Genomic DNA, 105,074 nt, shown 5'->3' with positions numbered 1-105,074 from the left:
ACCAGGGTTTCCGGAAGCTTCTTGGATGTGGGGCCTACTCAGAAGAGGGCGTGGCTTTTCAGTGTGTGACCCGCAAACGCTCACTGAGCAGCTACCCTCTGCGAGGCAGGACAGGACGTGCTGACATGATGGTCCCTGCCCCTCAGGGCAGGGCACCTCTGATGGTACAGGGACTGTTGGTACCTCTGAGGGCTGCTCTGCAACCTTTTAGGAGCTTCCTTGCAAGGTAGGGTTGCCCTTGTGCTCCGCCACTCGGGTTGCATCCAGGCGTGGTGGTGGCAAGAATCCCAAGAGCAGCACGGGAGGACAAACACAGCAACTCACGCCACAGTCCCCGAGTCCCCGTGGTCGGAGACCGCACGAGGACATGGGTGCAGGGAGGAGAATCGTGTGGCTGCTTTTTACAAACAATTTACGACACCCTTCTTAGCCTCTGGCCGCCGTTGCAGAGAAATCCACGTGGGGCCCTCTCTTGATGGGCAGCACCTTCCAAATCTGCGAGGAAGTGATGAGAGGACAGGATGCTGACTCCCCCTTCCCAGACTGAGAGCTGGCCGCTGCTGGAGGCCCCGGTCCCTCCATGCTGCTCTGGGAAGCATGGTGCCTGCCCCTGTGAGGACATGGGGCCAGTGGTCCGGCAGGGACAGGGCCTGTATTCCCAAAGCTCCCACACTCCTCTCCAGCACGCCGGCCAGTGCTGTGCCTTCACACTGATGAACCTGTGTTCCCTGGGGGGATTGTGGGCTCCCCAAGATCAGTCACTGTTGTTTTCCATCTTTTTAAAAAATATATATATTTTATTGATTTTTTTACAGAGAGGAAGGGAGAGGGATAGAGAGCTAGAAACATCGATGAGAGAGAAACATCGACCAGCTACCTCCTGCCCACAACCAAGGTACATGCCCTTGACCAGAATCGAACCTGGGACCTTTCAGCCCGCAGGCTGATGCTCTATCCACTGAGCCAAACCGTTTTTGGCTGTTTTCCATCTTTTAATCTCCTCCTCCTTGAACAGTGCCTGGCACTTCGGTGAGCTCCTGATCCATGTTTGTGTGAATGCATTTGTGAACTGGGCATTTCTTAGCTCTGCTGTATTTCGCCCAGAGAACCGTTAGTTATGTTAGAACTGGCTCAGCTAGTTCCAGGTTGCTGGTCGTTGCTTCTGTTTTCTGAGCGTGATTCACTAGGTATAAGCATCAGTGCGGTGCGCATGCAAGTCTCTGAGATGCCCTTGTAACACCTCACCTTGTCCTGTCTTTGATTAAGGACTCAGGATGTCAAAAATCCATCGGGCCGCACCTCACTGAGAGTAAGGTAAGAAACCGACATGTCCTTTCCGCTTCCTCCTGTAACATTGTCTGCAAGAGAGAGACGATGCAGCGATGCTCTGTGGGGTTCTGATCATGGTTCAGTGAGCCAGGCGGCCCTGAGTCTATTCCCATGGGTAACTGGCTCCCTCTGGGCCCAGCCCACCCACCACGGCAGGTGCTTTCTGAGGGGGCTGGCTGTGGTTAGGAGGAGCCTCCTTGGCCCTTTGCTGGAAACAGAATGCTCGGCATCAGCGCGAACCCCGGGGCCCCTGCTGGGAGCTGCCTGGCTTATGGGCTGAGGGAGAGACTGGGAGAGACAATGGGACTGCCCCTCCCCGCTCTTTTCCAGTGTGCGAAGTGGGAGTGGGAGGCACACGCAGCCAGCTCCGTGGAAGAAACCATGGCAAATGCCCCGCCCTGCCCCACAGGAGGGGCAGCTGCTGCCATTCCTCCCTCTGGCACGTGGATCTGGCTCACGCTCTGCGTGGCTGGAGAACGCCCTTTGAAAGAGGTCTCTGCCAAGCCTGCTGGCGTGGCTCAGAGGTTGATCATCCACCTAGGAACCGGGAGGTCATGGTTTGATTCTCATGCCCAGGTTGTGGGCTCGATTCCCAGTAGGGGATGTGCAGGAGGCAGCCCATCAATAATTCGCTCTCATCATTTATATTTCTATCTCTCTCTCCTTTCCTCTCTGCAATCAATAAAACATACACACACACACACACACACACACACACACACACATATATATATATATATATATATGTATATATATATATATATATATATATATATATATATATATATATATATTTAAAATGTTAAAGAATAAAAGAGGGCTCTGCTGAGCCAGGGTCCGGGCGGCATGCTTAACCAATCTAAGAACAATCTGGTACCCTTGGGGAGGGGCCCTGGAACCCATCTATGACTGCAGCAGCACTGGCCTGGGTGGCACGACAGAAATAAGGACAATATGGAAAAATTCACCTGTTACAGTGGCAGTGTGGTCTGGAGCCTAGCTCTTCCACTCTGTAGCCTTGTGACCTTGGAAAAGTCACTTAACTTCCTTGTGACTCAGTATTCTCATCTATAAAATGGAGACATAACTAGTGTCTACCTCACTGGATTGTTCTGAGGGTCAAATAAGTTAGTAAGCCCTGGCCGGTGTGGTTCAGTAGGTTGAGCTTTGTCCCATGCACTGAGAGGTTGCCGGTTTGATTCCTGGTCAGGACACATGACTGGGTTGTGGGTAGGGGGTGTGCAGAAGGCAGCCAGCAATGTTTCTCTCTCATCAAAGTGTCTCTCTCCCTCTCCCTTCTGCTCTCTCTAAAATTCAATAAAAACATATTAAAAATAAGTTATTAATATAAGAATTTAAAACAATACCTGGCATGTAGTATATTCTACCTAGCACTAGCTATTATCACTAAAAAGCCAAATGCATTTAGTTTAAAAAGCGGCCTTTATTTTTACTTCTCTGGGTCAAAACTTCTTTTTCTTTAGGAACTTAAGGTGGTAGAAGATGGAAATTATACCTTTAAAGATGTCCTTTCATAGCAAAATAGAAGGCCAGTAGGTCGTTCTTGCTTGTCTGTATGTTTGATTGGCTGGGCCGTGAAGCCCCACAGCCAGGAGCCCCGCCTGGGTGCTGGCCTGAGCCTCTCCCTCTGCCTGCCGGTATGAATTCTAAGGGGCAGGACCCAGGACCATCTGTTGGCCCCATGACGGTGGTTGTGTGTGGGCACCAAGGAGAACGATCCCAGGAAACTCAGGGTGCCCAACGGGGCCACTTGAGATTTCTCTGTTCCGAGGAGATACGGGTTTCCTTTGGGGAAGGCGTGGGCCTGAGATAAGAAGCGGGGCTGGAGCCAGCGGGCAGGCCCCTGGTCTGGTTAACCCTTCTTCCTCTGGTCTGGGCCGTTACTCTCTCTGCGGGGGAGCCCTGCCAGGTTCCCGGGCAGTGGAGTGAGGAGGAGGTGTCCAGGAAGGGACAGCCAGACTGGCTCTCCTTGGCTCCCCTGAGACTGTCTTCCCCGAAGGGGACTAGAAGCTTTCTTGGGACAGAAGCTGAGAAAGGTGTCTCTGGGGTCAGCCCCTTTCTTAGGCAGGCAAACAGGTCAGGGACAAGCAAGAAGCAGGCAGGCAGGGGCCTGAGGAGGCTGAGACAAGAAAGGTGCCTAGGGTGCAAGATTTGGGTGCAAGATCTAAAGTTTGCAAACCTAGGCACCTCTCTTGATTTACACACACACACACACACACACACACACACACACACACATATATATATATATATATATGTTTTTATTGATTTTTAGAGAGAGAGGGAGAGAGGAATAGATAGTATTGTCCATGAGAGAGAAATATCGATTGACTGCCTCTTGCACGCTCCCTACTAGGGATCGAGCCCACAACCCAGACATGTGCCCTGACTGGAATCAAACTGGTTCCTGTGCCAACGCTCAGCTGCTGAGCCATACCAGCCAGCTCAGCCTCACTTTCTCTAAACCCAGCCCTATACCTGAGGCCCGCTTGCGGTAAATTCCAGTTTTCTGTTGAAAATGTAAATACCCGGGGAAGGGCATGCAGTCAGCAGAGTGTATTAGTGAAGCGGGTGGGTGGGGCGGGGCCTGGGGCAAGCTGCAGCTCCCCGGCCGGCCTGAAGGGGGCAGCGGGCCCTCATCTCTAGCTGATTGCTGCCTCCATTACCTAGGCCTGTCTGGGTAATGGGCAAATGCCAGAAACCTGTATTTTAAAGTGACATCTCCTAATTTTCAAGTGTTGGCTCATATTTATAAAACATGGATGGGCCACATAAAATACGTTACAGACCACGTTTTAAACTGGTGGTGCCTGTTTACAACCTCTGTGATGATGTTGTCAGCGGGCAGAACCTTGGGCAAACGAAGGAGAAAGGAGACAGGCTGAGGCTGCCATCCTGGGAACCCAGCAGCTCCAGGGGCTGGGCACCTGTGGCCCGCCTTCCCCCAACAAATGCGTCAGGATTCCAAGATGCTGCGGTGGTTAGACACTGTCCTTAATTTTTCCCCCCCACTTTCACTTTCTCTATAACCCCCCTTTATCCTAATGACTGATTAAGTGGAGATAATGGTATTTGCTCTTGTAACCTCAGCAGCCTGTTACCAGGAGAAATGAGGGGATAAGTGAGAAACAGGTCTGTTAACACCAATGTCTTGCAGACGTTGATGGTAGGATGTGCTCCCAGGTGGTGGAGGGAGTGCCTGGCTCAGATGTGAGTGGTTACACCACATGTGTCAAACACAAGGCCCGCGGGCCAAATCCGTCCCGCCAGGCCTTGCAATGTGGCCCGCACCGGGCTGTCATCACTGCACTCCGCTGCGTTTCCATCACAATGACAGTTTATGACTGTTCAGTAAACCATTCGGCCCGCGATTTAGGCTGGATTTTAGATTTTGGCCCCTTCTCTGATTGAGTTCGACACCCCTAGGTTACACTGACCTAGCCGCAGCTGTAGTCTCTTACCAGCGGGTGGGATTTGTGGGGGGGCGGGGGGGGGGCGGGAAGGGAATAGGTGGAGGGGCAGCCTGGCATGGTCCGGCCCCTCTCTCTCCCCTCCTCTAACGTGCACAAGAGGAAGCACAGGAAATGAACAAAGGAACCCAGGGGACTCCAGGGAGAGGGGAAGGCCACCTGGAGGGTGAGGGAAGGAGGCAGTTCTGGAAGGAGACTTCCTGTGGTTGGGGTCTTTGCTGCTCATCCTAAAGGCCCAGAGAGTAATCATCAGCAAGAGGGCTCAGTGGGGGTCTAAGAGCTATGTGACAGCAAGAGGAGACAGAACAATACAGAAACGCATGAGGTGCGAACTGGCGGGACAGAGGGGACACGGGCAGCACGGAGAAGATGTGTGATTGGGGCAGATAAGGCTGGCCCCCAGGAGACAGTCAACGACCGCAGGCAGTTTGTCATGACTCAGTGTCACTTATCTGAGGCCCAGGCTGCAGTGAGGTGGTGGGAAGGATGGACGGAGCACCGGCTGGGCATCAGAACTGGGTTTGAGTCCCAGCTCCAAGTTCGACCACAACCTGACCCTGGGCACGATGGCCCGCCGGCTGTGTCTCAGGCTGTGCTTCTGTAGAGAAGAGTCTTGGTCTGGATCTGAATGGAGTTTGCCCGGGGAAGTTGCTAAGTCTGGGGTGAGTAGTCCCCGGCCGGGAAGGCTTTATGGGGAGGGTGGGTGGGCGGGCAGGCATTTGATCCGATGGAGGTGAGTGAAGGCAGGGCAGGCAAGGGAAATGTGAGCAGGGGCGCAAATGAATGGGCATGCTGGAGGCTGAGGACAGCGGGAAGTGGCTTTGCTATGACGGGGGGAGGGTGGGGGGGGTGGGTTTGAAGGAAGAGAGAAGTGGGGGGGGGGGAGGAGTGGAGTCAGGTTGCAGAAGGCCTCAGACACAGGCAGGGATGCTTAAAGCGGCTCCATCTGGAAGGAGGGGTCATCCTGGGGCTGGATTACCATGTGACTAGGCTGGTTTTTAGCAGGAAAAATGGGGCCTGGACCTCAGAATGACTTGGATGGAGGGAAGTAGGAATCAGGGAGGCAGCCAGAAGACTCCTGTAATATTCCTGGCATAGGATGGTGAGGTGGGTGGGGGGGGGAGGGTTGGAAGGAGGCAGCGGTTCAGGCCTAGAAATAACGGGAAATACTGATAGGCCTTGAGGCCTGTCTGCATTCGCGTGGTGGGGAGGAGTGAGTCACCTTGAGTAGTTTCTCACTCAAAGACCAGGGAAGAGCCTGACTGGTGTGGCTCAGTGGTTGAGCATCGACCTGTGAACCAGGAGGTTATAGTTCATTCCCGGTCAGGGTACATGCCCAGGTTGCAGGCTCGATCCCCAATGGGGGTATGCAAGAGACAGCCAATCAATGATTATCTCTCATCATTAATGTTTCTATCTCTCCCTCTCCTTTCCTCTCTGAAATCAATAATCAGCCGAAGCCGGTTTGGCTCAGTGGTAGAGCGTTGGTCTGCGGACTGAAAGGTCCCAGGTTCGATTCCGGTCAAGGGCATGTACATTGGTTGCGGGCACATCCCCGGTAGGAGGTGTGCAAGAGGCAGCTGGCCGATGTTTCTCTCTCATCGACGTTTCTAGCTCTCTATCTCTCTCCCTTCCTCTCTGTTAAAAATCAATAAAATATATTTGAATAAAAAGAAAAATTTATTGAAATCAATAATCAATAAATAATAATACTAAAAAGACCAGGGGAGAGAAAGCATTGGCAGCCCTCCTGTCTGCAAACATTTCATGTCAGGGTAGCTTGGCCACTAAGAGGGTCAGCTTCAGTGTGGCTTCGCTCAGAGATCCCAGTTGTAATGGGGCCCGGTGGTGGTGGTGGTGGTGGTGGTGGTGGTGGTGCGAGCAGGGGGCTGGGCTAAGGATATGCATGCTCTGGATCACAGGGCTCATTCCATGTGGAGTGCCAGGCTCTTTGCGAGGTTTGATTCCGGTCAAGGGCACATGCCCAGGTTTTGGGCTCAGTCCCCAGTAGGGGGTGTGTAGGAGGCAGCCAATCAATGATTCTCTCTCATCATTAATGTCTCTCTCTCTCCCTCTCCATTCCTCTCTGATACAATAAAAAATATATTTTTTAAAAATCTTAAAAAAAATTATATGCTCTCTTGAGGGTTAATACTTCTTTGGAGGGATATTCCTTCTGGTATAATATTTTAAAGGTGTGTTAGCCACATACACAAGAATAATGGATAGGGCTGGCTTAAAACATTTACTAAAGAAGGTATAGGCCTGGGGTGACTACCCATCATGAGCAGCCTTATTAGAAATTCATGATGCACCCACCCTGGGGGGTTACTTCCCACAGAACCCCCTTTCTGTCCACAAGAGCAATTAACAAAGCACAGTCCTCAGTCCTCAAGGAGCAGCCAGCCTGAGTCAGGCAGAATCCTATTTGCTGCGCTCAGTGTTCTCACTCACCAGTTGGGCTCTCTAGCCATGGAGGCAGTGTTTTTGTTTTTTTTTAAAGATGATTTATTTTTTTTTTTATCTTGTTAATCCTCATGAGAGGATATTTCTTCCACTGGTTCTTAGAGAGCAAAAGGTTCCCCACTGAGCCTGTACTCTGCTTGCCATAGCAAGTAAATCTGCAATGTCCACTTTGCACATAAAATGTCTAACTGCTTGGCTGTTGGAGATTTGTACTTCAGAATATAATTGTACATCAGTTTTTATATTTGTGAATTCATCTGTGGGAGGAGTAAAGAAAATGCAAGAGTATTTAATGATGAGTGTGGTTTTCCTTTCATTCTATAAAGATTTATATAGAGAGAGCAGAAAGGAGAGAGAGAGAGAGAGAGAGAGAGAGAGAGAGAGAGAGAGAGAGAGAGAGAGAGAGGTGAAAGAGACGTATTAATTAGTTGCCTCCACCTGGGCATCAAACCTGCAATCCAGGTACATGCTCCAGATCAGAATCCAAAGAGCCTCCAATGTGCAGGCCGATGCGCTAACCACTTAAAACACAGTGGCCAGGGTGGTAGTGTGCTTGGTGGATGCCAGAAAACCTGTTTCCTGATTTATAATGATACTGTCAAGGGGGCAAGTCTACGTTTCGTAGAACTTAAAGCTTAAATAATTTCAGGGAGCCTCTTTGGAAAATAATTCAAAATTACAAGTGTAAAGTTCCCAGGTGCTCTCAGGGGGTGGGGGTGGGGGGGAAGATTCAAATGAGAAGCCTGAGGTTTAACCCTCAGCAGCTCCCCAGTCAATCTTATGGTAATACCTACTGTTTCTTAAGCATATTTAAGAGGGTGTTTAAGTTGTGGTATTTCAGGATGACCGAGGGGAGGTGGGCATTAGAATCTCCAGTTTATGGATGAGGATGCAGGCTCAGAGAGGAGACTCAGGATGTCACGGTCACCAAATGTCAGGGCCTGGCAGTGCTCTGGACTGAGAGATCTATCCTCAAGGGCCTCACCTGAGGCCCTCTTCAACGGTGACGGAGGGGTCAGGCCCCTAAGCTTCCTGAGGAGGGCTGTCCTGGGTCTAAGCCATCTCCGGATTTCCACTTCACCTTTCCAAGGCTGGGGTAGAGGTAGGGGGTGCCGTCTAGCCACCTCTAGCCATCTTGGGGCACCACATGGTGCAGCCGTGGTCCCAGGGTTGTGGCCTAATATTTAGGCGGAGAGCTACCTACATACAACCGGGAGGGCTGCAAATCCCAGGGGTGAGCACCGGTCTGAAAACAGGTCTCATCCTGGATCTGCAACTTCCCGCTTGTATCAAGTGCCACACGATTCATGGCCTCCCTGAGCCTCACATTTCTAAATCTGTTGAATCAGGGCAATATTGGAGCTCATTACAGGTCATCTTCTTACGCAGCAAAGATACTCATGGTGTCAGCACACGGAAAGAATAAATCTAAGCATGGGAAGATGGCTATCAGTCCTAGCAGCGGCATAAATACGCCTGATTCCGCATCTCCCCTCCCCCTTTGAAGCTGGCTAACTTCCTCTGGGGAAGTAAAAAAGGTGGCAGCTCGGAGGGGAGCCTAAACTCTCCGCCCCAACAGCCTGGGAGCCTGAGAGGAAGTGGAGGCCTGGAGGATGGGGTCAGGCTGGGACCTGCGGCCCAAGCCCCGCCCCGCAGGCGCGTACCCTCGGGGACAGAACCGATGATTCAGGGGGGGGGGAGCGTGCGGCCAGCGGTCCTAAAGTTAGCAACACACGCCCAGCAGCCCGAGCTCAGGCCGGGCTAGCCGGAGGCGCCGAGACTCAGGCGGGCCGGGTGGTACCGCGTGACGCACTGGGCGTGAGCACGGGGTGGGAGTTGGGGGGCGGGGGGAGCCCCGCGCTGGGCCCCTGGAGCCACGGGGCCGCCTGGCGCGGGATCGCGTGCGAGGATGGCCCTGCGCGCTCTCGGCGCCTCCTTCTGCCCGCCCCTCCCGGCGTCTCCCCGGGGGTAGCCCCAGTGTCCAGGAAGGGACCGCCCCGCCTCGCTGCAAGCCCTCTCCCGCCGCTCGTTCCGCAGAGCCGGGGATGCCTCCCCACGCCCCGCCCCGGTGCCGCCGCGCGTGGCGGGGAGCGCGGGGAAGGGCCTCCCGCTCCCGACGTGGGGGACGTGCGGAGACATGCCGCCCGGGGCAGGGGGGGGGGAGGGAGAGGATGTCGGGGCGCCGCCCGCCGCCTTTCCGGCGCAGGAGGGAGTGGCCGCCGCGCCCTCCCCGCGCCCCCGCCCAGGTCCGGGCGCCGCCGCTTGGGGCGCTGCTGGGGCGCGCGGCAGCCAATGGGCGCCGAGGAGGCGGGGCCGCGGGCGGACGGGAGCGCGCGAGCCGCGGCCGCGCCCGGGCCGGGGGGGCGGAGCCGGGGCGCGGGAGGAGGAGGAGCCGCGGAGCAGCAGCCGGAGGACCACTGCTCCCCAGGCTGCGGAGGACGGACTGCCCGCGCCCCCGACCGCCCGCCAGCATGATCGCCGCGCAGCTCCTGGCCTATTACTTCACCGAGCTCAAGGATGACCAGGTCAAAAAGGTGCGTCCGCCCGCCCGCCCGCCGCCCGCGCCCCGGCCGCCGCCGTGCGTCCCGGCATCCGCTTTCCGCCGCAGCTCCATCCTCCCGCCAGCCCTCCCCTCGCCCGCGCCGGCGGGGCTGCAGGCGGCGGGGAGATGCTTGGCCCCTTGATTCCCGCAGGGATTGCGCGCGCGCGCGTGTGTGTTGGGTGGTGGCGGGGTCTGCAGAGGCAGACCCTGCGGCCGGGCAGCTTGCTGCAGTGTCCTTGAAACGGATTGTGGATGTCAGATGGGGCCGCGGGCTGTGCGCGGGGAGGTGGCCTGTTTTGCAAGGGACTGAGCGCCGTGGGCGGAGGAGGGATCGCGGAGATGCCGGGGTGGTGAGCACACTCTGCAGGCCGGGTGCTGGCTGCCTGGAGGCCAGACATCCCATATTTCGGGTTCCCGGCGGCGGGAGGGGGCGGAGGGCAGCATCGGGTGCTCCCAGGAACTGTCACCCCGGCTCTCCCCCAGCTGTGGCCTTGGCTGCTTCTTCATCTGAGGACCGAGGGACCCGCCTGGCTTCCCGGAACGCGGAGGAAGCCACCGGAAACTTTGCTCATAAATAGGCCCCGGGACTGGATTGGCATGTCTGAATGGAATTTTTTTTTTTAATTCCTCTACGTGACTGCTCTCTTAAAGCTGTAATTTCCAGCCAGCCCAGGGAGCACACATAAGAGGCTGGGCTTTTGAGTTGGATGGACGCTTTGACAAGCGTGCCTGACGGGTGTGCACTTGCACATGGCTGCAACTCCCAGGTGTAGTTGCCTTTGACATCAATACTGTCTGCTGGCAGGTCTCAACGATGCCTCTTCCTAGGGTGGGAAGCTTCTTAGGCTGCTCCCTTCTGCCGGCTTTGCCACCACGCTCTTCAGAAAGAACCTAGGCGGTGGGGAAAGGCCCGTTTTATTAGTGCCGGGCCTGGCGCGGCCTCCTGACCCACCCACGCCCTGAGCAGGTGACATTATTGCCAGGAAAAGCTGAGATGGATTAGCAAAGTCAGCCTCACGTGAAGAGTTCTAACAAGGGGCAGCGTGCTTACCCACAGGTGAGCAGCGTGAGCAGCAGGCCTGGATTTTCTGCTCTACAAGCCACAGGATGTTGGTGTCTTTCTATCCACCCGAGACAACCCCTTCCTCTGGCACAATAGGAAACAGGCCCGAGGAGGGTGACCTCGTCAAGGTCACCGCGAGTTAGAGGCGGAGCCGGGGTGTGACCCAGGCCTCCGCCTCTCTTCACGGGGAATGTGGCCAGCCCCTTCTTAGGAATCAGGAATTAGCTGAAGGGGAGGTGCTGAGCCAGAGGCCTTGGGGATGCTGCTTGGGTCCTAGGTCCGTGCTGAGTGGGGATCAGCGTGGGGCAGTCAGGACACAATCCGGGCACTCTGCCGCCATCCCTCGTGGCTGTGACGGTGACTCTGAAGTGACACTCGATTCCACAGGGGGAATTTAAGGCCTGGGAGAGTTCACTGCTCCCTCCCTGCACGTGGTACCCTCTGTAGCTCAAGACAGCAGGCAGACCAGTCCAGGTGGGGACTCACGACCTTGTAAGCCAACAGCGTCTACGCCCACCACCACCACCAGTGGTGGCCCCCAGGGCTGAGGTGGGTTGAGTTAGGACTGCACTCAGGGGGACCTGTTTTATCAGGCACACAGCATCGAGTGTGGCCCCGCTTACCCCCCCCCCCCCCCCCCCCCAGGCTCCGGTAGACATCTGAGTATGAGACTCCCGAATCAGCCGGTCCTCAAATCCCCCCTTCTCTGAGGTTGGGATTCGGACATCCCCCTCTCTGCCCTCCTCTGGCCCCAGGACCCTGCTGGAGGACCGTTTTGAGGCCACAGCTTCTGCCCGATAACATGATTGGTCAAGGGGAGCCTTCAGAACAAATGGCCTCTTGCACCATGGTTTCGTATGCTGCTTCCTAGGATGGGAGCGTGGATTCCTGCCAGGGGATCGGTCATCGTGGGCTGAGTGGCAGGGCCGTCCAGGGTGTGGTCCCAGGAAGCTGCCTCCTGAGCACACTTGTTCTGATGGCCTCGTCCGCTCGTTAGAGGCCAGCCCTTCCCACCCGCGCCGGCTGCAGGAGAAGCCGGGAGAGGGCCAAGAACCCCACGCCTCACCCTGGGCTTTACCTACCACATGACGGGGACTCAACAGTTGTGGGCAGCCATGATGATTCAGCCCTTCCGCTCCAGGTGGCCGTCAAGGCTCCACAGAGCACTGGCACCAGCTGGGAACCCTTTTCCGTCTTCTCGCCCTCTGGCCGAGTGTAGGTGGAGCGGGGGTGGGGGTGGAGTGGGTGGGGTGGGGTGAGGTGGTGATGCCAGCGAAGGTTTACTGGGATTGTTCCGGACACAGACGTGATCACGGTGAAAAGGGCATTATGTCTCTCCCTCGGAGACATGTCACTAATTCCACTTCATAAATATGTCCTGGCTTGGAGCAGGCTGAATGTCTGGCTTCCTGGCACGGAGCCCCATTTCCCAGACTGTGTCTGAACATTATTGATTGATAGAGCCCTGTGCAAAGAGCGTCCTGGCATTAGGCAGAACTAAGCAAAAAACCCAATTTCCTTTCACTCTTCTAGTGCCTTTAGGAGGCACCTGTGTGCTTGTGAAAGATCCCATTCATCAGAACCCCAGACATCTGCTCATCTGCAGCCAGAGACTGGGTCCTTTGACCTCCGAGTAACTTTTAACATGCCTCTCAGCTCCCCGGCTTCTCCCACTCGGGGTAGCCATTAGGAACCTGCGGGAGGGTGAAGTATCGCAGAGTCCTCTGTTGGCTTGGGAAAGGAAGAGTAGCCGGTAAAGTCAGGAACTTGGCCTTTAAAGAAATAGGACTTTCACCGAAACTGGTTTGGCTTAGTGGATAGAGCGTCGATCTGCGGACTGAAAGGTCCCAGGTTTGATTCCGGTCAGGGGCATGTACCTTGGTTGCAGGCACATCCCCAGAAGGGGGTGTGCAAGAGGTAGCTGATCGATGATTCTCTCTTATCAATGTTTCTAACTCTCCATCTATCTTCCTCTCTGTAAAAAATCAATTAAAAAAAGAAAAAAAAAAAGAAATAGGGCTTTCTTTTCTCTGGGGTTGTCAGAATGGTGAGCAATGGCCAGTGGATTTTCTCTGGGAGGGATCCCCCTGACCCTAAGTAATGCCCATTTGCCAGCGTGATTCGTCCCAAAGGCCAGAGCCCAGGAGTCTCCAGAGTGCTTGGCCAAGCAAGGTAGGGGAGAGTGTGCTTAGCAGTTAAAGGGCTATTTCCTCAGAAGCCCATGTGTCTCAGCTGCAAAAGCAAGCAGTAAAAAAATGCCCCCTCGCCGGCTTGGCTCAGTGGATAGAGCATCGGCCTGGGGACTGAAGGGTCCCAGGTTCGATTCCAGTCAAGGGCATGTTCCTTGGTTGCGGGGACATCCCCAGTGGGGGGGTGTGCAGGAGGCAGCTGACCGATGCTTCTCTCTCATCGATGTTTCTCTCTATCCCTCCCCCTTCCTCTCTGTAAAAAAAAAAAAAAAAAAAAAAAAAAAAAAAAAAAAAATCAATAAAAATACATTTAAAAAAATGTCCCGGATTGTTCAGGAGTGAGAGGGATGAATGTTAGAAAATGATGAAAAACGTCTCATGCACCTTCTGGTTTGGCGTTATACAAATACCCGGGAAGGGCCGCTCACTCCTCGGTGAACGTTCGCTGCACAGTCCCCATCCTCTGTACCCTGGATGTGCCCAGGAGTTCTTCTCCAAGAGGAGAAGCCCCGACACTTCATTCAGTTTGGCAGTCTGGGCCTGTCGTGAGGGAATGAACTTGGAAAGTGGGTAGAGAGGAGGGACTTCACATCTGGCCAAGCTGTGCTGTCCTCCCACTCTCCTGCTGTTTGCTGGCGAAGGCCTGGGCAGCTTTCTCCTAAAAGGACCGGTTTGGCACGACTAGTCCCGACTCCCTGTGTGTCTGCCTGCCGTCAGGGATTCCTGCCCGACGGAATGCGCCCCTGGAGTGGGCTCTGCATGCCTGAGGAGGCAGCCATGCAGCTCTGCGTCCAGGGAGCAGTCTTGGGAGCTGCTGGCACCTGCTCATTGATTTCAGGACCTTTACAATTAATCTGATCGTGGGAATTCAGTGGTTTCTTCAGAAAATGTGTAAGTCCTTTATCATGTGCCGAGAACTGTGCTAGGCTGGGGACAACTATGAACCTGGTCGAAATGGTCGCTATTCTCATGGAATATCAACAATTATTTGCTGCCCTAAACTGGTTTGGCTCAATGGAGCGTCGGCCTGCAAACTCAAGGGTCCCAGGTTCGATTCCTGCCAAGGGCACGTTCCTGGGTTGCGGGCATATCCCCAGTAGGGGGTGTGCAGGAGGCAGCTGATCGGTTTCTTTCTCATCGATGTTTCTAACTATCCCTCTCGAATGCCAGGAGAGCAGATAGGAGCCAGTGGCCAGATCTTGGGTGGGAAATCACCACCAGCTTGGGAATTGCTTAAAGCCAGGCTGTAGGTGTACAAAAGAAAATATTATACTTAGACACTTTGTAAAGGAGCGTCAGATGGTTAGTTACCAAATTGTAGTTTTTCTTTCTCTCTTTTTAATGATTTGAGCATCCCGAAACACTCCACGGGTGTCTTATCAGATACCACTTAGGTGTGCGTGCGGGCATGCTTGTCTATATGTCAGGGCCTGAGGCACTGAGCCGGTGTGTGGCAGGGCAGCCCCCTCCCCCTCCCAGCTCCTCAGGGCACCCTGCTAGCTCCCTGGTGTGCAGCAGGCAGAAGGCAGAGATTTTATCCGCAATTTACAAACAGGGACTGGAGTTCCAGAGGAGATACGACTTTCTCAAGGCCTTAAGAGAATCCGGGATGGGATTCAGAGGGCTGTTCTTGCTCCCTCTGCTCCCTTCCTCCAGAAAAACCCACCTTTGCTCATTTTAATGACTTCCTTTGGAATGTGTATTAATGTGTGTGAGTTAATTTTATTTTATGGAACAGGTGAGGTGCATTAAAAAATACTGAAGTTAGCATAACAGACACCCGGTGTATCTGCTCCTCATTTGAGAAATAAAACACAACTACTGTGTCACAGGCACAACTGAAGCCTCTTCTGTCCCCATCGTCAGTCCCATTCATCTCTCCGTCCAGAAGTGACCTCGCTCCTGAATTTGGTGTTTACCATTCCCACTCACGATGTTATACTTATATCCCATACCATGTGTCTCTACGCAGCATGTGGTGTGACTTTATGTGATTTTAACCTCTTGCACGTGGTGCTGTGCTGTATGGATCCTCCTGCAGCTTGCTTTTGTTAGCTCAACAGTCTATATGTGGGATTTTTTCCATGTAGCTCTGTTTAATTGATCTAAGCTGCTGTGTGCTCTTACGTTGTGTGACCACGCCGCAGTTAGTGCATCTGTTCTTCTGATGGGCTTCGGGGCTTTTACATGTTGGAGTTACAGTGTCACGGGCATCTCCAGGACACGTGCAAGTGTTTCTAGGCTCTAGGCTAGGGGTGTCGAACTCAATCAGAGAAGGGGCCAAAATCTAAAATCCAGCCTAAATCGCGGGCCGAATGGTTTACTGAACAGTCATAAACTGTCATTGTGATGGAAACGCAGCGGAGTGCAATGATGACAGCGCGGTGCGGGCCACATTGCAAGGCCTGGCGGGACGGATTTGGCCCGCGGGCCTTGTGTTTGACACATGTGCTCTAGGCCATTGGTCAGCAAACTCATCAGTCAACAGAGCCAAATATCAACAGTACAGCCATTGACATTTCTTTTGTGAGCCAAATTTTTTAAAACTTCTTCTAACGCCACGTCTTCAAAATAGACTTGCCCAGGCCGTGGTATTTTGTGGAAGAGCCACACACTCAAGGGGCCAGAGAGCTACATGTGGCTCGAGAGCCGCAGTTTGCCGGCCACAGCTCTAGGCTGAATCTCAGGTTGGAATTGGAGGAGTGTGTGCATTTTCTCATTTTCAAGGTTTTGCCAAGTTGCCATCCTCCACGGTCACACTGCCCTCAGGACTTGGCAGGGTTCCTATTGCTCCACACCGGCCCTTGGTACCGGCACACCTTTAAAGGTGCTTGATCAGTTTGAAGACGCTGCTTCTTGTCAGTTATCACCACTCACAAGGTAGCACTCAAGCTCCGTTTAAAATTAGCCCTTTCTTAGTTCATCTTATCAAGAAGCGGAGCCCTCCCTGCGAAGTCCTGCTGAATGAAGGTGACAGCGCTCGTTGCGAGCGGGGCCAGTCCCACTGACGGAACGGTTTGCTGCTGAAATGTTTGCGCTCAACGGAGGAGGAGAAGGTAGATGCGAGAAGGGCTTAGGAGGACTCCCTGAGGCCCCTTGCGATCTGGCATGAATCGGTTAAACTTTTCTGGGAATTAACACACGCGTGCGGGCCTTTGGCCACCCCCCCCCCCCTCTCTCTCTCTTCCTGGGCGGGTCCGAGGCGGGCAGGGCCGGCTGGCTTATCAGTCCCGCACGCGAGCCGGCAGCCTCTCCCCGGCGGGCGGCCTTCCGTAAAAGGAGAGGGTGGCTGTGCCCCTGCAGCCGGCCGGGGAGACCCAAGTGTGGAGCCTGTGGCTCAGCCCTTTGCAAACAGAAGCCCGGGGAGAGGCCCGCCTCTGCAGGAGGCAGAAAATGTCGGATCACGGATCACGTTCCTCCATGGCAGGCTTGATTACCGGCTCGCAGAGCAGACGCCGAGAGCTGGAGGGCCCCTCGGAGGGATGGGCGCACCGAATGCCTCCGGGGTGTGTTGTTTCCCTGTCACGGGCCTTATTTCATCATTAATATAATAACACTGATTGAAACCCACCTAATGCCTGTCACCTGTACTGCCAGGTTGATGCTAACCTGGGAGGTGGGCACTGTTACGGTCTGCATTTTTGGCTGAGGGCTCAGATCCGACATAGGAAAGCCAGCCGGCATTGGGACCCAAGTCAGATGACAGTCCCTGCTTTTATTTTTTAACCGAGATAAAGTTCACGTGCCGTAAAAGTGGCCATTTTAAAATGTACAATTCAGGTTTCTAGTTCAATCTCAAGATTGTGCAACCATGACCACCGTCTATTTCCAGGACATTTTCATCACTCCCCCAAAGAAACCCCGTATCCATCCAGCAGCCATTCCCCGTTCTGCCCGCCGTCCAGCTCCTGGCATCTACGGATGTACTTTTTCTTAAAAATGGATTTGCTTCTTCTGGACATTTCGCATAAATGGAATCATATAATACGTGGCCTTTGTACCTGGCTCCTTTCACTATGCACGTTTTTTTTCAAGGTTCATCCATGCTGCAGCAAGTATCAGGACATGTTCTTTTTTATCGCTGAATAGTATTTAGTTGTATCAGTATACCATGTATGTTCATGTGTTTGTCAGTTGGTGGACCTTGCTTCTACTTTGGGGCTGTGAACACATATTTGTGGACACGTAGTTTTTTCTTTTTCTTTTTTTTTCTGCGTGGATATATGCTTTCATTTTTCTCGGGTGTATGCACAGCCATGGAAGGAAGGACAGCCTCTCCATGTAGAAAGGGGAAGTGGAGGCCCCCACATGGTGCGGGACTTGTCAGCCTGATCACACAAGTGGTCCTGACAGGAACACCACCAGGCCCCCTGGCTCAGAAGCCCACCCTGTCATTTTGCCGGCTGGGGAAATAAGAAGAGAAAGCTGGGGGAGGGGCAGACCCTCCAGGGGCCCTGACTGCCCTCTTCCCCTACAGCCGCACACTGGCTGGTGGCTGCCAACCCCCACTCGCCCCTCCATCGCTCAGCTCCTCTGTGTTGACCAGCTCCTTCTGCTTGGGAAGGAAATTGGCCCAATAAAGTCACTTACAGTGAAATAAATGTTAGGGATTTTTCCTGGTTTTCAAATTTTCCCCTTTCCCTTTCCATTTGTCCTCCACTCGCCTTCCTTGTTTGCATTTGAAAGAGGACCTGGGGAGGGCACTGCCTCGCCTGCAAGAAGACCCCTCTGCTCTCTGTCTGCCACTCCTAGCCTTCCCACCCCGCTCCGCCTGGCCGTGCAGAGTGACACCTGTAGGGGATGTGCTTGCGGCCTTTATTTAGTCTGGTTTATTTCTCTGATGTCCCCTGGTGCCTTCCCTTCCCTGGTGGATGGGGTGAGTTTGTAGGATAACCAGGCCCCCCTTGTAATGAAGGCACCATCTCACCTTTGCGGAGTTCTCCACTTACAAAATATTCTCACACGCTTTGTTTAGTTGAGTCTTTACAGCAAGCTTAGATGAATGTATTTCTTCCTGCATCTTATTTTTTTTTTTAAGATTAAAAAAATTGATTTTTAGAAACGGGGGGGGGGGCGGGGGGGGGGGAGAGAAACATTGATGTGAGAGCAGAGCATTGATTGGCTGCTTCCTGCACCTTCTACCAGGGATCGAGCCCACAACCTGGGCAGGTGCCCTGACCAGGAATTTCAACCTTTTGGTGCCCAGGGCAATGCCCAACCAACTGAGCCACACCAGCCTGGGCTCTTCCTGCACCTGACATGTGCGCAGGCAAGCTTCAGGAAGTGGTATTGACATGATCTTGATGAACAGAAGGCAATAGGGCTGGAGTGGGATGCCCGCCACTCTGACACTGGTGGGTAGGGTAGTGCTTGCCATGCATGCAGAGCTAGGACTGGGGAGGGCTTGAGACGCCCACGAGGCGCATGTGGTGGTCTCCCCAGGCTGCCGTGATGATGTGTGACTAGAGTGAGAGAGCAGTGCTGTCCGGGACAGTAGCTTCCAGTCACGTGTGGCTACCCAACACGTGAAATGTGGCCAGTCGGGTTTGAGGTGTGCTGTTAAACACAAAATACACACAGGATTCTGAAGACTTGGTATGACAGAAAGATAAAGTAGCTCATTCATAATTTTTAACATATTGATTACTCACGGGAATAATACTTTGGATATTGGATTAAATAAAACATTATTAAAGTTAACTTCACATGTGATTTTTTTTTTTTAATGTGGGTACTAGAGGGTTTAAAATCACCCGCGTGGCTTGCCTTATGTCCCCGGTGGACAGTGCTCTGCTGTGGTTCAGGAGGTTGGACAGAAGCTCCGCCATTTAAAGCAGTGGGTTCCCGGGTCCTTGGGCCTCTGTTTCCTCTCCTGTAAGACCTGGAGGCTGGAGTCCATCACCTCTACAGGGTCCCTCCCGCTGGAGCAGTGCTGTGTGCCTCAGTTTACTTACCTGTCAGGTAGGGTAAATGAGTCCTGCCTTAGTATCTGCTCGTTTATCAAACTAGAGAAGGGAGGTAGAAACGCTTGGACAGGGTACAGAACTTTGCAAATGCTGATATTACCGTGCCGCTCGAGAAGCATGGGAGCGGGCGGGGAGTGAAGCTTTGGGGTCACAGAGGGGAGGCAGCAGAGTCCCCAGGGGGGCAGGGATCCTGGGTACAGATCTGTCTCAGCCACCAGGGTTTCTGGAAAGCCTGCATTCGGAGGAATCCGGTGCCATGGAGCTCCTGTGCGCAGGTGAGGGCAAGAGGGCAGTTTTCCTTGTTGCTGTTTACTGATGGGGAAACAGAGCTGGACAGACAGACGGGCTCAAGGTTAGAGAGGGAGACTGGCTGGAGAAAGCCGGGTCTGCTCCTACCCTTATGGTGTGAGCCGTGAAAGGAAAGCTGCCTGCACCCAGATCCTCCTTCCCCTTTGTCTGGAGGTACCGGGGACACTGGGAGCCGGGAGCCTGCGGGCTGGCCCTGGGCCAAGCCGTCCAGGCTCTGAACGAGGCCTGTTGTTCCTGCAGCGCCACATTCCAGGGCTGCTGTGTTCCCTTTGAGGGGCCCGGCGCCTCCTGCATTTGTAGCCAGGTCAGGGCGACAGCTCAGGTATTGTCTGGGCAATAGCTCCGTCTCTCTCCCCAGCCAGGAAACACTCACTAGTGGCTGCCAAGGTCAAGGTCACCGAGAGGACCTTGGGCATGACCACGAGGCCTCCCGTGGCCCCCCTGGCAAGTGGAACCTGGGGTAAGGGAAGGAGCACTGAGTGTGGAGTCTTCAGCTGGAGCCGCCCTGGTTGCTGGGCGCTCAGGACCTTTCCCTTTGTGGCTGGCGGCCTCTGGCTCCGGCTGTGAATCGGGTCAGTCACTCCCGCCTGCGAGTGTGCAGAGTGGATGGGCAGGTCGAGGTGCCCAGCGTGGGCCCTTTAAGCTTGCTGTCTCATCGTGGCTCCTGGACGCTCAGTGTCTGGAGGTTATTCCTCCTGGCTTTTTGAGAGTAAAAAAGGAGTGAGGTGCGAGCAGTCCCTGGTGCTTCATAGGGAAACGGAACTAACAGTTCAAAAGCGTAAACACAGTGAAAGAGAAGGCGCCGAGACGGGAGCTGTGCCTGGACCTTGAGAAAGAGCCTGGGAGGGGGAGCCGCCCCACACCGATTCATTCAGCATGTGGGGGGGACCCTCCTGTTTGGTGATGCCCCCACCCACTTTCCCAAACACGTTTCCTCTGCGACTCAGGTATTCGGCAGGCTCTGCCACTGCGAGTCCTCATGGGCTCGAGATGCAGATGTTGTGAGAGGAAGGGGGTGGGTTAGAGACCGCCTGGAACAGTGTCCCTCAGGGAGAGGCCCCGCACCGGTCACCACGAGGCCAGATGAGGCCGGTGCTGGAGAAGGGCTGGCCGTTCAGAGAAGCGGAGCCTCCGCCTTATCTGAGCAGCAAACGTCCTGAGACTCCCGGGCGAGGCGTCACCAGGGCCTTCCCGCCAGCAGAACAGCCGTCCTGCCCGGCCGAGAAGCCACGCCGAGGGCTTTGGGGGGACACAAAGGGCCTGGGAGGCATGGCCCCGGCTCCCTGCACTCAGGGTCTAGCTGGAGGCACAGACCATGCGTGTGCTGCTGCCGTGCCCGGAAAGACTCTCACTCTGCCACGTGTCTGCCAGGGCAGACTGATTCCTACACAGGGACCCCAACAGCGAGGGGACGGGGAGGAGGGGGCGCGGAGGAGGAGGTGGGGGCGAGAGGCTGGGGAGAAGGGGGTGGGAAGGAGGGGATGGGGAGGAAGGAGCAGGGGATGGAGAAGAGGGGATGCAGAGGGGGGGATGGGCAGGAAGGGGCGGATCGAGGAGGGGGTGAGTTTGGAGATGGGCTTTGGGAGACAGAGGAGCGGGGCGAGGAAAGGGCTTGTACAGGCCCAGCGATCGGTGGACAGTGGACCCGCGAGGACCTTTGTGGGTAAAGAGCCACCGTGAAGGAGGGCAGCAGTGAGCTGGGGGCACCTGGTTCCTGGAGGGAACCCACAGAGCAAGGCATCTCTCCTTATGGCCAACTTCCTGCGGCCAGCTGCTAAGAGCAGCACAGAAACGGGTTCCTGTGCCACCGCCCACGGCTGTGAGGTGGGGCTGGGCAGCCTGGTAGCCACGGGCAGGCAGGGAGAGGGAGAGGGGTGGGACCGGGCCGGGCAGCACACGCCCCAGGAGAGGGTCTCACTGGGCCAGGACCTTTGGACTCGCCATGGCTCTTGAGCTTCCTGGGATTGTGTGAAAGGGGAAATGGTCAGAACAGATAACGCGTGGCTGGCGTGGGCGAAGGAGGCTTCCTAAGACACACCTCGCGGTGGCGTGCTGCTCTGGAGCGGACGGAGCGGTGGCATTCGTGCCACCCGCCTTCCCACACCTCTTTGCTCCTGAATGCCCCCTGCACTGAGCCTGCCAGGTGCAGAGGAGCCCAGGGCCGGGGACTGGGGAGCCCGCGTCCTCTCTGCTTCTCTTTTGACCAGGGAGCCACCTGGGCCAATTGGAGAACCCTCTGGCCCCTGCTTTGTCCCGGGGGCGTCGCACGTGAGGACGTCTGCCCTGCTTCCCCGGACAGGACAGTGTGAGGCCCCGCACGGAAAGGCGCGTGCGGAGTAGAGGGGCCTTTGCCAGTCAAAGCCCCACACGTCTGCCAGGTGGATGGAGAGCCGGAGCCAGACGCAGGTGTCTCCCTCGCCTCATCGAAGCAGGCAGGGTCCCGGCGGCAGTTCCCAGAGGAAGGAGGGAGGCGGCGTTAAGGTTTCAAAAGAACAAAATGCTTATGGTTCCGCGTTTGTATTATAAAAGGAAACCAACGCGGCTCTGGATGTCTGAGTGCTTGGTTGGGGGGGAACACCAGCCTAAGTCATAGCGCTGCCCTCCCTGGGACGGCCGGGGAGGAACCCCGCCTCTCCTTTGTACGCGTGTACGTGTCGCTTGAATATCGTTTAATAATACATGGGTGTTGCTATTCTTACGGTAACTTCCTGTTAGCTGTTTTAAAAAAAATCAATAAAGCTTTGCAAACGTTTCAGAGGAGTTTTGCCAGAATCTTTGCTGTGGTTTCCGGTGCAGGGCACCTATCTTTAGTTTTCTCTCCTGCAAAGTGGGCGTTTGGCGACCAGTGCTTTTTCCTAGGTGTCCAGGTGGGAGGAGCGGGGACACGGCTCACGTCTGTCAGAGAGGAGGGGCAGGCAGATGTCCTCCCTCCTGGTCATGTAGATGAGAGGGAGGGCGGGAAGTGATGCTTGATGCTTATTTTATTTTTTATTTTTATTATTTAAAAAATATATATATATTTTATTGATTTTTTACAGAGAGGAAGGGAAAGAGATAGCTAGAAATGTCAATGACGGAGAAACACCGACCAGCTGCCTCTTGCACACCCCCTACTGGGGATGTGCCCACAACCAGGGTGCATGCCCTTGACCGGAATCGAACCTGGGACCCTTCAGTCCGTACACGGATGCTCTACCACTGAGCCAAACCGGTTTCAGTTGGTGTTTATTTTAAAAGTTCTCCCAGAAGCTGTCTCGGGTGAAAGTATTATTATCCTCATTTTAAAAGTGAAGAAAGCCGCCCTAACCGGTTTGGCTCGGTGGATAGAGCGTCGGTCTGCAGACTGGAGGGTCCCAGGTTCGATTCCAGTCAAAGGCATGCACCTTGGTTGCGGGCACATCCCCGGTAGGGGGTGTGCAGGAGGCAGCTGATCTATGTTTCTTTCTCATCGATGTTTCTAACTCTATCTCCCTTCCTCTCTGTAAAAACATCAATAAAATATATTTAAAAATAAAAGTGAAGAAAGCCACACTCGGAGAGGTTATGTAACTTGTCCAGAGTCGCAGGAACTAACAAATGGCAGATCTTGGGGTTGAACCCAGCCCTCTTGGTCCACAGCTCCACATTCTCCCCGCCACACGAGAGAGAATGGGAGTGCTAAGGAGAAGCCCAACATGAGGGGTTAGAAGACGGATGTGGACCCAGCTGCCAATTACAAACTGTGTGAGTCTGTGAATCACACACAGTTTTCTCTGCTGTAAAGTGCAGAGCTCTCTCCTTCCTGCTGTATTGGGTGGTTGTGCTGGGAGACAGGGACTAACATATTAAGCCCCTGGTTCATCCCGGGCACCTGGCACCTCTGAGCTCACCTCAGCGCTGACAGGCACACGGGCTAATGTGTGAGCAGTCCTGTGTAAAGGGAAAAAGCCCCCTGCAGGGTGAGCTATTATTAAAATAGCATGAGTCACCTGGGGCCTGTTTCTCCCCAGTCAGTCCAGGAAAGAGAAGTGAATCCGATGTTGAAATCACTGCCCTGCCCTTCACTGCCAGCACCTCCTCCCCTTCCCCCCTTTCCTTTTTTCAAAGTTTTCTGAGAGCCTGCACCTAGCACCCTCAGGCCCACCTGTTGCTCTGCCTCATTCCTTTTGTTGCTCTTCCCCCGAGGATATTTTTCCATTGATTTTTAGATAGAGTGGAAGGGAGGGGGAGAGACGGAGAGAGAAACACTGATGTGAGAGACACATCCACTGGCTGCCTCCCTCTCGCACCTGCCCCAATGGGAGCTGGGATTGAGCCTGCAACTGAGGCATGTGCCCTTGTCTGGAATCGAACCCGCGACCCTTCAGTCCGCAGGCTGACGCTCTATCCACTGAGCAGTTTAGCTAGGGCAATGCTCTGCAAACTACGGCTGGAGAGCCACATGCGGTTCTTTGGCTCCTTGAGTTTTTAGCAAAGGCCAGCTTAGGAGTACCCTAATTAAGTTAATAACAATGTACCTACCTATCGAATATATAGTTTAAGTTTAAAAAATGTGGCTCTCAAAAGAAATGTCAGCCGATGCACTGTTGATATTTGGCTCTGTTGGCTAATGGGTTTGCCGACCATGGGGCTAGGGCGATCTCTGCCTCAGTCCTGATCCTCGCCAGAGAGGACGAGAGAGGGAGTGGAAACTTTCCATGCACCCCCCTGCCCAGAAGGTCAGAATGCCCGGGCCACCAGTGGTCACACCTCCTGCCGCCACTGGCTGCTCACTTGGGCATGTCCGGTCTTGAATTGATATTTTGTGCGCGTTCTGTTGGGAGCAGGAGGGGCATGGGGTCGAGCACAGAACTGGGGGCGTTTAGCACAGTGTGTGGCCGCTGTGTGCTCACCTGCTGACGGCCCCGGGCCAGACACGTTCTCCCTTCGGACGGACGTCGCCCAAGCTGCCTCTGGGGCTGCAGGAAGGACAGCCCGGGACAAGTGCTTGCTTAGTGTCGGGGCGAGTGTCCACCCCGTGCAGCCGACCGGGCTCTCGCCCTCAGGAGGAGGGTTTGTCCCTTCGGGTGGAAGGGGCTCTGGAGGCTGCCCCAGGGTCCTCGTCAGTCTCGGCCGAGAGTCTGCAGGACTCGGCTGGGCTTGTGGTATGAGGTCCTGGCACCTCCGATTCCTTCCCAGCCTGACCAGCGTCCTGCGCGCTTGTGTGCCAGGGTGGGCACCCGGGGGCCTGGACGCCTGGGTCCCCATCCTGCGACAGATGTCCCCAGGACTGGGCTGGCTGCCTGAAGCCGCCAGGAGTGCTGTGCCCTCTGATGGGGGCAGGAGGCACAGGAGGGGTGGTTGGGCTCCGTGTCCGGCCAGAGCAGTGGAGGGCGATCCTGAGAGGAGAGGAGGGCTGTGGAGGTGGAGAGTGAGCGAGGAGGCGGGGAAGACCTACAGGGGCACGGAGAGGGGGCAGAAGTAGAGAAGTTGGAAGGGCCACAGGCTTTGTCCAACGTCCCAAGACCCAGACATTGTCCTTTTCCAGGTCTGTCCTCTCTGCCGTCTCACCCCTCCTGGGCTTTGGCCCCGCCCTCGGTAAACAGAAATAGCAGTTCTGTTACAGGGTTTCCTGCAAGACAGCCTCACCCAGATCTGGAGGAGACGGGCAGGGTGGCCTCCCGGACACCCTTCTCTCCTACCTCCTTCCACCACCAGCCACCCCCAGTCCCAGCCCGGGTGGACAGGAGCCATCCGGCCAGCGGCAGCCACGGCTGGTCTGCGTGAGGGGAAAGGGGCCCCTTGTGCGGTGAGGTGCACAGGGTGGTGGGTCCTGGCCAGCCCCAGCCCCAGGGTCTCCACTGTGACCGGTGGGAAGGGCGCCTCTCTGCTTATCCTCGTTCATGTGACACCCAGGAGGCCTCAGGGTCAGTGCCAGTTCTGCCCCAACTTGTGCCCTTGTGGCCTCATTTCCCGCATCTCCTTGGAGAGGGTTTGTTCCACATGGTGGTCCGTGAACCTGAACCAGAGGGGGCAGGTGCCTCTGTTCCCAGCCTGCTTTCTGATGTGAGCTTCCAGGCTGCTGGCGTTTGGCTCGGCTGTCCCACAGCGCCAGGATTCTCAGATCAGGGTTCCTGTGCCAAGCTGCACCTGGAGCCAGGAGTCAGGATGGAAAATGGAGAGCCCTGCCTTTTCTAGAAGCTTCTCTCTCTCCAGCTGGAAAACCGCAGCAGCTTTACTTGGGCCTGCCCTCCACGGCGTAGGAGACGGGCCTTCCCTTGGGGATGGCATGATGGTTAAAGCAGCATGAGACATGCAGGCAGGAGGCCTGACTTCCGGCCGCGTGTTTTGAACTCGTCACTTAGCTTCTCGGATCCTCAGTTTCTGCGACGGTGAAGTGGGTCTCACGTCCAGAGAGATGTGGGAAAGAAAGGAGGCCAAAGAGAGGGTACAAGTCTCGCCGACAGGGTCGTTCTGAACGTTGAATGGCACACCAGATGTGACATCACCTGTAAACCACCGTATAATGATAGTATTCTATTCCAACATCCGATATTGATTGAATTCCTATTTTGTGCGAGGCAGTGGGTGAGCTCCAAAGGTCTGTGTGAGGTTTCCTTTCCCTGAGGGAATCACAGGGGATCCGACGAGATGGACAAGTCGGTGTATGGATCATCATATTGTGGGGCGAGGGGAGCGGCGGCTGAAGCCTGCCCACCATGCTAGAGCAGCCACGTGACTGTCCGTGCACGGACTCGCTCCTGCCCGCCCGTCCTCTGCCCCACACACAGCTCGATCTGTCGTAGCACAGTCTCATTCGAGTCGCTAAAGGCTGCCGTGCGTTGGGGTTCATCTAAAGTTGTGTATGTGGCTTATGCCGCAGCCCTGCACGATTTACTCTTTCCCGTTGCCCCACTTACGCCGTATGCTCGGTCCACGTGGAATTTATTTCTGTTGGTTGCACACACCACCCTCCCTCGCCGTCGGCCTTCCCCACACGCTCTGGCTGTGCCTGGATGCACCTGCCATCACCCTTCCCGGAGCCTTCCCTGGCTCTCACTCGGCAGACCCCCAGGCGCTCCCGTGGCTGCCATGTGGCAAGGACTGCTGATCCGGTGCTGGTGACCTGGGGGCAGAACAGAGCATGTCTCTTCGTAGGGCTGCGGTCCTGGTCATTTCTAGCTCAGCTCTCGGTGGCTTCTGATTGCCCTTCTCTGCAGTGCTTTGCCACGAAGGGGAAAGGAGAGGTGGGGGTGTGGTAGAAGGGGTTGGGTGTGGGGGCAGGATTGTCTCTGGCCACGGAGGACCCCGGGGGACTTTGGCCAATGCCTGGATTGTCAGGGAGGCAGGCGCAGGCAGGGCCCGGGAGAGCACAGGCGTAGAGACCAGAGCAGGAAGGCTGCCCGGGAGTAAAATATGCAGAGGTGACCTAGGACTGGAGACGCTGAGTCCTTGGATCAGGACGTTTCCAGTCACCCTGAAAAGTGAGCGTGATATGCCAAGCAAATCAGATCAAGGTCTTTTCAGCCTCCCTGGGTCATAAATCCTCTCTGTGCACCAGGAGCCTTCTGTGTGCAAGGCTGCCTGCCAGGCCTGGGCTGTTGAGGTGACCGGAGTAGACACTGTCCAGGTGATCCACGCAGAGAGCTGTGACACAGGCTAGGGCCTGGGCAGACGTCAGTGCTGAGGGAGGGGTTCTCTCTAACCTGAGGGACACAGCAGGGGACATTTGATCTGAACGTGGAAGGGCAGGTGAGATTTGGGAAGAGAAGGAAGGGCATTTGAGTAGGAAAGCCCAGCACCCACCGGGAATGGCAGAGGTAGTGGGGCTGGAGTTCAGAGCACGGAGTCACACCCACAGAGCACAGATGCCTCGGACACCGGGAGGCATTGCAGGGCTGTGAGCAGGGGAGTGCACTGACCAGGGATGCAGTTTAAGAAGGTGAAGGTGGCAGGGTATAAGAGGATTCATTGGAAGGTTGAGGGATTGAAAATGGAAAACTATCACAGTGAATGAGTGGGTAATCAGAAATCAGTAACCCACGCAGGAGTGGAAAAAAAAATGAATGTCTCAAAATGACTTCTGGTGAACTCCATGCGGACAGCACAGCATGTGCCCAGCAAATGCTTTTTGAGAGAATAAATGGGAAGAGACTATGAAGAAAGAACCACCAGTGACAATCCAGGGAGCCTGAGGTCAGGAGCCTGGGAACCTGGAGGAACAGGGGGAACCAGGAGGACGAGCAGGTGGGGTCAGTACGGATATTGAATGACTTGGAAGCTCGGTCACAGCGTGGAGGGCCCCGGTACACTGGCATGGGAGCCTGGGGTGGGGGCTGTTTCTATATCTGCAGGGGTTGGTGGGGTTAAGGTCTCTGCTCTGGGCCTACTCCCCCAGGTTCTGAAGGATTCCGGCCCTTTGGCCCTGTTTCCACAGACTTAGAAATCACACCCATGGAAACCATCAGCACCACTGTCTTATCTACACTAATAAAAGGATAGTATGCTAATTAGACTGGGAGACCTTCCAGGAGACTTCCTGATGTTCTTCTGGACAAAGCCATGGTGGCGGGGCTGAGGTAGAGGCAGTTAGAGGCCAAGAGGGGAGGGCAGTTGTGGGTGATCAGGCTGGTGGTGGTGGTGGTGGGGCATTGGGGGTGATCAGGCCTGTGGGGGGGCAATTGGGGGTGAGCAGACCAGCAGGAGGGCCAGTTGGGGGTGAGCAGACCAGCAGGAGGGCCAGTTGGGGGTGAGCAGGACAGCAGGGGGGGGCAGTTGGGGGTGAGCACACTGGCATGAGGGGCAATTGGGGGCGAGCAGGCTGGCAGACAGAGTGGTTAGGGGCAATCAGCCAGGCAGTCAGGTGAGCGGTTAGGAGCCAGCAGTCCCAGGTCACAAGAGGGATGTCCAACTGCCGGTTTAGGCCCAACCCCTGTAAACCGGCAATAGGACATTCTTCGAGGGGTCCCAGATTGGAGAGGGTGCAGGCTGGGCTGGTCAGGTGCCCGTGGACACCCTTCCCCCCTTCTCTCCCCCCCCCCCCCCCCCCGCATGAATTTCGTGCTCCAGGCCTCTAGTGTTAGTAATAATTTGTGATATTTGTCAAACACCTTCTGTGTTTTAGTGCTTTTCCATCTCATTGGATCTTACAACATTCTGTGAGTATTAGGTCCTATTTAATGTCTTACTTTTCCAGTGGAGGAACCTGAAATTCACACACGTGCTAAGTGATGGGGCTGGGATTTGAATCCAGGTTTCTGGCTCTGGAGCTCTCACTCCTAACCTCTGTACACTGCCATTCACACGAGGATGGGCCAGCCACTGGTCAGAGAGGGAAGGGGTTGTGTGGAGGCTTAAGGTGCCTCTGATAATGTCTTTTTTTGGGGGTGGGAGTGGTCAAATGGCAGCTTCCATGTAATATTTGAGGCTTGAAAGGGACCTTGGAGATAATTTGGTTCATTTTACAGGAGAGGAACTAGGGCTCAGGGCATTTGCACGCATGCTCCGAGTGACCTGGTTGATGGCATTTGACGACTTCCCATCTTGTGATGTGCCAGCCTGGCTGGTCAGGTGCCCGTGGGCACTGGCTTATCTTGGACAGGTGGCCACCTCATGTGCCCTGTCCTCCCTCCGTCAAACCTGAACTGAAATGACCTTCCTCAGCCTTGGCCTCACTCTCCTTCCTTCTCCTCCTTCCCTCAGATTGACAAGTATCTCTATGCCATGCGGCTCTCCGACGAAACGCTGATAGATATCATGACTCGTTTCAAGAAGGAGATGAGGCATGGTCTTTCCCGGGATTTTAATCCGACAGCCACAGTCAAGATGTTGCCAACGTTTGTAAGATCCATTCCTGACGGTTCAGGTGAGTCTCTCAGCCAGAGATTGGCCCCAAGGGCTGAATGCTCTGTGAAACATCATTCCAACTTTCATTTATTTGTTCGTTCATTCACTCATTCATTCATTTACCCTTTCATCCATCTGTCTGTTCATCCATCCATCCATCCATCCATCCATCATAGGTCTACGGAGCATCTACAAGGCTGACCTGCCCTCATTGGCCTGTCTACTGTGTTTCCCCGAAAATAAGACATCCTCCGAAAATAAGACCTGGTGCATAGAAAAATAAGACATCCCCTGAAAATAAGACCTAGCGCATCTTTAGGAGCAAAAATTAATATAAGACACTGTCTTATTTTCGGGGAAACAGGGTAGTAGCTTGTGATCAGAAAGGGTGATATTTGTGGGTCTTACAGATGCTGTGTAAGATCTTAGACATGCTTGTCACCAGCACAGGAAAGGCTCCAGAAGAAAAGAAGAGTTCATTTTAGGAGAATCTCTCCATCAGGGCATCAAGGCCTCCCTTCAAACAAGGAGCAATCCTAGTGACTGGTGGGCCTCCCACTCAGAGGGGAGATTCGAGTCCCCATCTGAACAAATGGTATAGATGCTAAATCAGGGTAGCCCCAAGGCAGGCAAAGGCCAGGGGTGAAAGGATGGAAGAAAGAAATGATCCTGTTAGTGTGTGTGTATGGCGCATGGCCCTCAGTGGGGAGGGAGGTGGGGGGGCCTCAGCCCCTGGACTCGGCAGGGTGGCGGCCGAGCGGGCACAGCCTGGCCTGCGCCCGGAGCTGTTCTGCCCAGCAGGCCCGCAGTTCGTAGTTTGCAGGGGCGGGTGCTGTGCCTGCCCAGTCTGGGCAGGAATCCCGCTCTGAGCTGTGTCCTGTGCTCGAGGCTGGGACTCAGCTGTGTGTGAGAGAAGGAAGAAGGAAGTCACGCCCCGAGAGCCCGGCCCTCATTCCCTGCTCCGGAGGCTCCTGGGAAGCTGGGATTTGGGACGGCTGGCATGCAGCCTGCAAAGTGGATGTCAGGAAACCGCAGCGGTGGCAGCTGATGTGCACAAAAGACGGCAAGGACAGGGCTGGGGGGAAGTCCTGCGGTGCCTGAGCGGCCTTTAGAAGCCGGGAGGGTTTCCATGCGAAGGAAGAACGTGCGCTGGGTGGCCACCGGCGGGCTGTGCTCCGGGCACACACACTGGCATTTGCATCTCTGATGGCTCTGGACTGTTTAAAATCCACTCCACCTCCATCTTTGGGTTCTCCCTGAGGGCTCGTTACCTGCAGTTCGGGGTTTTGTTAACTACCAAAGAGATCTGGCCATCGGGGTGGCTGGACTGCGTGCGGTGTGCCCTGGGCTTTGTTCTGATGTCTCCGGCTTTGTAGCTCACCTCTGCTTTTCCCCAGCCCTGGATGGTACTCACATCTGGGAGCATTGGAGCCTTTCGGATTAGCTGGTGGAGTTCTGTAGGAGAGGTGCAGCTGTGTCTGCTGCCAGCTGAGAGGGGGGGGGGGCATGGCACCCCGTTACTTGGAAGAGCTCAGAAGGACACCCGTTGTCTTCAGGGCACTGATTCTGTGTTATTGGCCCAAAACTAACACAGCCAAGGAGCAGAGATGCCTTCCCTGCCCCCGCCCCTCAGCCAGCTCCCCATCCTCAGACGCGGCTGTGGGCAGGGGTTCTCTCCCTCACCCGCTCCCCAATCATTTCCAAGTGGAGGGGCTCAGCGTGTGATCGAAGCACACTAGTCAGCGAGCCGTTTGCCCCGTCAGCTGCTCTTCAAAACAAGGCTCAGGATTCAGACTCGCTTGGGAAAGTCAGCACTCTGCAGCCCCGTCGTAGAGATGAATTTGTGACAGACACCGAATAATACAGACCGTGACCGTCCTGCAGGAAAAAAACCAGCTTAACCTGCGCACTTGCCTTTTCCCCAAACCTCTGATCTCCCACCCCCCCATATTTCATCTATTTTTAGATAATTTTTTCTTAAATATCTCTGAAATCAATGTATTGTACAATGACCACACCTCATAGTTATTACTGGCAGCAGTTTTTCTTTCTTCACGTTATGTGAAACGATGATGTGTCTCGCCATCAGTGGTGTCTTCAGAGGGATGACTTCAGAGGGATGACAGATGTGGCCCTAAGCCATGCCAGGGTCACTGTCCTAGGGCTTGTGGGACAGGAGCCAGGAGCCTGGGCCCCAAAGACTCCCTTTGAGCCTCTTTCCTCCCCGTGTGGATGGGGCCAGAAGCTGAGGGCAGTCTCTGAGGAGCACAGAGCGGCGTTAGGAGCAGGGGAGCCCTGGCTGGTTTGGCTCGGTGGTTAGCGTGCCCGCCCGCCCACTGGAGGATCACGGATTCTCTTTCTGATCAAGGACATATATCTTTGTTGTAAGTTCCCCAGCCTTGGGAGGGGCTCATACGGGAGGCAACCGATCGGTGTGTGTCTCTCACGTTGATATTTCTATGTTTCTCTCTCTCCCCTCCCACCTTTCTCCCTTCCACTCTTCCTAAAAAAACCAATGGGAAAAACATCCTTAGGTGAGGATTAAAAAACAAACAAAAACAAACAAACAAACAAAACAGGAGAGCCCTATCTGGTTTGGCTCAGTGGATAGACCATCTGAAGGGTCCCAGGTTCAATTCTGGCCAAGGGCACTTGCCTGGGTTGTGGGTTTGATCCCCCACAGTAGGGGGCATGCAGGAGGCAGCCAATCGATGATTCTCTTTCATTGATGTTCCTATCTCTCTATCCCTCTCCCTTCCTCTCCGAAATCAATAAAAATGTATTTTAAAGAAAACATCACAAAAGCGAAACAGAAGGAGAGGGAGGAGGCGAAACCAAAACCGTGATGTGCGAGGACCCACGTGCTGTGCAGAGGGCCTGGGTCTGCTCCCCTGTCCTCCGGGCCCTTCGCCTCCCATCCCACCCTCACCTGCTGCCTCTTTTGCCCTGTGTTTGCCTCCAAGGCTGCCCTAGGACGCGCTGGTGGCTTTTCATAACAAGAACACACTGCTTCACAGTTCTGGAAGCTACAAGTCCAAAATCAGGGTGTCGGCCGGGCCAGGCTCCCTCTGAGGCTTCGGGTAGGCACTTCCTGGCCTCTGCTAGCCTCTGCTGGTGGTCTGGTGTTCCTTGGTTTGCACTGTGTCCTCCATCTGTCTCTGTCACCACACGGTGCTCTCCCTGTGCCTCTGTCTTCACACCGCCATTTTCTTCCCCTAAGGATCCCGGTCAGAGGAGACCCACCCTGAGGACCTCATCTTAACTTGATTACTTCTGCAAGGACCCTGCTTCCACCTAAGGCCATGCTTCTCAGAGTACGGGTTAGGGCTTCAACAGTGCAGCCAAACACCCTCTAGCCTTTCTCCCAATGGCTGTGCCTATTGTTCATGGGGGGCGGGTTCAGATCAGGTGCCCTGGGGCCCACAGTCTTCTTGGAACGGCCCTGACAGCCCCACCCTGACATTGACATTGATGCCCAGGCCTCGGAGACCTGACCCGCGCCCAGTCCCTGCCCTTTAGTGACAGGTGCTTCCCCTTCCCCTCCCCTGCTTGCTTAGCAACCAAGAACCAAGCAGGTCCCTCGGCGTCGTCAGAATGCTGGTCTCCTTCGTTGTAAACCATGGTGCTGTTCCCTTTCCGGAGTATTAATTACTGCTTCAACGGTGTAATTAATTAGTGAGCAGCAGAATTAGCGGCAGCCCCAAACCACGGAAGGACAGGCTGGACGCGCCCCACGGAGATTTGCTCCCGCCCTCCAGCGGCGATGTGACCTCCACGGACAGGGAGAATCTAACTTTCCTTTCCCGCCCACCTTCCCCTGGTGGGCTGGGCTCAGAGTTTGGAAAATTACTGATTTTTTTTTTGTAACTGTATTGGCCCGTTTTTATTATTATTATTTTTAATCTTTGGACATTTTCTTACGGGTAGTGGCTTTTCTTTAATAGCTCTTCAGTAATCTGTACATTAAAAAATTGTAAACCCTAAGGGGACTTTTAGCGGCTGCATGTCCTTCTTGGGATGGGAAAGATGTGGATAATAAATAAAAGAAGGAAGATAGAAGCCTTTTTACTCTGATGACGTGGCTGAACAGAAGTCTCCTTCCCGAGACCCTGGTCACTCTGCTTCATTTGTAAAGCCTTTTCTTTCCCTTTTTTTTCTTCTCTTCTCATTCATCCTTAAGAATATTATAAATACCAATTATATTGTAAGCTATTGAGGGCAGATTGAGTTGAATATTTCTTTGTTTTAGCTTCATGGTTCCTAGCACGCTCTATCCAAAAGGGTAATTAAAAAAAACAACACATTTGATTTGTGGTGCAGTCACTGTTAGTTCTTTTTCTTTCACTGTTAATTTTTTGAACTCACTCTGTACAGAGTACTGCTGTCTAGCCAAAGGGAGGGAAATGTTTACTTTCTTTTCATTTGGGCTGGACACTTATCGGTGTCTGACTCAGTTTCCTTATTTGAGAAGACGGTTGGATGATCTCCAAGTCCTTTCCACCTGTGACATCTCCGGAATGCCCGCGTTCTAGTTGGTTTTTCACTCACCAGGTTTCTGGATTGCAGACAGGAGGGAAAGCCTTCGCGTTTCAGAGTTAATTCGCTGAGCAAGGCCAAGGCAGGCATTTCACGAAAGCGCCGTTTCTGTTTGCCCTGTATCCCAGCACAGGCCTGGACTCAAGAGCGACATCTGTCCCGTGTTTGCTTTCTATTATTCGCCGGTAATAATGGCTGTCATTAGAAAGTGGAGAGTTGCCAGGGGCCCTTCAGATGCTTTGTTTAATGAGCCTCCTCTAGAAGAGCCGTTCTCCGAGCTTCTGTGGAGATGGGAAATGTGGGGAGAAGTCGTAAGCCAGAGGCACCAGCAGCAGGAAGGAAGGTCGAGGCCCAGGATTTGAAGAGGAAGTCGGAGGAAAAGCCCGCCACTACAAAAAGAGGCCGGAACGGAAAGAAAAATAGATACAATAAAAGCCTAGAACACGGGGTTAATCTCTGGCTCTGCTGCTCATTACCTGTGTGACCTCGGAGAAGACAGCTAACTTTCCTAAGCCTCCATTTCCCCATCTGTAAAATGGGCGCGAGAATCCTTGCCCTGCCTGCCTCAGGCTGTCCAGAGGACCAAGCAGAAGTGCTGTGGAAACTGCAAACCACCATGAGAGTGACTGTGGGCCATGGTCCTCCGCTTCATGATTGGAATTTAATAACTGACGGTGTAAGAATTTTCTGGGAAGGCCTTACCAATCTGTGGGATGAGTCAGAGGCCTCCCTTCCCCTCACCAAGTGTGCATGTCTAACCCTGGAGGAAAGATCCAGGGTTTTTCAGAATTCACTGGCATCCTTCCGACGTGGGCAGGAGAGGCGGGTAAGGGGGAAGCACTGGTAGGCTGTCTCACCCGACTCCGATGGCTCCAAGATGGGGATGAGCCCAGAGATGGAGCTCTGGTGCCTCTGCAGTGGGCTGACCGGACACCACAGGTCTGAATGGGGTGCCAACCCGAGGGAAAGGGGGACGTGGACCCCTTTGTTATGAGGGCAAGTATTTGGTGGATGTATTCCCAGTAAGGACTATTGAACTTGGATTTGTTGGAGCATTGTCCCATACACCAAAAAGGTCGTAGGTCTGATGCCTGGTCAGGACACATACCTAGGTTGCGGGTTCAGTCCCTGGTCAGGGTGTGTAGGGGAGGCAACTGATCAATATTTCTCTCTCACATTGATGTTCCTTTTTCCCTCCCTTCTTCCTTCCTTCTCTCTCTAAAAAAATCAATAAACATACCGTATTTTCCGGCGTATAAGATGAAGGGGGTCTTCTTATACGCCGAGTGTATCCCGAAAAACTGGTGTTGCCTCAGAAGTGGGGGGTAGTCTTATACAGCGAATATAGGCCTAAACCTATGTTTTAACTGTAAAATTAGGGGGTCGTCTTATACGCCGGAAAATATGGTATCCTTGGGTGAGGATTAAACAAAATTGAACTAGGGAGCTTTCTGAAAGAAATCTAACTCGTTTGTATAAGCAAAGGCGGCCTTTTCTGGTTCATGTAACTGGGAAATCTAGTCATATTCTGCCTAATATTCTTTCAGTCTCTGTTGGCTTCTTGCTCAGGCCACCTCTCCTCAGGTGGCCTCCGCCCACACTTCACCTCAGAGCTGGCCATCCCAGGGATGGTCTTGGAGAGGGTGACGCTTGGCTGGCATGGGTCATGTGCCCACCCGGAACCAATCCTTGTGGCAAGGTGGGTGACTCTGGATGCTCCTGGGTCACATATTGGTCTCCTGGATCTGAAGCGGGGGGCGGGGGGGTGTGGGCGGCACTGTCAGCTCTACCCCAACTTCAGCTATAAATCAGGAAGGGAGTTACCTAAAGAGATACTAGACAGGCAACAACGTTTACCAGATACCACGTTGCCCTTACTGGAGTTCATTCCTTGTTGTCCTTTGTGTGGCAGAGAATGGGACCCAACAGCCATGTGTCTGACCCAGGCTGTTCTTACTGAACTAGCAGCAAACCTTGCTGATGGCCTGCTGTGGGCAGTACTCAGTACTGGGGGAGGGAAGGAGGCATCTTCAGTTGCCCTTTTTTTCAAGTTGCTTATCATCCAACTAAGGAAAATAGGACATCCTATATAATAAAAGCCTAATATGCAAATAGACTGAACAGCAGAACGACTGGTGGAATGACCGGTCACTATGACATGCAGTGACCATCTGGGGGAAGATGCTTAATGCAGGAGCTGCCCCCAGCCTGCAGGCCCTAGGCCAGCCAAGGCAGGTTCCAGCTGGCTCCCCCAATCACTCCGCTGGTTGCCCTGCAGAGGGCGGTGACCGGTGGCGGTGGCAGAGGGTGGGTCTGGCAGGCAAGCTGGTGGCAGTGGGGGGACCGGGCTGGCTAGTGAGTGGGCCGGTGCCACCCCACAGATTGGCCCTCATCGCTGGCCAGGCCTAGGGACCGTACCCATACATGAATTTCTGCATCGGGCCCCTAGTATTCCCATAAAAAATAATGAGCATCGCAGCATTTACAAGGATGCAAGTGACTCAGAAAGGGAGGGGCCCCGGCCTTGCCACAGGTGTGACCACGAGCCAGTCACTCGGCTGGTTTGGTTGGAGCTTCCTAATCCCTAAACGGAGAAAGGGAGTTAATGTTTGTCCCATGTTTCCTGAGCTGCAAGCGTGATTCACAGGAGAGGCGCCAAATGCCGATTCTATGGGCACGAACACGCCCTGGAACGAGGGCCACTGGTCAGGAAGGACCAGGAGCTGCCCTGGGCCTGACATGACCCTGTGTGAACTGCCTGCAGGGAAAGCCGCCCGCACAGCATCCACCCCACTTCCCAGTGCGTGGAGTGCCCGGGACTTGGAATTGTCCCGACATCTCAAGGCCACCCTTCCTGGTTGCCTTTTCTGACTCACCTCCCCGCTGACCTGGGCTGGTGAAAACACAGCAGCAGCGAGCCGGGGTGGACCGGCCATCGGCGGCGGGGTGGACCGGCCATCAGCGGCCGGGGTGGACCGGCCATCGGGGAGGGGTCTGCAGAAGTGCGGGCCAGCCCCAGGCACCCTACGGCCAGGCTCCTCCTGGGTCATAGGTGGCTGTGGTTGTTTTCACTCACCCTGCTCGGAAACCTTTAGGCCTGGGTCCAAGGTACTGCGTGAAGCCGACCCTTCCTGCATGCGGGGCAGAAACTCTTCCTGCTGTCAGCACGGGCACCGCGAAGCAGGTTCCGCCTCCGTCACCTGGGACTTGAGCCCAAGAACTTGTGTTTACTGAGGGCTATTTTTTTTTTTTTTTAAATTATGATGAAGAGCCAGTGTAAAACATGAAAAAGTATTTATTTAAACATTAAACAGTAAATTAATTTTTAAAATATTGAAACAAAATGAAAACATTCATAATTTTATCCTAGCATGGTGTTCACTTTTGTGCCTACGATTTCCCTATGCACAAGTGGTTTATAGTTGTTTACTAGATCAAATTTTCATTATTTGCACTAAAGAACAAAGAAAACGATGCTGGGATATCTAGCCTATATAATAAAGAGGTAATATGCAAATTGACCATCATACCCTCACAAGATGACTGCCTATAAGCAGGCCAGTGGGGGGTGCCAGTTGGGGGCAACCAAGTGAGGGGCAGTGAGGGGCAATCAGGCCTGTGGTGGGGGGCAGTTAGGGGCAATCAGGCTGGCCTAAATAGGGATTGGGCCTAAACGGGCAGCTGGATATTCCCTGAGGGAGGCTGGATTGGAGAGGGTGCAGGCTGGGCTGAAGGGGACCCCCCCACCCCTGTGCATGAATTTTGTGCACCAGGCCTCTAGTCCACATATAAAAGAATGAAACGGGACCTTTATCTCATATCACATAACAAATTAAAAGTTATGATGAGCTAAAACTATAAAAATCTTAGAAGGAAATAGAGGTGTGAATCTTTGTGAGCTTGGATTTGGCAATGGCTTCATAGAGAATGACACCAAAATCACAACAGAAAAAAATAAATTGTATTTAATAAACATTAAAACCTTTTATTCTTTACAAGTTTGTGCCCTGACCAGGAATTGCACTGTGACTTGGTTCATAGGTCAATGCTCAACCACTGAACCAGCTGGCTGGGCAAATTAACAGATTTTAACTGATTTTCGGGGAGCTCGTGTGGGGGTAACTAACGGGAAATAAGGTAATGTTGGATGGTAGCCTAATGGTTTGCCATCCTGCCGGTGGCCACCACCCTGGGTGCTCTGTGGTGGTCTCGGCATACAGTTTCACACCATCGTTCTCTGTGCTGTTGAGGCCACCCAGTGATTGCTCGCATTGGCCCTGAGGAATGCAACGATATGAGGCCAGTTTACTCTTATGTGATCGACAGGGGCTTCTGTTAAAAACACCCGTTGATGGGAATAACCCAGGTGTCCACTGACAGATGAATGGAATAACAAAATGTGAACTGTACATACAGCCTCAAAAAGGAGTGAAGTCCTGACACATGCTACAACACAGATGCACCTTTAGTTTTTTGTTTTGTTTTGTTTTTTTTAAATATATTTTATTGATTTCTTTACAGAGAGGAAGGGAGAGGGATAGAGAGCTAGAAACGTCAATGAGAGAGAGACATCGACCAGCTGCCTTCTGCACACCCCCTACCGGGGATGTGCCCGCAACCAATGTACATGCCCTTGACCGGAATCGAACCCGGGACCCTTCAGTCCACAGACCGACGCTCTATCCACTGAGCCAAACCGGCTTTGGCACTTTTAGTTTTTACACAAAATGAAATAAGCTAGACTCCAAAGGACAACTACTATGATTTCACTTACATGAAATATCTGAATAGGCAAGGTTATAGAGACAGAAAGTAGAATAGAGGTTACCAGGGACTAGAGTAGGGGTGTCGAACTCAGTCAGAGAAGGGGCCAAAATCTAAAATCCAGCCTAAATCGCGGGCCGAATGGTTTACTGAACAGTCATAAACTGTCATTGTGATGGAAACGCAGCAGAGTGCAGTGATGACAGCGCGGTGCGGGCCACATTGCAAGGCCTGGCGGGACGGATTTGGCCCGAGGGCCTTGTGTTTGACACATGTGGACTAGAGGGAGGGGAAATGGGGAGTTATTGCTTAATGGTTATAAAGTTTCTGTTTGGGGTGGTGAAAAGTTTTGGAAATAGATAGTGGTGATGATTGTAGAACATTGGGAGTATATTGAATTGTAGTCTTAAAAATGGTTACAACAGTAAATTTTATGTATATATCTTTACATAGGTTTTTAAATCAATATTTTTATTGATTTCAGAGAGGAAGAGAGAGAGAAAGAGAGAGAGAAATATTAATGATGAGAGAGAATCACTGATCTGCTGCCTCTGCGCGCCCCACACTGGGGATCGAGCCCACAACTTGGCATTGTATCCTGAAGGGGAATTGAACCATAACCTCCTGATTCATAGGTCCATGCTCAATCACTGAGCCACACTGGCCAGGCCAAATTTTATGTATATTTTACCACAGTAATAACAATAATAATAATAATAATAATAATAATAATAATAAAAATCCCCTCGGGAATAAGTGGAGTTCTGGCCTCACTGTAATCCTGTCTGAGCTGCCGTGCGAGGAACCCAAGTTATGGGACGACCTCAGAGGTAGGGTTTTGCTGAGTTGAAATGCTCGTTTTATTTTCAATGTGCCGGGAGTGGCACTGTTTCTGACAAAGGGTCAGTCAGGAGTTGGAGAAAGGTGGGGTGGGCTTTTGTACTCCCGTGAGGCTTTTCAGGATGCCCAGCCCAAAGAGCTGTGCCTCCAGGAGGGGATGGCTGGACAAGTGTGGGGCCTTCCTAAGACCGGGATCTGACTCAACGCCTGCTTTCTCCCCGGACAGAGAAGGGGGACTTCATCGCCCTGGACCTTGGTGGGTCTTTCTTCCGAATCCTGCGGGTGCAAGTGAGCCTAGACAAGGACCAGAACGTGCAGATGGAGTCCGAGGTGTACGACACGCCGGAGAGCATCATGCACGGCAGCGGGAGCCAGGTGGGTGCCCCCGGGACCCGGCCCCGCAGCACGGGTGTCCTGAGCTCCGGAGGGAGCCCGTCATACATGCGTGTGGAGAGGGACTCCGGGGGGAAGGCGTGGCCTGCAGAGACCCGCTGCCGGGGCGAACCGGGGGATGGGGCTCCAGGACTGACACAGGCGGGGAGTGTGACGAGGGAGGCCCAGCGGCTCTGTGGGAGAAAGGCATGCATTGGCCAGGGATCCTGGGGTTCTTCCTCAGCGCAGGTTTGGCAGAGCCCTTGGGTCAAAGCACCTCTTCCAAGTCATCGGCCCCCTCACCCACCTCACCCCCTAGGGTGCGGCTGGCACCCGTGAGGCAGCAGGAATTTTCGTTTGCAGCCCCAGGGCGAATCGAGGGATCCTGGCCACCGGATTTAATAGCCTCTGTGAGTCCCGGGCACAGAAAGCAAATCGGGCAGGCGCTTACGTGGAAAATCACCGTCCCCTCCTCTCTCACTCGGTACCAGAGCCCCACCCCCTTCAGGGTGCCCCCCTACCCCCCCAAGGGCTACCTGCCTTTGCTGGCCGGGGGGCCGTGGCCATGCCCGTGCTCACGCTCAGAAGGACCCATCCGCCCTCTCCTGCCCGCCTGGTTGCGGTGAGTGGTGGGTCTCTGGCTGAGGACCCTGTTTCCAGTCATGTCTGCGTCCTGTAAGCCCCTATTCCTGTGGATGTTCTGGCTCCTCCAGTTTGCAGCTCGCCTCCCGGGTCATGACTGCCATCCAAGACACGGACTCAGAGATCGCCAAATATTGGCTTGAGGGAGGGTGTGTTCGCACTCAGGTCCATGACTAATTTCTCCAGAAATCCCATTGGCTCTGGGCTGGACTTCGCCACGAGGCCCAGCAGCCACCTCCTCTTGACTCCACTCTGTTCCTAAATTAACCTGAGGGGCCTGGGGCAAGCTCTCTGCCTCTCTGAGAAAGGCCTTTCACCTGCTTCTGCGGGTTTTGGTTAAGAGCTTTGCAGGCCGCGACACTGTCGTTGGAACAGAGGAACCACCAGAGGTTCAGGCAGCCTCTGACGTGGGTTGTCTGGAGTTTTCCCGCTTAGAAACTGGCCCAATCATCCGGCATGGGGCATGATCCCTGCCCGCTGGTAGGGCTCCGAGCCCCGCCCCCCGCAGTGCTAGCGGGCTTGGGTTGGCATCTTTGCTCTTTCCATTTGGCAACAAGTACTGACCTGGCACACCCTGTCCTCATGGTTCTTGGGTTGAGCCACCTCTGCCTGCTGCCTTCACCCTGGGACTGTCCCCCTGTGCTGCGACATTCCCGTGTGCTTCACAGGGTTTGAAAATTAAGGGGGTGTCTATCCCACAGGTACATACTGGCCATGTTCACTTTCTCCTCCTCCTCTTCCTCTTCCTTTTTTTTTTTTTTTTTTTTTAACATTTTTTTCTTTATTTTAGAGAGAGAGGAAGGGAAAGAGATAGAGAGAAATATCAATGATGAGAGAGAAACATTGATCAGCTGCCTCCTATATGCCCCCTACTGGGAATTGAGTCAGGGCACAACCTGGGCATGTGCCCTGACAGGGAATTGAACCGTTGACCTTTTGGTTCATGGGTTCATGACGGTGATTTTCCACGTAAGCTGGGCCACAATGACTTCCTTCTAACTGCTGCCTCTGGGACCTCGTTTCTGCCAGCCTCCTTCCCCATCTCCTCAGCCCCAGGTTCACTTTCCTCCCTGCTGTCAGTTTTCTCTGCCCTTCCAGCCGGTCTGCAAAGAAGAAAGATGATGGTGATGATGATGATGTAGTATTATAGTAAATACATAGCGTTTGTTCTATATAAGTCACTAAGCGCTTACTGTGGATTAACTAACTTAATCATCACAACAACCCTCTTGGGTAGGTATTACTAGTCCCATTTCACAGATGAGAAAAATTGAGGCTTGATGTTAAGTAACTAGCCCTTGGGGTCTCACAGCGGATAAGTGACAGAGCTGGGATTTGAACCCAGGCGCTCTGGCTCCAGATGTTACAGGTTTACCAGCACAGAGCACTCTCAGCCTGGGCTTTGTCTTTGTCTTGTTTTTATTGATTTAAACATTTTTTGGTGATGAGGAAATGTGAGGGCTGTGGGCAAGGCGGTAAAGTGCAGGGGATGAGGGAGAAGGTCGCCAGCTGAAAAACAGGGATGAATCAGGAGCCTCTGTGGCAGAAGTTTGGTGTGAAGTTAGGAATAACCTCTGGGTGGTCCATTTTTCTGAGATCCCGTATTGACCTGTAGAGTATTCTGGAAAACTAAGGGCTTTGTTTTGCCCACGAAGCAACTCACATTCACAGACTCTGAACAGTGACGAGTTCTCGGTGTTGTGATAACATCTTTTGAAGTGTGTGGGAATTCTTAAATAGATTTGTAAACCGTTTGCTTGAAATAATATTGAACGTACAGAAAAGTTTTCAGATAAACACAGAGAATTCCCATATAACCCTTGGTCCAGACTTCCAAATTGCTAAACTAACCATTTGCTTTAACCTCCCTTTCTCTTTACACACACACACACATACACACACACACACACACACACACACACACGATATCTCTAGTTTCGATGCAATTGTAAGCTTTAATTTTGGAAGCATGAAATCCTAAGACATCACTTACTTAATTTAGGTAGTTTTGAATTAAGAAGTGTTTTTTTTAGGTTTTTTTTTTTTGGGTTTTTTTAGTGATCGTTTGCCTTCTCTGTCAGAGGAACTGAGTCTGTGTGTGGGGGGACTTTTGAAATAACTAGCATGTTGTCAGAAAAGAGAAAAACAATGCTTTTCGGACTCTGAAACTTTGAGTGCAGAAAGCCGGCCACTTCCTCCCCTGGTTGGTCCCAGACATGGTTCGCCTGAGGTGGGGGTGGCTTCCCGCCCCCTGAAGCCCCCGGATGGTGGACAGTTCACAAACACGGCATTTCCTTCTTAACGGAGCACTTTGGGTGGTTCTGTTGGGCTCAGTTGGGGGGGGGCGTGAGGGCGCTGGTGAGTGCACCCCACTCATGTGAATCCGCTCTGCAGCCTGCCAGCCTTCTCTGTGTGTGCGGGTGAAGGTGGGGGAGGCGGGTGGACTCCGCAGTGGGCTTAGATCCCCCGGAGAAGTAGGTCACAGGGAGCTTAGCCGGGCCTCCGGGGGCGGTGGCCGTGTCTCCCCACCGGGGCTGCTGGCTGGCGGCAGGCACAGCCTGACTCCCAGCGACGCCGGGACAGGGGCTCCTGCATCCACACGGACAGGGTTTTCTCCACACGGCAGATAAGTCAGACGTCAGAGCTGGGCCTGGGGCATCTGGAGAAAGATGGAGACAGGAGTAATGACTTCCGGTCCCCTCTGAAGGGCGCCCCTGCAAGGAAAGCCTTCAGGCCGACGCCTTGTCTGGAGCAGGCCTGGGTCTGCCGCCTGTGCCGTGTGGCCTGGCCTGGCCTTCCTCCGGCCTCAGGAAGCCCCATGGCTGTGCCCGCTCCACATGGTGGGGGAGGGGGGGGGGCTGGTGCTCTGACGGCGTGTGAGGACGATGGGGCGGGCTGAGGCCTGGGCTGCGGAGCACAGAGTTAAGGAAAAGGGGACTTCTTAGTTCAAGTACATTCCGCTAAGCACGCTGGCCGGAACACAGAGGAAACAGTAGCTTCGGTCCTGGGTACATTTTAGGGAGGAAGGGAGGAATTGGGTCCAAAAAGATTGCCTCGATGGCGGTGAGCCTCCATCATCACCGACGGACTTCGTGCAGAGCCAGGGAACTGCTCCGGGCTCTCCGTAGTCGGTCCTACGATGTGTGTGCACCTCCCCGGCCGGCCGTGTGAGGTGGAGCAGGCGAGCTTAGATCGCAGTCCACTAAATAGGGCCTCTTCACCCCTTAATCCCGTGCAGCAGGGAGTTGGAACAGCTACAGAGACACACACAGGCGGCTGACTCACTCACGTCACGGCGAGGGCTCCGTGTCGCTCCGTTCACACGTGGTAGGCAGGCAGGACCAGTGTCGGAGGTCAGGGCGGCTGTGACTGGAGGGGCCTCCAGGGGGGTGTCTGTGCTGATAGCGTGTGTTTCTTCATCTTTCTGGATCTAATACACTGGTGACACAGAGGCATACAGCTTGTGAGAAGCCGGTAAGCTCGGCACTTAGGTCGTGGGCCCTTTCCTTGGCATGTCCCTGATGCTTCAGGGAAAAGTATACATACGGCCGTCTGCAGATGGCTGAACCGCCCAGGTGCGCTAGCAATCTGTCCGGGATTTGCAGAGGGAGGGAGATGGATAGAGACATCCGGGGAAAGGGAGGTGGGAGCGATGACTTCTGAGAAGGGGCTGATGGAGACTGTGTGACATGACAGAGGGATGAGCCGATTTTCTATTATTTTTAATTACAAAAAAAATTAAATGATGAGTTTTACTATTTAAAAGGTTTTTCATGTTTTAAATACCCACATCATACCTTTCAGGGATTGCTAAGGGGCAGCTCTCTCTGGAGGGTTTGAAACGCCCCCTCAGCCGGGCTGGCCCGCAGGCAGGCTGTGCTAAGGGACGTGTCTCTGCCATTCCCACTTGCCGCGGCTTTTCAAGCGGGGCCTCAGGGCGCCGTGCCGTCCGCGTGTCCCCTGAGCTGCTGTTCTCCCTCCTGACGGCTCTGCTTTCTCCAGCTTTTCGACCATGTCGCTGAGTGCCTGGGAGACTTCATGGAGAAAAAACACATCAAGGACAAGAAACTGCCCGTGGGACTCACGTTTTCCTTCCCTTGTCGCCAGTCCAAGATAGATGAGGTGAGTTCATTCCGGGATTCCCAGGCTGCAGGGGAGCCCCGGAGGGCAGAAGCTCACGAACCCCTTTTCTTGACTACTTTTCCCTTTTGTTTATGGGATGGTCTGCGTGCCATATATATATATGTATGTATATATATATATATATATATATATACACACACACACACACACACATTTTAAAATTGATCTTGGAGAGGGAGAGAGAGAGAAAAAAACATTGATGAGAGGCAACCATTGACCAGCTGCCTCCTGCACGCCCCCCACTGTGGACTGACCCCGTAACCCAGGCATGTGCCCTGACTGGGAATCGAGCCGTTGACCCCTTGGTGCATGGGACAGGGCTCAACCAACTGAGCCACACTGGCCAGGCTGCACGTCTTACATTGTTTTAGAAGCTTTGTAGGCACGAATGGGAGGTGATGATATTTGTGGCCATCAGGTCGAGAGAACCATGCGTTAAAGTCAGGCAGGTCTTCAGGAAATGGGACGGTCTGGTCCTGTTACCCGGTGTGTCTGGAGCCAGCCCCTCGGTCCTCGGGGCCTCTGCTCTGTCTCTGCCCTTGAGCAGTCTCCCCCAGGGCCTGGGGGTTCTGGGGGGCCCCCCAGCCTTCTTGGTCCAACCCCATCTGCTCTCCTTTGCAGGGCATCCTGATCACCTGGACGAAGCGGTTTAAAGCGAGCGGAGTGGAGGGAGCGGACGTGGTGAAGCTGCTTAACAAAGCCATCAAAAAACGCGGGGTAACTTCTCTCAGGCCAATGCCTTGGCCACACGGGGGTGGGAGTGGGGGGTGGGTGGGGTGAATGGGGAGAAATCTGTGTTCTAAAACAACGCTTTTGGGAGTGGGGCGGTGGGGGCATGGTGCATGGCATGAGGCATCACGCGCGAGGTCTTGAAGGCCCAGGAAGAAGCAGGTGGTGAGGGGACGCAGTCCAGAAGGGGGTGTCGGACACAGAGCTCTCTGAGGCGGGGGAGGCCGCCCCTGACAGAGGAGGGCTGGGCCGCGCAGGCATCCGCGTGAGCCGGTGCAGGCTGCGTGGTGGGAAGCCGGATGCCAGCGCATGGATGTAGCGGGGTGGTTAGTAGAGGGCTGTGGCTCTGCGTATAAATCCACACGGAGGAGAATCTTAAGTCAGATAATAAACGGTGCAATTTCTATAATTTAGTCACTGGACTTGGTCCAGTTAATGGGGGTGCCATCAGGGATGAAAGCGGCCCCTCCTCCAGGTTATGAAAACCTCTCTCTCTCTCTCTCTCTCTCTCTCTCCCTCTCCTCTTTTTGTTAATCCTCATTCGAGGATATTTTCTTCCTTTTTTTTTGAGAGAGAGAATGGAAGGGCCCAGGAGAAAGAGAGAGAGAGAGAGAAACGTTGTTGTGAGAGAGACACATCCATTGGCTGCCTCCTGCATGCACTCCGACCGAGGGCCGGGGATGGAGCCTGCAACGGAGGTACGTGCCCTTGCCTGGAATCGAACCCGGGACCCTTCCGTCCGCAGGCCACTGCTCTCACCGCAGGGAGAAACCGGGCCAGGCCTCTTTCTCTTTAAGGCTGTGACCCCTGCCCCCACGTGGGGGTGGGCGGTGACGTCCTGCTGTCTGTCCCCCAGGATTACGATGCCAACATCGTGGCCGTGGTGAACGACACGGTGGGGACCATGATGACGTGTGGCTACGACGACCAGCACTGTGAAGTCGGCCTCATCATCGGTAACGCCCCCGCCCCGTGTCCCCGGCCCTCCCTCCGGCCCCGCCGCCCCTCGGTGACCTCGGGCGGCTGTGGTCACAGCTTCCGCTCCCGTCTGTCTCTCCCCGAGGCACCGGCACCAACGCCTGCTACATGGAGGAGCTGAGGCACATCGACCTGGTGGAGGGCGACGAGGGGCGCATGTGCATCAACACCGAGTGGGGGGCCTTCGGGGACGACGGGGCCCTGGAGGACGTCCGCACGGAGTTCGACCGCGAGATCGACCGGGGCTCCCTCAACCCGGGCAAGCAGCTGTGAGTCCCGCCCGCCTGTCCGCGCTGGCCGCCTGTGTGCCCCGGGGGGCACTGAGCTCGAGGTTCGGGGTGGGGGCCGAAGGGGCAGAACGCCTGGTGCCCGCAGAGCAAGAAGCCCGTCAGATGTGCACCGTCCGTCTCTCCTGTGGGGGGACCCCCGCCGTGGACTCTGCCCCGGCTCCTGCAGGCTCAGGTCGCCCAGAGGCCACTCCAGTGGGCCCTTGGGGGGGGGGGGCAGGCGGGCACGGAAGACTCAGAAAGGCGCTCTCCTGCCAGGACCCTCCTCATGCGTGGCCGGGGCGGTCCTGTCTGGTCCTGCAGGAGCGTGAACAATGCGGACGGTGTTTCTCGGGGCCCGTGTTGACGGATGAGGGAGGGCCGGGCTCAGGTCCAGCAGCCTCTGTGGCTTCCGGGCGCGTCTCTGAATGGAACAGGTTGTTTTGCTGTGTCACAGCCAGCGCTGGGCGTGCCAGCTGGGCCCTCAGAGGACAGGCCCGGCGTGGACCTGCCTCTCTGATCCGTTCTGCTGAGGGCTTTCTCTTGGCCCCTCCTCATGGCACCAATCCCCGTTTTCAGCGCGCACTCCCATGCAGCACCGGGCGGCTGCAGTTACCGAGCCCGCACCTCCCACCTCACCTCCCAGGGGCGGCGAGAGGGGGGCCCCCTCTGGGACCGGCCTGTGACTGAATGTGGCCAGCGCAGTGCCATGAGCTGATGGGCTTTAAGCCACTCAGAGGCCTGCCCCAGGGTGAGGGTGAGGGTGAGGTCAGTCGGGGAGAAGTGGGTTCCTCAAAGCAGACTCGTCTTGGCCCTTTAGGCTGGAGAGGGAGACCATGAATGCCAGGGAGTGGCCAGTGACGGGTCCCGTGGGAATGGCTTCAGTTCAGCCCCGTCATCCACTCAGCATTCCCTCCGAGCAGCCATTCACCCCCTGAGCTGGGAAACGGAGAGAATGCTCCCCGGCCACCTCCTTCCCACAGGCCTGGGCCATCTGTCCGAGAGAGCGATGGGGATGAGAAGCCCTTTAAAAGTACAGCATTGGTCCGGCCTGTGTGGCTCAGTAGTTGAGCATTGCCCTATGAACCAGGAGGTCACGGTTCGATTCCCGGTCAGGGCACGTGCCCAGGGTTGCGGGTTTGATTCCCAGTGTGGGGCATGCAGGAGGCAGACAATCAGCGGTTCTCTCTTATCATTGATGTTTCTATCTCTCTCCCCCTCTCCCTTCCTCTCTCAAATAAATTAAAACCATTTTTTTTTTTTTTTTTAAGTATAGCATCAAGTTCTGTAAGAGGTGAGGGTACTCTGCTCATTTCTAGGTCCTAACGTTTCCCCTGCCTGCCCCGGGGTGCTCGCCTCCTGTGGGCCCCCTGGGCATGACCCCCTGGCATCAGCTCCCCCTGGCATCCCCTTGGCGCTTATTCACACGTGTGTGGCCTTGCCTGCCCGCGAGGCTGCGAGCTGCTGAGGGATGAGGCGCGTCTCCTGTGTCTGCCCCGCTCCCCCGAGGTGCCCGGGGTGAAGGGCCTGACGAGCGCCTGGGCGCCCTCCTCCTGCAGGTTTGAGAAGATGGTCAGCGGCATGTACCTGGGGGAGCTGGTTCGCCTGATCCTGGTCAAGATGGCCAAGGAGGGCCTGCTGTTCGAAGGGCGCATCACCCCGGAGCTGCTCACCAGGGGCAAGTTTAACACCAGCGACGTGTCAGCCATTGAAAAGTAGGTGCTATCCCTGGAGGCTCTGGGGGGCCGTGGGGGCAGAGGAGTGACAGGTCCCTCTTTACGTGCGAGTCCTGGTTTGGTGGGCTTCTCCCTCAGGACCCAGGGCCCCCATGGTCCATCTCTCTCCCGTCTTCGCTGTCCCGCCCTGGGCTGGTCTCCCGGCAGGGCTGGTCTGCCTGGTGTCAGCACATTAAAGAATGGTCTAGCCCGGCCGGCGTGGCTCAGTGTGAGCTTCGACCCATGACCCAGGAGGTCACAGTTCGATTCCCCTGGTTGTGGGCCCGATCCCCAGGAGAGGGTGTGCAGGAGGCAGCCGATCCATGATTCATATTCTCTCTCTCTCTCTCTCTCTCATTGATGTTTCTCTCCCTCTCTCCCTCTCCTTACCTCTCTCTGGAATTAGTAAAAACATTTTTTTTTTTTAAAAGAAAAAGAATGTCCTAGTCAGCAGTGTATGCTTCATGGATGACATACCGTATTTTTCGGACCATAAGACGCTCCGGACCATAAGACGCACCAGTTTTTAGAGAAGGGAAATGAAGAAAAAAAGATTCTGAAACAAATAGTGTCCTAAAATATTTTATGTGCATTAAAACCCAACATCACAGTCATAAACACATGTAATCAACCCTGTAAAGTAAACAGCAGCATTTAGAACCATTTTAGAGCTGGGCAAGCACACAGAGACCACACAGAGCTGGGCAAGTAAAAAAACTTTTTTTTTTAAAGTATATGTGTAGGCTATATTTGGACCATAAGACGCAGGGACTTTTCCCCCCCACTTCTGGGGGAAAAAAGTGCGTCTTATGGTCCGAAAAATACGGTAGTTGCAGAAGCAGCCCCCTCTTCCCTCCCCTTCCCCCATGAAAGGGTGAGGTTAGAGGGGATCCTAGCGGTGAACAAGGAGCTGACCGAGCCCAGGGTCTGGATTTGGAATTCCTCCTGGGGGTATCAGACCTCCAGACTATTCTTCCAAGGAACCCTAGTGACTGAAGACAGTTGTTCTGTGGAAAGGGTTGGGAAATACTGCATATGAACCCTGAAGAAAAGGGTGTGTGGCCAGTCGGGTTGGGAAATACTGCATATTTATCCACCCTTTAGAGATTTACAGTGTCTTAGCTTAGTCAAGAGAACCCAGCTCACTTTGGTTAGCAGCCAGAAGACGTGTTCCCTGGCTCAAGTTTGAGAAACGGTGCTTAGCACGTGAGACAGGACAGATAGACACAGGAGAACAGAGACTCCAGCCAGCAACCTGACTGCGACCTTTTGGCCTCAACGTAAGAAACCCAGACTTCTCTGCCGAGACTGCTGTTGGCAGGCCTTCGCCCCGAGCGGGAAGCGGGTAACCTCTGTCCTGTGGCAGTTGTCGTCAGGCGCCCCGAGCTCCAGGACTCCGGCTTGTGGCTGGCTTCTGTGCGCCGCGGGTTCAGTTCCTGGTCGGGAGACTCCTGCTTGAAAGCTAGGGCCAGCTTGGGGCTCGAAACGCCCCCTCCTCCCCACACAAGGTGGCCGTTCCCGCGGCCCGTGCTGTGGTCCTGGATGTCAGCGAGTCCGTGCTTCCTAGCTCCGGCTGCCGGGAGAAGAGGCGCACGAGCTGCCTGCGGTGGAGGAGGCTGAGGGAAGTGGGAAGGAGTCTGTCTGGCCGGCTGTCCTGCCACAGGCTGTGCTGGCGTTTGTCCGAGGAGTGATTGGTGCTGAGCTCGGGAGCAGGGAGCCTGGGACTGTTTCTAGCCAACCGCCCTTCACGCCTCCTGGTCAGCTGCTGGCGGGGAGGGGCAGGATGCTCGTGGCTTGTCTTGAGGCTCACTGACAAAGCCAGGAAGTGCCTGCCTTCCTCCGGGGCCCGAGTCTCGTGTTGGCTTTTTGGTGACCAAGAAACAAAAAAAAAAACACTTGAGCTCTAGCTCAAGAAAGCCTGTGTATTGTCATAAAGGCTTTCTTAAAAATGCCCATGAAAGCACTCTGCAAGGACAGGAGCCCCAGGCATTCTCTTTAAAGTCAGGAGCGAGACAGCATCACCCGTTTTTGTTCAGCATTGCCCCGGAGTCTTAGCTAGTGTTTAAAAGAGTAAGAAGGAGCCCGGCCGGCGTGGCTCAGTGGAGAGTGTTGGGCCGCAGGTTCGGTTGTAGTCAAGGGCAACGTACCTTGGTTGCAGGCTCGATCCTGGCCCGTGTCTCTCTCACATCGATGTTTCTCTCTCTGTTTGTCTCTTCCCCTTCCACTTCCACTCTCTCTAAAAATCAATGGAAAAATATCCTCAGGTGAGGATTAGCAACAGCAAAAATAGATAAAAGAAAGAGAAAGAGAAATTACAGGCATGAGAATTAAAAGAAAAAAAGAGGAGGTAACACTGTCATAATATGCAGATGAGAAACACTGAGACACAGCTGGACGAGTGACTGGGACAACAGGAGAGGTGAGGAAGGTGTCTGGGGAGAAGATACAAAAGTCAATTACATTTCTATATATATTGGCACTAATAAAAATAGGTCTGTATGCTTAAAATAAGCCTTTTATTTTAGGGTATTTTTAGATTTACAGAAAAATGGCGAGGATAGTACAGAGTGGTTCCACAATCCCTCACGCAGTGTCTCCCATTGTTCACATCTGACTTTACTGTGGTACATTAAAGGGAAAAAAAATACATATGTATATATACATATGTGTGTGTGTGTGTGTGTGTGTGTGTGTAAATATATAAAAACACCACCTATAATAGTAACAAATCTGTAAAGTACCTTGGAACGACGTCAGCAATAGATATACAAAGCGTGTGTGCAGAAAATTACAGTTTGGTTGGACAGCATCGAGGAAGGATGTGGGAGCATCCAGCAGCGGCAGCGCACAGACGGGGAGACCGGGCGACTCTCCCGGGCCCCTGACTGTGAGCCCGGGCTGGAAGCTGCTGTGTCTCCACCTGACCAGAGGCCCCGCAGTCTCGCCTCTCCATGTCTTACATGTATACGTCCTCACCCAGCAGAGCTCCATTTCTCACCGCCTGGCTGCTCTCTCGGGGAGAGGACCTCCTTTCACGCTCCTGTCTGTCTCCGCACCACGCCCACCGCCCACTCTGGGGCATGGTGGGCCCCGTTCCAGGACCCGGGCCCTTGATGCTCTGCGCTGCCCGGCGAGGTCCTTCACTCACACGAGGCCCCCTCTCTCTCTCTCTCTCTGCAGGAACAAGGAAGGCCTCAGCAACGCCAAAGACATCCTCACCCGCCTGGGCGTGGAGCCGTCCGATGTCGACTGCGTTTCCGTCCAGCACGTGTGCACCATCGTCTCGTTCCGCTCGGCCAACCTGGTGGCGGCGGCGCTGGGCGCCATCCTGAATCGCCTCCGAGATAACAAGGGCGTCCCCAGGCTGCGGACCACGGTTGGTGTCGACGGGTCTCTTTACAAGACGCACCCACAGTGAGTCCGCCCTTTGCTGTCGTTGGCATCCGTCCCCGTCTGGGCTGAGGACCTGCTCCAGAGGTCGGGCTTCTGCACCCAGTGGGAGTTTTTTTTTTTTTTTTTTGCGGATGAGACAGGGCCTGGTTCTGGGCAGGAAGGTCGGGGTCGCCCGCCTGGGAAGGGTCCGGCCCTCAGCCGTTTCTCGCCGGTGGTGTTCTGCCCGGCACTGTCCTCTCTCTCATTTCGTGAGGTTTGCTAGTGATTTCTGCGGCGGCCAGGAGCGCTGGGTGGGATGTGTCTGCATCCTCAGTTCTCTCGCTGGTCCTCATGTCATCAGGGACCTGGATCCTCACGGAAGCCTGGGTCTTAGGTGCAGCGCCCACATTCCTGATCCGATGCCACAGCCCCCGGAGGCCACTGAGGACATGGCTTCCCCTTGTAAAAGGCCGGAGGTGAATGCTAAGCCTTCATGCTGAGTCTGAACGATTCTGCACAAAAGTCACGGCCTAGGGCATTGGTCGGCAAACTCATTAGTCAACAGCCAATTATCAAACTGTACGACGATTGAAATTTCTTTTGAGAGCCAAATTTTTTTAAACTTCTAATGCTACTTCTTCAAAATAGACTCACCTAGGCCGTGGTATTTTGTGGAAAAGCCACACTCAAGGGGCCAAAGAGCCACATGTGGCTCGCAAGCCACAGTTTGCTGACCACTGTCCTAGGACATGGCTTTTGTGCAGAATCGCAGGTGCTTTCCCCCCGGGATGTGTGATGTGCAGGTGGGGGGGCCTCGCAGGGGATGCTCACCTTCATACCCTGATCTAGTGACAGGAGAATGGAGGCTGGCTCACCCGGAAGTAGGTGCTGAGGGGATAGGCTGTGAGCCAGTGAGCTATTATTATCTGTCAGGGTCATCTTTCACTTCTTTGTGTTTTTCGAGTCTTTGTACATTTTTTACATTGGAACGTGCTATCTTGGTGGTGGTTGGAGAGGATTTCTTAGAAAAGTGTTAGACAAGGAAGCTTAGAGACTTGCAACGTGACATTTAAAAAGTTTTTAAGACCTAACCGGTTTGGCTCAGTAGATAGAGCGTCAGCCTGCAGACTGAAGGGTCCCAGGTTCAGTTCCTGTCAAGGGCATGTACCTTGGTTGCGGGCACATACCCAGCTAGGGGGCGTGCAGGAGGCAGCTGATCGATGTTTCTAACTCTCTATCCCTCTCCCTTCCTCTTTGTTAAAAAAAAAAAATCAATGAAATATATATTTTTTAAAAATGTTTTTAAAATTGTGGCAAAAACACATAATATGGACACATAATTCCCTCTCTGAGCCAGTGCTGAGGGTGCAGTTCAGCAGTATGAGTACCGTCACGCTGTGGAGCAGCTGCTGCCGCCGGCCAGCCATCTCCAGAACTCTTCACCTGCACCCCCACGTTTAACCAGTTCACTACCACGCATCCCAACTGAGACCACCCCCGCACGCCCTGATATTTTTAATATAATGCGTCTGTAGACGCTTATGGCGTACAAGGGGGTTAAAAGATAACTGTGGCTAAGTGTTTCTTAGAAGTAACATATGTTCGGTCTAGACACTGGAGATAATTAAAAATATATATATTTTATTGATTTTTTACAGAGAGGAAGAGAGAGGGATAGAGAGTTAGAAACATCAATGAGAGAGAAACATCGATCAGCTGCCTTTTGCACACCCCCTACTGGGGATGTGCCTACAACCAAGGTACATGCCCATGACTGGAATCAAACCTGAGACCCTTGAGTCCGCAGGCCGAAGCTCTATCCACTGAGCCAAACCGGTTTTGGCAAGACACTGGAGATAATTTAAAAAGTTACACAGGGAACAGAAGTCATTTTAAGCCCGCCCCCGGAGTTGACCGCTGTTAGTATTTCGGGGTGCCTGCTACCCTGTTTCCTTTGGCAGGCAGCCTTCCCTCCATACAGCAGACCACAGACTCCGGGAAAGTCCTGTGTCCCCGTGAGTCCTGTCCTCGAGTCCTCTTCTAGCCACTGAGAACGCCCAGACCCTGGGGCGGGGGGAAGGCCCACGGGAAAGTGAAGAGCAGGAGTGATCCCCGAACCCTCGCCCTCATGGCAGCCTCTGATCTAAGCGTTGAATGAGCGCCGTTAGTCCCCGCACATCGCTGGCATCCTCGGAACCCCAAGGTTCGGCCCAGGCCCGCGGCCCTGATGGGGAGGAGCCGGGGCTCCCCACGCACTCCCCTCACCTGACACGCCAGCTCTGGGCTCTGCGCGCCGTGCCGTCTCTCCTCTTCGTGGCGGAGGACAGGATCCTCTGTGGACCCTGAATGTCCATGTTCGATGCTCGTGTGATAACGAGAACCCTCTCCTTTTCCGTGTGACAATGAGTGATTCTGTCTCTTTCCCGCATGTCTGCGTTTAACTTCCCCACAGCGGGCGTGTGTGCCTGGCTAATGAGAAGAGCCAGTGTAGGAAATGGAATTGAAGTGTGGGAAAGGAGCCAAAACCGGTTTGGCTCAGTGGATAGAGCGTCGGCCTGCGGACTGAAAGGTCTCAGGTTCGATTCTGGTCAAGGGCATGTACCTTGGTTGCGGGCACATCCCCAGTGGGGGGTGTGCAGGAGGCAGCTGATCGATGTTTCTAACTCTCTATCCCTCTCCCTTTCTCTCTGCAAAAAATCAATAAAATATATGTTTTTTAAAAATGTGTGAGAGCCAAAACCGGTTTAGCTCAGTGGATAGAGCATCTGCCCACAGACTCAAGGGTCCTAGGTTTGATTTCGGTCAAGGGCATGTTTCTCCCTCTCTCTCCCTCTCTCTCTCCCTCCCTCCCTCCCTCCCTCCCTCCCTCCCTCCCTCCCTCTCTTAAATCAATAAAAATATATTTAAAAAAAAAAAAAAGAAAGAAAGAAAGAAAGAGGGAGGGTGGGAGGGAGAGAGAAACATCAATGATGAGAGAGAATCGTTGATCGGCTGTTGTGGGCACATCCCCAGTAGGGGGTGTGCAAGAGGCAGCTGATGGATGATTCTCTCTCATCGATGTTTCTCACTCTCCATTCCTCTCTCTTCCTCTCAGTAAAAAAATCAATAAAACATATGTTTTTTAAAAATGTGTGAGAAAAGAAAAAGGGGGGTACAGGAGGTTCCTGAGAGATGGCTCAGTCCGGCTCTTGTGGCCCCCGTCCCTCCCTTCCAGGTTTTCCCGTCGTTTCCACAAGACCCTGCGGCGCTTGGTGCCCGACTGCGACGTGCGTTTCCTCCTGTCGGAGAGCGGCAGCGGCAAGGGGGCGGCCATGGTGACCGCCGTGGCCTACCGCCTGGCGGAGCAGCACCGGCAGATCGAGGAGACGCTGGCGCACTTCCGCCTCACCAAGGAGAAGCTGCTGGAGGTGAAGAAGAGGATGCGGGCCGAGATGGAGATGGGGCTGAAGAAGAAGACCAACGACAAGGCCGTGGTGAAGATGCTGCCCTCCTTCGTCCGCAGCACGCCGGACGGGACCGGTGAGGCCTCCGCGGGCCCCGGGGCCCTCCTGCTGCTCGCACCAGTGACCAGGGCACGGCGGGCAGCAGGGAGGTTGGCTTGTTGGGCGGGTGCATGGGCACTGGCGTTGCATGGTTTTGGCAAGAGCCAGACAGTCACTCACACTCGCTTTTTTCTTTTCTTTTTTTAATATATTTTATTGATTTTTTTACAGAGAGGAAGGGAGAGGGATAAAGAGTTAGAAACATCGATGAGAGAGAAGCATCGATCAGCTGCCTCCTGCACACCCCTTGCCGGGGATGTGCCCGCAACCAAGGTGCATGCCCTTGACCGGAACCGAACCCGGACCCTTCAGTCCGCAGACTGACGCTCTATCCACTGAGCCAGACCAGTCTAGGCTCACACTCGCTTTTTTTCATTTTGATCGCTGCCTTGCCCGTGTGTGGCTCGGGGCAGTGGACGTCCCTGGCCGGGCGTCCTGGGCAGGCGCCTTCTCTCAGACCACAGCCCGCTGAGAGTTACAAAGGGTCCTTCCTGAACCGAGCTGGGCACACCCTGCTCCCCGAAACACGATAGGTTGTCTCACACACGGTACGCCAGTGGGATAACACCCACGCACCCCTCCCTCCTACGCCCCGATGGGGTGCATGAGGCAGGCAGGCAGATGGGAGAACGGCGGGCGGCCAGCCCTTCACGCCCACCTTGCTGGGTGTCATTGGAGCGGACCGCTGTGGGAACTCTAGAGGGCTTCTCGGTGGGTCCTTGGAGCAATGAATGTGTGCGACATGGATATGTCCCACGTGTGAGTCACTTCATATCGCTGCATTGGAAGCCACTCTGAACCTAGTGACTTCACACAGCAACCACTCGTTATTGCCTGGGAGTCTGTGGGTCAGCCGTGTATGGTGGCTCCCCTGGGCCCGGCTCGGCTGATCTTGGCTGGACTCACTCATGTGTCCGCAGCCACTACTGGTGGGTCAGCTGAGGGTCCCCCCTCACATGTCGGGCAGTTGGTTAGCAGCAGCTGGGGTGCAGGAGAGCCTGGCTGTGTGTGTCCCCCTCCAGTGGGCCACAGGGGGCTTGTTCATGAGGTAGTAGCGGGGTCCACCGGGGGGGGGGGGGGCGGAGAGGGACTTGGAAGCCTCTTGGAGGCCTGGGCTGGGATTGGCTCAGTGTGGCTTCTGCCACACGGTTGGCCAACAAAGCAAGTCCTTGGCCAGGCCAGATCCCAGGGGCGGAGAAACAGACTCCACCTTTTAACGGGAAGAGCTGCGGTCACTTTTGCAAAGCAGCACGTGGACAGGGAGGGGAAGGACGGTGGCCATGTCTGCAGGCTCCGTACACACGGACAGATGTTATTCATCTTTGTGTGAGGTTTCCCATCATGAGGGTGTGGCCAGGTGTTTCAGTAAACCCCGGTGAAGCGTGTTTGTGGTGAAGACTGGTTCATCGGCGGGGCCTTCTGTCCTTGTCATGGCTCACAGGGTGTGGTGGTCCGTGCGTGAGTGGCCACCCGCCTCTGAGCCTGAGCTGTGTGCTGGAGGAGAGACTTAGAGCTCCTCCCCCTTATTGAATATGGGGGCGGGGGGCTCCCCCTTGAAAGCCTGGAGTCCTAGGGTCCCTGGTGGCCTGGAGGCACCTGGCTGCTTTTGAGAGTCTTCCTGTTCTTGTCCACGGCAGAGAATGGTGACTTCCTGGCCCTGGATCTCGGAGGAACGAACTTCCGCGTCCTGCTGGTGAAGATCCGCAGTGGGAAGAAGAGAACGGTGGAAATGCACAACAAGATCTATGCCATCCCCATCGAGATCATGCAGGGCACGGGGGAGGAGGTGAGACCGCTTTGCTTCTACATCACCATGTTGTGTGTGTGTCCGGCGGCATGGTGGGCCCCAGCCCCTGCCAGGTGATGCCTGCAGCCTGCAGGTGTCTCTGTGGCCCGAAAGCAGCAGGCACGTCAGCCACGCTGGGCTGACGGTGCTCAGGGGACGCCGGAGAGGGGGGCGTGCTCTGACGTGTCGGGGTGTGTGTCTGTGTGTGCGTCCGTGTCCATTTGTGTGAGTGCATTCGAAGTATGAAACCAGGGAACACACACGCAATCCGCTCTTTCCTCCTAAAGCTGTTTGACCACATCGTGTCCTGCATCTCCGACTTCCTGGACTACATGGGGATCAAAGGCCCCCGCATGCCGCTGGGCTTCACCTTCTCGTTCCCTTGCAGCCAGAAGAGCTTGGATGCGGTGAGTGAGTCAGACACGGGGCAGTGCTGACTGTGCGCTGGCCGGCGTGAGCTGGCCCTGGGGCCTCCTCCAGCCTCGCTGTCATTCCTCAGGGTCCGCACGGCCCAGATGTCACAGGCGGGCGGGCGACCCAGGCTTTATGCCACGCCCTCCAGGACATCTTCAGACTCTTATCATTTAAAGCGTTTACCTTTGCGGGGGGGAGTATTCTGTCCTTCAGACAAAGAGAACAGCACCCTCCACCGTGTTCCCTGTTCCTCTTAGCGTTGTCCGATCGTAGCACCTCCTGCAGTTATTAGCGGTAACCTTAGTTTCCCACATGCCCCAGCACAGAGAGCTATTGGAAGAAATACTTGGTAAATGTTCAATAAATGAGATGGAACAGAGTCAACATGGAAATGTTCAGGAAATGGGATGGAAAGGTCACTGCCTGCGTGGGGTCAGGGCTGAGCAGCTGCTGAGTATGGATAACTGGGTGGAGCTGAAGGTCCAGTGTCTGTCCTCAGGGAGCCTGCCGTTCTGAGAGCCCGGCCTCCCAGCAGCCAGCACTGTGCTGGGGCGGTCCGTCGGTTGGCCATGCTCTGTGCAGAGGGAACCTATTTTGCAGAGTCACGGAGGCAAGAGCAGGCCTGCCTCACAGAAAGAGCCACAGGGCCTCTGCGTGTCACAGGTGATGCCTGGCCAGGGTGGAGGCCCTGGAGGGGACCTTGCATCACACTTGGCCTTGGGTCAGGCTTTGAGGCATATGATTGGCAGAACTAGGCACGCCAGGTCGGGCACCTGCCTCTGGAAGCCAGTTAATGCAGGGACAGTGCTGACTTGTTTTTTGTTTTTGTTTTTCCCCCTCTTACGGCCTGTTCTGTGCTAGCAGTTGGATCCATACAAGCGTGTGCTTTGCAGTTCACGTACACACCCACCAGCGGCATCCCTGCTGCCCAATCGGTTTTACTTCCGGTAGTGACAGTGCTACTAAAAACGAGCATTTCTCCATGTAGGTTGTTGGGGAACTCGTTGGTTATATCAGGGGCAGCACCTTTCACATCCCATGCCTCAGTTTCTCCATCTGTGAAATGGGGGCTATAAACCGACGGCTGTGAGGATGGTGAGGAGGAGTCAGGCCTGTGGAGGACGATCCGCGTTTTATTGGTTTGTGCCTCCGTTTCCCCAGCATAGTCTCGCTGTACAGTCTCAGCACATAGTGGACTCAGGAAGGGAAGGAATTTTGTGTTCGGCTGCTAGAGGCTCATTTCACAGGCCTCTCCGGTGCCTCTCCTGTTTCAGGGAATCTTGATCACCTGGACGAAGGGGTTCAAGGCCACCGACTGCGTGGGGCACGACGTGGCCACCTTACTGCGGGACGCGGTGAAAAGGAGAGAGGTAACTATGGCAGAGCTGTTTTTAAACGTGCTGACGGTGCCTTTGGGTTCTAAGAATCCTGCTTGCTGGTCACAAAGAACCCAAACAACCCAGAGGCACATGGCCTGGGTGGGAATTCCCCCAGCAGCCGGCAGAAAGACAGAGGTGAGCAGTTTGGAGTTGTTAAAGGACAGTTTGCTTGACAAGGTGAAGTCACTACCTCCTCCAAAGAGCCTGGTGCTACCGTCAGACCTGGTGTCCTCCTGTGGGACACAACAGCCTCACAGAACACAAACATCACCGCAGCCACTGGTGACCGTCCATCACGGCAAGCTCAGCACACACGCAAAGGATTGCCTGCTTCCCGCACAGCCTCCAACCCAGACCGCAGCGCCCCTTCTCTGACCGCTCCCTGAAGCCATCCTCCCCGGGCTCGGATCCTAGAAGCAGGGCTGACAGGCCAAGGCGCCCCATGGGAGGTGTTCTCCCAATCACATCCAGTCAGGAGTCCAGCTCTGTTCCACCACAGCTGTTTCTGCCGGCCTCTGGCTGGAGAACATTGACAAAGTAGAAAGTGAAAAATTCCAGAGATTTTATTTAACTCGTTAATTAATCAGGGAATCAGTAAGAAGTTAAGACACACACACACACACACACACACACACACACACACACTTCCAGCTTAAAAGAGCAGACAAATAAATACCTAGGTGACCAGGAAGGCTGAAGTGAATGGGTGTGAAGGAGGGACCGGTCGCACCTGAAGGGTATGCTAGCCAGCAGCTACTATGTCATTGAGAAGAAACCCGATGATCTCTTTTTGCCCATTTCACAGCTCAATGTTAGTGTTCCCCCAACTTACTTTCCATGCATAGACCAACACACACTTTTTAAAATTGTAATCAGACCACATATGCTAGATAACAAGTTGCTCTTTTTAAATTTAATAGGAAGCAGACATCTTTGCGTGGCTGCATCGGGCGTATTTTCTTGACGCCTGTGGGGATTCTAAGGGGTTCTCGGGTGGGTCCTTGGAGCAATGAATGTGTGTGGCATGAATATGTCCCCACGTGTAAGTTACTTCATATCGTTGCATTGGAAGCCACTCTGAACCTAGTGACTTCACACAGCAAGTCCTGGTTCTTCTGGACCATGGTTCCCACAGCTCCTTTTGGTCCGTTTCTGGGTGGCTTCTTGTTCTGGCTCATGCAAGTCATGCAGTAAATACCCCTGTGCACGTTCCTTTGTGTACCTGCACGGCGATTTCTGAAAGACAGATTCTGAGTGAGACGTGGGTTTGGTCTTTGCATTTTGCCCTCTGGAAGGGTATAAGGCTTTAAACCCCAAGAGAAAGAGCTTTGGGGCTAAGTCCCTCGCCTTTTATCCATTCAACATTTAGAGCTCATGCTGTGTCGGTTTCTCTCCTCAGGAGTTTGAGCTGGACGTGGTGGCTGTGGTCAACGACACAGTGGGCACCATGATGACCTGTGCTTATGAGGAGCCCAGCTGTGAGGTTGGACTCATCGTAGGTGGGTGTCCTGGAAGGTCTCTCTCCGCGGGGCAAGGAGGGCTGGGGTTCCTGTTTTGTGGGGCCTTGAACCAGCAGCTCAGCCCTCTGTGTGAGATGGGATTTGACAGTCCTGTCCCCTTGGCACCTCCAGAGCTTTTTCCTTGACCGAGGCTCCAGAACCCTGCAGGGACTCCCTCCCCAGCACCTGCCACGGCGACAGTAACCAGACTGAGCAGAGCTTTCCAGAGAGGAGGTCTCATGTGGCTCGCGTGGCCGGGTGGATGGGTGGGAGCACGGGAGCTGGTGTGGAGAAGCTCCAGGCAGGTGTTGCCAGCCTGTGACCTGGAAGGGAGAGGCGGACTCCTCCGGCCTGACCATGGGAAGGAGCTGGAGAGTCGTCCTGGGTGCCAGCAGCCACTGTTAGCAGTCCTAGCCCCTGACGTGGGTTGAGAAGGGCCGTCTGCTGACTTTGCAGGTTGTCCTCTTATTGCCCAAGCACGTTAGGGGCTTGGGTCTTAGGAGCACTGATTCCAGAAGTGTTGTGGGGTCAAACCCTAAAGTCAAAATAAGACCACCGGAGGCTGCTAATTGATTAAAAAACAGGCAAGGATTTATTGAACTGGCCAGGACAGCCGTGAGAGTACCACACGCAGGTGGAGTACACACTCAAGACTGGCCGTTCCAGGCGCAGGCAGTCCTTTTAAAGGTCTAAACCACAAAAATGTTCCATTGTTCTAAGTTCTAAATTCTAAAGGCTGGGAACAACGTCCTGCTGGCCCTATCTTGCGATAGCAAATAATACAGGAGCAGAACCGAGCCAAATTAATCTCTTAAGGTTATCTGCAGTTTTAACTCCTGGAGCTACTGAGTCAGTGGGAATCTGTCTCTTGTGGTCCCGGTCCACAGGCACAGGAAAGTTACCTCTGTGAGTTTCCAGGTCTCAGTCTGGAAGCTGAGGCAACTACCCTATTGTTTAAGCAAGCGAGTGAGTGAGTGCAGAAGCCAGAATAGCAGGGTTAAAATTCAAACAGCAGTTCTTACCTAAGTATGGTTGCTGTCATACTTCAGGAAGCATACTGATTTGGGCTGTGGGAAAACCACTTGTCTAACTGGACCTGCTGCTCCTGGTGTCAGGGGGTGCTGGGAAAAGAACCCCGGTTCTCAGCCAACATCTGCAGATGCGACGTGGACAGGCTGCGTGGGCCTCTCCCCGAGTGCTGGGATGGAGCTGGGAAAAGCCCAGCCGGCTGCCCCGGGAGCCAGAGAGGACTTTTTATTGGTTAAACCACGTTGGGCTCCTGTGGAAATTCAAAGAAGCGGGGAGCAGCTCCAGGTGAAAGGTTTCTGGGGGCCTGGCTTTGGGCTTATTTGTTTCTTCCTTTGCTTTGCAAAGCTTTCTCCACCCAACCCCTCCCTCTCTCTTTCTGAATGGGCTTGGGCGTGAAATGCAAAGCCAGAGTGACACAGCACATTCTCCACTTCCAGGTCAGGCCTCACCTTTGCGCCTGGGGGTCAGGGCCGCCCAGGTAGCTGCTCCTGGCACAGAGGAGAGGCGGGCGGGGTGGGGTTCTCCACAGCTCCAGCTGCACCAAAAGCCACATTTTACTTCCCTGCTCATCGAGCGCTCTGCTCAGAACTCCCAGGGGCCAAAAGTATGGTTTTTATGGTCTGGCTTTCTTTAAAAAAAAAAAAAATATGTGTGTGTATATATATATATATATATTATTGATTTTTTACAGAGAGGAAAGGAGAGAGAGAGAGAGCTAGAAACATCGATCAGCTGCCTCCTACACACCCCCTACTGGGGATGTGCCTGCAACCAAGGTACATGCCCTTGACCGGAATTGAACCTGGGACCTTTCAATCCGCAGGCTGACGTGCTATCCACTGAGCTAAACCGGTTTTGGCTAGTCTGCTTTCTTTGCACCCACTTCCATTTATACTGTAGGTGAAAGGGAGATGAGAACACAAAAACAATCCAGTTACACAGCCAGAAGCTTATGAATTCTGCTTCAGGTATGGCAAAGACCTTTTGGTCTAGGACAATGGTCGGCAAACTCATTAGTCAACAGAGCCAAAATATCAACAGTACAAGGATTGAAATTTCTTTTGAGAGCAAAATCTTTTAAACTTAAACTTCTTCTAATACCACTTCTTCAAAATAGACTCACCCAGGCCGAGGTATTTTGTGGAAGAGCCACACTCAAGGGGCCAAAGAACCACATGTGGTTTGCGAGCTGTGGTTTGCGGACCACTGGTCTAGCCAGTAGGGATGCCCCTGTGTTCCCTCCTGGTGAAAATCCAGCTGTATCTGCATTCTGCCCGGCTGATGGTGCTCCAGGGCCTTGCTACTCAACGTGTGGTCCACGGGCCAGCAGCCTCGGCGCCACCTGCGGGAGTATCAGAAATGCAGAGTCTCAGGCCCCACCCCAGACCTGAATTGAAATCTGCATCTTCACTAGCAGGCTTTCCAGGGGATTCAGGAGCACATTTAAAATTTCTTTACTAGGGTCTTCTCGGTTAGTTGGTTGGTTTTTGTTTGTTTGTTTGTTTGTTTAACCCTCACCCGAGGACATGCTTAGAGAGAGGAAAGGAGGGTGAGAGAAAAATAAACATTGGTCCGTTGTCTTCGTATGCATTTCCAATGGGGGATTGAACAAAACCCAGGTTTGTGTCCTGCCTGGGAATCAAACTGACAGCCTTTTGTTGCAAAGGACGAGGCTCAACCAACTGAGCCAGTCCAGTGGGTTGGTTTTTAAATGTTCAGTCCATTCACTGAGAAAAGGCCAATGACCACAAGCTTGGATATCATGGCAATTAAAAGTCTGTGAAAGTTTTCAATGACTTCCTCTCAATTTCTTTACTTAACTCCTCATGGATGAGAACAGCAAACAGTTTGTGGTCCCACTGGGTCTGAGCTGCCTTCTCTGGGGCGGTTCAGGGATGGATATTAGAGGCTCCTGAGGCTCCGGAATCTGTTGGTCATGTTGTGTGTGTACAGCGTGTGGCGCACCCAGGGGAAAGGTCCTCAGGAAAATGGTCAGATTTTCAGAAAGGTCTGTGGTACCAAAGTGTGAAGGGTCGTCACCTTACAAAGGCTGCTTTCAAACGCTCAGGACAGTGTCCTGCAGGGTCCACTGTGAGCTTCATTCTGGAACACTCAGGAGCGGTTACTGAGCAGCCAGAGTCCGTGGCCGTCTTTGATAGGAAAAGATAAGTGCCCCTACGATTTGGCTCAGTGGATAGAGCATTGGTCCTCGGGTTGAAGCGTCCTGGGTTCAATTCTGGTCAAGGACATGTACCTCGGTAGTAGGCTTAATCCCCAGCCAGGTCAGGACACATGCCGGAGGTAACCAATCAATGTGTCTCTCACATTGATGTTTCTCTCTCTCTCTGCCTCTCCCCCTTCCACTCTCTCAAAAAGTCTATGGAGCTGAAACCGGTTTGGCTCAGTGGATAGAGTGTCGGTCTGCGGACTGAAAGGTCCCAGGTTCGATTCCGGTCAGGGGCATGTACCTTGGTTGCGGGCACATGCCCGGTAGGGGGTGTGCAGGAGGCAGCTGGTCGATGTTTCTCTCTCATCCATGTTTCTAGCGCTCTATCCCTCTTCCTTCCTCTCTGTAAAAAAATCAATAAAAAATATATTAAAAAAAAAAAAAAGGTAAAAAAGTCTATGGAAAAATATCCTCGGATGAGGCTTAACAACAACAACAAAAACCCACCACACAACAAAAGAAGAAAAGATAAGTGGACATCTCTGGTATAATAGTAGACAACCCCCAATATTGTGTGTGTGTGTGTGTGTGTTTGTGTGTGTGTGAAGAGGGAGCAGGAAGTGGGAGAGAGAAATATCCTCCCAATCTAAATAAAGCCTAAATGCCCGCCATTGAAGATCCATCCCTTTCTTGTAAGACCGCCTCCCATTAAAATAAACACAGTCCTGTGTTCCTGGGCAGGAGACAGGAGGCTCTTGGCATTGACGTCTTCGTACAAAGCGAGTTAATCAAATGCTCTGGATGGCTTAGATCGGACCCTCCTTTTACGTTTTGAGGTGTTTTTTTTCCTGGGAAACGTTGGGAAAGGGACGCTATTTACTTTGCCCCCCTCTCTGGAAGCCCCGGCCTCGGGGACGGCTCATTGTGTCCCCTCCGGTGCCGCAGGGACGGGCAGCAACGCCTGCTACATGGAGGAGATGAAGAACGTGGAGATGGTGGAGGGCAACGAGGGCCGGATGTGCATCAACATGGAGTGGGGCGCGTTCGGGGACAACGGGTGCCTGGACGACATCAGAACGCACTACGACGTCCTGGTGGACGAGCTCTCCCTGAACGCGGGGAAGCAGAGGTGATTCCGCTCGCTGGGGGAGGCCACGAGGGCGTCCGGCCGGGGAGGGCGCTCTGCCCGTTACAGTCACAGACGCTTCTACGATAAGGTGACCAGACGTCCCGCTTTCGGCGGGACAGTCCCGGTTTTTTTTTTAAAAAAATTTTTATTGATTTTCCCACAGAGAGGAAGGGAGAGGGATAGAGCACTAGAAACATCGATGAGAGAGAATCATCGATCAGCTGCCTCCTGCACACCCCCCACCGGGGATGTGCCCGCAACCACGGCACACGCCCCTGACCGGAATCGAACCCGGGACCCTTCAGTCCGCAGACCGAAGCTCCATCCACTGAGCCACACCGGCCTTGGCGTCAGTCCCGATTTTTAACAATTTGTCCCACGGCGTTTTATTTTTATTTATTTATTTATTTTTATTTTTTTTTTAAATATATTTTATTGATTTTGTACAGAGAGGAAGGGAGAGAGACAGAGAGCTAGAAACATCGATGAGAGAGAGTCATCAATCAGCTGCCTCCTGCACACCCCCCACCGGGGATATACCCGCAACCAAGGCACATGCCCTTGACTGGAATCGAACCCGGGTCCCTTCGGTCCCCAAGCCGACGCTCTATCCATTGAGCCAAACCAGTCTCGGCTGTCCCACGGCGTTTTAAAAAAGCAAAAAAATCGCGGGACACATTGTTAAAAAGCAGGATGTCTGGTCACCTTATTCTAGTAGGAGCGGGGTCTACACAGAGGCTCCCTCGGTGTCCTCCCGACCTTGGCTTTTGGCCCAAGGAGAGCAGGAACAGGGATGGGCCCCCAACATGGTACAAGAGGGCCCCGGTTGGTGTCCTCTCCAGGCGCCTCTGGGGACAGGGTCGGGGGCCGCACCACTTCCCGTCAGAGGCCGTGTTCATCCTGGAGCATTGCAGCCTTCCTCTGGGTCAGTAGGTTTTGTCTTGTGTGGTGGAAGGAGAGCACGCCTGACCTGCCGTTGTCAAAGGGCAGGGGGAATTCAGGCCTGCCAGTGGGGCTGGGGGTGGGGGTGGGGGTGGGTGCCTTCTGGTCAAGGGTGAGGCCTAGGCGCAGTGCAATTCTTCCTTCCCGTAGGGACCTCCTGCACCTCCTAGTGGCCGTTGGGAGCATTTCGGCTCGGGTCTCAGGAGCCCTCCCTGAGATGGCAGTGTCCCCAGCATAGAGACAGGTTCCCAGGACTCTGCATCCTCTGCCACCAGCAGGATGTGTGGGTCTCAGCTGTGCCCGTAGGAGCAGGACGGAGGGCTGGGTAGTACCTCCTGAATGTAAGTTGCTCTCTAGGACACCCTCAAGATTCTGCCTTCTCCAAAGACCAGCTAGGCTATTACTAACGTCTTTCTGTAATTCAGCCTATATTCTTTACTTAAACATAATGAGGGAGAGAAAAAAATCCCAGCAAACTCAATATTACCATAAATAGATGGTAATCATAAAGTGGAAAACGTTATTTAATTCTAGTACTGTTGCCTACCAAAGGCTCTAAACCAGTGGTTCTCAACCTTTCTAATGCTACTTCATAACCGCTAGCAGGGTCGCCTAAGACCATCGGAAAACACAGGTATTTACATTACAATTCATCACAGCAGCAAAATGACAGGAAGTAGCAACGAAAATAATGTTACGGTTGGGGGTCACCACAACGTGAGGAGCTGTGTTGAAGGGCCTCGGCATTAGGAAGGTGGAGAACCACTGCCTAAACGAAGACCCGCTTTGCTAAAAGAGGGATCCGCAGGGGCTGGAAGGGGTGGAAGCCGTATCAGCCCCTGACTGAGAAGGTCTCCTGGATGGAATGGAAGGACTGGATGGGAACTGATCGTTATAGCACCAGTTCCTGTTTGTTCTTTCCTGTGGACCACCCGGAATCTGGAGCATCCGGGTTACTCTTCCCAGAGTATCCGGACTTCCCGGGTTGGAGACGCTGGGATTGGGTGCGTGTCACGGACGTATTTAAACCCTCTGTCGTTTCTTGAGGCCCTTGCGCATGGAGAGGCAGGAAATAAAGCCCCAGGAGCAGCCGCACGGGGTGCCGTGCTGCCTGGATCCTCTGGCCGGCATGGCAGTCACCGGCTCTGCCCGGTGCTTGACCAAGTACTCTGGGCTTTTGCAGAACCTTCCAACACTCCAGGAGGAAGTTTCCCCTCCTTGTCTTCCTGGTCCGTTAAGACCCAGCCGTTTGCTTGTTGTAGATATTTATTGGCAGAGAGCCTAGCGCTGTGCTGTGGTAGGCCCTTGGAGTCAGAGCTGAACAAGGCGCACATGATCCACCTCCTCGAGGCTCTGGCTGCAGGGATGAGCGGCAGTGGACCTGCGTGCCTTGTGAAGGACAAGGGAGGGGCACAGGGTCCGAGATCTGCAGATACAACCTGGTCCGGTGGGGGGTGGGGGGGCAGTCAGGCCTCTGGAGAAGGGACGTCGGAGCTGAGAGCGGGAGTGGGATTTTTCAGGCAAAAGCAGGACGTTAGGCGAGGAGGGAGGTGCTCCGGCTCTTAGACACGAGTGCTGGTGGTTTCATTTCTGATCCCGGCGAGGAGTGAGGCTGCCTCAGGCCTTCCTGGCCTCACGCTCTGCCTCTGCGGGAAGCACGGGGCTCGGGGTGCGGGTTGGCGATGCCCTGGATGGGCAGCCAGACGCCCGGGGTGACTGCAGACACCCGCCTCCCGTTCCAGGTACGAGAAGATGATCAGCGGCATGTACCTGGGCGAGATTGTCCGCAACATCTTGCTTGACTTCACCAAGAAGGGGTTCCTCTTCCGAGGGAAGATCTCGGAGTCGCTGAAGACGCGGGGCATCTTCCAGACCAAGTATCTCTCCCAGATCGAGAGGTGAGCGGGGCGGGGCTTTCCTGAGGGGCCTGGCGGAGGTCGGCCTGACCAGGGGTCACCAGGCGCCGTGTGTGAGATCGTTTTTTCTCTCCTATCATTTTATTATAAGTGACTTTCCTCTTATTTGTCCTTTACGTTGGGGCATGATATTTGTTAGAGGTTATGTGTGTAAGTAGGCTATACGGACTCAGGCTCAGGATCGTGGAGATGCATTACTGATACCTGTGTTGAAGGGACATGGAGTCCTGCAGAGCCCAGCACCCCTGTCCAGCCCTTCCCTCATGCCATCTGTGATTGAATAGCGTGCCCACCCCGTGTGCATGCCCCCCAACAAGCTGCCTCTGCCTTCCTCCCATTTTTCTCATAGAAGCATTTCATCTCTGCTTTTGCTGTCTTTCACGCTGAGAGAAGATGAACGTAGTCTTGCAAAAGCATAACAAAAAAACAACAAAACAAAACAAAAAACAAGTGTGAAAAACTACCCGTCTTTACAGCGGTCACATTAGCAACACCTGCTCACCGCTTTCCCCCACGTCCTCTGCCCTCCCCAGTTCTCTTAGCTCTCTAATAATTAAATCCATGTGACACAGAAAAACAAGACAACATAAACCTCACTACGTATGTATGTATGGGAACTCCACGTACATGGGAAGGTCAGACACAAAACGTTATAATGAGGTACATGAGAAATCATAAAGAAAAAAAAAGCCACATTTTACTAATAGCTTCTATACGTTAAATCAGTAATCAAACGTGTAACATTTGAAAAAGGAGGCCATTTGCATTGCACGTGATAAGGTGCAGAGTGGGGCGCAGTTCACCAGGGCTGGACCAGGCCTGGCCTGGAGCTCCGCTCGGTCCCCCTGGCTGTGTGCTTCGAGTGAGCTGCTCAGTTTCTCCCAGGCTCAGTTTCCTCGACTCTAAAATCACATCTGTCGGTTGGTCTGTTTGAAGAGGAAACGTGGTGATGTAGGTAAAGCACCCGTCACACAGCGAGTCCTCACACAGGGCTGGCTGCTCTGACCACCAACATAGTCATCACCACCTCTTTCAGTTTAGTAAGAATGAGACAGATAAACAAATAATAGTTCCTATGGCCAACAGACACATGGAAAAAGATAAAAAAGGTCGTCCTCCCTATGAGAGAAGGATGCAGGTGAGACCACAGCGTGGTGCCATCCTTACCAGACTGTCAGGTGTCTTAAAAAGGGATCCTTTCCCCGGGGGGCGAGGACAGCCACTCGCTCCGCTGCGGCTGGAGGGAAGTGGTGCCGCTCTCCGAAAGGCGCTTGGCGATAGGTATCCAAGACTTACGAATAGGAAACTTCACTAGAACGTTACTTCCGCCCTGGCTGGTGCTCAGTGGTTAGCGCATCGGCCCATGCACCACAGGGTCTCAGGTTTGATTCTCAGTCAAGGGCACGTATCTGGGTTGCAGATTCTATCCCCGGTCCTGGGGGTGCGTCCTGAAGGCATCCGATCGATGTGTCTCTCGCACATCAATATTTTTCTCTCTCTCCCTTCTTCCTCCCTCTCAACAACAACAACAAAAAAATCAATGGAAAAAATATCCTTGGGTGAGGATTAACAAACAAAAAGTATGCTGCTTCCTCCTAGCAGAAAATGAGATAACAGAAAACTTAAAATTTCTCTAAACTGGCTAAATAAGGTTGGTGCATCCCAGAATGGAAGACTCTGGCAGCCGTTTTCAATCCTGTTCCTAGGTGAGGCGGTGGGACATGGCTCAGACCTGTGACGTGGGGAAAAAAGCAATAAAGAAAACCACATGTAAAGGGCAAGCCCGTGGTGCATAAGAACAGAGATGCTGTTTAAAGATACTCAGGAAAAACAGATTGGGAGGAAATATATTAAACCTAAAGGCCCGATGCATGAAATTCTTAATAGGGTAGGCCTTCCTTCCCCCGGCTGCCGGCACCGGCTTCCTCGTAGCCCTGGCTTTGTCTGGAAGGACATCTGGTCAATTAGCATATTGCACTTTTATTTAGCATTTTAATATTTAATATTTAGCATATTATAGGTGTCAATAGCGTTTCCCCCGGTGTTGGGATTGTGGATGGCTTTCATTGTCCGTATTTATTTTTCTGGATTCGCCAGGTTTCCTACCGTTTTAACAGGTAGTCCCTTGGGGGATCCTTTAAAAATGTACAGATCCGTGTTACTTTGATGGGGAAAAACCAGCTTCCACGTGACCAGTTCCTGGGTGGGCAGTACAGTGACTGGGCCCGCAGGCTGCGCTGGCGCGTCACACCTCACACAGCCCCCCGCCCGCTCTGTTCCCAGCGACCGGTTGGCGCTGCTGCAGGTCCGGGCCATCCTCCAGCAGCTGGGCCTCAACAGCACCTGCGACGACAGCATCCTTGTCAAGATGGTGTGCGGCGTGGTGTCCAGGAGGGCCGCGCAGCTGTGCGGGGCCGGCATGGCCGCCGTGGTGGACAAGATCCGAGAGAACAGAGGGCTGGACCACCTGGCCGTGACCGTGGGCGTGGACGGGACGCTCTACAAGCTCCACCCGCAGTGAGTGGGCGTCCCCTGGGGCCGGCGGAGCTCCCCGGGCCGCGAGGTCCCTGGTCGGTCATGGGGGGTCGGGATGCGAGTCCCACCGGGAAGACGCCTCGCCTGACGGCTGTGCGCTCAGGGCCGGGGGCCGGTCTGGGATGAGGTCGCGGACTGCTCTGAAGTGGAACCGAGAAGCGCTTTCCCTGGCCAGGGTCATGGCTGATCCTCTCCATGGCGGATCCCCCGGGCCCAGTTAGGTCGGGCAGGGTCCAGATGGGCAGCGGGAAAGGAGGGGGAGAGGGGTGTGGACCTCCCCGTCAGCCTGGTTAGCTGCAGCCGGGCCAGGAGGCTACTGGGTCAGTGGGGAGAGGGAGTGAGGAAAGGGGGAGAGGGGCTCATTGTCCTGTTGATCTGCTAAATCAGAGCTTGTCAGGAGACATGGGGGCAGCGTTGGCTCTGGGCTTGTAGCAGGGAGGCGGCTGGGGAGGAACTCCTTTCAGTCTCATGTCCGACACCTCCTCTGCTCTCTGTGCCGAGCATGTCCCAAAACTTGGCTCTTCTGAGTAGTGACCATACGATTTACTGTCTGAACGTCGGTACTTTTGTCGCGAGGAGAGTGCTATTAGGAATGACACCGGGACCCTCCCAGGTAAACCAGGCCATACCGTCACCCTCCTTAAAAGCCGTGTTACCCAACTCCTCCTAGGCATTACCTTGTGGCCATGGCTGGGGATGGACCCGTCTCTCCACCTCCATAGCTATCCCCTTCCTCCCCTGGGGTAGCGCCCAGGTGTGGTTACAGCCAGGCTTTGGAGCCACACACGCCTGGGTTTAGTCCTGGCACCACCATGTGGAAGCTCAGGCCACGTCTCCTCGTCCTCGTCGGATAATGGCTGCCGGCAGGCCTGGAAGTTTTATGTCCGTGAAGTGTATGTTGGTCAGCAAAGGGCAGTCCCCCGATGTCCTGAGCATCCTCAGCCTGGCCTGCCTCATTTTCAACAAAAAAAATGCAAGAGCCTTGAGTCGCCTCTCACCCAGAGATTATCCTTCACCAGCAGGCCTCCCACGGGTGGCCGCTGGCGCTGGGCTGGCGCTGGCCATGGGCTGGGGGTCAGAGGGCAGATGATGTCATGGCCATGGAGGCCCTCGCAGCTCTTGGTTTAAAAGACGTGTTAGCTCAGACTGTCTTCGTTGACTCCTAAGGTGGTTTCTTGCTGGTTTCTCACTGCCAGCTTCTTGCTGTGGAAGTGAGGTGTGTCCTGGAGGACAGGCGTGTGTCAGTGTATTCCCCACGCCCTGGCCCTCCTGTGCTGTGCGGAGTCGTTTGGTTTTGGGTTCTCAGCTGAGAGTTGTAACGACAGGATTGTCTGTAGACCCACCCGCCGTTCTCAGTAAGCCACAGCCGCTGCTGAGCAGCCCCTCCCGCCCTGCGTGCCCTCCTCGTTATTAGGGTCCTGGAGCATCTTGGGGGCGGGGGGGGGGGGTCCCACGTCTCTTCCTCTGACCCTGCCTGCCCGTGTCTCCTCTTGTGCAGCTTCTCCAGAATCATGCACCAGACGGTGAAGGAGCTGTCGCCCAAGTGCAACGTGTCCTTCCTCCTGTCCGAGGACGGCAGCGGCAAGGGGGCCGCCCTCATCACGGCCGTGGGCGTCCGGCTCCGGGAGGAGAAGAGCAGCTAAGAGCCCCGGCCCCAGCCCGCGGCCCTTCCGACACTCACTTCCTCTCTCGGAGCGGCGACCCCCCACCTCCCCGCGCGCGGGGCTGGGCCGCCAGCCCCGGAGCCCGCCACTGCCACCGCGGGAGGAGAGCGGACCGGCCACCGGCGCCAGCGCAGGGTGCAGAACGGCGTGTGTGCTGCTGCTAATACCTCTCACCCGGGCCCTCTGCCCCCCACCCCCCTGCATGAGTTGATTTCACCCTGGCTGCCCGGCCCCACGTGTGAAGTGTCGTTCTAATTTATGCGTTCGCCCGACATTATTTATTGGCCTGAGATGACACGTCCCACCGTCCGACAGGCCTCCTGGGCGTCCGCAGCCCCGTCCGTGGGGACGCACCGCCCCCCCTGGTGTGAGATGTATCACCACCAGCAGACACTGCCGCCTCCCGTCCCGGCGCCCGCTGCTGTCTGGCCTCCCCGGGTTCCCGTCCGGCGTGTCCGCGCCACTGGGCTGTGTGTCTGTGGGCCACGTGGTGACTGTCTTGCATTCTGTCTTGGGGTGGGGGAGTGGGGGAGGTGGGCGGTCCTGTGGCAACGTGTCTTGTCTCCCGTGTAAAAGGAACCAACCAAACAGTGCCCTCCTTGGAACTCCCCATCGCTTCTGTGAGCCATGTCGTACGACCTAGTAAACTTTGTACCAATTCAGAGACAGCGTGCTACTTGGCGGCCTGGGCTGGGGAGGGCGGGCGTGGGTGCGGCGAAAACCAGACCGGTGGTGGGGTGGGGTGGGGGGGTCCTGTGGCCACCGGGCCTGGGGGAGGATGGAGGTGAAGGTCACATTCGTTAGCCGGGAGCTGCCTGGGCGTCGGGGCGGCTGGTGGCTTCTGGCTGCCACCTTCTTGGTGTGGAAGGGACGGGGAGAGCAGAGTTGCCGATGGCAGGCGCCGTTCGTGTACAACGGCCGGTATGCGGGTAACAGAAACCATGGCCGCTGCCCATGGTGCACTTCACCTGCGCTCCGCCTGGTGGTTCAGAGGCACCGCTTCCGCCATCCTCACAGCACACGGCCCCGCGGAGGGGACGGGCTGAGGGTCCAAGTGATGTGTCGGAGGCAGCACACCTGGGTCTCCCTTTGCCTTCTGTTTTCTCCCCAGTTTTCAATCCCTTTGACTCTTCCTCACCATCTCTCTAGGGCTGGGTCCGCGTTCTTAGATGCCGAGGCAAAGGGGCCCGCCGGTTGACTCATAGGTGACGCTTTGCAAGATAAGAATCTTCTTACCACCTTCTCACCGGAGGAGAATCAGGGTCTTATTAGGTGCTGCCCGCAGGGGTGCTTTGCTCTGTTTACCCGACATCTATAGAAATGAGAGCCACATGCGGCAAGTCCGGAGGTGGCACACGTTTGGATTTCTGGCTTCTCGGATTGAGAAGATCTGGCAACAGTGAGCTCCCATGACCACATGGCAGCGCTTGCCCAGAGCTGACCAGCTGCTGTCCTCTTCGGATCCCTCTGTCCTCTCCTTTTCCACAGTCCCCACTACTCCCTGTTACCCAGCACTGGAAACCAGTGGCCTTTTATCACCATATTTGGCAGTTCTCGTTTTAGATTGGGTCCAGTTACACATTATGTTTATGCCCCAGGAATGCGTCTGAGCTGGCAACTCCTGGGTTAGCCGTGCTAGCTCAGACTGTCTTCGTTGATTCCTATTGGGTCCCCTTAAAGCTAGCATCTGCTGTGGAGTTCTCAGACCCGTCTTGTTTTTCCATCCACAAATTGAAGGGTGAGGCAGGGGCCAAGTTTTCAGAGCTGCTCCCTTGACCCGCTGCTCCTCGGAGGGTGTCGGCCTCACCCCGCAGCCAGGCACGAGGCTTCAGAATTCGGTGAGCACCCCCTCTTGGGGACCCCCCACCTGCCCACTGGCAGCCTCAGATGGGGCCACGTCCCCACTGATGAACAAGGTCTCTTTAGTGTGGCACCTGTTGACCCTCCTGGAGAGGGAGCGCGTGTGAGTCAGCTCCATCTTGTCCTCCTCGGTGGGCGTGACCCAGGGGCAGCAGCGGAAAGCGATCCGGAATCCAGAGCGAAACCTGGGGAGTGGGGGGCAGAGAGGGCAGCTTGAGCGGGGGTTGGGGGTCGGGGGACAGTGGCCCAGCTCCCCTGGAGGGAAGTCACTACCTCTCTCCCAGGAGCCACCATTGCTCAGGGGCCCTCTTTCCAGGAGACAGAGTCTTGAGTGGGTTTGATCTTTTGAAATGGTCAGTGGTGATCGGGAGCGAAGTCTGGTGATGGAAGCGGGTGACCGAGCGGAAGCACACCCTTTGTTATAACCAACAGACAAAAAGCAACAGAAACTATATAGAAGCAACAGGTTGTCTTTTTTGGCTTGCTCACTGACTTCTAAAGGGGTGTTCATAGGAGTCTTAAAAAAAAAAATTGGGGCTTTGGCAATGTTGGTGGAATAAGGGTGCTCTCCCAAGAAAACGGACGCTTGGAACTATGAAATTCGGGTACGTTGGCATAAAAAATAACTCTCTCCCCGGCATCACCGAGCTGTCACTAGAGATTCACACACACAATGGGGATGAGAGGAAGCAGGTCGGGAGCGGGAGAAACAGCTGGCACAGAGAAGGAGGAGAGGAGGAGGAGAAGTCGATGAGACCCTGCGTGACTGCCGAGAGGGAGAGAACTCCCGTCTGACCCCGGGAACCACACGGCACCACGATCCAGAAGAGCAGGCCTGCCTTCTGCTCCTCGCCTTGCAGCTCTACGGCACCCCAGGGCGTGGCCCGACAGATGCCTCTGTTGTGGGAGCTTGGTGACTCTGCCCCTTACACCCACGCCCAGCACGTCCCTGCCTGAGCTAGCCACCACCCTCCCACACCCCTTCCTCAGCGTCGTCCGCATCTCGGTTCCTGACCACTGACGGCTCCTTCCACGTCCTTCCGGTTATTCAGGCCAAGAGCCTGGGAGTCACCCATGGTCTCCTCTCACATGCCACCTCCCCTCCATCCACTCTGCTGGCTTTGCCTTGGCAATGCCCAGACTCACCATGTCTCACCCCAGCCTAACCCCCTCTGTCTGTCCCTGGATGATGGCACTAGCCTAACCATCTCCCTCCCTCCCTCCCTCCCCAGGCCTCGCTGTGGTCCACTTCCGGCACAGCTGCCAGACTTGACTCTTTCCAAAGGGAAGTCAGAGTGTGCCTCCTGGGCTCAGCCCCTCAGGGCTCCGGGGTCAGAGTCCCGGCCAAGTCCTCCCCTTGTCCCCAAGGCCTCTGCCTAGAACTCCTCCGCAGACAGGGTCCCCTCAACCCTCAAGTCTTTGCTCAAAAGACTCCTCCAGAAGGCCTACCCTGACCACCCTGAAAAAGTGTACTCCATGCCCACTACCTGTCCCGGCCCTTCCTGTCCTCCCTCACCCAGCCCTTGTGCTTTCTCTTTCCCGTGGGCCTTCCCGCCTGATGCCTCATGCACTCACTCTGCTTGCTGTCCTGCCCCCTCGCTGGAATGCCAGCTCCCTGAGGCGAGGAGCGTTATTTTTGTTCACCGGGTCTTCCCCGGGCCTGGGACAGTGCCTGGCACACACAGCCCCGTGGTGAGCACGTTCTCAACAAAGGTTCCTGCCAGCAGCACCAGCGGCATCCAACACTGAACGACTCAGAACTTATCTCAGGAACTTGGGGGAATGGAGCCCTGGCGGCCGTGTCCTTGGGGAGCAGACACTGAGCGCTGGTGGCCCCTCGTGTGACAGCCCCTGTCTCCCAGTTCTCCTGCAGGCTGCCTGCCAGAGAGATGGGTGATGCGGGGATAAGATTACAGGCCTTGGAGAGACATGGAAGGCTGGGTCCCCTGCTTGCTGTAGGAGTTTAGAAAAAAAAAAGCCATCTTTCCCGAGACTCAGTTTTCTCATCTGTAAAATGGGAAGGAACGCCTCCCTCCCTCTATTATCTGCTTACCCTGCAAGAGACAATGGAGGGCCCTGCCACCCATTAAACACTCAAAAGACTACGTTTTCTCACGTCCTCCTGGCCTTCCCCAGGTGGGCAGGAGTGGCCTGACATGGACAGGGAGGTGACAAAAAGGCCTGAGCAAAGAGGCCCGGGGCTGACCTTGCCCATGTCACTCTCAGTGAAGGTCAGACTCAGTGTCCACCTCTCAGCTCCTTCGGGGTTTCTGAGGCTGCCCGGCCCCCTCTGCAAGTGGGACTCCTGGTGCCGGGGTCTCTGCCCGGCCCAGCTCCTCCCGCCTCCCCGAGTGCCCAGCACCAAGGCCAGCCCGTCCCCGGACTCTTTGCTTCCTCAGCGGCACACAAGTGGGAGAACCAGGTGGTGTCAGGGAGACTTCATCCTCCCTGACTGTCGCTGCCAAAGTCGCATCCCAGCTGCCCCCTATGCCCCGGGGGCAAGAAATGCACCGTGACCTGCCCCGGGGGCAGACCGCCACCCCCCCCCCCCCTCCAGGCTTGGCTCTGGGTCTCCGGTCGCGTGCTCCCCGCTGCTTGGTGCGCTCCTCGCCCAAGGACAGTCCTTGGCTCTTCCTCAGTGCAGGAGCGCTTAAAAGTGTCAGAGCAGCCCAGCCAGTATGGCCCAGTGGTTGAGTGCCGACCTAGTCACGGTTTGATTCCTGGTCAGGGCACCTGCCTACGCTGTGGGCTCAATTCCCAGTGTGGGGTGTTCAGGAAGCAGCCGACCAATGATTCTCTCTCATCATTGATGTTTCTCTCTCCTCTCTCCCTCTTCTGACATCAATAAAATGTATTTTATGAAAATGTCAGAACAGATGAAGTCTTTTACTTGGCTCCTTCCTTCCTCCCTGTCTGTCCTTCTGCCTCTCTCTGCCTCTCCCCCTCCCTCCATCTCTCTGTCCCTCCCTCTCCTTGTTCCAGATGTAACCTCAGCGGAGAGAGCAGGAGCAGACACAGGGTGAGGACAACGGGCGAGGCTTTGGGGAAGAGGGGGGCTCACACCGGGAGGAGGAGGGTGCTGAGGGCTTCCTGGGAGGGTGGCGATCCCATGTAGGATTAGGGGGCACAGGAACACAGGGGCGCAAGCTCAAGCTGCTCAGGGAAGGCCAGATGGGGCCGGGCCGTGGGGCCCTGGGGGCTGAGGAGAGGGGCCGGGGTGAGGACCCACCTGCGGTTGAGGCAGCAGTAGATGATGGGGTTGTACATGGTGGAGCTCATGGCCAGCCAGAAGAGCGCCAGGTAGACCTGCTGAATGAACTTGTGGCAGTAGATGTCCTCCTGGAAGTTGCCCAGGATGAAGTAGAGGTGGTAGGGCAGCCAGCAGATGGCAAACGTCACCACCACCACCACCATGGTCTTCACAAACTGTGCGGGGAAAGGCTTAGGTCACTCCTCACCGGGAAGCCCGGGCCCCAGTCCTCCCCGGGGCGGGGGGGTGGCGTGCCCCCTCTTGCCAGTCTGGGAAGCCCTCCTCAAGCAGGTCCCGTCCTCCTCTGTGGCCTTCGTCCCCTGGAGCATCCGCTGCCCAGACGGTCCTGGGCCTCCGTGCTGGGGCTTCTGCTCAGCCTGGGCCCTCTGCCCACCCTGCTGTCCTTCCTTTGAAACCCTCACTCCTCAGAGCCCGACTGAGTGGCCACTTCCTTTAACAGGCGTCCCGGGTCCCTTGTGGATGAGACGGACTCCTAACCCCATCCTTGGGGGAGTCCCTAAGCCAGCTATGGGCCTCCAGTCCCGCGGCCCGCCCCGGGGACGTGTCTGCCACAGCCCTTCTATCCTTAGGTGCGAGGCTCCAACCTGGGACCCCGGCCTGTGCCCAGGGCCCAGCTGACACCCCCGCCCCAATGGCTGGCTTCAGCAGGTGCCCTTGAGCACGGCTAGGCTAGTACCCCCTGAGGGATGGCAGATGGAGACCAGCTCTGCATGCGGAGGAACACCCCAATGGTGTCCTATATCCAACCTTCTCCCCAGATTGCCTGGACATTTCCCAATGGTATGAGAAGTCGGGGCTTCAACCTGGTACATGATGTGATGAACCTATCACTGCCCCTGCTGGCCTCACGGGAAGTGGGCGAGGCAAAGAGGAGCTCCGAACCTGCGTCAGGAGCGTGGGGGCCCGAGCGGGAGGGAGGAGGGGTGACATGGCCCTTCCTTTGGAGACTGAGGCGGGGCAGCAGTCCTACCTCCGTGATCCCTGAGGCCTGCGGTTCCAGCATCAGAGATTTCTGGGATCCCCAGCAAGGAGCCTCCTCTGGCTCTGCGGGACTTCTTAAGTTCAACATTCTGATTACTCAGAGGTGTAAGATTTTACTGTCATTCTAAGGTTCTTGGAGGCATCTGAAATTCTGCGGGGCTTTAGGGTTTCCCGATTTTCCTAACATTCTGGGAAGTCCCTTTGTCTTTAGCTGAAGTCAGATTACCCTAGATTAGGGGTGTCGAACTCAATCGGAGAAGGGGCCAAAATCTAAAATCCAGCCTAAATCGCGGGCCGAATGGTTTACTGAACAGTCATAAACTGTCATTGTGATGGAAACGCAGTGGAGTGCAGTGATGACAGTGCAGTGCGGGCCACATTGCAAGGCCTGGCGGGACGAATTTGGCCTGCGGGCCTTGTGTTTGACACATGTGCCCTAGATTCTATTTGGACTCTGGCCAGGACTTGTGGATCCTGTGCTCTGCGGGCCTTGAGCCCAGAAGAGCGGCTTTGGGCCCTGCCCCGCCACTCTCCATCCATCCCTCCCCCACAGCCCACCTTTTTCTTGGCCCGCAGGTACTGGGAGTTGGCGCCGTGAGCGTGGTACCCGGGCACCGCGCGTCTCCACAGCGTGAAGCCAATGACGCTGTAGGCGAAGAACATCACGGCGAGGGGCAGGAAGTAGATGAGGGCGATCACTGCGAGGTGGTACCTGGAGGGAGAGCCACAGCGGTATGGGGATGACTCCAGCCAGCGCCGGCACTCAGTCCCCCGGGCCCCGCAGGCCACCCGGGGCGGCCTCCGAGGCCTTGGCTTGAGTTAAGGAAAATAAATACATAAATAAAGGCAACGTTAGCTAGCCCCTGTGCGCGCAGTAGGCTCTTGCTGCTGCAAGAGGGAATAGACAAGTGCCAAAAAAAAGGAGTAAGTAGGATCGAAAAAGGTAACCAAGTAACACATCTGTTTAAAATTTTAAATGTTATTAAGCACAACGGAGGAAGTAAAATTACGTATCCGCCCCCATCACTATGAACAATTCGGAATCTTTTCTTCCAGAGTCGTATGTGTACACGTGTTGCCTGAATCGGGGTTGGAACCCATCATTCCCAGAGAGCAGGTGCTCGGTACCCTCTGTTCCCACCCGGTTCCCTTCTCAGGGGGGAGAGGCCCGCAATAACGCGGGGGAACACCGCCTCCCAGTGGCCAGTCCCGGAATATTCTCTCCATCCCTCCCTCCCTGAGCCAGAAAGTGGGAAGGCGTCACTACAGGACCGGCTTTGCAGCAGCGAGTCCTTCTGAGAAGGTGGGGTGCAGGGCAGGGCCTGCCCTCGAAACCCAACAATCCCCAGGAGCAGGCTTCTCAGAGGAATGGCGCCTTCACCAATACTGAAGGCCACAGCACCGGCTTCTTCTGGTGGGTGCCCTGGAGCGATGTGGACCCGGAAGGGGTGGTTGGAGGACCGGTGTTAGAGGAGGTAGGAACTGGGCTCTGTTGCATGGTGACCTGGCAGCCCTCATCTCTGATCCTCATGCTTCGGGCAGCTGGGTCCTTGTTGGACTAAATCTGCCACCTCCAGGTTTGGGGTCATTTATCTCCTATTTATGCTGCCACATCCTGAGGCGCCCCTTCTGTGTCAGGCTTGGTGCTGAGGGTTTCTGTACATTTTCTCATATGTGCTCGCAACAACCCTTGAATGAGGTTCTTTCACTAATGATCCCCATTGGAGAGAGAGGGAGCCAGAGGCTCAGAGAGGTCAGGTGACTGCAAAGGGTCTCCCAGCAGCAGGGTCAGAGCAGGACTCTAAACCCTCAACCAGTTCCTCACCCTCTACAACCAGCCATGCCACGCTTGGCGTCAGGAAGCCACGCCATGAGGACTAGGCATAGGGAGGCCCCGAAGGGGAAAGGACTTCCCCAGGAACACCCAGCAGCTGGGCCATGCTGTTTGTTTACCCACCCCCACCCAGAGCCCTGGGTGCCCGCCTCAGCACAGGGAGGCACCAGGCACCTCCCCCCAAAACACCCAGAATGCATCACCCACCCTTCCTGCCTGCCTCAATACCCTGACCCGTGTGGCCCGAGCTTTTACAGTGCCCTCCCCCAAACACAGACCTACATGCACACATTCCTGACCATGCCTGTGTGCATACATGTCCACAAGCACACCCACATACTTAGGCACACACAAATGCTCACAGGCATGAGTGGGGCAGTGCACCTGCACACACAGTGTCACATGCACGCATGCACATCCTGATGGAAGTGGCAGAGTGGTGAGGGAGACTGGGCTCAGAAGCAGGACTGCCTGTGTTTAACTCCTTGCTTCACCCCTTACTAGCTGAATGGTCTTGGGCACATTACTTAGCTTATTAGTACCTCAGTTTCCTCACCTGAAAAATGGGAATAATAATAATATTCCATATCCCGCCGAAACCGGTTTGGCTCAGTGGATAGAGCATCGGCCTGCGGACTGAAAGGTCCCAGGTTCGATTCCGGTCAAGGGCATGTACCTTGGTTGCGGGCACATCCCCAGTTGGGGGTGTGCAAGAGGCAGCTGATTAATGATTCTCTCTCATCGATGTTTCTAACTCTCTAACCCTCTCTCTTCCTCTCTGTAAAAAATCAATAAAATATATTTAAAAAAATATTCCATATCCCATATCCCATAATGTTCAGAGAAGGAGATGAGTTCATGTATGGAATGTACTTAGAACAAGCCTGGCACTTAGTACTTGATGCTACTTGTAGTGTACACTCACCAACACATGTGTGTACCTGTAGAGAGCGCCTGGGGAGGCACATGGGCATTTCTTTAGTTATTGTCAGCTGAATCCAGTGGCGTAGGCAAAGCCACGTCCTGGAAACACGCTTTGCCAAAAGGCAGGTGTGTTGTCAGCTTGACCTTCAGCCCAGGTGCCAGGGGGTGGGTTTTGTTATTTAAATCCAGCCAAGCACCAGGAATGAATATGACTCAGGGCCCATCCAAGAATGCACATAATCTCCTTTGTCTTGACTTTTAGTAAAACTTCCTGTTTTTTGCGGTATAAAATAAACATGCTTTATGGGCTCAGAGTCACTGTTTGTGTCCCTGTCCACGTCAGAGGACAGTGGTCCCACCCGGCCCCTCCTTTTCCCTTCCATCTGTGTGTCTGTCTCTTTCATTTTCTCAATCCCCAGTCACCCCTCCTCAGGAACCGGATCGCTCTCTAACCGCGCTGGACGCGGAAAAGAGAAATATTTACATGTACCCACAGGCACCTCCTACACACACGTACATGCGTGTATGTGCAAGCACACAAGCATACGCATTGGTAGGTGTGTGCACATGGACACACACCCGTGCTCCCCCACCCCCAGGCCTTACCAGAGGAGCACCTTGCCACTGCTGACTTCGGGCCAGGCCACTATGCACTTGGTGGCTCCCTGGTCCATGATGATGGTGGAGTAGAAACACTGGGGAAAGGCGAGGGCCAGGGCCACCAGCCAGATGCCGGCGATAACGGCTCTGGTGCCAGGGGCTGAGAGCCGTGGCTGGAAGGGGTGGACGATGGCTATATACCTGTGAGCAGAGGACAGTGTAAGCAGTGGGCGTCTTCCTGTCCCACCGGCCCCATCCCGCTCCCCCAGGGCAGTCCCCATGCTACGGGTGACCCGCAGAGAGCCAGCTGGGCGGGGGGCTCTCCCACAGCCACATGGCACACTGTGGCCTAAACCCAGTCCAGCGCCTCCCTCTAAGAACGGACTTGCTCTCAGCTGCCCACAAGAGAGCAGTGTGGCCACATCGGAAGTCCACCTCTGGACATTTGTCTGAAACTCAGCCCTGCCGAGCCCCTCAGCCCTAGGCCAGTCCCGCTTCTGTTCAGAAACCTGAGCAGAGCCCAACAGTCTCCTGGACAGAGCCCACAGCAGTGCTGCGCCAGGCTCTGCAATGTGGAAATGCTCCCTAGAAGCACTGTCCTGTTCGGGCAGTTTTAGATAATTAGAAGTTAACTAGGCACATATGGCCACAGCTACGTTGTCGGACAGTGCAGGCCCAAACCGTTAAACAGAGCATTCCATGCTGGGGCACTTCCCAGCCCCCATGTCCCAGCCCCCGCACCTTCCCCGGCTCACTGGTGGTGGGACAGCCCTGCCCGTGTGACCCTCTGCGGGCACAGCACACAGGATCACAAAGACAATCAGTTACACTGAAATACCATCGTTAACACAGAAAACAAAGTCGGGGCATAGTGATATGTCCGCTTCTTTATCCAGCCTCTAAACAACAAGATCTACCAGCGGGCCTGGAAACGAAGGTACTTTTGAAGCAGTGACGGATGGGTGCAGGGGATACTTGAGATTTCTGCACAACAGAAGTACCTGTGGTACCTGCTGGTGGCAGTCCCCGGCCCGACGGGAGTCCCCGAGAACTGTGGTATCTGCCTACATTTGCAATTGTGACCCTTCCCCCCCTGCTCCAAATTCACAACCCTCCTATTTGTGCCCACAGTCCATGGCCACAGGTGTGCACCTCTGGATGAGATGACTATTGACCATCCCTGCCCACCCTGTGACACTGGCCTTCTCCCGTGCCTGCGGCCTGGCCCCGGGGCTAGCTCTGCCCTGCGAATGCCTTAGCAGGAGAAGTAGACCATGTTCCTCAAGGCTTATATATATATATATATATTTTTTAACCCTTCTGTCTTTTAAAAAAATATATTAATTTTTTATTTCAGAGAAGAAGGGAGAGGAGGTGAGAGAGAGAGAAATGTCAATGATAGCAGTGCCCTCAGCGTCCCGGTTCTGTCTTTTGCTTCAAGTGTTTGGATGGGACAGACCCAGGGATACCCCTTCTTCCAGCCTCCGGCCTCTCTCCTGCGTCTTACTGCTCTCCGCCATCAGAACCACCTGAGACCAGCCAGCATCCCATTTGTTTGTTTTTCTTACCTTCACTCCTTGTTGCCGAACAACCGTGAGCTCCCAAATGAGCCAGAATTATTCCACAGCGGTGGATGCTGTGGACAACCGCCTGGCCAGCCTGCATCTGCTAGTCCCCCTTCTCCCCGCCAGGGTTTCTACTTTGACCACAACGTTGTAGCTCTCAAGGGCGGGGGCCACTTCTTCCCCGAGTCGGCGGAGGAGAAGCCTAGGGCCCTGAGTGCCTCTTAAAGTTGTAAAACAAGCAGGGCGGCCGCATTCTCCTCCAGGACGCGCTGAAGCCTCCCCAAGGTGAGTGGGCAAAGCTCAGGACGCCCTGGGAGCCGCCCTGGCCTTGGAGAGGAACCTGGGCAGGCCCTTTGGAGCTGCAGGCCCTGGTCCTCCCCACGCAGACCCCCGTGACTTCCTGAGAACCACTTCCTGGGTGAGGAGGTGAAGCTCATCAAGAAGATGGGCGACACCTGACTCCCCTCCGCAGGCTGCCGCCCCGGGCTGGGCTGGGCTGGGCTGGCCAAGTACCTCTTCCAAAGGCTCATCCTCAAGCACGACTAGGGGCCTTTGGAGCCTTGGGGAGCCCCTCTGCATTCCCTTGGTGCCTGGCTGTTACCTGAGCCTCTCCCCAAAACCGTTAGCCATTCTCTTAACACTCTGAAGCCCTCTCCTGTGCATTGGACCAAATGAAACAATAAAGCTTTTTGCAGCCAAAGAAGAAAGAACAAGAAAAAGAAATAGACAATGATCAGCTGCCTCACGCATGCCCCCTACTGGGTCTCGGGCCCACAATCCAGGCATGGGCCTCACACAATTGAACTGTGACCTCAACCACGGAGCCACACTGGCGGGGCTCCTCGAGGTTCTTGAGGAATCTGCACCCCCCATCGAGGATGGAGGTGACCAGGGGGTCAGCGTGGGGGCTTCGGAGTCCTCCTGCTCTGGGAGGCGGTTGGGAAAGGGGAGCTTTTCCTCCTGGTCTATTATAGAGGAGCTGCCTGGGACAGAGGACCGGTTTTGCATGCTATTGATTACTTATTTATTATTTATTATTTATTATTATTTATTTAGCCCTTGCCCTGAGCTGTATGCCTTAAGGTCTGGGGCATGAGGTGAGTAACTGACTATACCCAAGAGCATTTCCGCCCCATCGTGGTGAGAACTCGCTCTTTGCTGCTCCTCACACACGCCCTGCATGCTCCTGCCGCGGGCCGTGGCTGCCGCCTGGAACATTCCTTCCCCAAGGCCGGTGGCTCCTTCTCTCGCCTCCCCTCTGTCTGCTCAAATCCCACCCTCACAACGAGGCTAGTTCTGACACTAACACTACAACCTGCCCCCACCCTAGCACCTCAGGTTCCCTTTCCCCTCCCTAATATTTCCCCGTAGCGCTGCTGGGACTCCACATGCCATATATGATTTATTCATGCATGCATGTATTATTCAAATTCTCACCAGGGCAGGTATTTTTATCTGTTCTTCCTTTCTTCCCCCTCCCCCCGCCAATGCCCAGAACAGTATGTGTACATAGTAGGCATTGAACATATGAATGAAGAAATGAATGGACAAGTCTCCACTCTTCCCACCCTGACCAGAGCCACCCTCCTCTCTCACCTGGATTACCATTCAACTGCCTCCTCCCTGGTCTCCTGGAAGTTTTAAAAAGGAAGTTTTTATGAGGTCACAGTTTCGGGACTGTTTTTTCCTGTTGCTGTATATTCCCAATGCCTGACACAGAGGACGCACTCAAACACTTGAGGAGTGAAAGGAAGAAAATCTTAGTGGGACTTTCAGTTCTATTTGTGTGTGTGTGTGTGTGTGTGTGTGTGTGTGTGTGTGTGTGAAGGGTCTTTTTTGTGGTGGTAGAGGTGTGTGTGTGTGTCTGGGTTCTGGCCACCCGGTCCTGCCCTTGACCTGCTGGCTGACCTCAGGAGACCCTGCACATCTCCCAGCCTCAGTTTCCCTGGATGCAAAATTAGAACGTGGGCCTCAATGAATTTTTTTTTTTTAAAAAAAAAACTTCTTTTTTGTTTTTGAGGAGTAGAAACACAAATTTCTCAAATGAAATCTTCAGAGAAACTCTATAAGGAAACAGCCAAGAGCAGAGACCTGAGAGGCTGCTGGGGGAGCTGGGCTGGGATGGGGCACCGTGAGCTGCATTGAACCATCCTGACCAGGAGTCTGCGCCTCCGAGGGTCTGGGCTCCCACTCTACCTCCCTCACGTCTGGTGTCTTTCCTCTGTTTCTTTTTGTTTGTGGTTTGTCTCCACCATACTCTCTCAGGGGCACACAGCCCCCTCCGCATTCACACTGGGCCCTGCTTGCCCCAGCGCCAGCTTTGCCAGGATCTCGTATCTGCCCACTCTTCACTCTCCCTGAGCCCCACGACCACCTCAGCAAAAGTCTGTCAGCAGTCCCTGGAAAATAATGTCTCCGTGTAATGACATGCTAACTGCATGCATATTAAATTACCTCCGTTTATCTCTCTAGGAGGAGGAAAACCATATGAGCAATTTCCTTATAGCCAAAGAAAGACACCACAGCAAAGAGCAACTGCAGAACAGAACACTCTAGAAAGTCCCGTAAGCACTGCCACTCTTGCCCTGCCTTGAACAACCATCTGCAGTCCCCGTTTCACTGCAGAGACAGAAAAACAGATCCCAAGAGGGGATGTGGCTCTGGGACGAGCCCAAGTCCCTCAGTGCATTGGTGACAGTTGACTCCCTGTGTCTAACCTTCACCTCCCCTGCCTCAGCGCCATGGCGCCCTGCCTTCCGGATGCTCGGGTTTGGATCTCGGTCAGGCTGGGAGGCAAATCCCTGGGTCTGGTCACCAGCCCTGTCCCAGCCCCCAGCAAAGCGAGCCGGCTCCCCCCAGCTTCTCCCACACCCCCCACCGCCTCTTGCCTGTCTGCGGCGATGGCGGTCATGGAGTAGATGCTGACGAACATGACCGTGACCGGGAAGAGGTTCTGGAAGTGGCAGAAGGCGCGGCCGAAGTACCAGATGTTGTGGCTGGCGTAGACGAAGTTGAAGACGGTGTTGAAGGCGGCCATGCAGAAGTCGGCCAGGGCCAGGTTGACGATGAAGTAGTTGGTGACGGTGCGCATCCGCTGGTGGGCCAGGATGATCCAGATGACCGTGGCGTTGCCCGTCACGGCCACCAGCACGAGGACCAGGTAGGCGGTGGCCCACAGCGCCAGCTGCCAGCCGGGCATGGAGAAGTTGGTGATGCCCGTGGCGTTGCTCTCAAGGCCAGACGAGACGTTGGCATCCGTCTCCACAGTGCAGGTCCCCATGGCTGCCTCTGGGCCGGCTCCTCAGCGCCTTCCGCACCCTGGAGCCCTGCCCGGATAGGCCATAGGAGAGAAATCCTCTGGGCGTGAGTAGACGGGGAGGGGGGGGGAAGAGGTGGGGTGCAAATCCAGGCAAGTCAGGGAAAGGGGGGTCACTCCCAAGTCTCAAGCAGAGATGAGTCAGGCTGAGGAAGAGCTGGCTCCAGAGCCACTGGCATTTCGGCTTCCCACGTCCCAGCCAGGCTTCTGCAATGCCACCTGGAAGTCCAGCGTCCGAAACACGGCTTCCAAGCAGGAGATTGTTCTTGCAAACGGTCGGTCGGTCGGTCACCCCTTCACTGCAGAGATGGCAAAACAGATTCCAAGAGGGGATGTGACCATGTGACCAGCCCAAGTCACCCAGGAAGTTGGGGACAAGCCAGGACTCAAACCCACGTTCCTCCTAATGTTATTCAGGAACCGGTCTGGATCAGAGGAACACGCACAGCAGCAGTCTTCGACTCCACAGGTCAGAGGATAGAGACGTGTCTCCCCGGGCTTCGGGGGGCAGCCGGGCTGCCAGCCCTCGGACTGCCGCCTTCCCTGCTGCTCCCCGTGTGGGGTGGGCGAGGGCCTTAGCAGAGGTGCTGCCTGTTCACGAGATGGGGCTCTGGCTCCCGCCCCTCGTCCCCACCCTGCTCGGATGGCCCAGCCCTGACTCTTGAGGAAACATTTGGGACTGGTTGCCAGGCAGGGAGAAGTGGGGTGGCGGGGTGGGGGCTGGCACAGAGGGCACAGGCCTGGGTGGTGTTTATGTTCAGCCCTGGCCGGGAGCTACATGTGGAAAGCGATCAGGAGCACGGACTTGGGAGCCAGCCTGGGTGAGAGTCGGCCTCAGTGATCCCAGGCAAGGGTCTTAACTTTTTGGGACTCTGGCTTTCCCAGCTGAAAAGGATGGGGAGAGCGCTCTGCACACCTCTCCGTACAGCAGGTCCTTGAAGAATGTTATTTTGTTCCGTGTTGTTTCATCGTAGCGCTGATTCTGTCAGTTAGCTTATGGCTATCGTCGGCAAACTGCAGCTCTCAAACCACATTCGGCTTTTTGAGTGTGGCTCTTCCACAAAATACCCTGGCCTGGGCGAGTCGACTTTGAAGAAGTGGTGTTAGAAGAAGTTTACGTTTAAAAAATGTGGCTCTCAAATTTCAATCGTTGTACTGTTGATATTTGGCTCTGTTGACTGATGAGTTTGCTGACCACTGGCTTATGGGTAAAGCTGGCTTTATCACACATCGTTCTGCTTAAAGTTGCAGAAACTATCGGTGATGTTAAGTGAAAACTATTGTCTTTCTGAGTTTTAAATGAGATACTGTGTGCAAAGCCTGTTTAGCATAGGGGCTGGCCTATAGCAGCTTCCCCCCTCTCCCCCCCAAAAGCTCGGGACTCTGCAGGAAGAAGACAGAACTCAAAGCATTTCTAGCTCGTTCTTAGGTGATGCTAATGCTGCTGGCCCAGCGACCTCAGTTACCCACTGTCAGAGGACAAGTCAGGTCCGCTGCCTCTTTCCTGAGTCCCGGGAAGACTGGCTGGGGCTGCTCAGGGTTTGCCCACGGGAATCTGCTCCTGGTGTGCTCGTGTGGGCGCTGAGCGGAACAGCTAAGTCCCGGGCAGCCAGGATTAGTTTGCTCACATCCACCTGTGAGGCGGGCAGAGCGTGCCCCTCATTAGCAGAGGCGGGCTCTCACTCAGAGCACCGGAGGCCGGGCTGCACTGAGCCTGTGGTTGGCCTCCTGGAACTCAGTCCTGCGCCTTGGGGAGGGTCTGCTTCCTGGATCCCTCTGCCCCTTAGGTGTGTGGTCAGGGGGGTCAGCTCCGGACACACCTGGCCCCCGTCCCGGCCAGGCCCACGGGGCAGAGGCCTGTCCCCTAGCTGGAGAAAGCCACCAGCCTCTGTTTGGACGTCTGTCCCTGGCGGAAGGGCCTCTGCCTTTGATCTCCTTTGGCGGTGGCAGCGGCATCCACTCAGCTCTGAGGCTTGTTTGCGTCTCCGGCTCTGCTGGCCGGGGCTCAGAGGCACAGCGTGGGGAAGCAGGACGCAGGCACAAGCCAACCCCCTCTCTCCGCGGGGCTGCCTCCTGCTCCCAGGGAGCGGGATCTGTTGAGCTTCGGGGGCAAGCACAGGGCAGGGCTGGCACCCTGGCGAGCGTGTCACCAGTCCCAGAAGCCCATAACAGTACCAATGCCCATCCCCCATCATCCTGCCCCGCCACTGCACCTGTAACAGGGGTTCTGTTTTGAGCCATTAAGCCCAAGAGCTATCACTCCCCCTTACACTACGTGTTCTTGCAGCTTTCCCACTGTGTGCCGGCAGCTTCACGGAAGGTGGGGGTGGGGGGCCACCCTGGACAGAGGGGCTACTTACTGGTCAGTCTCGCTGCTTGGGGTTGACCTGCTGAGCCCATTACTATCCAACGCTCGTGGAGGCTAGTCTTTGTGAAAAGAGAGAGAAAATCTGAATTCCTTTAGCGCCTGTGGGCACACGAAGACTCCGGTTTGCTCATTGAGGTTGGTGTATGGGAAGGCCCTTCCCCCAGGAAGTGGCGGGGGAAGGGCTGGCCGTGGGTTCCGGCTGGGATTGAACGAGCTGATGGCGCGCAGGCCGGGGCCCTTGAGGAAGAGCCTCTGATTCGGAGTTTAGCGTGCAGGCTGGCGATCAGGGATCCACACCTGGGGAAGGGAGGCGGCAGCAAGAGTGGGCGGAGGAGGAAGCTGAGCTCAGATGCAGTCAACAGAGCCTAGGACAACCCGTGGGCTGCTCTGGACTAGAACTTTCCTTTCGAGTCTCTAGGGGTTGGGCAAAGGTGGCCAGGCCTTCCACTTCCACCTCAATCGCTGGGGGGGGGGCTGCCCGAGGAGGGGTGTGACCTTGCACAGGGCAGCTCTCCGAGCTGAGACAATGGCTGAAGGAGGTGAGAGCCGGGCACTGTCTGCCTCGGGCTCGCCAGCATCTTGTAGGGCCCAGTGTTTCCCAAAGTGTGGTACGCGTACCCCAAGAGGTACGGGAGGAGTTTGGTGGGGGTATGCACTGCACCATGCTTAGCTGCGCCTAATTCTATGTTCTCATGAGTACGAGGGGTACTCAGCGTTTCGAAAATTATGGAAGGGGCCGAGACCAGTTTGGCTCAATGGATAGAGCGTCGGCTTGGGGACTGAAGGGTCCCGGGTTCAATTCCGGTCAAGGGCATGTACCTTGGTTGCGGGCATATCCCCAGTAGGGGGTGTGCAAGAGGCAGCTGATCGATGACTCTCTCTCATCAATGTTTCTAACTCTCTATCTCTCTCCCTTCCTCTCTGTACAAAATCAATAAAATATATTTTTAAAAAATTATGGAAGGGGTACACATATGTTAAAAATTTGGGAAGCACTGTTGTAGGGAGTCGGGGAGGCTCAGGTCAGTGTGCACCAGGCCAGACAGTAGCTCCAGGGACACGGGGTGTGAGCTTGCCCGTGGTCCTGGTGATCTCTGTGTTTGTGGCTCTAGGGCTGGAGGCCTGAAGATGGGAGTTGAGAGAGGAGCTGTCTTTCTCAGGGAGTTTGGAGGAGGAGAAGGGCGGAGCAGCTGCTGGGGTGAGGGAAGTGGACGAAGAGAAGAGGGGGCTCCAGGGCAGCGTGGGGACTGGTGTCTGAGGGAGGGCACTGCTGGGCCTGGGCCACCGGGCCATGACCTCAGGGAGTCCCCGTGTCGCGGGCATTGGGCTGGGGAGGTCGTGGGGCTCTTAGCCACCACGTGGCTCCCTGGGACCGGCAGCATGAGGATCATGTCAACACAGGGAGCCTTTTATTCAGCTGAATGAATCGGTTCAAAGGATCAGTCTTCATTCCCAGACTAAGCCCTTCCTGCCTTTTAAAGGGTTAAAGTGCCCTTTCCTTCATAAAGTGGTGGTGATGGCAGATGGGAGTTAGCCTGGTTTTCCTCTTCCTCTAGAAAGGCTTATTTCCTGAAATAAGAAGCTGGTGACCCTCAGGGTAGTCTCCGTTAGGTTTTTGATATGTGACTGGTCCGTGAAATTCAAGGACCCGGGAGCCCCCATCTAGTTCCTCATTTGGGGGAGCCCCTGAGGGTGAAATGCCTGCCCAGGTCCCATCGCCAGTGACGGGGGGCCACTTCCCCGATCACTCCCCTCTGTCCTCCCGGCCTTTCCTGGTCTGTCTGCCTCCTCTCTCTGGGGACCCATCGAAGCCACCTCCCTGGACGGGAAGCTCCTCAGGCCTGGATTGTGTCTTGTTCACGGCTGGTGCCCAGGAGAGCTGCCAGCACACCCTGAGTGCCCTATAAACGTTGGTTGATTGAAAATGAATAACGTTTGAAACATGACTCAGGGGTGAGGAATAGGGAACCTTATAAGTAGGATAGATATTATATATTTGAATAGCTGCTCACATCGGTATCTAACACAGATAGATACGAAAGCCTTAAACAAATGAGACCAGCGCTAGTGATGGGATTTCAGGCAACTCTGAGTAGGCAGGGCGGTATGATGCCTGGCACATTAGGGCCTCATAGATACTCAGCAAATGTCAGGTGAATAAATGAAGAACACATGATAAATAAAGTTTAAAGCATCCCCGTGTCAGGGGTGAAGGGAGTAGATCCTTATTTTCACGGGATCTAAAGCTGAAACTGAAACCATGTGTCTTCCTAGGAAGGGTGGGGCTTCTGGAGGACACTGGGGTTCCTGGCGCATTCCAGAACGTATTCCTCAGGGATAGCCCCCTTGGCCTCTGAGCTGGAGGGTCCCAGGCTGCCCCTTCAGGAGGTGGGCCCTGTGCCCCTGGCCCCCTCACCTGGACATCAGTGGCCCAGGACCTGGGACTTCAGGGGGAGGAGAGAGCTGGCCTCTGCCCAGAGCAAGGGCTGCCGCTGACACGGTGGTTAAGCACAGAGTGTGCTGGGGCCCTGCCCGCCCCAAAAGCCTGAAGTGTATCTGGCTGGGAAAGAGGCAGAGTGTTTACATCTGCTGTGGCCTGGTGTACACAGAGCTCAGAAGCGCTTAACGCAAAACGAGTTCATTTCTCAGCATCAGGCTCCAGCAAAACCTGCCCATTTATGGCAGGCGGAGGAGGAAGTAGGCGAGGCGGTCCTAGGAGGGGCACCCCTACACCCGCTGGCTGGTTGATAAATGGGGGTCATCCCAGAGACATCCTGGGAGCAGACAGAGGGGACTTGTTGTCTGCCCAGGCCATTGGCGGCAAGCTCTGTGGGCGGATGAGGTGAGGAAAGGGGGTGGGTGAAGGGTCTGCCAAGCCCTGGGCCCTGCGGCGGGGCTGTAGACTGGGCAGATGATCTGATGATCAGACCAGAGGTAGGAGAAAAGGTCACGTCTCTACCTTCATGAAGTTCCCTTCCTTCCATTGGGGCTGGCACATAGCATATGCTCAATTATATTTGCTAATTAAATAAATAGCAACGAACACACTGAAACAACTTGGATGTACCCATAATAGTAGGGATGCTTTTTTACTGTGGGTAACAGCGACTTAAAAAATAAGTTCTCTTAAAAAACATATATATTTTTATTGATTTCAGAGAGAAAGGGAGAGGGAGAGAGAAATAGAAACATCAATCTTTGATTGGCTGCCTCCTGCACACCCTCTGCTGGGGATTGAGCCTGCAACCTGGGCATGTGCCCTGGACCAAAATCGAACCCAGGACCCTTGAGTCCACAGGCCAATGCTCTCTCCATTGAGCCAAACTGGCTAGGGCAAAACAAATAGGTTCTTATTTTTCTCACATAACAAGAAATCTGGAGGAGGAGACTACATGCTAAACAGCTCAACAATATCAGAATTCCTATGAGAATTTTTCCTCATGACCTTCCAAATATCAAGTTCTTACATGAGAGCATTCCCACTCCAGGAAGGGATTGGGAGGAAAAAAACTCTCCTTCTAGGCCTCTCTTTTCTGTCAGGGAGGAAAGCCTTCCCCAGGACCCTCCCAGCAGTTGATACTGACATCTGCTTGGCCAGAGGAGGTCACATGGCCACCCTTAGCTGCAAGGGAAGCTGGGAGAAGGAATGTCTTCCTTCTTCAAGGCCCACTTGGTCTTTGGTACAGTGGTACTCACTGTGGCTGGTGGGAAGAAGCCAATTCTGAGAGCCCTTGCTCCTCCTTGTCCTTATGGTCCCTTTTTGGGAAGTCCCAGGAGTCAAACGAGTGTCATGATGTGATAATGAACAGGTGATCATGCATTGTGCTCCATGCTTGCTGGAGAAAGTCCCTTTCTGTCTCTTGAAATTCTCTCCCTCACTCTGACCCACCCAGGAGGCTGAGCTCTGCCAGTGAGCTCACCTGTTTCAGTACAATCAAGCGACCGTCATTACTGTGCTCACAGCAGTAGTTACTGAGTGCCAGCCATGTGCCTGGTGAATGAATAAGCTGCATAACCTCCTTGTGCCTCATGTTCCTCATCTGTAATATGGGGCCAGTTGTCCCACCTTGTAGACTTGTTGTAAAGATTAAATTAGTTATACATGCAAATTGCTCAAAATAGTACCTGGCCCATAGGGTTACACAAGTGTTCGCTGCTGTTCCCTTATTACTAGGATATCCCAATTCCTCAGATGGTAATATAAACTCGTAAAGGTTAAATACCATGTCCAAGGTCACGCAGCTGGAGGAGCCAACAGGCAAAGCCTGGTCTGACTCCGCAGCCCACACCCTCTTTATTTTAACACAGGGCTTAGCTTCTCCATGATGACAAGCGTTTCCAGAATGTCCGGAGGGCCGAGTGTTTTGCAATAGACACTATTTATTCATCCCTGTGGGGCCCAGGTGGGATGCACCTCCTCTAGGGAGTCTCCCAGAGCATTGCTCTCTGTTCTCCACGGGCACCTGGCAGGCCCTTCTGGAGAACGCAAGCGCTGCTCCCATCTCTTCTCTGGAGGGCGGAGAATGTCAGTCTTACCCACTGGTGTGGTCATTACACAGACACCATCTTAGTGCCCCTCCAGAGATGCCCAGTCCTGATAAGGACAGTGATGCCCAGACACAGCACTCACTGGAGGTCCACCAGCCAGTACTAGCAGAGCTGTGCCTGGAGCTCAGGCCTCCAGACTCCTGTCCAGTGTCCTCTTCTCTGCTCAGGCATCCTCCATAATGAGAGCACTTTGGCTCATCCAAAGGAGACCCTTACAGTTGGGTTGAGCAGGGGGCTGCTCACCAGGGAGATACTGGCCTGAGCATGAAGAGAAGAGCTTGTTGCCGGCCAATGTGGCTCAATGGTTGAGCATCAACCTATGCACCAGGAGGTCACAGGTTTGATTCCCTGTCAGGACACATGCCTGGGTTGTGGGCTCGTTCTCTAGTACCAAGCGTGCAGGAGGCAGCCGATTGATGTTCTCTCTCACTGATGTTTCTGTTTATCTTTCTTTCTCCCTTCCTTTCTCTCTAAAAACAATAAACATTTTTTTTTAAGAGGAGAGTATGTTTTACTCATCTCTAATCTCTCACTTCCATCCCCTGCTGCTACCTGGGCCCAACTCAACTGCTGGATGCCTACAGTCCACCCCATGTGTGCAGGTAGCTGCCTGAGTGTCTGTAATACACAGATGACAACACTAGAGGGAGATCTCACTGCTTTAATTCTGTGACCACAGGGCTTTAAGCACCTGTCAATCAGATGATGGTGATAATTATGATGATGACCCCAGCAAGAGCTATTGAACGAAGCCTCCTGTAATAAGCACAAATCATCTCTAATCAGCAGGTCTTCTTACACCCCCCCTTTCTCCGGCTGGCTTCTGCACTTCAAAAAATGGACCACGTCCACCCAGTTAGAAACCTGGGCGTGACATCGCCATCATGCATTTAGATTTAACTATATATATTGCTCACCATTGTGTTCTGTCTTTCCTCCATCTCATCTCTGTTCTGATTTAAATTGCTGTTTGATTAGAGTACTTCCTGGAAGTTTCTATTCATGTATGATAGGAACTTGGATAATAACATGTATTTCTTTCTTTCTTTCTTTCTTTCTTTCTTTCTTTCTTTCTTTCTTTCTTTCTTTCTTCTTCTTCTTCTTCTTCTTCTTCTTCTTCTTCTTCTTCTTCTTCTTCTTCTCTTAAAGAAAAAGTATCTTTATTATTGAAATTTTACAGATGCCCCCTTTTCCCCACATGGACCTCTTCCACTTGTTCATGCACCCCCAGGCCTTCACCTCTTGTTTCATGGGTTGATGTTTAACCACTGAGCAACAGTAGCCAGACAAGGAGTATAAGTTTCAAATATGGTACTTGGTGAGTCCTTTCAATTTAAAAACAAAGTTTTCTTCATGGGGAACTTCTTTCACAATTTCTTCTCATGTCACTTAGGGATGTTTTCAGAAGCAAGTAGCAGAAACTTTGATAATGACTTGAATAAGTGGCTGCTCATTTTTCTCACTTAACAAGAAGGCTATGGGTAGGTAGAGTTGCTGGCTTTGGTGCAGTTGTTCAACGCTGGAGTCTGCATCGACATCTTCTTCAGTTTTCTTGGCCTCTGCCTTGTGGTCATAGGATGGCTACTGTAGCTCCTGGCACTGTTCACACATTCAAGGTACAGAGGATGAAGGGGGAAAAAGCATTGTACTAATGGCATATGCATTCTAGATTAGAAAAAATAATCTTCCTGGACACTGATTCCTGGGCTGGAACCATGTCACATAGCAAAGGAAACTGGTAATACGTGTTACTTCACGTGTCCAGACTCCATAATGAAGTCTGGAAAGGGAGGGGGAGGTTGGGAATGGGGTTGAGTTAGTCAGCCCAGGGCAGTTGCCATATTTCTTCCTCTTGGATCTGGCCTCCACGTGTCTTAGCTTTCTCTTCTGGTTTCCACATCTTTGTGTTTCTGCTCTGTGTTGTGAGATGTTTCTCTCACTTTATCTTCCAGACTCAATCCTCAGCATTGACCTTTATTGAATTGTTATATTTGAAACTCATATTTTCTAGTTTGCAAGAATCTTTTGCATTCCTCCAATTACATCTTCTTCAGAGTACCCATAACTTTTTCCTTTTTATTTAAAACTAGAGGTCCAGTGCATGAAACTTTTGCACTGGTAGGGTCCCTAGTGGCTGCTGGCCACCAGCCAGGGCCTCTCTCTGTTCCCTGGCCGGCCCCACCCCCTGGTTGAACTCCTGGAAGGCCTCCCAGTGGAGGGGACAATTTGCATACTACACTTTTATTATATAGGACCCCGTTCTGTCTTTCCAGCTAGTTCTACTTTGTGTGTCCACCAAACAATTACCTCATACCTGATCCGCAAAGGGAGACGTGCCTTCTCTCCAATCACTCTCCTTTTGCTCTAGCCCAGGAGAGTGGACCCCTCATCTGCCCTTGCCCTGGGAGATGTGGGGCTCTCTGTGGCCTCTGATGTCCCCGCTCCCAAGGCTTCCTGGTTATGAGACACAGACAGTGAGTGAACTGGCAGGGGGAGGGGGAGGGATGTACAAGGCTCGATCAGAAAAACTTTAGGATTTACTTGAGTCAGTTTTACACAAGTCCTGCTATAGTTTAACAGCTGGGTGTGGTGCAAACAAACGTTGGAAATCCAGGTGTGACTTACCTGTTTGATAGAACAGGTCTAGTAAGGGCTCCACTGGAGGTATTTATCAGTAATTTGAATCCTATGAGTGATTTCAAACAGTGGGTTATGACTAGCGTTAAAACAAAGGGGCGAGTATAGAAAACATAAGAGTGTATCACATGGTACAGGGAGTTTATTTCATGCACTTTTGCTTGGGGTGTGTTTTGTGTGTATATTAGGCTAGACTGTGAAATGCATTTCTGGGTAATATTAAATAAATGCATGAGCAATGCTGAATAAGATGTTCAGGGGGCAGCTGATGGGCTTCAGGAAAGAGTAAAATTAAAGGTGGATTCCATTTTACTAAAAAAAATGCCTACCATGACTCCCTCCATCCCCAGCTGTCTTTAACCACCAGGTACCCCTAGAATGAATCACCAAAAGGTAGCCTAATCGCCCAGTGGTCTTTCCCTGGCCCCCCTGCCAGACTCTCAGAAGCCCCAACCAGCCTGGCTTCTGGGCAGCCTTTGTGAGAAGGATGGTGAGAAGCATTGCTCTCATGTGCAGAGAGGGAAGCTTGAGGAGGCAGCGTAGGAAGTGGGAAGGAGACCCTGGCTCCGGGCCCCGCACAGACCCTAACGGGCTGCGTGACTGGGCACACTCTCGGAGACCAAGTCTCTCCCTGGCTTGATTCCCGCAGGAAGCTGTTCTGATGACCCAGGGGAGAGAGAAAACAGTGCAGCCGGCACATGTGGGAACAGAAAATGACATTTTGCTAAGGGAAGGCCTTTTGTTTTTTCCGAGCGGGGCGGGGAGGGATCAGGTATGTCAGACAGAAAGTAGGTGCTGAAGCGGAGCCGGGCTGCTCAGCAAACAGGAAAGCCTGGAAAGGGGAAGTTGAAATGCCTGAGGGAAAATACAGGAAGTAGGAGAAAGGAGTCAGAAAGTCTCAGAGAAGGGAACTGACCCTCCCGGTGACCCTATGGTTTCCTTCCAGAGCCTGGGCTGCTGGACGCCGGGAGAAGAAGGGCAGATCTCTGCAGCCTGAATCGGGCTATAGGCAGAGTCAGCCCTCGTGCCCAGGGTGCTGGGTGCATGTAGCCGCCGCTGGCCTGGGCTTCCGTGTTTAATGAGCAGCTACATGCACCCAGCACCCTGCCAGGCACCCAGACACCATGGTGGTCAGACGGTCTTGGCTTCATGGCGCTGACAATCTAGTGGAGAAGGGTCCCCCATTTAAGTAAATGTAGGCGTGGGAAGAGCTTTCATGTGAGGGTGGAAGTGCTTTGTGACCTGTAAACCGTAAGGGCTGCTGGGGGTCACACAGCAACCAGGACATGGCGGGACTCAGCCTGCAAACGTCTCCAGGTGAAAACCAGCAGGTGGATGGGTGTTTGTGAGTGCTTCAAGCCCTCACTCCTTTCCTCACAGCTACAGGATCAAGTCCAGACTGACCTAGGGGTTCCCCAGCCCTTGTTCCGGGCACCCTGGGATGGCCCGGGAGCCTGAGGGAACCTGAGGGTCCCTCCTCCCCGAGCAGCTCAGCCCCCCAAAGCAGCTGCACTCCCTCCTGAGGGAAGCCTGGGTGCCCCGCTACTGCCCAGCACCCCATCAGCCCATGTTCCCACGCTGCTTTCCCAGAGTTCCCAGCTGGGCCCACCAAGGCCAACCCCGCTGGCAACCTGTTCCATGACTCTTCCTCTGTGAGGCCAGCCTGGAACCCCGTGGGGAGAAGAGGTGGGGATGGCATTTTCTCAGCCTGTCAGCCCCGTCATTGCCCACTTCATCCGTGAGCGACTGAAGGATGTGCAAGGCTGAAAGCAGGGAACTGGTAGAACTATAAATGGCCAGTCCATATGTATTGTAACAGGACACTCGACCTCACTAATCCTCAGGGAGATGCAAAGTGAAACAAGAGAACCATGTTCTTTTATCAAACTTTGTATTGTGCAATACAGTTAGAATAGGGCATGGAAACTATAATAATAACATCACATGCTAATTAGACTGGACGACCTTCCAGACGAAGCTGGGGCTGTGAGGGCCGAGTGCCTTGCAGGAATTCCGTGCACCGGGCCTCTAGTATAAATATAAACCACAAGCAATGTGTCCATTCACGAGGCCTGGACATATGTTACCGGAAGGTCTTCCCAGCGCTGGGATTCTGTGAACCACCTCTTGGGCTCTGACCTCACTCCCAGCCCTGGGATCGAGCCTGGACCGACTATTCCCTGTAGGACCCTCCCACTCGCCAGATCCGGGGCCTCCCAGCTTGGTCCTCTGTGCTCTGATGGGGGTGAGGGGGTCACCTTCCCCAGGATTCTGCAGGTGTCTCCTTCTGAAGGTCTGCAACAGCTTCTTCTGCGCTTCTTACTGCTCCTGCTCCTGTGCCCCAACCCATCCCTGGGGTTGGAGGCCCAGAAAGCCTTGCTGGTCTCACAACCTGAAGAACCTGACTTAGGCTCCCACCTGGTCCCCACAGACAGTCTGAGTGTATAGAGGTCAGTTCCCTCAATACTCAATGCCTTTCCACATAACTTCCTTTTTTTAAAAAAATTTATCTTTATTGTTGAAAGTATTATAGGTATTTTCCCTTCACCCCACCATTAACCCTTCTACCCCCCCCCCCTCCTCAGTGACCCCCCACCTCACTTCCAGTGGCTGCACAGGGCTCCATGGCACGGCTGTGCTATTATTCAGTGTTGGCTCCTGTGACCACTCAGGTTATTAACATTTATCTCCCCAGTCCTGCCACACACCCACAGCTGCCCCTAAGGACGTCTCTCTGGGCAGCGGGTCGGGCAGCCCGGCAGCAGGGGCAGGAGGAAGGCGGCCTGGCTGACCCTGTGGGAGGAAACGTTTACACAGCTGGTCCAGGATCAGGTCTCAGGGAGAACAGGGTGGGGAGGGGCGGAGCACAGTGGGCGACTAGGTGACTCGGAGGCCCCAGAAACAGTCCTGGGATTGGGGGCTGTAAGGAGGCGTGTCCAGCAGCCAAAGGTAAGAGGAAGATTACGGGATGCGAAGAGAGGGGTCTAGGGCAGTCTGCCTTCTGTGGGGCAGTGATGGGAACAGGGAGAGGGGCCAGAAAGAGCAAACCTTTTAGAGGCAGCTCTTCAGGATGAAAAAAACCCCTCTGGAGTGACCCAGGCTGCTCTGAGTAGCGAGCATTTGACTTTCCTTGGGGGCTTTTTCCCAGAATCCATCGGACCCCAGCATCACCCCCTGCAGGGCCCTAGGAGGTACGCTCACAGACAGGTTGGCTATCTGACAACCACAAAAGAGGAAGTTCGGAAATTTTGCAAAGTCAGACGCAAAACAGAAAAAAAATAACAAAAAAACAAAAAAACCTCTGTTGCTTTTTATTCTCCTGTTCAGTACACAGCATATAACTTTAGGAGATCATTTTCCACTAAAAAAAATTAGAAGCCCATCCCATGGGGCAGCATTTCCAAAAGGACATCCGAGGGAGGCTGGTGCTGTGAGCTGACAGCGCGGGCGCCTGGGAAACAGAGCTGTCTGGGTAAACACAGTGGAGGAGGGCTGGGCATCCGTTCCTCCGGGAGACGCACTCTCACCTCATGTGAAGGCTCCGAGGAGGGCCTGCAGCTTTCCCAGACCCCATAGATCCCGTCCTTACAAAACACTTAACCTCTCAGGGAGCTACCATCCTGCAGCACCCCACCCCACAGCCACTCCAGGTACCGTCTCTGCTCTAAGTGGCGCTGAACTCACTCTCTGAGCTGCACGCCTTGTTCCTGGCTGCTTTCTAAACCCCACTGTTAGGCCATTGCACTCCGGTGTAGCCGAAGCCACAGCTGCAGGAGCGTGGAAGGCACACGGTTTGCCGGGTCACAGAGCACCTGACGTTCCTGATGGAGGAAAGCTGGGTACGTCCCTGAACTGCAGTTTCCTCATTTGCAAAGTGAGACTCATCTCATCAAATTCCACGGGTTGTGAGGAAGTAAGAGGTAGTTATGGGAGAGCCCGCAGCTCGGTGCCTGATGCTAACGGAACAACGGGTAGAGAGTAAGTGGAGATTGCTGAGGGTTAGAATGGGGTGGGAAGGAGATGAGGCCTGAAATCAGCCAGGGGATGGCACTGGAGGAGTCCAGGAAATCCTGAAGGACAACTGGAGTCTCTTAGCTCAGTTGGTTGGAGCCATGGTCGGCAAACTGCGGCTTGAGAGCCACATGCGGCTCTTTGGCCCCTTGAGTGTGGCTCTTCCACAAAATACCACAGCCTGGGCGAGTCTATTTTGAAGAAGTAGCGTTAGAAGAAATTTAAGTTTAAAAAATTTGGCTCTCAAAAGAAATTTCAATCATTATACTGTTGATATTTGGCTGTGTTGACTAAGACTTTGCAGACCACTGGGTTAGAGCATTGTCCAAATACACCAACACTAAGGTTGTGGGTTTAATCCCTGGTCAGGGCACATACAATTATCAATCAAGGAAGGCATAATTAAGTGGAACAACAAATCATTCACTCTCTCTCTTTCTCTCTCTCTCTCTACATCAATTAGGAAATAAAAGTGCGGTACTTTGGGGGAAGAATTGGAGGAAGATGAAAAAAGAAGGGAATAAGTATGTGAGTTGGTGGTTTTTACTTGTTTTCTGACTCTAAGACTGACCAGTTAGCTTTTGTTCTAGGATTCCGGGCCTTAAGACAACAATGACCTGTTAGCTCATGATTCCAGGTGGGGGCCTGTGGGCTGGGCTCAGCCAGTCCTGCCAGGACTCATTCCAGTAGATAGGATCAGCTGCGGGGGTGAGGGCCGGATGGTCCAAGGTGGCTTCACTCATGGGTGAGCTAGCTGGTGGCTGTCAGCCAGGCACCGTGGTCCCACCACTGGAGGTCTCTCCAGAAGACTCACTCACGGCAGCAGCATTTCTAGAGGCACAGAGCAGAGCGGAAGGCCTCTTGATGCCCAGCCTTGGGACTCAGACACACTGTGCTCACACTGTATTGGTGAAAGCAAGTCAGAGAGCCAGCCCAGAGGCAGAGTCCGCCTCTTGTTACTAAAAAAAGAAACAATGGGCCCCAGGGGAGTCACTTCCCCCGAGCCACATCACCAAGCTAAGACCTAGTAACTCACCTAACTGGAGAGCTGGCGCTCCCTGGAGTGGAATTTAAAACCCATCGACCTGGAATTCCCTGAGGCTCCCAGTGAGGTAACCTGATGGGAAGCTGCCCTTGCCCGAGTGATGCCCTCGTTTAACTTAGTACCAGCCTCTTTTCACACCACTTCCATTTGTACAATTCCTCTAGCGCTCTTCCGGTCCATGAATCCCTTCATAAAAGCCAGTTCATGCATCACTTAGTAAAGCCAATTAGATCTTCAAATTCCCTCCATTGAATTTTGTCCTTTAACAACGAAGATGTGGCAATGAATTCCTGGCCATTTAAAGTCTCCCACCTAGAGCCTAGCTCTTGCATATTTGGCCCAAGAGGCTGTTTGGCGGGTTGGGAAGAATTCCACCTATGCAGTCCCTCCCACGTGGATGGTGTCCTCCACCTGCCTGGGAGTGCACACGCCTGTGTTATCTGAACTTTCCTCCTTGTTTCTTCCCCTTCCTTCCTCTCCTCCATCCATTCTATCAGATCTTGTCTCCATTGCTCCACCGAAAGTCACCACTGACCGCATCTTGCAAAGCTGACGGTCGATTCTCTGTTCTGCTCCCACTTGGCCCCTCGGGACGTAACCACAGCCTCGTGTATGAAGGCGAGTTCCCAGGTCACTAAGGCCTAGGACGCGTCTCTCTAACTTCCTGAAGCCGTTTCTTCTCCAGACATTCCTGTCTCCTCTCCGGCCTCATCGTCCTTCTAGCTCAGCCGCGGGACCTTGTGGGTCTCCTTTGCCAGCCTCTCACCCTCTCGTGTTGGAGCACCCAGGGCCTGTCTGTGCTGTCGTCCCTTCTCCTGCTACAGTTTCTCCCTCAATGATCGCACGTCGTAGGCCCGTGGTTTAAATGGATCTGATGACTCTCAAATTTATGTTGTCTAACCCCTAACCCTCATCTCTGAGTTCCCTGGTCAACTCTAGTTGGATTTTGAAAAGACATCTCAAAATATGAAATGGCCGAAGTAAGTTTTGACCTAGGCTCCTCCCAGGCCCTCTCTTTCTGATCTTCCTCGAATTCGTAAAGGGCATCTCGCTAGTTGCTCGAGGCAAAAACACTCAGGATAGTTTCTCCTTCCCTCACATTCCACACCCACTCTGTCAGCAAGCCCTGCTAGCTCTGTCACCATGTCCAGTGCTGTGTCCCTGGTCCAAGCCACAGCCATCAGCTCTGGGATGCTGCAATGGCTTCCCTGCCGGCTTTCCTCCCAGCTTTCCTCCCCTCCCAGCCCCAGCCCCAGCCCCTGCCCCCTCTTGGCCATCCTCCATGCAGCAGCTTCCTGAAGCATAAATCAGATTCTGTATCAGGTTCCGGCTTAAAACCTCCCAGTGACTCTCCTGGAAACTGGAAACACACCCATCTACACCGTTTATCAAAGCTACGAGGCTTCTGCCCTGTCTCTGACCTCGCCCCCTTCTGCTCTCCCTCCATCCCTGTGTGACCCCCTGGGACCTCGCCAACTTTTGTCCTCTCTCACGGCCTTTGCACTGCCGCTTCTTTCACTTGGAAGCTCTTCTCCCGGATCCTTAGCTCATGTCAGTGCCTGCAACTACCCTTTTCATGTGTGTCTTAAAAATTGATTTTAGAGAGGGAGGAAGGGAGGGAGAAAGGGAGGGAGGGAGGGGGAGAGAGAGAGAGAGAGAGAGAGAGAGAGAGAGAGAGAGAGAGAGATGTGAAAAAGATACATCGACCAGTTGCGTCTCATACATGCCCCCACTGGGAATTGAACCCACAACCCAGATATGTGCCCTGACTGGAAATAGAACCCAGGACCTTCCGGTGCACAGGATGACAGTCCATCCAACTGAGCCACACCGGCCAGGGCATGTGTTTGCTTTGCACATGTTGCATGTCCCCGCAGCCCTGCACTCCCGGACAGAGGAGAACAGAAGCTCTTGTCTGTCTTGTTTACGGCCGTGTGCCCAGAGCCTGGAGCAGGGCCGGACACAGGCAGAGCTCAGTGTCCTTTGTTGGCTGACTTGACTGTGAGGACTGTAGCTGAGACTTTTAGAGCCGGAAGAGAAACAGTGCAACCTCAGGATCTCACACATGGGGAAACAGAGGCACAGACAGTCACTTGTCCAGCGGCACGAATGCAATCATGCAAGCCGAGTTGGTCAGACCCAATTCTGAGGTTCTTTTCCAGGCACAGTAGCTACTCCATGTGAGGGCCAGTGATTTCACCCTGCCAGCCGCCTGCCAAGTTATCATGGAAGCAGAGCTCAGAACACATGCTGTCGCCCACACAAATATTGATGAAACAAGCATTTATTTATTAGCAAGGAGCCACAAAACCGGTTCATGTAATCTGTTCAGGAAAGGCCCAACTCTGGGTCCTTCTAGGTGTTCGACTATCTTGCAATGAAGGGCCACTCAAGGAAGACACAGCAGTGTAGAGGCAGGATCAGTTCCAGGCGTCCTCAAACTTTTTAAAGTGGGGGCCAGATCACGGTCCCTCAGAGAGCTGGAGGGCCGGACTATATGAACTACTAATTCCTACTGTAACACCTCGGCTGCGCTCACTGCCCAAAAAACCTGGTGGGCCGGATCAGACTCCTCTGCGGGCCGCATGTGGCCCGCGGGCCGTAGTTTGAAGACCCCTGAAATTTAGACTGATGGTCACATCAGGCAACCAGCACGCCGTGGGACCTGGATCCCTCAAGAGTTCAACCCTGTGCATCAACCCTAAGTGATTTTTTCTTTTAAAAATGTTTTTATTAACTTTTTAGCTAGAGGGAGAAACATTAGCCGGTGCCTCCTGCAGGCCCCTTATTGGAGAGGAGCCCACAACCAGGGCACGTGCCCTGACCCGGAATCAAATGGGTGACCTTTTGGTATATGGGATGCAGCTCAACCAGCTGAGCCACACCAGTGAGGGCTGAGATTCTTTTACTCTGAACAAGGAATCAGTGGTGACCCCAAACCATTTTAGCCAAACCACACAGTTTGAATACTACTCATTTCACCAAAGGAGAGCTCATTTCTAGTACCTGCTATGCCAATTAATAATCCATGAATATTACTGATACACTCATTGTGGCATTCTCTGTGCTAATCGGTAAAGGTTGGGGGTAGGGGGAGGGTGGATGTAGACATGGAGAGCTGTAGAGGTGGCTGAACTGATTGTGTGTGACCCTGTAGGTTTCTTTAACTCCCAGGCTGGGAATGTGAAATCAGATGTGGCGGAAGTATTTACACCATGGAAATTGGTAGCAGGGTCCTCCCCCTTGGAGTGACAGTTATTAAACATTTATCAGCGTATGGCTGGATAGGCCGTGACCTCTGGTGTGTGACCTTCTGATAAAATGCTGGCTGACCACCTCACCCTCATGACTACCTCTTCACCAGTGATGCCCAGTCCTGGCTGCACTTTAGAAAGTGCACCCGGGACCTTTAAAAGAACACGGATTCCCAGGCACCGGGAGGTGGAGATTCTGAGTTGACTGGGATGGGGTCTGGAGATCAAGACACATTTAAAACTCACCAGGCAACCCTAATCTGCAGGCATGGTCACACTCACACCTGTTTGTCACACCATCTATGCCATGTGTTCTAACTGTCTCACAAAAAGTTAATGGCAAAACCAGGATCGGCAGCAGACCCACTGACGGCCAGCCCAGAGCTCCTGGCAAAGGGAGGAAAACGTTGAAAATAGGTTGTCACTTCTAAGGTCTCAGTGTTTGTTTGCAAATATGACTGCGGGGCAGCCCTCAGCACTTGGGGTTCAGGTTGGGGGCGGGGAGGGACGGCCAAGTGGCTCAGGAGCCCAGGGAAGGCTGGGTCAGCCCCACAGAGCTCCAGGCTCCCCCCGCAGGAGTGTTTCAGCTTCCGGCAGCTTCGTTTCCCAGGGCATCTTACAGGGCTGATGTGTGTGTGTGTGGGGGGGTGGGTGGGGGTGGTGGTGTTAGGAGGCTAATCCTCAGGGAGAGGGAGGCAGACTAATCCCTCAGGGGACAAGGTGCTGAACTGGCACTCCAGGGGTTAGAGACCAAAGCCTCAAAGAGTGGGTGTAAGACTGCCTCTGCAGGGCTGGCTGAAGGAAACTACTAGCATAGGAAATGCCATAATAAATGTATCAGTAATATTCATGGCTTATCAATTAACAAAGAAGGATAGGAGTTAATTTCCTCCTCCTCCTCAAAGGACAGAAAGTGTGGTGGGTGGTTAGACACAGGAGCAGGGCGAGGACTGTGGGACAGGTCACCAGGGCGGAAAGCCTTGGGTGCCTAGCAAAGGACACAGACAGGGCGGGGCCATGTCCCCAGGGTGACATATCCCCTTTAGCGTGCCACTGGTCATGCCCTTCGGACCTCCTGGCTTTTCTTTCCTAGAGGTGGCATCGAGGCCTCAGTTGTATTTTAGCTCCAGACCCAGAAAAGCTGCAAAACCAGACAAGCGAAGCCAAAGCTGATCCCAGGACCAGCTGCATTGGATAATGACCTCTTTCCTGGGCTCCGGCCAATCAATCAGGGGAGACCTAGACCTTGAAAAGACACACCTGAGAAGCTGCTGGATATTCTATTAAGATATTCCCCCTGGGGCCGCCCCTAAAATTTCCACCCTCAAAACCCTGAGGAGAG

At 54.2% G+C, this 105,074-nt stretch overlaps 2 protein-coding genes across 2 annotated transcripts; one reads left to right on the top strand and one right to left on the bottom strand.

Annotated features, from left to right (window-relative positions):
• The first annotated feature begins 9,644 nt into the window (after window positions 1–9,644).
• On the top strand, window positions 9,645–72,180 carry HK1 (hexokinase 1). The gene is made up of 18 exons (XM_036438273.2): window positions 9,645–9,820; window positions 29,016–29,178; window positions 39,526–39,674; window positions 44,316–44,435; window positions 45,078–45,173; window positions 46,042–46,141; window positions 46,249–46,432; window positions 47,989–48,144; window positions 51,325–51,558; window positions 54,731–55,035; window positions 56,696–56,844; window positions 57,132–57,251; window positions 58,533–58,628; window positions 60,037–60,136; window positions 64,278–64,461; window positions 67,146–67,301; window positions 69,603–69,836; window positions 71,353–72,180. Exons 1-18 carry the CDS (start codon window positions 9,758–9,760, stop codon window positions 71,495–71,497), a joined length of 2,754 nt encoding a protein of 917 aa, XP_036294166.1. The 5' UTR covers window positions 9,645–9,757; the 3' UTR covers window positions 71,498–72,180.
• Window positions 72,181–73,346: 1,166 nt separating this feature from the next.
• On the bottom strand, window positions 73,347–86,517 carry TACR2 (tachykinin receptor 2). The gene is made up of 5 exons (XM_036438270.2): window positions 85,442–86,517; window positions 80,995–81,189; window positions 78,189–78,342; window positions 76,608–76,804; window positions 73,347–73,563 (listed from the first exon to the last, which is right to left on the bottom strand). The coding sequence occupies exons 1-5, from the start codon at window positions 85,831–85,833 to the stop codon at window positions 73,347–73,349; spliced, it is 1,155 nt and encodes a 384-aa protein (XP_036294163.1). The 5' UTR covers window positions 85,834–86,517.
• Between the last annotated feature and the right edge of the window lie 18,557 nt (window positions 86,518–105,074).

Source organism: Pipistrellus kuhlii, unplaced genomic scaffold (assembly GCF_014108245.1).
Source record: "Pipistrellus kuhlii isolate mPipKuh1 unplaced genomic scaffold, mPipKuh1.p scaffold_m20_p_15, whole genome shotgun sequence".
Taxonomy (NCBI): Eukaryota; Metazoa; Chordata; class Mammalia; order Chiroptera; family Vespertilionidae; genus Pipistrellus; species Pipistrellus kuhlii.
This window is presented reverse-complemented; position numbering and strand designations above follow the sequence as displayed.

Coding starts and splice junctions, on each gene's coding strand:
- HK1 (XM_036438273.2), top strand. CDS start 9,758: ATGATCGCCGCGCAGCTCCTGGCCTATTACTTCACCGAGCTCAAGGAT. Junction 51,559..54,730: donor CTTTACAAGACGCACCCACA/GTGAGTCCGCCC, acceptor CCTCCCTTCCAG/GTTTTCCCGTCGTTTCCACA. Junction 64,462..67,145: donor CTGAACGCGGGGAAGCAGAG/GTGATTCCGCTC, acceptor CTCCCGTTCCAG/GTACGAGAAGATGATCAGCG.
- TACR2 (XM_036438270.2), bottom strand. CDS start 85,833: ATGGGGACCTGCACTGTGGAGACGGATGCCAACGTCTCGTCTGGCCTT. Junction 81,190..85,441: donor ACCGCCATCGCCGCAGACAG/GCAAGAGGCGGT, acceptor CTCTGCTCACAG/GTATATAGCCATCGTCCACC. Junction 78,343..80,994: donor AGTGGCAAGGTGCTCCTCTG/GTAAGGCCTGGG, acceptor CTCTCCCTCCAG/GTACCACCTCGCAGTGATCG.